The sequence below is a fragment of the Dermacentor variabilis genome, chromosome 11 (assembly GCF_050947875.1).
Source record: "Dermacentor variabilis isolate Ectoservices chromosome 11, ASM5094787v1, whole genome shotgun sequence".
NCBI lineage: Eukaryota > Metazoa > Arthropoda > Arachnida > Ixodida > Ixodidae > Dermacentor > Dermacentor variabilis.
In genome coordinates, this window is record NC_134578.1 from 22,034,000 (window position 1) to 22,178,178 (window position 144,179).

A 144,179-nucleotide genomic window follows, 5' to 3' on the forward strand; every position below is an offset into this window, starting at 1 on the left:
ATAGCATGCAAGAGCTCTGCACCGGGATCTGATATAATAATGTAGGACATGATTAAGAACGTACACGCTGATATACAATTGGCACACATGGCACTATTTGGCACTATTTGACACTATTTGAGTTGCCGGGTACCTTCCCTCAAGGAAAGAAGCGATTGGGGTCCACGTTTTGAAGCAAGGTAAAGATCTTTCGTCGGCAGCAAGTTACCGCCCGATAACTCCCACAAGTTACCATTGTAAGCTGTTTGAGAAAATGATTAATCAGCGACTCAAACATTTGTTTGAACTAAAGAAAATGCTTGATCGCTATCAATGTGGCTTCAGAGAAGGGCGGTCCAAAATCGATCATCTTTAGCGCAGCGAAGGAAATCTCTGTGACGCATTTGTGCACAAAAAAAATTTTCTTATCCATATTCCTCGATATGGAGAAGGCGTAAGGCACAACGTGGTGCTACAGAATCTTGAGAGACCTGTAGGAAATGGGCATCCGGAACAATATGGTAAACCTAATAGAAAGCAATTTGTCCAATCGTACCTTCCGCGTCAAAATCGGCAACGTTTGTCACGTCCACTTATACAGGAAACTGGTGTACCTCAAGGAGGCGTGCTCAGTCACACTCTTTATAGTTAAGATGACCACACTGCATTCATCATTACCACCGGCCATTTTTTATTCCATCTGCGTGGACGACATTCAAACGGGCTTCAAATCCTGTAACCTTGCAGTGTGCGAGAGACAAGTACAGCAGGGCTTAAGGTGTCCATCTGTGCAGGCAAAAATGGATTTAAAATGAACCCCCAAAAAAGGTCTTTTGTTTTTTTTCACAAGAACGAGAGGTTTGGTTGGAGATCCTTTTGTAGAACTGTGTGGACAACAACTACATGTCAACAAAAGGGACAAATTTCTAGGTGTTACATTTGACTCTAAGCTTACCTTCATTCCACACAAGATATCTCAAGGCGGAATGTCTAAAACCAATGAATTTACTGAAAATACTGTCTCACACAACATGAAGTAGTGACAGAAAGTGCATAATGAATCTTCACAAGAGCCTCATTCGATCACGATTGGACTATGGTGCGATAGTATGCTACTCTGCCGCCCAGAGCACACTAAAGATGCTGGATCCCGTCCACCATCTGGATATACACCTGGCCACAGGCACCTTCAGAACAAGCCCCATTGAAAGCTTATATGTAAAATGGAATAAGTGGTCACTTCATCTGCGGAGATCATGCATCACCTTCACATATTTCCTCAACGTGCTCTCCAATCTTGAACATCCGTGTTCTAAAACCGTTAACAATTCGATGTGCACTGCACTTTTCCATAATCGACCTTCAGTGATGCAGCCTTCTTCGCTTCGTGTACGGCAGCTTAGCGCGGTAATCGATGTCCCACTCTCCGAACATCGCTTAATGCCTACAGCGAAAGAGCTACCGCATTGGGAGTGGCAGGGGATAGAATGCGATATATCCTTTGTGAGAGTTACAAGTTACGCACCAGAGCTCGAAATTTTGAATGCATTTCCAAGAACTCCAATCGGAGTACTCTTGTTCTGAATTCTATAACGATGCATCAAAGTCGCATGTTGCCATGAGCTGTGTGGCTGTTGGTCCCTCCCCTCTTTCTCTGAATCAGGTGGATTGGACACCCATACAAGTATCTTTACTGCAGAAGACTATGCAGTACAGTCTGTGGTGAAACACATAAAGACGTTAAAACTTGAGAAAGCCATAATATTCACGGACTCGTTTAGTGTTGTAAAACACTAATGCTCCTAAGAAAACACAAAAATCCTGTTTTTATAGCACGTTACTCATACTTGTGCAATATTTCATCTCGTAGACGTGTGAGAATACGCTGGGTTCCTGGCCATATATGCATCGAAGGTAACGGGCTAGCAGACCAAATGGCCACATCAAATACATCGCAAGCTATCAAACCTACCGCTGCTATTCCTGCTACATATCTCAAGCCTTCTTTGCGAACGAAACTGCGACGAGCTGATGTCGTATTCTGTCGTGTGAGAATAGCACGTCAGCATACATAGCATACCTCTACATACCTCTATTGTGTCCCTCTCCATTCCGCTATGTTTGTTGGTAACGAAGTTGTTTTTAACACCACAGCTGTCCTAGGTTTCTTGAATGATGTGGTCTTGCATGGCAGTAACCCAAAAGTTTCGTAGCGCATCCTCTCTCCAGAGGAGGCTGCTGTGATAGCAGTCCTTGTATAGAACACACCTTCAGGTCCTTTCGTTTCAAAGGCTCTGTTAAGGCAGTAGTGCATTTTCGAATTGCTTTGCCTCTGACAAATTTTACTATATCGTAATGTTTTCACAATGTATCTTTCGTGTCCTTGACAGGCTTCATAGTCATTGCCATAATTTTATTACACGTAACTTTTACGCAGTTTGCCGCGACCGTCTTTTAGGCCCCTTTACGGCCCCGCCACATTCATTGCTGGTCATTCATCGTTTCCCTTCTAACTCATTACCACTGGCCGGGCGCTCGTTGGTCATACTTGGTCCTTGCGCCTCGAAACACTACATTGATCATCATTACCTCAAAGGCGAATGAAGCTTGCGAGATACGCTAGCACGTGTACACTCCAAGTGTGCGTTGAGGTCGCCCATACGCTGCTCAGAAGCCGAGCCCGCATTAGGTACATTCGATTCAACCAAGTTCGCCTGCACCTACTGCACCTATTCACCCAGCGCTGCACCTAGGCCTTCGAGTCTCCGAGTTGAAGCGGTGCACCCTGCACCTGCCGCCCTCGATTTTACGGTGTGCCAGGCCAGCTGTTGCCTCGGCGCAGTGCACCTTTTCTGAATCCAAAGAAGTTATTACTTCAGACACCGTTTTCCTTACTGCCTAATTTGCCTATAGAACCAAGAAGGAAATAAATAAATAAATAAATAAATAAATAAATAAGGAAAGACAGGAAGAAAGGGAAAGACTTCAGTAGTACGTCCGTCTCCGAATTTATTTATTGCAACTGCTGTGGGTTCCTTAATCTATCTGCTAAACACACTAAACAGAGACATACTAAACGTGTATTAGGCGCTGGAAGAGGTAGAAGGAAGCAAGTGCAACCCGCTCTTATGCTCTTAATCTCGTCCTATTTTACTTCCAGTTATACTCGGCAATGTTTTGCGAATACTTACCCCTTGCTCAAATGGAACACGTTCCGAATAAGGTCACAAAAATATAAGAAACGGCTTTCCGAACGTTCGGACCTTTAACACGGTAAATTCGCATGCTGATAAATATGTGATAAGACGTCCTAGTGAAATCACGACGGTTACCAGAAAAGTGCCGTTACACCTGCACCAACATTTTACCTGGAACATTATTCCACGCCCGCGAAACGTTTCATACGGCACTTGCATTCTATACTGGCATATGTGGGTAAATATATGTGTTGTTATTATACATTTTCGCCTTTATTTTGTTCTTTATTTCAATAGGACATATACCTGCTCATTTTTTTACCACACAGCGGGAAACGCAAAGACCCTATGCGCAATCATTGTAAACAAAAAGTGTGCCAAGCAGTAGCAAAACAGGAACGTGACATCTTCTTACGGTGAAGTAGATTGAATATCTTCGGCACCGAGCCTTCAAGCTCGAGAACAAAATATTGAGTTAAATTGCTTGCGAAGTGGCTTGCCCTGAAAAAGTTTGGGCTTCTTCCTGGCGCGTGGGTTCCTTGACGTTTTCCAGATTTCGTCTTCCGTCGAACCAATTTTACTTTTTCACTTGGCGGTTCCCGAGCCACTCGGGAGGAAGACGTTAAATTTAATCACCTTCCACGCGAGAGCCGAAAGTTTGCGAAGTTGGGTGGTGTACCGGCGCACTCGAATCTTCGAAGCAGCAGCAAAGTTTGGGGAAAATTCCGTTTCTCGACCGCGCCATTTTGCTTCGAGAAGCGATGTACTCACCACAGGAGCGCGTTCAAACTTGCCACTTCGGGCACATTCTGTTGAACTCTTCTACCTCCGTCCCGTTCTGCCCTACGGTTTGCAAGGGTAATTTCGCTCCGAGCGCCTTGCATTTGTTTAAACCGGAGTGCGTATTTTGGAGCTGCGCGAATTGGCAGTGGAAAAAGAAATGGGAATTTAAGAGACAGCAAGAAGAAATTACAAAAGTAATAAACCACTATTTCCTACACCAAAAAGAAAAACAAGGCCAGCCGAAGCCATCAATTATTCCTGTTCTGAATTCATTTACTACGATCGCAGCGGGTTTTTTTACAGCGGGCACCGTATTTTTTTAAAGCACAACGTTTCATTTGTGATGCGTGCAACGCTGTTTCCGAGCAGGCAGTCGCCAGCGTACTCCTCGCTATCTCCTTTCTCTCTCTCAGGTTTACATATGATTTGATAGCAAATAATAGTAATAGTCTCTACGGCATTAGCATCTATGCCTTTCGAAACTCCTGAACGGACACCACCGCTCTCTGAGTACTTGCGACGCGCAAAAGACTTAAAGTACGCGAACGTCACGCATTAGCTCAGTGGTTGCATCGTGGTTGAGTAGTTCACGCCTTCGGCTGTCAACCACATACTGCCCGAGGCGTAGAAGGTGGCGCTGTATCCGAGTGCCACTATTCCACGTCATGATCGTAAAAACAGCGGAGTTTTCTGCAGGAATTGTTACAGGAACCTCTAACGCTGCAGTTGTTCCCTTACGACGGGAATGGTGGTGGTTCGTACGCGCATTTAGGCGCTCTTCGTTCTTGCGGCTTGAAAACAATCTTTTGGCGTTAAAAATGTAATAACGCTTTATCCTTTTAAATTTCCAGGCACTCGTAGTGCTCGGAATCATGTCGTATTTGTATAATACTCACGAATTTTTGAATATATAACTCGATATGATATAAAAAAGAGTCAATCTACAAATTTACAAAGCCATTCAAAGCCAGAAGGACGAAGTTTACGCAAGTCAATGCAATGTCCATTAGTAGCATGTTAACTGTAATTTTCAAAGCAAACGTTTTTTTTCATTGATATTTAATTCAAGGAGAGATCGTATTTGTATAATACTCACGAATTTTTGAATATATAACTCGATATGATATAAAAAAGAGTCGATCTACAAACTGACAAAGCCATTCAAAGCCAGAAGGACGAAGTTTACGCAAGTCAATGCAATGTCCATTAGTAACATGTTAACTGTAATTTTCATAGCAAACGTTTTTTTTTCATTGATATTTAATCCAAAGAGAGATTGACGCATTTATTGCTACTCCTCTTTCGAGCCCAATGAATTCTAAAAGCACGAAAACTCGCCGTAAATGCCGTAAACTCTATAGTATAAACAGTCCCGGGGGCGAAAACAACGCGTAGTTGACAGCAGCCTCAAACATGATACTTACAAGCGTGGAAGATATGTAAAAAATCGGGCTTTTGTTGGAAAAGAAGGCCGACCGCAAAGCAGCAACCGCAACTCAAGAATTACTTTTACACATTGGTTCACACGACTCACTGACGCCAGTTGTTCTTTATAACAGCACTACGAATGTGCAGCAGCAGCAACAGCAACAACAAAAAATGCTCTTCCACACTAATATCGAATGTGGTACTGAATCATTTCTTTAATGACAGCGGTTGTCGAAAAAAAGTATGGCCTCTGAGATGGATAATGCTTATCCATGGCCATGAAAACCTATTCGCCGATGCTTACAAGCATATCATGCAGTTTAATGCTTAATGCTACTGTATACCATAGAATAAAGCAGAAAAAAAACGCCATATAAATTATTTAAACACCGCTATCGTGTCATTATCCTCGCGACGTGTATAATTATGTATAGTAACATTATTTGAAGCATTCCATATTTCATGTATTTTTGATACCAGCCTCCTTTCCCAACTACCCACAACCTCTGGGCCCGAAATGGGTAAGAGCATGCAGTCATTTCACGTACGATCCAGATGCTTGGACACACACATCTATATAAATGTATATATACATTTGAACCTATTCTTGCACACTTTTCGCGTTACAATAAAACTGACGTAATGCAGCTGTTATAAAATACGATTATAAAACAGAACTGATGGCACCCGAATCACTTTTGCGTTCTTTCACGGGTGGAACAAATGCCCCAAAAGCCCGCGAACGTGCTAGCTCATGGCAAATTGCGGTATAAAATTCGCGCGCACATTGCCCTTCTGATCGCTCCTTGCTCATTGCTTATGCACATCGGCCAGGTGTCAAGCATTGGCAGTGTCAGGGATTTTTCACATTGCTTGCGAGAACCGAGGAGAGATTTGACGGCAGCAATCCGCGGCCCGACGAGCTTAGGCTAATCCCCAGCTGCTGCATCACATTCGAGTGGGAACCGAAACTGCCGTATTCTTACCATGCTCGTTTGCGGGCATATTTGCACATATCGCGTGTGTGTTTTGTGACGTGTTTACGTTCCCTTGCGTATGAGGTAAACAACAGCGCTTTGCTTGCCTCTTCACCTTTCGGCGAGCGAAAGTCAAACAGTGCCGGCTTTGGAGGCTAGAAGTGTTGTTCTTGCTTTTCTACTGGCACGTCAGACAACACGCATGGAATCAGATTAGGGCAAAGCTTCCAACAAAAACAGGAAGCCTCCATAGTGTTTATGCGGGCCGTATTTGTATGCGTGGGCTCAGCTTGTGTTCCTATCCAGAACGCTACGCTTGCAACTTTGGACGTGAGCACTAATGGGCCCAAACTTTACGGAGCGGTCGATACAGGCGAGGTCTTTTATTGGTTGGGTGAGATACACAAATCACGCCTGGTGCATATGTTGTGTGTTTTGTTGCTTGCAGGTGTTTTAATTAGGCTAAGCCTGTATAAACTTAAGTATCAAAATACAGTAACGCAAGAAAGCTGCAGTTTCGTTCTGGCGAAAGCACTATGGTGAGATTACGCACCAGCACCAGCGTTAAATCAGAAAAAAAAAGATACACGAGAAGAAATTTCTGAAAGGGGGGATAAAGCGCGTCTTATTTAACACACATTTTCAGAGCATGAGGTGTCTTTTTCAATAGAATTCTATGTGAGCCGAAGCTTAATGCAAAAATGTGCTCAAGGACTTCATTTACTCCTTCTCGATGACTTCGAATGAGCAACTTGCCTGTTAGTGTTCCTTGTATCTGGGAATCTTCCATTTTCCATGTGGCTTTGTTGTTTAAACGAGCGGCTTGGAGCAAGCTGATACATGGAAGAATGGAGATATTTTAAGGCCCTCAAAAGAAACAGAATTCGAAATAAAGTTTGTGTCAACGACTCCTAGGCAGCGATTCTTGAATGAAAATTTTAAGTGTGGGTAAGAGCGGAAACACAGAGGTGTGTATGCGACGATCTGAGAGCTGTGACTGCCGTTCTAGTCCACGGCTGCTTTGCTGCTAATGCTATTGTGCGCCTTTGCTTAGAGAAGTAAGTTAAACAAAGCGTCAGTAAGATGATGTAATCTGATTCTGAGTCAAGTGTCAACAATCAAGGCTGAAATCAAGAACATCAGTCAAGTATTGGTACTGATTCAAAAGAAAAGTCATTTGAATCTGCAAAAGACAGGAACAAGACAAGAGAAATTGTTCGGTTATTATATTTTTTCACTATGGTGGCTGTGTCTTCGAAACCACAATTGTTAGATTGAAGAGGCAGATAAAAAGTGGCAGAAGGAGATGGGATACATGAAAAACGTAAGACAGATACTCCCCCAGAAGCGTAAACGGTCGACCGCAAGTTAAGCAGGTCAACGAGGAAGAACAATCGTCCTCAGAAGTTGGGGAAATACTGAAACTGTTTGCCATTATATGCCCGTAATTGATGACCAGATAACACTGGGCGTTGTATCCTCCAATCAATGACCAGGGAAGTGTTTATAGCCACCAAATCTGAAATACGGATGAAGAATTTTTTCAAATTTATGTATCTGATAGTTCCTGGTTATATTTCTGCTTCTCATTTATATTTTTTCACTTATGTGCTTTAGTTGCTGCGAATTACCCGAGTATATCAATATATATAAAGGGTTATTTACTTGTGAACTGGCTCATAAGTATTCTTATTGTTTGATTCACCAAGACTTTGATTAGAGCTGCTTTAAATGCCAGGAGCTTCTCGGCTTCTGATGATCAAACTGATTGAAACTGCTGCAAGGATTTTGCTCCAAGTTATGTTTCATAAGGGACATGAACTCGTGTAATTGCTACCGCGATAACTTTGTACAGTCGTAAGCAATATGAAAGGGAATAAGGAATTCCTTTCTAAACAAAGACTGCTTGCGACGCATGGATGTTGTTTTAATTATGGGGCTTTACGTGCCAAAACCACTTTCTGATTATGAGGCACGCCGTAGTGGGGGACTCCAAAAATTTTGACCACCTGGGGTTCTTTAACGTGCACCTAATCCTAAGTACACGGGTGTTTTCGCATTTAGCCCCCATCGAAATGCAGCCCCCGTAGACGGGATTCGATCCCGCGACCTCGTGCTCAGCAGCCCAACACCATAGCCACTGAGCAACCACGACGGGTTGCATGGATTTGAATACCGCATGTTAATGTGTAACGACTCTCTTGGATCTTGAACAGTTAACTCCAATAAACACTTTTCTGCATAGCATGTGTCGTTAGTCCTCGCAGCTTTTGGAAAACAGTTTAGCAGTTCCTTGTCATATTGACCAAAGGGCCCCAGCTAGCATTTCGAAGATTTCTGGTTTATCTATGTCCGCAAATCTGCACCAACACTGTGGCAGCTGTGTTTTTCTGATTTGCTCTAAACAGGAATAAGATAGACGTTGACACTGGCGCGGAGTATGGGTACACGTCGGATCACTCCGTTTAGTAAATCATGTCATCAGTAGGATGAACAAGTGCATCAGGACCCTGAAGCCCATTCGGTAATACGTTCTGCCCACTCTTGCAGACAACTTCCGTACATTGATGACAAAGAAAGCCGCGCTAGCGCATGATTTTCCTGCCATCTCATGGGGCGCTCGGTCTGCTTAATTCCAAGAAAAACGGTGACCAGGATTGAAACGACATTGTGTTCTTCCTACCTGGGACGCGTGACGTCAACAAGACAATGCTTTGAAACTAATCAGTCTTTGCTTCTGTTATCACTCGCTTCTTTATTATATACACGTAAACACACACGGGCGTCCATTCCTTTGTCAGGGTCAGACAATGGCGGCGTGCGGTACAAGTTCAAATGTCCACGCTTCGAAGTGTCATAGCGCGCACACATTCTCCATCCGATAAAACTACACTGACGTCAAATCTTGCAGCTTGCCTCTTCATGAGTGGCCGAACAAAGGAAGCCTCACCTAGAGCCGACATTTCGACCAGGCAACTTGTCTTCCTCAGCCATCCGCTGAACACTCCACCTCGACTCAAGAACATAAACTGTGGTGCCACCTCTAGACAGAAACCTTCACTGCTTTTCAGTGGCTCAATCGCTACAGATATTGCTGAAAGTTTAACCCGATAGCTTTAACGGTCCCGTGTCGCAGAATATCTGGCGTTGGCGGAGTTGTCCGTGAGCGAAAATTTGCGTATATATTTAGGTACACGTATACGCCTCGCCTAGCTATATGACATACGGTATATGCGGCTTATATTGCCGCGCCATTCTATCACTAAAGTTGCTCATACCTTGTAATACATTCTGGACAAAGGTATTCTTCGGAATATTTCGAATGATAGTCTACAGACAAATGTGATTAAACAAAACACCGAAAGCGCGTGCCTTTCATGCTAAATGTTCTCAGGCTTAAATATTAAAAGTGCGAAACAATAACGCAGACCTGAAAATGATGTTTTTTTTGTTTTTGCGCGGCTTTGCACTACGTCCGGTATCAGCCAACGCAAGAGGCCGCGCTTCTACCAGAAAGCTTGCCTTCCTGCATGCCGTTGGTCGCCGGCGTTTCCCGATAAATACGGTTACATAAGCTGCAGTTGCCGGGAAGTGTCAGAAGTAGTTTGAATGCTATCGCGTTCCACTCTTAATGGCGAAGCTAAAGCGACCTCCAGTTTTTTAATAATGAGGTACTCAAAGCATCTACCCGAATGCGTTGGAGTTATTGTCACCCTCAGCTGCTTGTAGATAATCAACGGAGAACTTTCTTCAGATTTGACGAGGACCAGTGCCCTTGTCGACACGTTGGCTCCCGGCTAATACTGGTATTCCCAAATGGACATGGACTGGAAATTGGATCTCGACTGTGCTTCAATAATACTCTACAGTGATTCCGTATGGAAAGGAGTTTCTTCAGAGGCACATTTTAACTCCAGTGCATTCGAGTAGACACCGAGGACATCTCACTCAACCAGTTTTATTCAGAAATATTTGTAGCTAATCAGTGACGCCCAGTGGCAAACCAGTATAAAGGCAGCACTACCATCAAAGCAGTTCGGTCGAGGTGTTGTGTCGACGGAGCCAACGTTCTAATATAAGGGGGTAATGTTTTCCTGGTTCACCCATTATACATTACTTCAGGTTCTTCGCTTCCTGTGAACCATCTCTTTCGTTTGAAGCACATGTGCCATACATGGAGCACGGGCGCAACAAATGAATTGTCCTCGGGGTCCTCCCAGAGTCTCTCCTTGGAAAAGATGTAGTCTTAACGTCACGCATTTGGCTGACAGTTGTATTTGCATACTGTCTCGATTCCGCCTGCTCAGCTCTTCTGGAAGCCACCTTGCCTGCAGCTATTGTTGCTGTTCTTTTTCTCCCACCTTTCGTCTCTCTGTTGTCTCTTGCCAGGAAGGATTGGGACCGCTGCTGACGTCTTGATAAGCTTCTCGCATTTTACTTTCTGGGTGCATTGTTTTCACAGACTTTCTTAGTGATAAAAAAACGTAAACTTGCATCCTTGAGTCTTGTTCATCAAGAGTGGGTCAAATCACCAGCCTCGACCCCGCGTTCCAATAAACTGTTGTTGTCCTGACGAAGGCCAATGCCACTGTTGATCCCTTCCACTATCGATCGAATAGCGAATAATGTCCCGTTTGAATAGGAGTCGCTTTAGGTCCGTACTTGTATGTTATTTTGCAGGATTTTATGGAGTTCATGAAACGATAGAGTCAGCTTTTTGATAATAAGTGCTCTGTCCAAACGCTTTTTCATTCAGCATTAAGCAATAAGTCAGTAGTTCAGATGGTTGTCTGCATAGACGGTGAATAATTCATCGTGAAACATCTGCAAGCTTTCTTCTGAATCTCTGAATAAATATTTCGCTATTGGCAAATATCGATTCAACTGCTTTCCACAAAAATCATGCTAGAACGCACCTTCAGCTCTATACCATTGCCATTCTTGTTACCGTTAGCCTCCCTTTCTCAATGCCCATACTCAACCGAATCGGCTTCTAGCGTTGCTGTGAACGGAAACATTTTCATTTAGCTACCCTTACTATTCCCTGCACGTTGTGCTGCTACATAACAGCGAGATTAACAGTCCGTAGTTTTGTCATCCGGCCTTTGAAGAACTGTGTTCAATGACTATCCAGGTGTCAGCCTCGAATTACCGCAACTGCAAACCTACACACTGAGCCAATCAATCATTTGCAACAGCAACGAAGTCTGTGTGGTCCCCAATTTACGCCCGTTGAGTTACATCTTATTCGACTGCAACTTCGTGAAGTTTCCCGCTTTAAATATGGCTACTTTTTATCGGAATTCAGTTGATTTTTTGTTTTCGCAAACTGACTGACTTGAGGAAAATAAAAACACAAACACTAGGGAGGAACCATACTATGCACCATGAAAGCAGAAAAATCCGAACTATTTGGGATTTAAATGTGATAGATGGGTTATTTTTGCAGTGTACCGCATTCGAATTGTAGTAATATAGCGCCAGATATTGATATATTGTTTAGCTAATAAGTAATGTTTCTTTTTTCTTGTATTCCTACACAAGTTGCGTGACTAACGCATTTGTGCGCACCTTTTATCGCGTTATTGCGTAGCTCTGACATAAATTATTCACGACCTTTTGAATAACCAGGCTGTGTCACATTCAAAGTGAAAGAAACAATTTTCAATGCACTCTCTCAGTAAGAAGGTACAAACAGTAATTCTTATAGGCTTCTTACATTTGTCTCTAGAGTGTAGTGCCACGGAATCTTTCTCCCCAACGTATGCACACGTAAGCACACCCTCACAGGAGGTAGCTTTCTTTATTACGCAGCTTATGGAATAGATTAAGCTTCCCTTTAGTGAGTGACTTCGCAAACCAACGGGATTTAGTACTGTTACCACTGTTAAAATTTGAAGTGTTTCGAATCATTTACCACCCGTGGCCGTGTCATATGAAAGGCGATCGAGAACGGCATGTAGGCTTGTTACCTTTCACGTAAGGTGATGGCGAAATGATATTTGTCAAACAATGCTGTATATTGTCAGATGCTACACAGGCGTCGTTGCTTAAGATGAGACGATTTTTCACGCGCGCGGCATAAGCAAACAACTATGCTGTGAGTAGTACCTATGAGGCATGCTTCCGTCAATATTTCTATTATCTCGGCTTGGTGAAGTTGGAACTATCGGAACTAAGGTCCGCACTTTCCTCATTGAGAGTTACTACTTGAGTGCGATGTCCATGGTTGCTAGGGGCGCCATTGCTATAAAAAAATCAAGCGTCTCGGAGTCCATAGGACTTTAACCCGCCGGTGTGTCTTCGCTTAGCGCTCGTGGCGGCGCTGTTTGCTATATCATGACAGAGAGAGAAACTACATCGGTGACATCTTCTGCGTTCTTTCTGCAGGCATGACTAGATCTCATTGATAGACTCCTAGCTAGGTCCTGCTTCTAATAATGCTGGAAAAGTATATTTAGATTCTCCGCAAACACCAAAGTGACATCTCAAATTCTGTGGTACTCCCGGCAGTGTTTGCTGTTTCATAGCCGAAAACAAGCTGATCAAGGCCAATGTGCGCGACTAGTCTTGGATCTTCCAGGTCTGTAGCGAACTATCGGAATGGAAAGCATGGAAACCCCTGGGTAATCTGGCCATACGTGACCATCACTGAACTTTTAGTCCACTATTTTTAAAGGGTGGAATAAACCAGGCTTGAGTGTCATTGTTCTGCAACTGGGCGAGGCATCTACTGGTGGCCAAGATAGCTCATTTAGGTCACTCTGCTCACGAGTGAGCAAGCAGTTCAAACACTGTGGTTAGAAGTGCGGCTCCACCAAACATCAATCTGTCCTTGTTGAACCAGACCGGTCGGCTCCTGATGGTTCACACAGCGGAATTAATTGTGTTGACCATAAGTGACTGTCACCAAACTTTTAGAACACCATGCTGAGAGCACCGAAAGCATCAGGTATTCTAGTCTTTCTGTTGCAACGTTTCCTAGTTCTTCTGCTACACTATATGTGTGACGTGTATCGGCCCCAAATATTGCGTATCTGTTGAGGTCAGGCATAGCATTCGCCATACCTTTGGGGCATCATAACCTAAGGCCGACTTCAACGTGTCCTTGGTACTGCAAGTAGGTCCGGCGGGTAATCATCACAAATGCAGGATGTGTCTCCTAATTCCTGCCTTTCATTGCCATCGCCAAACTTTTGGGTTACAATTGCCTAAGGGCCAAGTGACAGGGCCTAAACGTGTTCTTCGCGCTGCAGCCAGGCATGATGTTTCTTGGTGGAGAATGTGGCTTTTCGAATCATTCTGCTCATACATGATCACAGTAAAGCACTCCCGCATGCTTTTGAAATCAGGTCGTAGGCAACAGATTTCCGCCTCCCCTTTTGCAACCAGCCATAACGTCTCTTGGTTACGAATATGGCAACTGCGACCATTCTGGTCAAATGTGGCAATTGCTGAGCCGTTGGTACGCTACAACTAGAGGGCCCACATAAACAAGTCCTTGTTTTTCAAATATATATGGGGACAACGAGACGCCTTTGCCTATCTTGGCTATATATTACCGTCACCAAATTTTTGGTACAGTATAGCCTGAGGACTGACTGAGAGGGCTCTAACACGTCCTTAATTCTGGAACTATGCATGACGCGTCTTGGTGACAACGCAATTGTGGTCCTTATTATCATACGTGACCATCTACAAACGTTTCGACGCTGCAACTAGAGGCCAGTCTTGGGTACGCCCTTGTCTTTCAACTATGTGGTGGTAAAGGTGGCCTCAATGGTCATTGTCGTCATACTTTGCAATAGTCAAACATTTTATGACAGTGGCCGTTGGACTGACTGCAACAGGCTTGAGCGTGTCTTCCTCCTGCAGTTAGGTGTGGCGCCTGTTGGCACGGTGTCTGTAAGGGAACGGTGTATTGTCATTCTGGTCACACGTTGCCGTCGCCAAACTTTTGGGACACTATGGCCAGGGGTCCAACCGAGCCGGGCTTGAATGCATCCTTGTCCTGCAGCGCCCTCGGTGGTAGCAGCATGGGAGCGCCACCGCGCTGTGCTGTCTCGTACAGCTGCTTTTGCATGATGGCCAGGGAGACCTTGTTGGCTCTGAGCAGGTCCGACATGCAAATCAGCTCGCCAGTGTGGCCTCGCTCATTGTCCGAGTCATACGTTGAGTCGGCGTCCGAGTCGGAGTCCGCGGCCGCAGTCGTGTCATTAGCCGTCTTTCCGGACGACCTCCGGGACGACTTGACGCCGCTCCTGGCCGCGGCTTTGGCTTGCACGCGAAGTTGAGCCGGTGTCAAGGCGTTGCGTCGGAACCTGCATGTGCAAGGAAGATGTGCCGCTTAAATTCGGATTTAATTCGAACATTACAATGCCACGATCTTTCTACTGATACGTCACAAGTTTTTTGCTGGGAAAGCTTTATAAACGACGCTTTTCATTCGAGAGATCGATGCATTTCACTTCGGACGTTTTCAAATACATCGTGCGTATTTGCTACTGAGAAGAGCAAAGCTACAGGGCGCCCATTGGCGGCGATGAGGCGTACGGTATGGGTCATTCAGCAATGAGAGAAAACTGCAAACATGTAATCGTTGTGAAATTTAACCGTTTCGCAGGATAACGATCTTGGAAGTGGTACGTTGAATGTTTAGGTACGTGTGTTTAAAACAGTTTAGTATTCACAACTGCAATGAAAGAAGCGTGGTAAACAGAAGATGTATGTGTTATTTTTCCTGGTCTTCTGTCCTAATGCGGTTTCTTTCATTCCCAATTAATAAGAAGTGCAAAAGAATGAAGCTAAGTGTACCTGGTTGGTTTCTGTCCCGTCTTGCGCCTTAGCCTGCAGGTGCAGTCAAGCCTGCGGATAAGCCAATTGAGTAATTGCTTGATGACGATGGAAGTGACGTTGAAGAGGCTGTAGATACAGCAGCAACCCGCTGATAAGATGAGGAAGTTTGCCACATGGTACCAGCTTGTCACCTGCGCCAGAGAAGAAGAAAAAGGATAGGAAAGAGCGAAAAAGTGTGAAACACTAGAAATAAACACGGGGAAAAGGAGCAAAATAAGTAGCGTCAGGCGGAGAAAACGGCGGATAAGGTAATGCTTAATCTAATAAACACTGATACAGATCAACATTGTAAACGCGCTTCCATTGCAGAACAGCATATAATGCGGACGCCCAATAACATGCCCAACCTATCCAGAATTGGATTGGTATGGTATGAAGAACTTTATTTAGGTCCTGAGGGATCAGTCTGGGACTGATGCGGGCCGCTCCCACGTCGGTACAGAGAGGCCGAGCCCCTCTGCCATCACACGGGCCCTCTGGACAGCCCTGAGTTGGTCCGCCAGCACTTCACTGTGCAGCATTCGCTGCCACCACTGTTCACCTCGAGAACCACCACCGGCCAACGCCAAGCAGCGCCACAGCATGTGTTGTAAATCGAGCAAACCCTCACACTTACTACAATAGACTGAAACCCCGCAGTCCGGATTAATTTTATTCATGATGACCGGGTTAGGGTACGTCCGTGTCTGCAGAAGCCTTAATGTAACCGCCTGCGGCCTACTTAATTTAGGATGTGGCAACGGGAATGCCCTGCGCCCTAAGTAATAGTGCTTGGTGATTTCGTTGTAGGTTAACAGTTGGTCCCTGTACTCAGGAGCGGGAGATCCAGCCCCTTCAGGGAGTACACGGCACACTAATCCTCGTGCCTCCCTGTGCGCCACCTCGTTGAGGTTACGCGGGGCTCCCTCCACTGGATTGGATTGGACAAACTTTAATAAATGTGCTGCAGGGCGCACGTTCGCGCACATTAGCTCCGAATATAACAGGGACAATGTTTTAAATACGTAGGCAATTCTACGCTTACCGCATGAGAAAACCATCTCTCCATTCATCTTGAAAGACGACCGCTTTCGAGGTAGCTTCTACAGCAGCGAGCTAACTCACCTTTGTGCCGCGTCTCGCTTCAACGCCAACGAAGCGGCGAGAGCACAGCGCTCACGGAGCTCTCAGCAAACGCCTTACTCTGTAACTTTCGCAAATCGCTTTCAAGATACGGGCCCGCGCGTCTCTCTTCAACACTGAGTAAGCTGCGAGAACACAGTGCGCGAAGCTATCAGCAGTCGGCACTCTTTGTCGGCATCGCAGATCGCTTTCAAGGTGCTGCCCGCGCGGCGGTGACATACGAAGCCCCCATCTGAGTAAGTTCGCTCACGGTTCATTATGTTTCGACGCGGATGGATCAGGCGCTAAAGAGCGATAACGACTTATAACGACCGGAATGTCACTAGCGCACCTGGTGCCGCCACCTACAGTATACTTTGCTCGCGTTATCAATGCACCTTGCGCCACCGTCCGCACCAGATCATGTTGCCACTGCGCTGCCGCCAGTACTGGTCTGATCAAGTTTCATGAAATTGATAATGACACCGGGCTGCGTGGAGCTGAGCAAGTGGCGCAGTATTTAGGCATACTTATACAACTCCCGGAAGAGTTTCTGTATGAATTTTTTTCTTTCTCTTTGTATGCGATAGTGTCATACAGGACCGTAAGCGCTGTTCATTGTTGTAATATATAGTGGCCTGATTGAGCAGACCATGTAGTCAGAGACATGGTTGGGCAAAGCCTTATATTCCTATAGCTTGATAACCCGCGAGTTCGGTCTCTTCATCTTTAAAGCAGTTGAACTTTCCGAGCAACTGTTCAGGATATCGAGAATGGCACAATAATCTAACAATGTATCCGCTTCAGAAGTGCTAGTTTACCCACTCGGGACCCAACTCTAGATTCCTGAATTACTTGTAGTGCTGGCTCGATTATAGGGCTGCCAAAGGTAGGTCTAGATGGAAGTGCCATGCTCAATAATCTTTCATACCCCCCACTGTTCCTTAATGGCTATCTTGGGCACTCCGTACAAAGTGAAAGGGCCTAGGACATTGCTAGTCGATGAGAACTGTAGTGAAACCATAGAAAAACGGCCACAAAAGTAAATTGTTGAAAGGACAGAAAATTCAGGCACTTTATTTTTTTAGGAATAAAAGTGATTGTAAGAATAGCGAACGTCACATCTACACTATCTTGTGCTGTCTCTTTTCCATCTCCGCACTTTCATTATTTCATATGACAACTCGCCTAGAATGTCTTTTAGGAATTTTAGGAATGCTGCAGTGACAACTCGCCTAGAATGTCTTTTAGGAATTTTAGGAATGCTGCAGTGGATTCCTGGCCATTGTGGAATAGCTGGAAACGAACAGGCTGATGCAGAAGCAAAACAGGCGCACACTGACAGAGTAGCAGGCTAGAGACACGCTCTCCAGGCCGACCTCTCCTCCTTTCTCTCCATTAACATCTACTCCTCCTCCTCCTCCTGGCCGTTTCAATAAACAAAGGAACCCGTCATAGTTTTCGTGGTTGTTGTTGCGGACCATGACAAAATTATGTTTTTCTATGTTTTAGACTGACTTCATTTAATTATTAGTGGATGATGCTCCATGTACTTGTGTTTAGGTTATCAGAACATGTCGGCACCTCTGCTGATCCTGCGCCTTATCTTCCTTCTAAGGAACAGTGCAGGATAATATTACGTTCACCTACTGGGCGTAGAATGTTTCAAAAGTGCTTTAACGTATTCCTCGCAATTCTCTTTTCCCCGTTTTTATGCTAGCATTCTGCCACTTTGTTCACCTTTCTTTTTCCCTTCTTTTGGTCGGCTCCCCTTTCTTTGAGCTAAATGTAGAGGTAGCCGACAATTTAGCAGCGAAGATGTCTACAGTTCGTAAAGATGACATTCGGGCTGTTTGATTGGTCGTCCTGAATATACCGAAACGCGGAATGACGGGAAGCAAAATATTTCGGGTCAACAAGATGGTACAGTGTGGCCATATGCGTGCAAGTGTGCCATTGATTGCGCATACTGATAAGAAGTTAGAGTGTCGCGTGACGTAAAGTTAGTCATGTGACATAAAATAATTCCTGTTTCTCTGTTGTGCAATTTGGTGACGATTTTGCTTTCATTCGTCTTTCTTTATTTCGTATTGTGTTTTCACATTGCACAGTTCCTTTGTAAGTGTGCATTCTGCGATTAATAAAAAACTAGTCGCAAGACAGAGCTTTGCGTGTTGTTTCTCGCTTCCGTCAGTGCTCAGTTTTACGCTGTCAGTACAGTCACCATACCTAACCCGAATAATGGAGTAATAACTCCAGTGACCGAATTTAAGAAAACCGTCTGTAAAGAGCCAACAATGATTAGTTTGGGAGGACAGCGCACTAGGCTACCACATTCAAAATGCTTCGTCCAGGATACCACAGTAGCGACCTCAGGCAAATTCAGAAAGGCGCATAAGCCAACTTCAGGTTAAGTATGGTGAAAGCTGTATACTCATAGTTCCCACACGTGTGCTGAATTTTGTCCGCCCCTAGTAAAGAATATTATGTGCGCCATCAATGCCATATCCAATAATTCCATTGAACAAACGGACCTACCAGAAAAAAATACGTACTTTCCCATTTGTCATGCGGGATTGCACATATGGAGATCAAATATAGTACAATTTTCCAGTGAAAATACGTGAGAACAGAACATGCAACACAATGCGAGAGAGAGACAAGACGAGGCAGAAATAATACAGTGTTTCGTCTTGTCTGTTTTGATGTCCCGTATTTCTGGTCGAAAATAATACTATAAGTCTAACCAATTGGTCTAAAAGCACAATTTTCGTAGATACCATCTGCATGTGGTAGGTGTATGTTCCCATACGTCATAAGGAATTTGTTATAAATGAGCAATATGGCTGGTTATTTTATAGGTGTGATCCTGCTCTTTGACAGTATTCAACATTTTTAGGTGCTTTTCGTCATTTCAATTTCACTTCGCCTTGCGTCGAAAAGTAGCCGGTGACAACTAAAGGCACCAACCTTTCCTTTGAAATTATGTCATTAGGAAAGAAAAAAATACCTGCAGCTCCAGAAGTCCAGTGGCATCGGTGGCCTCGGCCTCGCTGGAGACGTCGTCGTCGTCCTCCGTGGGGACGTTTGGCGTCGCCGAGGACGCCCTGAAGGAGAGCTTCTGCCCGGGCACGAGGTCTCCGAAGCCGATGGTTGAGAAGGCGACGAAGCAGAAGTAGAACGACTCCAGGTATCCCCACTGTTCGGTGCGAGCGTAGAGCACCGACGCGGAGGCCGAGAGCAATGCAGTGGCCACGAACAGGCACAGCATCACCCAGTACACCGAGGGCTTCCAATCGTCCAGCCGGTCATCGAAAGACAGCTATGATTTATATGCGTTGAAGTTGGAGCGACAGAGAGAACGAAAAACAAAAACAAATATAGTGGTCAAACATATGTTCTACAAACACGAGAGAATCTGGTCACAGGCTCATTTGCTACGACCTCCGGGACACACAGCAATATATCTTGCTAATTACGCGCATCCCACGCGCAGCGCGAATCGGTTAAGCGATTCTTCCTTTGGCGCATGCGAGAAGCGCGCTTCTTGTTTGCGACCATTCGAAAGCGTAGATTAGACGACAAGGTTACGTTTTCACCGGAAAATGACTCGCTCAACGTACAATTGCGCCGTTCCAACACCGCAGACTCGCTAGACAGGGAGCAGAGTCAACTTTTCACCGTCTATCATAGATGGTGAAACAAAGTCCATCATACACCGAACAAAGCTCGCCCTTCGCGTAGCTTTTCTCAAAGTAGTTGTGTGCATTCGTAAGCGACATGGTCCACATTCGGTGCTGTCTCGTGGCTGCGTATAGACCTTCACCACCCTCGCGATCTTCCGCAACTCTGAGCTCGCGTTCCAAGCCATTCTTTTCTTACTTCTGAAAATGGCTACTGAAATGTTGCTGGCATGTTGTTGATGAATTGTTGAGTCAATAAGCTTTCAACAATTCCTCAACAATATTGAAAGCACACGGCAATAATTCAACAATAACGTTGTTGGGTAGTTCACAACAAAGAAGTCGTTGGCTAAAGGCCGTTTCCATATAGTTGAATAGTATTGAGTATTATTGAGTCATTGTGGGGAAGTTCACAGCAATATATCGACTGAGCCTTGCTTCTCGTTTCTGAGGGAAATGTTCACCGCTCGCTTTGGTGCTCATCGCCGCCCCTAGAGGCTGCTTCGCTTCACGCTTACGAGTCAACATGTGATGACGTTCTAAACCGCGTGTTCGGAACCGTTGCGTTCAACAGAGGCCACCAGCCAAATGTGACTATCACACAGCCGATAATGAGCGATAATTTCAGCCCTAAGTCATTGTGATCCATCGTGCAAGGTAGTAGTCAGCACCCGCAAAGTGGGGGGAGAGAGAGAAAAGAAGCTTCGCTGGGAAGTGCGTACCCTTATCATTAGTGTGTTTGAACATTATTTGTTCGTTTAGCTATTTTCATTGTTTTGCTTTCTTTGTAAAGCTGCACATGCTATGATCATAATCTTCAGCCTTTTTATGTTAACCGGATAATGACGGCTTGTTCCAGTGATCTCCGATTACATTTGTCTTGTCTAGCGCCAGTGTACCTCATATTACCAGAATTTTTTCTTCTAGTTTCATCGTACCAGCTAATCCTTTGTCATCCTCTACAGCCCTTTTATCCTGTTTGCATGCACTATGCAACTAAATTAGATCAGTATTTATTGGTCCTCTGTGTTGTTACGTAGGCTGCCCAATTCTGCTTCTTCCTTTATCCGTTACGCCCGTTTGCTCTGTATTCCACACCGCTGCATTGCCGTCTCTTCACGTTATGCGCGTGCCATAGCATGCGTATAGGAATGTTATTTCGCCTGTTTTCAGGATTTGACCCCGGTTGCGCCTGGAGAATGTCACGGCACCCCGGTGGCACAAAAAGAGAACACTCGCCTGCGAGTCTCTCCGGTCGAGCAGCCCTCGCCTTCGTAAGTCTCTCTCGTGCAGAGCCTTGAGCAGGCACGCAAGCAGCGTGATGATGCGCTCCAGGAACAGGTTGAAGAAGAGAATGGCGCCCGAGCAGCCCAGGAAGCCGTACGCTAGCACCAGGCTGCGGCCGGCCCACGTGCACGGGGTCGTCATGCCAAAGCCTGCGAGTCCGGAAAAAACGAGTCAACAAAAAGATCCATTTTTTTTCTGATACGAAGAGCCTTTACGTTACACTTTTGAGACGGAACATCGACTTTAGCAAACGTTAGCTGAAAATACAGCGCTGAAGTCATTCACAGCAACCAAGGTTGTCTTCGCGTGTCTTCGCCTCGGTGCTGTCTATCTTCGCCACGCCACTCTCTTCGCCTTGGTAGAGTGTTATGTACAAGGCCCACATTAAACGCCACTTGGGAGTGGGCTCTCGCCTGGTCAATATTGCCTGCGCGTGTCATTTGTTTTCATGCTATTTCTACTGAACACTAATTTTTGAGCAAAGTTCAGCGCTGTGCGTTCACACAAACACACACACACACACACACGCACGCACACACACACACACACACACACACACACACACACACACATATATATATATATATATATATAGTTGCGGTTGAGGAAATCACGCTGGCCCCGGTAGCACAATTAAGAAGAGAGTACGACGTGCGTCAAATTTGCACAGTATGTTCCATTGACATTTCGGCTGCTGGACCAGCGGAAACGTCAGTTATGCCAAAGCCAAATCCCAATCCAAAACCAAATAAATCAAAGGTAACCGCTAAATTGTGCTTTTAGCCTTTCCCTATAGGCCGAGCGACGAGTTATAGAAAAAGAAACTCAGGCTAGCGATTCTTTCCTCAAGAGAACGCTACTCTTATAAGATGCAAGCGAAGACGAAGAAAATGAAACCACAGAAATGGGAACAAAGCAAGGTATACCTGAACAAGTCACATCAGAGGCAGAGCACTACACAAAAGAGCCGATTCTCCTGTATGAGAAGAATTCTGACACAGCTTCGTGAAGCATCCTATAAAAATTTCTTATATAGTTCCTAAGAAGGAAATCTTTTTTTTGGAGATCGATATTCACGAATGGCAGACACTTGACGTACCGCATAAATTAGGCCGCTAGGAATGATGAAAGAAGGAATTCAATGTAACGCACCCCAACTTCTTACAGATAATGGGGAAGGAAATTCGATGGCGTGTTTGTCAGTCCGAAATCATATTCGCGAAAGGTACGTTGTCAGATTTTACAAATACTGTAAAATGCTATTCTATCATACTGTCCATAAAAAAAGCTCGACAGGGGCTAATTATGCTCGCCATCAAATATATATACGCTATCTAAACTAGACATCCGGTCTTCAAAAAATTAAAAAGTTAAATCAGTAGGGCTTTAGTGTTAACTTGGATTCGTAGCTAAGCAGGATTAATGGCGCAAACGCAACTAATATGCCGCAACAACCCCCAAGCGATAGATATTAATGAAAGATGGAAGGAAACGTTGTTACATTACTTGAGTTTGCTTAGAAATCCATTGTAGTTTCGAAATTTGAGAGCGTCCACCAGACAAAGGAGTGCAAATTTAAAGAGAAACACAGGGAGATATACAGACGAGAGAAAAAGCACGAAGGTTAACCAGACGCTCGTTCTTTTCTCTACCCCGCATTGGGGTAAAGGGATACAGGAATAAAAAGAGATAGAGAGAGAGAGAGAGCAGTTTCATGCACAGGACAGTTGTGAGTAAAGCTATACGCAATCTGTACTATTCGTTAACGTATATTCCTCTTCGCGGTTCAATAGCCCGGTACATGTAATTAACATTCGTGGTATTAAAGTGGTCCTTTGCATTCATGGTGCAGATGAGGTCGTGTTTCTTCCTCAATGAATACTTCTTCGTTAGATCGGCATGTCGTATGCGCAGACGGTGTAGAAACACTTCATAGCTTCGGGATATCCAGTTCAGCGCAAGTCATAGCCGACCCCACACTGCACCCTTCTTGGTGCCAGATGGTTCCCCAGGTGCCGTAATTACAGGCAGTCATTCCGGGTTGCCAACCGCGCTCACTTCCGCTTCCCGCTGCGAAACTTCCTGAAGTCGGCCGTGACGAGGTCCGCACACCCCTGGTGGCAGGAAACGCTTCCTGTCTGCTCGTGTATGCGTGTAGTTTGAGTGCGCATGCGCCGTGGAGGCGGTGACGGATTCAAAGCAAAACACGCCCGGGTGATGCAGTGCCACCAGCTTGATGGGGCTCGACCGTAGATAGAGCATCCGAAATGGCCAGCGGGGAAAGAAGTGGTTTCTAACGGTACTCGTGAGCGCTGACATTTGTTTTGCCCTTGCGCCTGCGCGCTAGCGACGTACTTGTTTGCCATCGTGAGGCTTTTCTATTGGTGTATCTAAAATAAAAAAAAGAAAGTTCTTACTGAGCAAGCGCCGGTGAGAGCATTTTTTGTTTCTTCGTCCGTCGAAAGGTGCCATCTTTTTTTTACGCCAAGCTTCTAGCGACGGGTGACTTCAGAAGCACCGCGTCGAATTTGACACCAGAGGGAATGTCAGACAGCCAGTTCGGCCAAGACCTCACGCTTCTCCGCTGGAGCTGCGTCTTGTGAGGCTAATGAGTTCGTGCCGATGTTGTCCGTGCTTCTCCCGGTATTACAGCGGCGCTGTGAGCTGACGCTGCAAGTGTCTCACTTTCACTCTGGCTCGTCAGCCGCAAGTCCTCGTGAAGCAGGCTTATGGCTTATATATATATATATATATATATATATATATATATATATTGAAGTACTTGCTCTGTTTACCTTATAGCATCACTCAAGTTCTTTACGTTTCAGAGGTAGTCTACAGAATTCCTAGCTATATCTGTGTATATATTGGCAGTTTATATATATAAGGAACAAGAAGAAAGGAAACAGAGGGGCCCAATTTTTTATTAGTCATATGCTTAGAAGTCAACAAACACTGACACCAAGGATGGTATAGAGGAATTTATGTGCCGTTCTTAAGTGAATTCGAAAAATGATAAATGAATAGAAATGAAAGTGCATGATAACATAACTGGCCGCAGGTGAGATAGCAACCTACGTCTTCGCATTACGCGTGCGATGCTCTTTCCTTTTCTTATCATTTCTTTAATTCAATTAGGAAGTGCAGATAAATTTCTTTCTGCTAACCTTGGTGTCACTGTTGGCTTCTTATGCTATGATCAATAAAGATAGGGCCCCTCGGTTTCCTTTCTTCTCGTTCATTACATAGCGAGGGTCTCGAATCCTGCAGCTCTGATGCCCTCACGTAGCATATGTGCGGGTTTATTGACCAGCTGCCTTCAGCCAAAAAGTTCATGTAGACGTGACGCAGAAAAGATGTGCCACATCCGCCGCCAAGGCCGTGAGTGGTGGCGCTGGCCAAGGTTCTCCGTGTTACTTCTAGTGGCTAAACCTAGATCCCCAGAAAGCGGATAACGAAATGGCGCCGCGGTGGCTCGATTGGTAAGAGCATCCCACCCGTAATGCGAAGACGCGGGTTCGTATCCCGCCTGCGGCCAGTTGTTTTTCATCCATTTCCATTCATTTATAATGACTGTAATTCAGTTAAGAACTACAGATAATTTCCGCTATGCTGCCTTTGGTATCATTGTTTGTTGACTTTCGATATGACAGTATATATATATATATATATATATATCAAACGAAATTATCGGCCCTCATGGTGGCGGGCGCAAAAAGCGCCGGCCGCCTTGAGGGCCGATTACCGGGAGGCCAACAACAGTCATTATGGTTCACAAAGCCCTCGCTTTCATTTTGTACCACAATGCATCATCAGCTCGGTGTCTCCAGCCCCAACCAGTGGCGCAGTGAGGCGGGGTCTGCCATGAGGGCCGATGCTATCGCGTTCGAATCCATGTGCACCGCACATTGTATTCAGCCGGGTGCGCTGCCGTTTCCGGGCGGCGACGGAGGCGCTGGCTCGGCGCTTCCCACTCGCGGTAGTTCGTGATGGCGACCACCAGATGGGGCTACACGCAGCGTCACACTTGGCACGTTGGAGAGCGCGGTAGTCGACAAGACAAGTGAGTGTGCCACGTGCGTTTTCCGTCTTTGTTTTTCGTACATCACGGTCTCTTAATGAGGACGCCGACAACGTGATTACGTAACTAGTGGGAAGTGCAGAGGTGCTGATTCGGGATGTTTCCCAGAGCACTCTGGATTTGTATATTTTGGCCCTAAAGTTATCACTTGCGAATGTAGTTAATTAACTATGACTATGTAGTTATGCAATAAGCAGAATAAAAAATATATTCTGACTTGTTTCGTAGAAAAGCCAAATGCATGCATCCAGTGGCGACCTGCTCTACAGAGTGATTTGACGCATGTTTAAAAGTAAGGTAAATTTAGCTGGTACACCTTCGACAAAAACACATTGCGCTTGAGTAATGGATTGAGATCTATGTTTCGAAATCGCTTTACATTTATATATATATATTTCAGTGAAGGCACTGAAGCGCCTTCATAAAAGGCGCTAAACAAATGTCGACAGGTCGGTGAATTCTTTTACGCTGTTAGCTCTCGCTGTGTGACGTACAGTCATGTTTTGTTAGCCGCCATCCGTCTGTGAAGCTCTGAGCTGTCGATGCACGCAAAGTACTCGCAAGGAAGTGCGAATAAAGAAAGAAATTTGATCTTGCGCAATAAAACACGAAGTGGTCCGCAAACAGAGAATGAAATAAGAAAATATGGAGAGGCGAGCGCTTTTGGTGAGTGGCAGTTACACACAAACCACGCATCTCGGGGGAAGCTAATCGCGTAAAAAGCGAGGCTTGATGGATGGACTGCCATTCTTGCACCGCCTTTCTTCCCGCATCCAGGAAAAGCGTTTCTCTGAAAACCCTCCGAGGCCAATGGGCGAAAGAGACGTGTTTGAAGTGGGCCGCATGAAGCTGTTCAAACTCAGTGAGTCTGCAGGCGACTTGGCGATTCTCTACCTCAGAAAAAAAAGAAAGAAAGAAAGAAAAGAAAAAGAAAAAGTGAAGAGAGTTATTGCTCCAAAATTTCGAGCGTCCCACACGACGGCCGTGTTCCTCCGGATACGGAGTCGAAAGATTGAGTGCCTAATCTTGAGGGTTGCCGAAGGCATGAATTGCAAAAAATATCCCGCAGCACATAGCGTCGATGCATTCTGACGGCTGCGTTATGCACGCGAAAAATGATCTACCGAACAGCTACTAGACCATGCATGTGTGGGTTCTGTTCTGCCTATCGGCACTTGGGACAATCAATCAATTTATCGACATCACTGTCCAGAGGCAAAGGCTCAACGGCTATTTTTGGAAAAGGCACCCCGTAAGTAACCAGACGTGCCTTTAAAGGACGCTGTGGTTCAATTCGTTAAAAACTTCCTCGCAATTCCTGAGCTTTTGTCGCATTGTGGACGGCTTAAATCAGATATTTGCTCTAGACCACTTTAATAACCTTTGGGGACAAACTTTTCTCAGTATAGCTAAGCGAATTCCTAAAAAGAAAATTTTTGCGTTCGCATGCATTTCAATAGGAAGGGTAAAATATAAAGCGTACTCTGAAACGCGCCGCGGTCATTCCAGATTACTCAACGTATTATTTTGGTCAATTTTCGCTCATTTTAGTTTCTTTACGGAAGCAGATTTCTTTCCGTGTTCGAAATAAGTAAAAAGAAAAGTAGGCCTAGAAATGAGACAAGTAATTAAAAAGATGTCGTGTTTTGGGAAGCGCTTTGATGCAAATGCTGACCACGAATAGGAAACTGTCGCGCTTCTATAACTCAGTCCCTGTTGTTCGGTCTCGCTCTGAGGACACAGAGACGAACTGCACCTGGGTATCTGCACCACTTTGTTTGTTTGATTCTGATGTCCGCATCTATTTCGGATATGTTGTCCGGCGTCTTAGAGTGCTCCAATCTTATTCGGCAGTTTCAATGTCTTCTGGTTTTAGCAGTTTATTCCCTCGCGTTATTCTGAGTGCCTTTGGCTCTCGCATTCTAAGGCGAGCATAGATTTATTGACTCGACAGGCAATCGAAAATGTCAGAGAGAGCTACGAATGTCGTGTCTGCTTGTTCGGTTTCCACGCGCTAAACTCGCGAAATATTCAACGCACGAAACGCAATGGACATCCTTGCAGTGCAGGTTTCTTTGCGTTCCATGTTGTCGCTTTTCGTGAAGGAACATTTTTTTTTCGTTTGATTAGGAATGAACCGACTGCACCGTAGTTATCAAAAGGGTTGAGCGTGATGGTACGCAGGCAGAATCGATCATTACAATGTCAAGGATAGTAGTGCGAGCAAAAAAAAAAATCGCATCGCGACCGAGTTGTCACGAATCCTGTTATCCCTTATAAAAATTTCTAGCAACATTTTTTAGACACTCTTTAGACTTTTGTTACTAGAACCTACCAACAGTCAATTGAAATCCTACCAGCTGTCTTTATACATCCTAACAACGCTCTAGTAACATCCTAGAAACAATTGGCCACCAACTTCCAATAGAAACATGTTCATAGGATGTCTTTAAACTTCCTACCAATTTCCTATGAACATTTGTCTTTATACACCCTAGTAACATACTTTCAAAAGAGAAATGTTCATATATATTCTGTTAACTTCCTACCAATCCCCTATTAACAAGCTTTCTTTATACACCATATTAACATTCTTTCAAAAGAAAAATTTTCATATATTTTCTGTTGACTTCCTACCAATCCCTATTAACAAGCTTTCTTTATACACCGTATTAACATTCTTCCAATTGAACAATGTTTGTAAACGTTCTGCCAACTTCCTACCAATCACCTATTAACATTTGTCTTTAAACACCCCAGTAACATCCTATCAAGAATTGGATGCCATCAAGAATTGGCTACCGTACTTCAATTGAAGCATGTTCATAGATGGTCTGTAAACATTCTACTAACCACCAACCAACACAAGTCCTTAGGCTCTTTAGTAACACTCTGGCAATATTTTACTTCCATGTACTTGTGTACTTGCTACTGACGTCTTATTATCCCCCTAGTAACATTTGTCCCACATACGACCTAGTAGCATGGTGTAAAAATTTGTCAGTATGCGTGAACATGTTGGTAAAAGGCAGTATGAAACCTAGAACATGGAAACATGAAACGTGAACATGGAAAACAAATGCAAGTTTGCACTGAAAGAATTTTATTCACACAAAAATATTTACACAGAATTGTGAGAGAAGTAGTAGAGAAATTAATAAAAATAATAAATGAATAATGACTTAGTTGATTGCGGCATGGCAGCTGTCGCATAGTCTCTAGCAAGCATCGATTATAATGTATTTTTTAGATTCAGAACTGATGTCTGAGAATGTTTGCAGAATGAACCAACCCTGCACAGAAACAAGATGGTCAGTGTTAACATCATGTTCAGGTTAGCATATCACATACACAGAACAGCTTTTTAACAGGGTTCACATGAATCCTAAAATTGTAACAGTCATCCCTGTTTACTTGCAGAGGAGATGTCAAGGATGAGGAACATTTCGAATGCATATCCTTTGCTGCGTTGTATTTACTACGTGTTATTAAAATTAGGAAAGTGTCCAAAATGTTTTCTCTACCAATTATCTGCATAATGAGTTACTCACTCAAAAAGTTAATTGCATGGTTTATTCGTGGTGAAATTTGTAGCGCGCACATCAGACACGGACGCAGAGACGGTGGACACGCGAGCGCTTACTCACAGCTGGTTATTTTTGGAAGGACTGAACGTAACAGCGCCAGCTAGCTGCACCGAGCATGTGCAAAACGTGTCATCCATATTTATATAAGGAGATTACAGAGCCTGAAGCAGTATTCAAGAATACAAATGCTTTGTCAGTGATAGCAACCAATGGCTGACTGACGCATATTTAAGCACGCCTTATTATATGGAACGCTCCTGTAATTTGACGTGATCGTTTATTTTTACTCGAAAACAAAATATCAGTGTCAAAAAATACCGGTTCACAATGACATTGGTTGCAATGGTTAAACAAGCGCGAATGATTTTCTTTCACATTCGCACTTGTCTAACCAGTGCAACCTATGGCATTGTGAACCGGTTCGTTGAAACATGTAATTGTGAACCGTGAAACTATGCGCTCAATATTTTACTATCTCTCACTAAGTGCAGCCAGAGTAGGAAAGAGCAAAGAATGATTTTATTATCAGACAATATTTAACACATTAAATCATTGCGAACGCTGTGAAAACGAAGTATTCGCACGCTTCTTGTTTATAGCAACTTCAAGCGAACCGCATGACGCGGGGCAGCTGGAAAATGTAAGACAATCGTTCTTAAAACATTTCACGTCGTTACAGTTCGCGCTATAATAACCTGCCAAAATGCGGCGTAAGAAACAGAAATAAAATAACATCAAAATAATATGCTTATGAAAAATGATGGAAAAGAACATACCTTTTATTAGAGTTTGGAGATAGAGAAAACTTCGGCGCATAGCAGTCTTGAGGAACAGCTGTTCGCTATTTGCGCAGTTTAAAACACGGACAGTGCCAATATTAAATCACTTCACACGACACTGCATCGCAGCTGGCAGAGAAGTTCCAGAAACGCTCACATCATGGAACGAAGAAAGCACCGTGGGCTTCGCAAACACCTTGCTGGTTGGCTTGCATCGATCAATTAGCCACAACACAGCATAAGAATAAGTAGAAGCAAAAACAGCTAGATTGCTGCTACAATACGCCACGAAACACCTACATCGCTCGACCGTACCATGCCGGCGTCGCAAAGAAACTGATGGCGATTGCGATGGTCTCCCTCATTGCCTCGACTCGGCCAACTGTCAAATTTCTGCGCATGCGCGGGAGAGGCATGTGACATTCTTTCCATCCACCTGCTTCGCCTTGACCACCGCGGAACTAAAGCCCCTCTTTAAGCCGAAACATGCCCCCCCCCTCCACCCCTACCTTGCGATGGTTGACTCACACCTAGACATTCTTCGCCTTTCGGTGAAAGCTGTGGCCGGCCTTTTTGTACGCACCCCTTTTTGGGAACTGCACCTAGAGGGAGGAATGTCCCTCGTGGCCGAGGTTGAAAAAAAAAAAAAAAAAACTGACCGGACAGCCGGCTCGATTTTGTTGGGCATTTAGGGGCTGCATAGTTTTATCTTTCGAGACAATTATTGTTCTGAAAACCAACTTTTTTCTCGAAATGTAATAAACATAGTAAAATAAAATCATATTGGGTATATTATGTGTTTATTCTATTTTGCGCAAGAGCATCCTTTAGCACTTGCTGCTTTCGAAGACAAAACTTTGCTCTCTGGCGCCCAACGGTGAAGCACATTGTAGTACTATTTTTATAGTCAAATACATGTCCAAAGCGTGGCGGCTATGACGTTAGCAGTTTTCAGACGCCCGAAGCACGGCAAAAGCATGGCCTTTAATATCCTGGCTCTTGGCATACGGAATGCCATTATTACAGATGTCATGATGACCCCTTGTCGGAGCTCAAAATTTTGTCGCCGTGTTGTGAAGCAAGATCACTGAATAATAAGAGTGCATAATTATTTCTTTTCAATCTGTTTTCACACACAGCAAGCTACTATCGCCATAAAGCACATCAACTGACATAGTTACTTTGCCTTCACTTTGGTGCAATGCCCTATTTCCTTTAATGTGCAGAGGCCGTCGGTAGGAGGCAGGGACGAAAGCGTGCGAATGGGAACGCGTAGAAAGCTACATTTTTTATACAGTAAGGGTAATTTAATTATTTTTTTCACAGAAAGGTGTTACTTGCACAAAGTTCAGCTTTTCTTTCTATTCGACCTGTGCGCTTCTCAGGTCAATACTCGCTCTCACTCAGCAGCAGCTGTATTTTGCAGCCTTTTGGACATATGAGCGGCAACGTTCCAGCGCCGTGTTATGCTGAGTCTTTTTCTTCTTTTTAACAAATATCGTGACGCTACTATGCTGACACGTTCCAGCTTAGGGCGTACACTTTATATCGCAGAATGCACTGACCTGATTATTTCGTTGCAAAGCTAATTGGTGGCATTGCAATAGCAGTGCGTGGTAAGGGCAAATTTACGCTCGAGCCCCACGCCACGCCACCCGCCTGCCCGCACGCATGTGGTCGGGTGAAAATTTGCACATTTCGTAGACTGGTACACACAATTCGGTTTACACTGCATGTGCGAGCCCAGTGAATGCCAAAATTTGTGAACCAGTGGGCGAAATGTACAGTTTTTGGCACGACCGCACGCGTCACGGCTCAAGCATAAATCGGCCTTTAATTAACCAGCCCCAAGGTCGGGATAAAGATCTGGAACTGGTGCGTGGCCTGCATAGTAGTCCGCTATCACACCGGTCAGGTGGTGTAACGCAAGCATTTTTTCTCGTAGTGTGCTCACGTTACCGCACGCTCACGTAGTCCAGTAGAACCTTTAAAAATATTAGTTCTAACAGTTTACGAACATATTTCTTTAAACAATTTAGTAGCACTCCGTCAACAATTGGCTACCGACTTGGATTGGGACTATTATTTAAAACGAAGAGCTTGACTCCTGAGTATGTCATATATCGGCTTTAATGTGTGTTAGAAAAATTTATCAAAAACTTTCAAGTTACTTCCCATTCTAAATATTTTTCGGCAAACAGTACGAGCTGTGGACGTACTGAGGATACATGTCCTTCAAACAAAAAAAATATAGTTCGGTGATGTATAGTAAAACATTCTTTACACAAAAGTAAGGAGCCTTTTTTCGCAGTACTAAAGTGGTTATAGAGACAAAAGCTAGAAAAATACATGTTGATGGGGACCTTAAAATATTCTGCCACTAGAGTAAGAATGAAGTCTTTTACGGTGTATTAAAAATATTCTTTATACAAAAGTAAGAAGGAAGTCTATTAACGGTGTATTTAAAACATTCTTTATACAAAAGTAAGAAGGAAGTCTGTTAACTGCGTATTGAAAATATTCTTTATACAAAAGTAAGAAGGAAGTCTTTTAACGGTGTATTTAAAACATTATTTATACAAAAGTAAGAAGAAAGTCTTTTAACGGTGTATTTAAAACATTCTTTATACAAAAGTCAGAAGAAAGTCTGTTAACGGTGTATTGAAAATATTCTTTATACTAAAGTAAGAAGGAAGTCTTTTGACTGTGTATGAACAAATGTTACTAGAATGTAAATGTAAATAGACTGTCAATAAAGTAAATAGAAAGTTGGTAGGAGTTCTAAAGAATGTTAACGTTCATTTTTATAAGGGATTAACTGCGGTAGGAGGTAAAAGCTCTAAATTTGGTTCGCTGTTTTCGTTGTCCACCGTATGCGTTGCGCCTTCGTGGCTCATCGACAAGTAGTGCTCGTTATATTGTTGTTGCGAGGTTCAGAAAGAAGCAATGTTTTTTTCGCGGCCTCTATTTAAACGCCATTTTGTTCAGTGAACAGAATCAAAGTGGGCGCGCCAGCCTTCCGTGCGAACCTGTTTATCGAGTGTTTCATTCATAGTGCAAGGCGAGGTTGCCGATTCGATTTCCGAGACGGCCGCATTTCGAAGAGCCGCGAAGTGCCATAAACGTCGCTTTGTTTAGATTAGCGTGCAAGTTAAGTGCAAGGTATGCACCATCCGGGGCTTTGCGTGCCACAACCACGTTCTGATTATAAACCACGCTGTGTGGTGGGGGGGCTTCGGATTAATTTTGACCACCTGGGGGGCTTTAGAGCTCACCGAATGCACAACGCACTACATACCTTTTCGCTGTCTGCCACCATCTGAATGCGGCCGCCGCGGTCGCTATCGAACCCGCGACCTTAAGCTCAGAAGCTCAACGCCATTGCCACTGGGCTCCCCTGGCGGGTACAGCTAGAACTGGCCAAAATTATTCTGGAGCCGCCACTACGGCTTGCCACGTGGTCAACTGCGCACTCTTTCATGACATTGAACCGGCCATTCTATTTTTCTTTTTGTACAAGGCGTTGATTGAAAAAAAAAAAAACAGATTTCTGGCCCCGTAGCTGTTAATCCCCGAGTCCAATAATTTCAAGGTATCACGTGGTTCGGCAATGCTTGAAGAGTTGACTGTTGGGCTAGTTGGTCGTCCATATTTGAACGGTAATGCTTATTACGTGCACGTTTTATCGGATGTGCACGAGTCAGCCGGCCGCAAAAGTTCCCGAGACACTGCTTACCACGGCGAATGGTATTTCTGCTCTGTTGATGCATGGCGTTTCTTATTTATTTAATCACTGGGCGGCTCTTAAAGTCTTGGTAAACACCTAACCTCTAAATTTGAGTGTTTAAGCCTATAGCCTTTGCGGTAATGCAGCGTTTTCGTGAATTGCGTGTCCCGCCAAGGTTTTGCAGCCAGATTCACATGTCCACAAACAAATCGACGAACTCTCAAGCAGTGCGGAAATCACGGTATGTCGAATCGTGTAAATTCACAGCAAGATCACGAAGACGAAGTGCCATTAAACGTTCAGGAAATGGAAACATATTTTGAGCAGTATGTGTAAATCACGCTTGACGCTGCTATTATCGAGAGTGCAGATTAGTAAACCGGAAAAAAAAAAGCTCAGAAACGAAGGTCGGTGGTGACACTGCTTTGAATTTCCATCACCATCTCGTCGTGACGTCATAGGTGTTCACGGTTTCTGCTCGCATCTATAGATAGTTGTCTGTAGGCAGAAATGAACTACTGTGTATTTCTAACAAAAAGTCGAAGACAAATGCATGAGTTCTGGGAATCGTTACTGAGCATAAGCAGCCAAAATACGAGAAAACACATTGAAGTGACTTTTGCACGAACTGCGCGCGGAGGGTACAAGAAAGGAAGCAACCACGAGAACACACTATGAACATATCAGTTATTTGAAAATACATTGAGCATACACACTGAGGCGAATGACACACGGGGTTAGTGAAGGAATGAGTCTATCTGCTACCTAAGGTAGCCGGGATCCATATCGGTTAGGTAGATTGACGGGGTGCTGACGCATTTGCCCCTTTCTTGGATTGCGTGGGCCTCAAATATTTCGCGTGTGCGGCGATTCTTGTAGACAGAGAGAGAGAGAGACAGTGAGGTTTACTTACAGAAAGGCAAAGAGATGGGCCTTAGCTTTAACTTGCTCTGGCCTGCTACTCACACTGGGAAAAAGGGACGGGGAGGAAAAGGGCTGATGAATGATGATGATGGTACGAGGCAAAGAAGCGTGTATGGAAGCTCACACAGCTGTAGCATCTCTAAAACCATGCGTGGCTTTTCCCAGCCCAGTGGCTTGGAGAAAGGCTATAGCGGCACTCAGGCGATTCTTGTATGTTTTCAATATAGAGCTACGCGCAAACTCTGGTCTGCAGCCGCTACATGACGACACATGCAAGGACAGATTGCTTGCTCGGCCAGTTCTGAGCGAGCCCAAATGCTCTCTCAGACAGCTAGCCCTCTCTCTGAAATAAATCATATGCTGATAGTCTGCGCTCGTGCTTGTTTCCTTTCTTGTGCCGTACTCACGCGCTTAGCCCACAAGTCAATATGCACCACCAAGCCCAGCTAAACACCCTTCTTTACTTTTCCATGTATCACGTCATACTGGCGTGCCGGGGCTAGGGTATCGACGTGAAAATGAAGAAAAAAATACGTATCGGGGCCTTTATTTTTTTGTTGCAGGAAGGAAGTTGTTACAGCGAAAATTACTAAAATAGAGTTTCAGGAACTATATCCCTATGAACAAATTTGGTGCATTTCTTCGGTGTTGCTTTAGGAGCAATCGAGAAAGGGCTAGGATGGGCAGGCACCTCGCTTCGGCGTATCGGGTACGCCTGGCGTTGAATTACTGAAATATATGCGTCTGCGCACTCATGTTAGCCCGTACCTGTGGTCATTCTGTCTGTGTTTGTGTGCGCTGTTTTTTCCACGAGTGAACACCACCATGTGTACCTCAACGTGAGCACTCGAATGATTCTGAACAGAGTAGAAACACTTCTTTTTGTTGTGCGTATGTGAACTTTGGAAATGTTGTTACTGTCATGTTTTCTCTGTTCTTTGTATAACTTTCCTTGAGTTCATCTATCAATTAAGAGAAGAGCTGTAGCCAGCGCTGACTAAGGCGCAGCAGCACCTCCTTGCATACAGTTAATTGTTTGCATTCTGACCAAACATGTACGTGCAGCCTGCTATCTCCTGCAGCTTTTTCATACGAATTTCTTCCCGGTGCATGTATGGTGAAAAAAAATGCTATTGCACTGAAAAGTCCCTTAACTACATTGAAAAATTGCTTATTACAATAGTTACGTTGACACAGTATTCAAGGTTAGTTAGCGTTAGTGATCCATCTTCATTGTTGTTTGCTTGTGAATGTGCGCAAGTAATTGCATTCGAAATTTTCATTGCACTTGTTTGTAGACTTAACGCGCATTTGTGGCCGTGGTATGCGTGTGCCTACTCAATGAGAAAAGGGCTCTGATAGCTACCATACCTTTCCGTTTGTCTACAGTTATTTAAACGACAACGAAATTACACTTGGAATTCACTTTCGCGCTTGCCTTTCTGAAAACGTTTCCCCCAAAATTCCCCAATCTGAACAGCCAACGTCCAGTCCTATTTTTCGATGAGGCACGCGTGGAAAGAGTTTTTGCAGAGCGTCTTTCTTCCAGGCATCTGCAAGAGACAGCACGTTCCTCGCCACCACTACGCGAACTCAAAGACATTCCATACCGCATGATTCCGACTTCTGCATTCTGAGCCAACTACTTTTAAGGCGCTCGCATTCTTTGGTAGAAACCGACGTCACGTATTGACCGCCTCCATAGAAAATCAAAATGCTATCTGAGTGCGGTTATTGCAACAGCGGGCGCCTAAGACACTCATTCTGCAGCAGTTCGAGAGAGGAATGCGCTCACACCTGACAAAAAGCTACAGCGAGAGGGAGATAATCATTTTACGTCAACTGTGGTAAGATGCTAAGCATGCGTTGCTTTTAATTGGAATTTTTGAGCTGCGGCCTGCGTATGAGGATATTTTGCATTTCTTCCAAAGCAAGATAAGTAGATGAGACGCTGAACTCCTTATGAAGAGCGCATGAATCCCTCCGTGTTGAAGAATCTCCCTATCTTTTAAAGAAATGACGTTTGGCTATAGAAGAACTGTTAGACACGTGACGTTGCGAAGGGCAGCTTCAGTATTGCGACGAATTTCTTTTTATAGCAGTAGCTGTCGAGAATTGTGCGTCACGCTTTCGCGATGAACGTCTCTGGTAGCGTAATCATGGCAGAGTACGTTGAGTTTGTGGTAAGGCTATAGTTACCACTGTTATGGACTTCGCTTCCGTTTTACTGGAAGTTCCCTCTGCAATATTCTGTAGTTATCCCTCTACGTATGAACGCCAAACTCTTCGCATTGTGCTCATTTCAACGTGAGGACAGGTAGATTGACTTGCAAAACCTACTTTTCTATAGATCTTGTATGTCGAATGCTGTAGCGATATCGAGGTAGTGAGCGCTCCGTCGTACGCGATTGCCGCAGTGTTGACGGTTCAGCAGATTGGCGACAAAATTCAAAGTGAGCTACGCGCGTGTCGTCACAAGACGATTTCGTGTCGTCCGCAAAACAGTGAAACGACGAAATGATTGAATGAAACCATCGCTCTCACATGCTGCTGAAGTGTGTAGATTTCCGGCACAAGACACGGTTTCAGATAATGCCGCACGTTAAATTAGGGTATACTACCCAGCCATCCAGGAAACAACACGATTCACGCCTCTCCGCCATGTCTACGGGTGGGATCTCCAGACAGCGTGCTGGATGCTATGCGTCATCGCGATTACAGCCTTTCGCTCACCCTTGAGGCCAAGAAACTTGTGCAAAACTCCGTGGAAGCTCACTGGTTCGACTACCGTCCACGACTGTCGCACTGCGATGGCGGTGGATCGAAAAATACGCTCGAGTAACGTTCTTATGGGTCCACAATAAAAACAAAACTCCAGGTGTTTAAAGCTAGCCCTGAGCTCCCCACTACCGCGTACCTCTTAGCCGGCGAGCTGCATAGGGATGTTATATTACCCCCGATATGAATGTTTATACGCTGTTCATGGCAGCGTCTAACAACGAAGCTTGCGTCCACTTTGAAAGCAAATCGGTATCTCTCCCTCAGGACTGCTATCAAGTGGCCTATGGTCTTATGATTTCCCGCACGAACACCAAGGTTTCTGGCCAACTGATTGCCTACCGCTCTGGTAATGGACCTAGACCTTTCATAAATAAACACGGCCGCTTCGTTGTAATCTCTACAGTAATCTGCTGCGCTGACGTGATTATCGGCTTATAGCCCCCGACGTGCGGTTGTCGGCCCTTGTGACGCATTGAGCGTGTTCTATCCCGGGACAGCTTCGCGGGTCTTACGTCAGGAACATACGCAGAACCAGTGGCACTGCTCCCATATTCTGCGTACATGCCACTGCCATGTCCTGCCTATAAGTTCGGAAATATTCTGTCTGAAAAGAAAGAAGCGTAAAGCAAGCGCGAGCATGGAACTTTTCACTTGAATAGAAGTGGTGTTCTTTTGTGCCGATTGTTTTATTCAAATGGCTCTTATGTTTTCTTATCACTAGACCCTTTTAAGCTTTTATGCACGTAAATTAGTTTAAATGTCCACGTTACAGCTTGATGAAGAAAGCTTCAGTGGGAAAGTTTGAAGCAGAAACAAGAAACAATCGAGCGATATATTTTCTGCGTAGTCGGGAGCTCGACGGAACATCGCCATCTGGCCAGTGAAAATAGTTCGAGCGTGACATTTTTCGCGTGTCTAAAAAGCTTCTATTTCGTAGTTGACGCAAGGTCATTTGATTCAGCTAATAATAAAGCTGAATACCGCGCATCAATATATATACTGACAGGTTAAAAAAGCAGCCATTTACCGGCTGATGTACAGTGATTGTTATCATCGCCGTAGCATATGATATTACTTTCCATTTCATCTAACATTAAACCAGGAAAAAGGTTAATTAGGTTCCCTTAAGAGCAATATTCCTCTTAAGCAAATCTAGCATAAAGAAATACTGTTGCTTAGGGGGTTTTAAGTTCTCACGCACGCTTTGAACTGTAAGCAAAACAAACAAGTAGAAGGCTGTGAGAAAAAAAATAGCTTCTGAGTACTTCGACCAAGAAATTCTAACTTTCAGGAAATTTAGCTTGACCTCACGTTATTCAAACTTCGAATGTACACACGCACCTCAACGACGCATTAAGCTTGTCCCTCCTGATTTCAGCTGTCACTCGCCGGCGCCTTGGATTTGTGGAGTCGTAATTGTTTTGGCTCTTTCAGTCAAGTTAACAGAATGAACGGCTCCTAGAAAATCTGTTGTTGAAATCTGTTGTTCTCGCTACATGACTAGCTTTCTTATGAATGAATTAATGAAGCTTTATTTCCCACTGAACACGAAGAAGAGTGAGAAAAAGAAAAGCCGTAAAGAGACGGCTTGGAAAACTCTCAACTCCCTGACAACAGATGGCAGCGACATGTAAGCAAAACATGCGATAATGAAAACTAATAGTAAAAAGACAGCAAAGGCATAAATTTGATGCAGCATACAGAAAACACTGCTGGCAGGTGTACATTGACAAATACGTGAAATCTATAAGGTATGGTGTAAATTTTTTCAACAAAAAAGCAATGGTAATAAGAAAAAAAGCAGTACGCCACATAGAAGTACCTTGACAAAAGCACTCAAGAACAATGTATAAACAGAAGTAAGCAATTTACATAATGAATAGTGCAGCCAAATCAGATTGTTTAACTAGAGAAATGTCTATGCCCAATGTATAAGATTCATTTCTGAAGCGCGGCAAATGATTGTTCAGTGATTGTAAGCAATACGTGGAACGGAAAGTCGGAACTTTCCAAAGTTTCGACTTTCCAAATGAGGCAACAAAGACGCCGTATATATTGCGGAAGGCCCACGCGCTTTGAACAGTAAAGTGACAAAGGGGCCCTGACAGGTCACCTGATGAAATAAGCATGTTGGAAATTTGGAGGTGTGGACCATTTGCACAGATTGAAATGCAAGCATGGAATAACTGACCAGAAAGCCTGTTACGAATAATGGCGTATAGTTAAGATGTGTAATCACTCGGTAGCCGGTTTCTGAGCTGGCAGTCGTTCCAAGTGTGCATCATGTAGCCCAAATTAAGCGACTAGTATTGATGATGAATATGGTATCTGCACGTGCTGTTGAATTCGTGTTGCCGCTTTCCTGCCTCTGAACGCTGCACTTATGTATTATTTGATGTCCAGCGCTTTGAGTTCTGGATAGCTAAGCTTCGGATCCGTCATTCTTTTAGTTGCGTTAGAATCAGCTGCTCTCATTGTGATGTGGTCGAAGCGGCCGGCATTGAAAGTCATGGCCTAGTGAAGGTCACGGTCACTGAGACAGCGGGTAGAATTCCCTGTTGAGCAATCATCGTGAGTACGAACCTGTCTCTCCACATTGAGAGCGTGTCGTACGCGTTCGTTTCTACGACATCGAGGAATTCGACGGCTACCCGAGCGTTGGCACTTGTAGCCGACACCCCGGTGTTTCCTAATGATTGCGTGCCCTTGGAAACGGCTGAGGCATGTCGAGAATGTCGTCCGGTTTTGCCTCCTGGCAAGTCGGAAGTTAACACCCAGTATTTAATGATGAGTGATTTTTTCTATGAGGATTGTCGCCGCAGGTTCCCTTCGGGAACTCTCACCGTAGTTGCGGTTCTTCGCCTTCGTGTTAGAGGAGCTTTGTAGTTTCAATGTATGCGTACTACACTTTATATACAAATCCTGTACGTATGTTATACTAAGCATTCCATATATCCAATCAACCACAAATGTTTGCGGCACGCAAAATTTGCGAAACAGCTGATGTTTCGTAAGCACTCGGCTCATGGCCTCGAAATCAATACCTTCACTACGTCTGAATGCTTGCGACTTACACAATAGTAAATCCTAGAAGCCGTACCTCGACCTAACACAAATTCACATCTGTAGGCCTACTCGCGCTTCATAAACCTTTTTTGGCTGACTGCACGTATTGTACAAAAATGCATTGTATACACTGTATACATGAATAAGTAGTCTGAAACCACGAATTCTGTGAATGGTAATATACGTGCACCGGGCTTTCACTTCTAGCCTTGCCTGCTTTATAGGCGGACTTTACGCGCGGGCCTAACGTCGCATAGACATGTTACCGCCTGCACAGCCAATGATTAAGAAGATTGCCATCTCCGAAGGCACCTCGCTTCTGCAGGCCGCAACTCTGTCTCGACTGACCACAAGTCGGGGCCAGCGGCGACACCGTAACGATGGCGACAATCTCGTACCCAAATGGCTGCCTCTTTCCCCCTCACTCTCACGGAGGTAAAGTTTCGGTGGGATGCTCCGATGTGCAGAGGTCACACCCCCAGGCAATAAAGCGATTGGCTCGCCGGAGTAGACCACTACTTTCCTTAATTAACTATCTCTATCCTTCGTGTTCGTTTATTGCGGTTCTTCCTTCCAAAGGCTAGCTCCCCTGGAGACATCGATCTGGAGACAGAGCTGCCCTCCCATGGGCAGCCGCAGGAGTGCGAATGAGTCTGATGAGATGGCACTCGGTTGCGAAGTTGCCCACGAGTTTGACGGCAATTTACCACCACTATCGGTGCTATTATATTCTCACCGATTTCTGTGGTGCACAGTAAACTCGATCGAGACAGCGTAGTGACATGTCCACACTGCTATTCTCGAGGCGATTTCGGCTGGTGGCGTACACTGCGCCACTCTTGTTACCGCAGTCACATTGTGGAATACATACTGCCGCCTGATGAAATTTGTTTCATGAGATTATGCACAGTGACCGCTCTTGCTATGAATTCAATAGGCTGATTTATTAATAAGTTTAGACGAGAATTGTGCTTTCGCTGTAATAATGGCATACTTCAGAAACAACACTCACAGGTGTACCTTGACTACCATCCATCTCGAAAACAAAACAGGCAGTGCCCGCTTTAGTAGGAATTATGATGAAGTGTCAAAAACTAACCCCTATGAGAATAATTTTGACATACACTGCAGCAGACATTACCGTTAAAAATTCAATGTCGCAGCATAATCTTCCGCCCGTTTTCGAGCATGTGCTTTTAATTGCTGGGTAACTAAATTTTCATTTATTGCACAGTCAACTTTCCGTCATCTGTTTTTGCTTTCTTTCGTAGAAATGATTGAATCCCCTGCCGAAAGCTCACGAAAACAGTAATTATTGGGAGCATGCATTACTATGGGAAAAAGTAATATTTCACTATCACAAACAGGACGCACTACGCCGAATCTTTAATGCACGCTGCACTTTTCCTGCCTCTTCATAATTAGCAGTTACATCCCTCATCACATCGTTCTTATTTCCTTCTCGGTTTTCCATTGCACCGGTTGTATACTTTTATTTTCAAGCAAAACGGCATTCTGCCATCCTTAAATTAGCTGAAAGAGCCTGCATATACGTAACTCACTCACTCACTCACTCACTCACTCACTCACTCACTCACTCACTCACTCACTCACTCACTCACTCACTCACTCACTCACTCACTCACTCACTCACTCACTCGCTCACTCACTCACTCACTCACTCACTCACTCACTCACTCACTCACTCACTCACTCACTCACTCGCTCGCTCGCTCGCTCGCTCGCTCGCTCACTCACTCACTCACTCACTCACTCACTCACTCACTCACTCACTCACTCACTCACTCACTCACTCACTCACTCACTCACTCATCCGTACTTCACGTGAGTGCGACCACGATGGGGAAAGGACAAGAGCCTTAAGACCGCAAACGTCGGTAGTAGGTGCTACATGCTACACAACTAAGGTCTCTTGGTCTTTTGATTTGTGATTCCTTATGGCAATATTTTGAAATCGTCAAATTTCCTAACACTGAGAATTCTATCGCACCCGTCCAGATTCGATAAACGTTGTCTAGAACGTGCGCGGTGGAGCCTTCGTGGGGACAACTTCAATTTGGCAGGCGCATGGCACTTCGTGACACGCCCGACCGGCACGACATCCACTTCTGCCTCATAAATGGCTTCAATGATCACAAACGACATTTTGAAAATTCGCGCCCCGGCTAACGCGCCTCAGATGTGACAGTGACAAATTGGGGTTCGGTGATCGATTTTCCCGAGAAAGCGGCGGCAAGCCAGAACAAGTCACTTCTTCTAGTGGGCGGAGACGAAACGCTGGCCCCGTCTTCGTCTTCGTAATTGTTGATGGGTTGATTTATTGTTTCTTCGAATGTTGCATCATTCGTTGGTTTGCAGTGGATTCCTTCACCGCACCTAGCGTGACTGTCGCTCGTAACCCCGAATTACGGCACCCCAGGCACCGGGAGGAGGGTCCGCGAAACATTGATTTAGAAGACGGGCCTAAGAGGTGCCAGAAGATTATTGCTGTTTGACTGGAGCCTTCCTGACTTCTTCCTTTGTTTCTTTTGCGTGTATTATAGATTGCTTCCTTTCAATCTTCAAATGTTCTCTAGTTGATTGATTCGTTCGTCCTGCCTTTCCTTTGCTACGTCTTTCAAAGGAACGATGGACTCACGTAGTGCTGATTGTTTGACTCATACTACATCCTACAAAAGATTGCGGCATATACAAAGCACCTTGCTGGAAACATTTTTTTGAATGCGTAAATAATGGTAAAACCTCATTAATTTACGCGTTATCGCAGTGTCAATGCACGGTTATGCTAAAGGCCCTCGCCCGAACCACATTGTATAGGTCCCAAGCTGCCCGAACGCAGCCCCGTTGTGTTTGCTCGGATTTGCACGCATGTTGCACGTAGCGCCCATGCTATGCAAAGCGAAATGCGCGCAACTTCCGACCTTCTTTCCTTCATTCGCTTTCTTTTTTTCATTCGTTATGTGATCATCATCATCATCATCATCAGCCTGGTTACGCCCACTGCAGGGCAAAGGCCTCTCCCATACTTCTCCAACAACCCCGGTCATGTACTAATTGTGGCCATGCCGTCCCTGCAAACTTCTTAATCTCATCCGCCCACCTAACTTTCTGCCGCCCCCTGCTACGCTTCCCTTCCCTTGGGATCCAGTCCGTAACCCTTAATGACCATCGGTTATCTTCCCTCCTCATTACATGTCCTGCCCATGCCCATTTCTTTTTCTTGATTTCGACTAAGATGTCATTAACTCGCGTTTGTTCCCTCACCCAATCTGCTCTTTTCTTATCCCTTAACGTTACACCTATCATTCTTCTTTCCATAGCTCGTTGTGTCGCCCTCAATTTGAGTAGAACCCTTTTCGTAAGCCTCCAGGTTTCTGCCCCGTAGGTGAGTACTGGTAAGACACAGCTATTATATACTTTTCTTTTGAGGGATAACGGCAACCTGCTGTTCATGATCTGAGAATGCCTGCCAAACGCACCCCAGCCCATTCTTATTCTTCTGATTATTTCCGCCTCATGATCCGGATCCGCCGTCACTACCTGCCCTAAGTAGATGTATTCCCTTACGACTTCCAGTGCCTCGCTGCCTATTGTAAATTGCTGTTCTCTCCCGAGACTGTTAAGCATTACTTTAGTTTTCTGCATATTAATTTTTAGACCCACCCTTCTGCTTTGCCTCTCCAGGTCAGTGAGCATGCATTGCAATTGGTCCCCTGAGTTACTAAGCAAGGCAATATCATCAGCGAATCGCAAGTTACTAAGGTATTCTCCATTAACTTTTATCCCCAATTCTTCCCAATCCAGGTCTCTGAATACCTCCTGTAAACACGCTGTGAATAGCATTGGAGATATCGTATCTCCCTGCCTGACGCCTTTCTTTATTGGGATTTTGTTGCTTGCTTTATGGAGGACTACGGTGGCTGTGGAGCCGCTATAGATATCTTCCAGTATTTTTACATATGGCTCATCTACACCCTGATTCCGCAATGCCTCGATGACTGCTGAGGTTTCGACTGAATCAAACGCTTTCTCGTAATCAATGAAAGCCATATATAAGGGTTGGTTATATTCTGCACATTTCTCTATCACTTGATTGATAGTGTGAATATGGTCAATTGTTGAGTAGCCTTTACGGAATCCTGCCTGGTCCTTTGGTTGACAGAAGTCTAAGGTGTTCCTGATTCTATTTGCAATTACCTTAGTAAATACTTTGTAGGCAACGGACAGTAAGCTGATCGGTCTATAATTTTTCAAGTCTTTGGCGTCCCCTTTCTTATGGATTAGGATTATGTTAGCGTTCTTCCAAGATTCCGGTACGCTCGAGGTCATGAGGCATTGCGTATACAGGGTGGCCAGTTTCTCTAGAAAAATCTGCCCACCATCCTTCAACAAATCGGCTGTTACCTGATCCTCCCCAGCTGCCTTCCCTCTTTGCATATCTCCTAAGGCTTTCTTTACTTCTTCCGGCGTTACCTTCGGGATTTCGAATTCCTCTAGACTATTTTCTCTTCCATTATCGTCGTGGGTGCCACTGGTACTGTATAAATCTCTATAGAACTCCTCAGCCACTTGAACTATCTCATCCATATTAGTAATGATATTGCCGGCTTTGTCTCTTAACGCATACATCTGATTCTTGCCAATTCCTAGTTTCTTCTTCACTGTTTTTAGGCTTCCTCCGCTCCTGAGAGCATGTTCAATTCTATCCATATTATACTTCCTTATGTCAGCTGTCTTACACTTGTTGATTAACTTCGAAAGTTCTGCCAGTTCTATTCTAGCTGTAGGGTTAGATGCTTTCATACATTGGCGTTTCGTGATCAGATCTTTCGTCTCCTGCGATAGTTTGCTGGTATCCTGCCTAGCGGAGCTACCACCGACTTCCATTGCACACTCCTTAATGATGCCCACAAGATTGTCGTTCATTTCTTCAACACTAAGGTCCTCTTCCTGAGTTAAAGCTGAATACCTGTTCTGTAGCTTGATCTGGAATTGCTCTATTTTCCCTCTTACTGCTAACTCGTTGATCGGCTTCTTATGTACCAGTTTCTTCCGTTCCCTCCTCAGGTCTAGGCTAATTCGAGTTCTTACCATCCTGTGGTCACTGCAGCGCACCTTGCCGAGCACGTCCACATCTTGTATAATGCCAGGGTTAGCGCAGAGTATGAAGTCTATTTCATTTCTAGTCTCGCCGTTCGGGCTCCTCCACGTCCACTTTCGGCTATCCCGCTTGCGGAAGAAGGTATTCATTATCCTCATATTATTCTGTTCCGCAAACTCTACTAATAACTCTCCCCTGCTATTCCTAGTGCCTATGCCATATTCCCCCACTGCCTTGTCTCCAGCCTGCTTCTTGCCTACCTTGGCATTGAAGTCGCCCATTAGTATGGTGTATTTAGTTTTCACTCTACCTATTGCCGATTCCACGTCTTCATAGAAGCTTTCGACTTCCTGGTCATCATGACTGGATGTAGGGGCGTAGACCTGTACAATCTTCATTTTGTACCTCTTATTAAGTTTCACAACAAGACCTGCCACCCTCTCGTTAATGCTATAGAATTCCTGTATGTTACCAGCTATATTCTTATTAACCAGGAATCCGACTCCTAGTTCTCTTCTATCCGCTAAGCCCCGGTAGCACAGGACGTGCCCGCTATTTAGCACTGTATATGCTTCTTTTGGCCTCCTAACTTCACTGAGCCCTATTATATCCCATTTACTGCCCTCTAATTCCTCCAATAGCACTGCTAGACTCGCCTCACTAGATAACGTTCTAGCGTTAAACGTTGCCAGGTTCATATTCCAATGTGATGTCTTCAGTCATTTTTTGCGAGTTCCTTCTCGTGCGTTTTCCGCAGCGATGACGTGCCTAAGTTGTAGTGACTAGGTCTATAGTCCCTTGCCGACGAACGACACGCGATGTACATACCATATACATATCCGCGTCATTCTAAGCACCATCTTGCTCCGCTGACACAAGATTCCCAGCTTTACCTTGCACGGCTATGAGGTTCGATACCGAACTCTGGGAACGATGTGTGAACAAAGTCGGACACGCGTCCACGTCTTGTTGGGACACTGGCATACAGACGGGGCCATCGATTATTCTCGTCCCCGAGCCCTTATATGTGATGAAACACCGCGGATGAAGACCGATGAGGACACAGAGCTTCCAGATTTGTACATTCAGCTTTTTTTTTTCAATGAGAAACAGGCTGGAGATAACGTGATTACGCTGTCCTTTATTTGATCAGTCACATGCACTAGAAGTTTTGGAGATGGCCTGGAAGCTGTATTGTTGAAACCCAATAAATACCACCCTCTATAGTTGCAACATAAAATATACAATGGATCAATAGTGCTTCTCGCTGCACATTTGAAGTAAGACATGTCCTTGCCGAATGAAGCTGATGTTCGTCACTGCACCTTTATTTTTTTAGTTTAATAAAGTTTTAATGTGCAGAAATGTGACATGCTCTCAATATGTCTGATAGGCTGCAGAATGTTTATGGCAGCCGGCTTGCACGACAAATAGAATTTTTGGTGTGCAATAGGGCATATGGCGTATTTAATGTAATATTTTGTAGGATCTAGAGGCTACTACACCATGGCAAAGATTTGTGGTAGCTCTGTATCATTTATAATCTAAAAAGAGCGAGTAACTTGAGAGACGAACACATAGGTGGCGAACAGAATGCTGTGTACATCTCTTCGATGTTCCTCCCTCGGTTTACGTGCCGTTATAAGATCATTAGGCTGCAACAAACCTACATTTAAAATTTGATGCAACGTGCCATGCTATCGCGAGAATTCTGCTTTTCACAGTGAAACAGTTAGCCTTTCGGTGGACGGCATTTTCCGTGTTCGTCCGCGAGCATAAATTATTACCATCAGCAATGGCTCATACCCTCGTAAGTACGAAAAAGATACAATGGCTTATACCCCCGTAAGTAAGAAAAAGATACAATGGCTGATACCTCCGTAAGCAAGAAAAAAATGCAACGACTCACACCTCCGTAAGGCAGAGTCTACAAACGCTCAGCAAAGTAAAGCGAATAGTGCATGCGTTCATTGAAATCACCCGCACAACTGACAAAACAGCACTTGTTTCCATAACGAATAAGCTCAAAAGGAAGCATCCGAACCATCAATAAAGCAATGCATACCCTCCTCAACTGTTGTAGGGTTTTCTTTTTTGCAACGGCTTAGCGGCACGACCACTTGCGCAGGGCCGGGATGGCGAGTTTTTTTTTTAATAAGTTCTGTGTCCCGTAAACATTTGTGGCTGACTGCATTTGCAGTTTGTTAATCTCGATTAGCACTCTAGGTGGTATTATTGGTGGTACTTAAGCTGCTGAGGAAAAATAAAGCATCTTGTGCCTGCGCCGTATTATGCCTTTGTCCTCCGCACTGAAGCCGTGCGCCTTCGAAAGTTACATTTTTGCCACGCTGGCAAATATGATTGCACTTCGGCGGGTGTCAATTTGTCAGTACGCTATTATGCGGGAAACGAGACAAATTTGACAGGTGTGCAGACTGGTAATTCAGTAGAACACACACAGATACACACACGGATATATATATATATATATATATATATATATATATATATATATATATATATATATATATATATATACATGTATTCGTCGTTATATGCAGTATATTTAAATAACAGCGCAATAAAGCTAGAAACGGTATCTAGCTTGCATTTAGTGCAAATAAATGAATTGATGATCAATAGGTCGAAGTAAGGAGAAGAAAGCAGTGATTCCAACTCGAGTGGAGCTTTAATGGCTGTTTAGTTTACAAAAGCAGTGAATAAAGAAGAAGACAAAATAAAAGAAGGACCTAGGACGAGCAATACTATGATTTTCTGCTGTGGACTGGCCTTTGCATCCCGCTTGCAATAGAAACAGCACAGCAGTTTACAGCACAATGAGCACCGGAGAAGTTCTAATCTTCACATTATAAACACTATGTTTAACGGCACATAGTCCACCTAACACGATATACCAGCCAATAAATTTACAATGCTGGTAAATATTCCTCTTATTAGATTTTCTTTTGCAAAAGTCTACCAAGCAACTCGTACCGTGTGAGCGTCATCGGGTCTAGTAACTATAGATCCGAAATGAAAAGCACATTGTTTCTCGAAAGTGACAAAAATTGAAAGTGTGTCATGAACTTCAATGAATTTAAACTTCGTCAATTTCTTCGTGTATGGCTAATAGTCTTTCGTCGTCGGAACTCTCTCAAATGTTTTGCACTCCAAAACAGTTTTTTACGCAACCTCATTGGTTGACGTTACGAATCCTAATCTTGTAAGCTATCTTTTACAGCGTTTCTTTTGCTGGGAAGAGTGCGGCACGCTTCACCACCCTGTAATGCAATGTAGAGCGCTCTCATAAGTATTCTCTCTTTTTTTTTGCTTCGTTTCTCTCATCATGTCGATTCCTGTACACTGAACAGCTTCTTCAGCTCCAGTTTGAAAATGTCTGATCGTTCAAGAATCTTAGCGTTATTGCGGGCAAATGAATGTGTAATTCCACGGCGCAGCTCATGATCAAATACACTGCGATGTATTTGATCATGATAATGTTGTAGTTAACTGCTGAAATTTGGAATACATATTCCTGATGGCAGAAACATGCAGTGGCGACTCGCCCCTGAAGACACCAGCAAAAACAGTAATGAGATGAAACTACAGGGTTAATTGAGTACCTGTTCACTTACTCTATTTCCATCCCTAGGGCGTATAAGTTATGCCCAAAGCTACCTGGAGCAGAGTGCTTAAAGTAAGGAAGACGTGTCCTTGCACAATGTCCTATATCAGGCGAATTAGAATTACTGAGCTACGATCATAATGCTTGAAAAGGTAAAGCAGAAAAACGGCGACCAAAGATGTAAAGATTTAAAAAAACTGCTTATGGTGCATTGCACGAGAGCAGCGGCACTTCAGTTCGATAATGCTGATGATGGCTCCGGGAATGGTTTAGTTTGCGCGCGTTTATTGGAAGCCACCGCAAGCAATGCCACTCTATAGTAAGACGTCATTGGGTACGTTGCAACGCGAAGGCTAAATAGCACTAAAAGACACTCTTGAAATAAGATATTGCAAAACAGCGAGTCAAACATTTTAAGATTGTGATGCGTATTTGTGAAATTTGTTAGAAGAAGATACATTGAGTCCTAGAACAACAAAGGCGGTTATGAAAGATGTAGTGAGCACCCGCGCAAAATCGAACCTCGGCGCTTCCTCAAGGCGAATCGTTCGTAGATTGATATCTTATTCATTGCAGCAAAGTGTAAAATATAAAGACGAGAAGGTTCGGCAAAACGCATTTGACGATCGCTGTCGATATTATTAATGCGATTTAGAATTCAAGCAATTTAATGACGCACTATCCCTAAATACACCTCTCTTTACAATCTGTAGAGCTCATTTTAAGATTTCAGGTTCCTTAGCGATTCTACTTATCGCACGTTTATTTGGGAAATCGAGCATGCCAGCAAATGGTAATTGTATTTGTTACGCAAAAGAAGACGGGAATGACGTAAACGCTCAGACAGAATCACACAAATGAAAGGTACTCTTAAGAGGGCGCTTTAGCTTGGGTGCTCCTATCTAAATACACGTAAAAGGAGAATTTATTTTTCTCGGCAATCACTGCACCATATTTGACGAGGTTTCATGCATTTAAAAGAAAAACTTCAAATCTAGTGACTGTTGCTTTCGAATTTTTGATTTAGGTCTTCATATTTTATTAAAAATTGGCAAAAATCGAAAATTTTCACAATACGAAACTATTAAGTTTACAACTCTGTAACTCAGCAACGAAAAATGATAATACAATTCTGAGAATCGCATCTAATAGTACATCTGAAGCGGACAAAACTGATATGGCTACACATGAATGCAATAAAATAAAAATATTTAAATACAACGTTTGCGAAACTTTCGTACGCAACGTAACAAATTCACGTAAGCTGTAAAATGACATAACGAATTTGTTCGCTTTTAATGGTCTAGTGGATGCACTTCCCAGAATCGCAATATCTATTCTTGATGCAGAGCTATGAATTTGTAAACTTCATGCTTCTATATTTTTCAAGCTTTCGAATATTGCAAATTATTTTAACGAAATTCGGGACCTAAATCGATATTCCGCTTCAAACAGTCACCGTAATTGAACTTTCTCTCACATATGCACAAATATCATTAAAATCGGTCCACGGGTTATCTCAGAAAAACGTTTTTGCGTTTTACATGTATTTGAATAGGCCGCGTCGAAGTTGGGCCCGAGCTACCTCTTAATTACTTCTCTGCAACAGAAGTCACCAATTTCTTGTTGTCGACTTCCTCATTTCTGTGTCGTTCGATGTTCTTCACTCAATGCCACTTCAAAGCTCATGTTGAGTTCAATTATTTTTATGATGAATGGGCTGCTTTGTTTGCCGACTGCGCTTGTTGCCTCTTCACCTTCTATTCTAATAGGGTGCATACCTATACATGGTGATTCGCCAAGAATGAGCATGTACGCACAGCACATACGCGGTAAACCGTGCTGTCTGTAGAGGAAGATACTCAAAGGGACGTACCGAGTGGGCCAAGCCTTTTTGACCACATGCACAGCCACACACACTCATTCTCCCGTATTCAGCGGCCTCATTTGTAATACCATCGTGTATGTAGCAACAAATGTATCCGTACGCTAAGCCAGTCCTGAATGCAGTTCTGTGTGTAATCTTGAATGCGGTAATTACGAGGGAAAAGTGCTGCACTGTGATTGAGTCACCGTGCGCGTGTGCTTGTACACTTGGGGTTCGGCACATCTAACATCGAATGAACTGCGACGCGATTACACAGGATTCCTTTTCAGACGTGAAGCTAAATTTTCATTGCCAGCTGCAAGAACGCGCGTTCTCGGGCTTATGAGTGAATTGTTGCCATGCGACGCAGCACGCATACCAATAGCCTCAAAGAGCTGGCTTGCACGATTCAAGCTGGTAAGGGCGTAATGTGAAATTGCGAAGCGCGCGTCATCCTTACAAACAGAGTTCCCAGAAGACTTCTGGTTAAGCCTTCAGGGGCGACGCAAGTTACAATAGCCTATAAACTCACAGGACCCTCCAGCTGGCACCAATTTTGTTGGGGAGTTCGAGTGTTTGACAATGAATTGTGTTGTTAGGTGCAACAAAAAATATAAACCCACACATGAGTTCGGCGCATGGCGCACGGTATCTATATCTGAAAACATCAAGAATATGCGCCGACAGTATATGCGGCAAAATACTTCTTTTTTCTTGGCTAACTGGGCTCTCGAAATTGGCTGACCGGAAGTTCTCGGGGGTCATGAACGCACTGCTGCCACATCGCGGATGAAAAAGGTCTGCTGCTGTGGTAAGGGAACAGGGTGTTGGTAACAAACTGTCAAACATCTTTTAGAGCGCAGCTCTTGGGTGCCGGTTCCTGCGTTTGGCTCCGGCTTCGGCGTAACCGATGAGGGCATGGTGAATAGGATCAGAATGCCATTCGAGATCGAATTCATGCTCCTGTCACCATGTGCCATTGCCAACCGCATGAGCTGTCCCCGAAACTGTCCTTACACCTTTGTGCTTGTCGATTTCTGTGGGATTTTGAGCACCTCGCTGACTCCTAGTTGGGTGGTGTCCTTGCATTAGTTTCGCAAGCCACGCAATGCAGTGCTGTCGTGGATGGGGATGAGAGTGTACGCGTCGCAAACAAAAAATTTTTCTTCAGAAACATTGATAATTTTATTGCTTCCCTGACAGTGTCTACTAACTTTCTAGTATGTAAGTGCGTGTGTTTGAATTTAAGAACATAATGCCCGACCACTGCATTTCTCGAAAGCTGTAGGAAAAAACAATGAAATTCCTTGTAGCACGAACAAGGCTTTCTGGGGACAAGCCGACGTCCTTGACCCACAACCACTCATGCATCCTAATACACTAAATGATTCCTTGAGCAGTTTGTCTGTTTTCACGTACTCCGCAAGACGTGCTCACGGTTCACGTGAGATGCGGTTATCTATGATACAATTTTTCAATGAACCGACCACCCCTTCTCCCTGCTTCCATCCACTGCTCACTTTCCGATCTTTTTAGCACAGTATTAAAAGAGAAATCTTGCCGCATGTCGTCTGAAATTAATGAGTCTAACCATTAACCGCAGCGGTTGCGCCCAGTTAATTAAAGACAGCAGTGACCCGCCTCCATCAACAGAATTATAAGCAAAGCAGTAAGTTAATAAAGAGGGTGTTGAGCTGCATATATTGATTCATCATTTTTTCTGAAGAGTCCTTGAAGCGGACCAGCCATGAAGCTTTTCTTTTACCCAAGGAACCCCTGCACTGTTTTGAAGCGGACGTGAATGAGGCGCGTAACTAATTTGAGAACTCTAATTGGTTTTTTTATTTGAACGGATCATAATAGAGTGGTTTAAAAAGCCAACGACACTGCGATACAAATAGAGGACGCCAGGAAAGATTGCAGCATGCTGTCAACCTCGCACTGCTAGGAAGTGTAGGAGAAATAATCGGTGGTCTATTGAAGTAATAATATGTATGGCCGACCAAGGGAAGCGCTGTCGAGGGAAGCTGGGGCTTAGATTGGGTAATGATTACGGGAAACTTATTTGAAGCGAATGTGTTCAGTTGACGGTAAAGAAGGGCATATAATTGAACATTCCTGGCAGAAGGCTTCGCCACGTAGCAGGCTTAGGACAGGCTGAGATCTTCGTCTAGGAGGATACGAATAATAAGGGCAGAAGGAAGAGAGGTAGTTTAATGGAAAGTCTTTAATGGTTGGAAAATGGAGAACATAAATAAATGGAAGGTGAAGATGTCAAGCCGCCTAGATGCTTAACTTCAAGCTTCAAATGAGTTGTTTCAATTGACAGGATGAGGCATGGAAAGTCAACAGGAGCAAATCAGCGCAACAACAACAAAAAAAGAATTAAACAAACAAAACAGATGACCAGCAAAAGTACGAATAATGTCTTGACTGGTTTAAGTGTAACAGCGGGGACTTCATGACGGTGATTGCGTCCACACTTCTCTCTCAGTTTTGCAGCAAATCTCCTCTCTGTATTTGTACTTGTGTATCGAGTAAAGCCAGCTGCTAGCCGCGCTGTGGTTAGCCACGGCAGTGACGCAGCAGGTCCTTGGCGCCCTGATAACTAGCAGTCGCCCTTGAAAGGTCAAACTTGTATTCTAGAACGTCAACAGTACAATTCGACTCAAGAATGTGTATGGCAGCGGAACTCCTGGACGGAAGAGGTCATTACGCTTGAATGACCCTCCTCGGCAGTTTTTGAGAAGCGTAGCCTCTTAATCAGTCGAGGGACTGCAATGCACTTAGCTCTGTTGGGTGAAGGATTGTTCCGAGCCAAGAGCATTCAAAGGTGATCGCGAAGGACAAAGTGGTAAAGACGATATGCATTTACATGTGCACAAGTACTGAAATGGTTGAAGTTATTACGAAACCTTGGTACACTATATGTGTCATAATCGTGGGGCCACCTTGACGAACCCCGGGGAACTTTCTGCATACGCTACTAGAGAGCGCTGCTATCGCTCGGCTACCATTGTAACCATTAGCAGCATACGAATTTGTCTGATCCACCTGCTTGTGATTTCTTGAGTTTTTTGCGGGATGATCTTTTATAACTTCGTATCTGCTAAACTTCTCACAAGTAATGTTCTTTTTCTAAACGCGTGAGAGGAATAAGTTTCAGCTAACATGCATGAAGATTTCAAATAGCTGCGTTTATAGTGCCATAGTTTGCTGAAAATTGCCACGTTTCCAAGTGTCAAAGCCGTCTGATATCAGAAGAGTGATGTACCGCCCACATTCATCATGCATGCTGGATGAAGCGCCATACTTCCCACCGCTGTAGACGAGAGTTCCTCCTGGTGATTCCTGTAGGAAACTCTCTCTCTCTCTCTCTCTCTCTCTCTCTCTCTCTCTCTCTCTCTCTCTCTCTCTCTCTCTATATATATATATATATATATATATATATATATATATATATATATATATATATATATATATATATATATATATATATATATATAAAGAACACCACAAGTTGAAAACTGAAGATTCACAGTTAATACGCGGGGAATTTCATTTGTTAGAGGACTTCTATTCTGTTGAAAGATAACGGATTTTGGTGGTGTGGCTTTGAAGTTATAATAGTTCATAAAATCTAACCTTCACCGCTCCTTTTTTGATCATGTGCATAAGAAAAAGAAAACGATTTCGTCGAAATGTCGCTGGTCAATTTCCTCCACTCTGCGGAGAATAAACGAACGTAGCGACGTTTCTTCATCCACGGCGCATTCAACCTCACCAGGCTAATTACGCCCGCCATTAAACAAAGGCGTCTCTCAAAGGACTCTGTTTATATGGGCTATTGTGTGCAAACCACAGGACTGCCTACCCGCGAGGTTCGGGCTTTTTCTTCCCACTGCTTTTCAAAGTTCGTTAGCGCATTTTAGCCTCCTCAGCCTCCAACTCCGCTTCCCTTATTGCAGAGTTCTTTTTCTTGTTTTAACATATATGCGGTTATTTGGAACTTATTTTGTGCATTTCGGGGCCAGTCCAACTTCATTCCTTTCTCTGAAAATATAATATACCCATTCCGCAAACGCAAGAAACGCTGGTGTCCTATTGTCTCTTGATCTTACGATAACTTTAAAACGAAGTTTTTTCTCCTAGTTCTTGACGGTTCAGCATCCGTCGGTCGGGCAATACATAATGAAACAAACTTCGAGGTTTTACATGCTAAAACCACGATATGGGTATGAGGCATGCCGTGGTGCGAAACTCGGCATTAAATTTTACAACCTTGGGTTTTCAAACGCGCACCCAAAGCACTGAGTTTGAATAAAGGATCGCCAGTGGCGGTTCAGTTATTGGAATCGCGTGCTTTTGCGTTCGAAGTAAAGACACAGTCGTTTATTGTATAGTTTCTCGCCAAGACGCTTTACCGAGCTGGTACTAAGCGAAAATTCGAATTAACCGAGGCGAAAGAAATGAAATCGACCGTGTTAAGTTTTAGCAAGCCAATCTATATAAGCGCTGCATGCTGACCTCAAAGGTAATGACAGTTAGCGCACATATTTTGTTTTATTTTAACAGTACACCATGGTATAGAACATTTACGTATAATCTCCCCTGATATACGTTCCTCTGGTGTACTCAAATCTCTGCTATACCTTCTACTTTGATTCAATTCGTGCCCGTGTAGAACGATCAATTGCACGCACGTACTTGTATCACCGTAACATGTGCTTGTTTTGCTGAACATCATTTTCCACTGGCGTTCCGCATTCACTCAGCTGAAGACCCTGTCATTGTTATAATTGGTTGTAGAAAAACGATAATTTCTACTGTAGTGGACAGGCCGCCCTCGCATTATTTAGAACGTTAGACAACCGGACCTCCTTAGCATTCTCCTATATGCACCGAATGAATGCGATAACGTTCCCGCTTTTGGTGGACATGTCAACGAGAGGACCCTCTCGTGCAAACGGCATCCGAATCTGAGGCACTTGGTGCGTAGCCCGCTTCACTATTAAGTTGACACTTTACTGAGATTATTTCATGTGTTTCTACTGTAAACAGGAAAAGGGAGGGGTTTTCGCGTTGTCCGAGAACACCACCATTTGTTTTTGTCGCTGAAATTACGAGCGAGGCCATCCGAACGGAGTCCCCATGTTTTGCGGAAACCAGTAAACGGAAAGGCTTTCCCAACCCCAGTGGCGCACGCTAGCGGAAGAACATCGCAAAGTACACGCTGGGTGACTTTCGAAATCAGCGTGGGGAGCATTTTCTCGGAACAATGACCCCCTCGGCGTAGCTGCGGCCATGGAGACCTATCATTTGTCTCCGTGGTTTCGGACACGGTCCGGCGTCGTGAACAGAGCCCTGCCTTCTTTAAGCCCCTTTCCTCCACAAATGGCTTCCGCCGTAGACACCAGATGACGCTCGCAGTTTGTGTTCACGTCAAGTGCAAGTTCAGTTGCTGCGGCGTTCCGCATTCGGATAAATCTTCAAGATTATCAAATTGAAATACGCAACCTTGTATCATCCAGAGAGTCCATCTTGAAAGGACACATTAAAGTTCCTCCACCAGATATTTCAGGGTCTCAAATTGAGACGAAGCATTGACAAAGGCAAGCATACGAAGGCCAGAATTGCTAAATACACCGAGAACAAAACGTCAATTTGTACTTGAGAAATACACTACGACAACCACCAAGAAACGCACACTCATAGGTTAAAGAAATTACGCTTTCAGCGAAAGAAAATTCCATGAGCCCTGAGGTCATTTCAGATATTCACTGACACGCCTGTTCCGGTTCGGAGGTAATTATGGTAGCGCATAACTTCCCTAGCTTCAAATATATTTTTATTGTTACTTTCGTATTCTCAACACATATTTGTTGTACTTTTTACTCTGAGGGAGAAAGGTGGTACTTTATTTAGCTTTGACGGCGCCACGGACCATTACAGCTGTACATAAATTTCGTAGTGTTCGATGGGGGCTTGCATGGCGCAATTGACTCAGACAGCGTCTGTAACCGCTGAGTGCTTGATCTGAGTATAGCAAAGCCGACATTTAAAAGGGCGGGTGTGGAAGATTATGATGATAGGTTTTCGATACCTCGGCTGATATTGGTTACATGCACAATTATGTTATTTCTAGGAACTCAGGAATGCATGACAACAAGGTTAGGATATAAGGTCGGTCGTTTGCAAAACGCGTTTACAAAATATGCTGCTAATTTTACAATGTCAAAAGCACATTCCTGAGGATTTACGTGCATTTGTTTCAAGCCGAAGAGTTCTGTGGTGTCTCTTTAATGAGCACTCGACGTGGGGTAGCATTATTTCTTCTCCATTGTGCAGCTGATGTTGGCTCTTTTCAGGACTCTTCACGTTGTTTCTATCGATAACCAAACGCATATTGGCTAGGTTAGGCTTGTAAAATGCGCTCCAGCCAAAGCGCTTACGAAAGCGAAGGGCAGCCTGTACAATGAGGTTAATAACAATACAGACGGATGCGCAACACGTCATTGATTTTAAATCGAGCAGCTTGTAGCTTCTTGTAAGATGAGCGCTTTAGTGCCATGAAGTTATTTTTTTTATCCTTGGGCTTTGGCATTGGATGCGTTCATAACTCCGTACGTTGTTTTCAACGCCATCAAACTGCAAAACGGTTACCCTAAGTCTGTGGAGGGCACTTCACCCAACGGGTTCTTGTCGAAGGTGACGCACGCTTTACAGGGGATATTAGTAGCATAAGCGCAGGCGGGACACATGAATCCATTTTTAAACAAGTTAAAACTACGTGGTTTGAGGAACCAATACTTCGCAGTGGCTTATGAGGGACCTTGTGTTGTAAGGTGCCGCGTTGAATTTGATCCCCTGGGATGCTTTAATGCACATCCAATATAGCCTAAGTACAAATGCGCTTTTTGAATTTCGTCGCCATCCAGATGCAGCTGCTGCTGCCGACAAACACGCCACCTCGTGCTCCGCCGATGAACTAAAACGCTGTGGCAGATTTTGAAGATGAAGAACTTTGCGGTATGTTGCAAAAAGACGACGGTTACCTTAGAGTTCCTCTGAATATTTTTCGTCCCGCTTTTTTTCTTATTGGTCGTTGGAATTGCACAAATGGGATTTTGACCCGTGTCTCTGTTTGCCATCGTGTTATACATCACGGCACACTCTATTTGAGAAAAAAAAGATGGTGCATCGAGAATTTGTTTTCATTGTGCGGGCTATAAGGATATCGATGTGACAATATTGTTGATAAGAGAGGACTCATGCAGTATTACATATTTTTAACGTTTGCATATTTTGACGTTGCCACAGCAGTGTTTTCATCTATCAGATTCTATTGCATCTGTTCTAAGCTACTGCTGTACTTTTTATCACTGTACTACTCTGACTTTTGCGTAGCAATAATAAAAACGACAGTAAATATTCAGCTCGAAGTTGACCACAACGAATAAACGGTGCGTCCTTATTGGATCCACCGAATGCTAGCGCTGTCTCAAAAGGGTGAAGAGTTCTGTGAGAACAAAATGGGAAATTTTCGCGTACCTTGCCGTCCCCATTGTCTGCATTGCGAGGGTCTGTTACATATTTTTGTACGATGCTCTATCTTTATGAAAGTTTTCCTTATAAAACTTACACGAGCGCGCGCGTGCTTATCGTGAACTCATTCCGAGTAAGTTTGAATCTCAAGAGTTCCTCCAAGATGTTCGTAAATTGAGTGCCATTTACTAAAGCTGCTCTTCCTTTCTTCGGGAGCATTTCGGCTCAAAGCGAAGTCTTCGAGGAATATTTTTTTAAAGAATTCATGAAGCAAAACTCTATCTCCACGAAAAGACAGTAATGAACAAAGGTGTCAACGAACGAGCAAGTTTTGGAAACAACCTTATAAAGAATGCTAATGGGTTTAAGCCCAATTGAAAACGTGAAATTTAAAAAGCTGATTGAAAGGTAAAAATAGAAGCGAAAAGAGGCAATCGAGGCAGAGGACTTGGCAGAGAATGTGCAATTTTACTTCATTCCGCCCTCCGGGTTAACTCGTTCGTTCAGTGAAAATTATTCACCATCCAGCACTATCTCTGCATCGAGCGAGAACGTAAAAGTGGTTGTGAAACGCTCGATGGAACTTCAAAGTTTAAAAGGGGAGGTCCCACGGGAACGGTAAGACACTTTGCATTCCCAACAAGCGAGGACAGAAGCGCCAGTGCAGTAATGTGCAGAATGTAGTCAAGCATGACGCCTAACAAACGGGGTCGTCTAAGTTAGCTAAATATAGCTAAATGCACACGATGCAGTCTCACAAAATTGAGACGTACGAGTTTGCCACTTTTGCGAAACAAACCAGCAAATTAAATGTTTTGATCTAAAGGGCAGCACGTCACCTGAGTTTGTGCTGTTGGCGGGAAAGGCTTGCGAGATGCGGTTCCGGTGAGAAAAAGTCAAAATTTCGCCCATTTCCAGCTTGCAACCAGTGAAACATTAAAACGCCATGTTGGTAGTATGCATGTAGTATATCTGAAGCCCAGGCTGCGAACCATAGCTTAGAATTTTGCTTCTATTTCCCCGTTCTACGCCACGTAAACTCTAGTACATGTGCTTTCAGCCTAACTTTTGACGTAAACTTTCGAAGAACAACTTTTACTTCGTGCTGTAGAGAGTTCTTAACGTTTTATGACTGCTGCGTACAAAAGGAGTGCATGACGCTCGTAAACAAGCGGCCGTGCTGAAACGCCCCATTGAGCTCTAGCTTTCTTTTCCTTGGTGTACTCAGGGCACAGTAAAGTACATATTGCGAATGCCATTCAGACTTGAATGAGAAGCTGCGGTCATAATAAGGGGTTGAGATCTTGCGAATGAAACGAAGATATTCTTGTTTTTTTTATGACAAGTCAGATAATGATAGTTTTGCAAGTCCCACTCAGCGCGAAATAAAGTACAGATCGCGAATGCGATTCAGACTGAAATGAGTGCCTGAGGCCATAATTAGGCATAGGGATCCTGCAATAAATTTTTTTTGTAAATGATTTGTAGGCACTCTCTCGGGTTCAATCATTTTTTGAGAAATCGGATAATGTTATTTTTGCAACCCACACGTACAACCGAAACTATAGCTGTGATTTGGAGTGGGATTGCGGTGTGTTAATGCCATGACTCGGTATTTTTCTTTGCTTCTTGCGCTACGCCGACAAAATCAAACAGAGCGGTAATAACAAATGAAAAAATAAATACTAAACAATCAGATCATGCAGCACCTAAGCGAACGTAATGAAATACCGTAAGCCGAATTGACACAAGATTCTATTGCATTACCCGGTCTGCTTTATGTAGCATACATTTCAGTTTGTCGTTGAATGCAGTTGCATATTACTGCTGCAGTAAACGCGTCCCCACATTTAGAAGCCCTCAAGTGAGCCTCCTCATGCCGCTGACTGTCCAGCGAAACAACATCTTTTGGCGTGAGTGGTATCGTATACGTATTCATAGTAATGGCAGCTTCCAAAAGCGCAAATAACATTTTGCAGCCATTGACTTAAAGTATACGTTTCTCTGTGCTGACTGTCTTGCGTTATCCATCATATCTGGAGACTAACGAGTCTCTAGCTGTTAAATGTCAGTTTTTATTTAATTTCTCGCAAAAAAGGTATCATTACGAGAAGCCGTTAGCTGACGGCCAATTCTGGTTTCCGTCGAAATTCATCTTTTTCGTGGGACTTATTCTAATTATTTGAAACAATTTCGGGATCTCGCATGCCGAACTCACGATATGACAATGAGGCATACTCTACACAGGAAGGCTATGCATATTTTTGACTACCTGGGTTTCTCTAACTTGCACCTAAATATAAGTACGCGAGCGTTTTTGCATTTTGCATCCCATCGACATGCGGTCGCCGCAGCTGGGATCGAACGTGTGACGTCGAACTTGGCAGCGATGCACCATAGATATTTGCCTATCAAGGCGGCTAAGCCTTGCTCTCTTTCTTTTGCATTCTTCTATCGACGTCTTTCAAGCGCATTTCTTTATCCCGTCCACCCACTCCCTGCAAAGCAGCATGCAGGCAAACATACGCCAGCTTAACAGAACGCTGATAGTTGACATGAAGGGATCACAAATGAAGCTCGGCATGCGATTTATTGCGTAAGTTAGAGAACCTTTATACCGTTTAGAGTTCCATAATGGGAGCCAAGGGAAGGGAAGCGTAGTCGAAGATGACAAATAAAAATTAGGTGGGGTTAAGAAATGCGGAAATTTGCAGGCTCAAGTTGGAATGAGCTAGCCTAAGACAGGTGTGATTAATAAGACAGGTGTTAGCTAACGTAAGACAGGTGTAAGACATGTGTAAGAGAGGTTATAAGACAGGAAGCGCGTTGCCCTGTCTTTGTTCCTTCGTAGTGTGTTGTCACTGTTGGCGTTTCATCTTTTGAAAGTGTAATTGGAAATCGCTGGACATGCGTTCCTCCTGCAGTGGACATAAAAATAGGTTTGTGTTGACGACGATGAAACAATCTCAGTCGAGTTGAAGTGCCACCCAACCGGCTCATTCCCAAGCCCTGCTAAGAACTCTGCTTTTTCAATAAAGAGCTTTCTTTCTCTGCAGGCTTTCTAGATGGGGAAAGTATGTCTATGGAGCTCTTCCCTATATATGCATGCAACTACTTCGTGCGAAGGCCATCGCTATTGGATATATCCACATGGGGAAGTCAGGATAGGTACTGGGGAGATTTCAGAGCCTACTCAAGTTCACGCTCCTTTTTGCTTCCCGGCGCACTAGCGAATAGCAGCGCCAAGTGGACACGTAGAACAGGACGTGTACGAGAGTGGCAGCCATCCAATAAATCGCGCTTTAATGGCGGAAGCCCAATGGCAAACGAACAAATGGGCATCGCGGATTGTTGGAGGACAAACTTAGTGAGTGCGCAGAAAGGACTGGGGAAGGGGAGGGGGGGGAGGGGGAATACGTGCTCGATACGTTTGCAGGACTTTCCTCGTAAACCGTCTAGCAATGGATAAAGGAAGTGGACGAAGGAATGATGCAATCGCACTGGACAGCGACTGTTTTATTGTAGGCTAGCATCTCGGTTTCTCTGGTGGTTCGTTTCATAGCTTTCGCGCATCTTCTTCGTGGGGAACGTTCCCTTGCAATGGTACGAAGCCAATCGAAAATCGAGCGAAGATAAGCATAGGAGAAATTACCTGCTTCTTTATTTGAAATGTGAAATTACCTTAGGGTTAATCATAAAGTGTGCTAATTACTAAACTCGCAACGTATTACTTTCCTAAGTAACGCTAACGTCCTCAAGAATAACTTACGAATATGGTTAAATAAGGACCGTACACGTCCTGCAGAGGTTGTGTGTTTGGTTTTCGCTGGTGACCTAGCTGTCTTGCACTTTCATTTTACTTTTCCTTTATTTAGTAATATGAGGACTATCGGATATTTTACCCTCCTTTTTAGAGATTATTAAAAGCAATTAGTTCCTTCTATGTATTCCTATGTATTCTCTTAGCGTCCTCTAGTTGCCCGAGCAACCGGCGCGTGGAACCGGCGGGCTGGATATTTGCTGTGTGGGAGGTGATTATCGGAAATAGAAAACTAAAGTTGCTGTTCAGAAAACGACAACCTAATATATTAAAATAGAGGTGAAGAAAAAAAAGACTCTGCATTTGCGATATCTTTTTTTTTTGTTTCGAAAGGTACTAGCAAGCGGCGAAACCTTGAAAGGACCAAAGTTAAATATTGATACGGTGATGAGGTCGAGTGTCAGCCATATTCGGGTGTCATTCCGGTATCTAAGAAATTAAAACAGAATCCAGATGCGGTTTACAAATTGAAACGAAGGTAGGAGGTCTGCAAAGTAAATTATGGATTATAGGAAGCTGTTTTAGAAAGCCCTGCTTGAGGAAAGAAGGGTTGTAGCATACACGAAGGAGCTCGACGGCAAGAAAAAAAAATATAAGAATAAAAAAGTAACAACACATTTTGCGATATCAATCATGAAAAGACACATACGCTTGATTACACTGAATCGGAGCTGTGTTTCGTTTTGTCTTTGGAAAGCGCCATTATTTCTTCGCACGGATGTATTTGCGCAGACCAGAACACAGATGTGGATATTCCATCACCAGTTAATTTTAATTCAATTTGGGCACTGGTTTTAGTTTGGGAAGCAGTTCCTTCTGTAGAGTGCTTGTAAACTTCTGTCACATAATGCTTAACCCACTGTATCGCCATGGCGGCTGTCTTCATGTAAGCGACATTTTGTGTGCTTAGGTGTGATGCTCGTTCTTTTAATTGTCTTTGATCCCTTTGACGTTTTTGATTTGACTTGTCTTTGATTTCCAGTGCGAATTATGATTTGCCTTAAGAGGAACCTGAATACCCGTTAAGTGGATTAGATTTCACTTTTTGTTCAGGCCTCCTCCATTCAGGATGTAAATGAAGGTATAATATCAAATTGTATTGAAAAAGTTAGGATATAGCAAAATTGGTAGGGCGACGAACCGGAACACCTTGAATGAAACAAGCTTTATGTCTGGAATGATTTTAGTGCGTAAAAGTATTCGATTATTTAGTATAGACCTGCAGCGTTGAATAAACAAGCTGCGCGGTATATTACTCCATTCACGTTTGAAGACGATGCTCAATTATAATCAACGTCGTCATCGTAACCACCAACAATATTATCATCATCAGTATCCTTTACACGAATCACTAACATTTTCTTACGATTTAGCACGATGGTCATTACAGGCCCCTTTTCTGACTTCTCATGAACGTGGCCACCATTATTATTCTAGGTTTTATCCACAACATGAACAACGTCCTTCTTGGATTATAATAACCGTCACTACCATCCGTTTCTAAACATAAGCCACAAATTATTTCTCGTAGCGACGCGAAGATTTCTCCAGCGCCACCAGTGTCTATGCCAGCGACGTCTCGAAAGACGAACGAACAACACGTGTTATCCATTAGCGCGTGGTTATCTGTTCTACCAAGAGTTATTTGTTCACTAGTCTCGTGGTCGAGACAGCCACGCATGTCGAGAAAGGGTGCTAAGTAAGAAACAAGGACTAACAAGGCTAGATCCCGCGACAGCTCCGAAGGAGGACCGGCGAAGTTATCCGATCCAACCCATATTTGTATCGATCTCTCTGGCGTTCTTCTTTTTTTTCTGCTGTGGCTGGAAACAAGCCACGCACTTTCGTTCTTTCGGCCCCCTGAGCGCCGCTGCAGAAGCCACGGCGGCGCCAGCAACATCATCATCGACGTGGAAGCCGATCTCAGCTCGTAGCCAAGCCAAGCCACTCTCGCGTCGATGGCCCGGGGATCCCCCTCGACGCTCCATTAGTCCGGTTACAGAGCCATTTGTTGGGAGGGCCACTACGACCGTCGTATCTTTCCGGCTTGCTCTGGTGTCGTCTGTACTGCCACCTTCACTTTCTATATATAGTTTCCAGTGGCTTTCTCCTTTATTCGAGGCACATATCGCACTCTTAATGTCAGTACTACTTATCAGGTGTTTCTTAAACGACGAATGTAGTTTTGGTAATCCATTGCCATGCATGTGTCCTGAAGAACGCACTTTGTTTTAGTCATCTCATACTTTACAGCGAAGCTGCTAGTGCGACTAGACGCGCTAAAAAACGTTATATGTCTACTTTCGTGGTTTCCTGAAAATGAATCAAGGTCACTCACGAAGTTTACATTTTGACTTGACGAAACGTGGAAAAGGCTGGGGGTGGCATGCAGCTACAGCCGCTTGAGATATCACCTGCAACACCCTTGCCCATGGTCGAAGGGACTCCAGGTTGTAAGCAAAAAGGTACGCTAGACCATATAATATGAGAGTGTGCTGGCTCCCCAGGGGCCAAGGAAAACATTGAGAGTAGAGAAGCCTGGGAGGCCTTGCTCCAGAGCGAGGCTGAAGACGGCCAGCGTTGAGCAATCCGCCTGGCCGTTCAGGCAGTGAAGACTCACTGTCCTCAACGCGCGGGGACTGCTTCATCCTCCCCCCTTACCAACGTGTAAGTTAAAAGGTGGGCACCTCAGCTAGGTGGAATAATAATGTTTTCAATCAATCAATCAATCAATCAATCAATCAATCAATCAATCAATCAATCAATCAATCAATCAATCAATCAATCAATCCAAGGAAGCACGCCGGCTCTGACATAAGAAAAATTGGTTTGATAAATACCAGTAATTGGACCTGTGGTTGGGTCTGCGATTATTCGTATGTAGGCCGCCACCGTCCAGTCTTCAAGCCCCTTCGACCACGGCCGCCGGTGTTGCAGGTCATACATTGCACGCGACTGTACGTTTTGAAGTATGTGTGCTAATTAGGGCCTAAACGAAAACTGTTAAACTCCCGTTTTCGGGCTTTCTGAAGGTGTTATATGAAATGCTTACAAATATTCCTGTCAGCTTCAAGAACATCGAGTCGTAAATAAACTTTGATTCTTCAGTAGATTTCTAAGGAAAACGACTCGGGAAGAGCCCAGCTTTTCCCAGCAAGATGTTCACGAAAGTCTTCCGGCAAGAGGCTCGCTACGCAACCGTACCTTATCGCTGCCACATTTCCTCCCCAACTTTAGCACTCGAATTTTCCTCAAGTACAAAGCTTCGGATGCACTCGCATGGATTCCCTCGTTTCGCATCTGGTCAATGCGCGTAGATGCGAAGTTTCAAACCGGAATGCGTCGATTCGCGTATAGAGCACTGGCGATGCATAATGGCTTTCCAAACGAGCGACCCCATTTTTCCTCAAGTCCCGGCGGAATTTCCTCGCGTATTCGCGCCCCCTTGAATACGCGGGCAGTGGCGCATAACCTCTCAAAGAACGCAGGGACCCTTTGCAATGACCGCCAAGCGTCGAGAGACGGCAAACTATCCAGCAGAGCCCGACGCGTTCAGCTTGTGTCGCGGCCCAGACCCCAGTGCACTTTTGTGGAACGCCCCTGTCATCAACGCAGATACTAGCTACACAAAACTCAAGACAGGGGCCATCTATATATGCTTCGACGTAGCATAAGCTGGCCAACCTAGCTTGAATTTTTCCGATGCTCCTGTAACCTTTGCGGAACAGGGAAGTACAGATGCTGAATATATGGGCATCCTGTGTTCGAGAGCAGGACCGGTTTAATTTAATAGTGATGTTATCACGTAATTACTTGTAAAGGTGTTTCAGGGTTCCTTTATTAAGGCAAACCTTTCTAACCATTCTATGCCTGCGTGCCTAACCATTAGGCCACAATTAAACATATACTTACATCGTGTCAAAACGCCAACTTTGAGGTGATCTCTATGTGTTGGTGATTTTCATGCTATGGCTCTTCCTTTCCTCTTTTCTCCCCTCTTTCCTATCTTCCATTTCTGTGTTGCTGTTACCTCCCTTCAGAAGAGTAGGCAGGCGTTGTGCCCCTTCCGGTGGCAGCTGCCAGCCTGCTCCTCACTTTCCCTTTCCTGTTAACTGTGTATATGTGTACATGTGTTCAAAACAAATAACACGCCCAACGAGGGATTGCCCAAGAAGTGGGTGGTGAGCTTAAAATCAATAAGAAAAGAATGCAGGAATTCAGGGCATTGTAAGACGTGTCACATAGCGTAGCACTAGTGCGACAGAACACATGTGCGGATGCTAGTTTCCTGTAGTTAAAGAGGCAGGAATGAAATCGGCGGACTTGTAACATTTCATTAACCGCTTCTCTAAATCGTTGTTTCACATAAATTAAAAAAAATCGCGGACGCTTACGTTTCGTCTTCAAGAGTGGAACGCAATAGCATTCAAAAATCCCTCCCTGCGTTTCACGCTTAACAGCAACTGCAGCTTATGTAACCACAACGTTTACCGGGAAACCCTGGCGGCGAACGTTGTGCACGAAGGTGAGCGTTCTGGCAGAAACGTGGCCGCGCGGTACACAGCGGCGACAGAAAAAAAAAATGACATAATTTCCAGGTTTCTGTTATTGTTTCGCACTTTTAATATTTAAGTCTGAGAAGATTTAACACAGAAGGCATGCGTTGTTGGTGTTTTGTTTCATGATATTTGTTTGTGCGCTGTCATTCTCAAAACTGCGATGAATAGCGTTGTCAAGAATCTAAGACAAGGTACGAGAAACTTTAAGGATAGAAATGCGGGGCAATATAACCCGCATATACCTGGTGTCATAATGCAAGGCGGGGCATATATATATATATATATATATATATATATATATATATATATATATATATATGCTTATACGGAAATTATGGCTCACGGACAACTCCGCCGACACCAACACCGGATATTCTGCCACACGCTAACAGTTGCATTGCTCAATTTCTCAATACGTGTTACATAAAAGTGTTTTGCCAAGCCTGACAGAAGCCCGCTAATACAAGCAAGGTGCCACGGGCGGTCACTGTATTCATGTGTTCGCGGGCTTCTTTCCTGCTTGGAAAAACACATTTATGTAGCACATATTCAGCAACCAAAAGAAGGGTCGGAAGTTATTCATGTTGCTCTACAATTTTGTTATTGACCCTTTTCATACAATTACAATATTTGAGAAGCTTATTAATTAATTTGGACTAGTTATCAAACCATGCGCACAAATATTTCCAAGCGACGATAAATAGCATTACTTCGACTCTGTTCAGCTACGTGGCATTCGCATAGCTCTAAAAGATGGCCCATGTCACGTTGGACAAGGTGTATATAAAGAAACTAAAATTCACGACGACTGTCGACGGTATTGCGAGTAGCAGTAATCAGTGCGGTGACATAGCGTATTGCCGAAGGCACCTTTATTTACAATTTGCAGTAGTCATTCTGAGATTTCCACTGCTTCGGCAATTTTTGGCAGGTAGCCGTCTTCCAGGATAAGCCCACTTAGCTAAGACACTCGTTGGCCAGTGTCGGTTACCACCATGACGGCATGACGGGGACTGTATGACGACGACTGCGTCGTCATAAAGTCATTGTCATGCCATCGTCGCCATTACGCTTGTTGACATCCGTCTGTCCTCACGCCCTCGACGTCCTGGCAGAGCCATCATTCGAGAATTGTCATCCATTGTCTTCGAATGCATGACGATTATGAAATGTTTATTATGCAAAAACGTCAGTGGCGTGAGGACACTTGGATGACGGCAAGCATAATGATGACGATGGCGTGACAGTGACTGTATGACGACGACGATGTGAGAAAAAACGGGTGACGAAGGCGAACCGCCGACCGAAAGACCGCGACCGTGTGACAACGAATGCATGACGATGACTATTACGACGGCGCATTTAGCGACAATAATGGCGTGCCACTGTCGGTATGAGCACGATTGAATTATGACAGCATGATTATGGAGGCGTGATGGCAAGAGAAAAGCTAAAATGTTTACATTATTGAAGATGGGTGAGAAGAAGCTGGAGGGAGTGGTAAAATATGGGTAAAATAGGCTAAGAGAGAAAGAGAGAGAAAGAGGAATGGAGCGGCGAAGGCAGGGAGGTTAATTGAAAGAGCTTCTGGTTTTCTACTCTGCACTGAGGGAAGGGTAACAGGAATTGAAAGACGGAAAGAACAGCATAGAGATAAAGTAAAGGCACGAAAGAAAAAAAGAAATACAGCAGTTCGAGGGGCCTATCAGGCAGACTATAGTTCTTAAGGACAAAATAGGCTAAGAATGCTATTGGCAATAATAATAGTGACACCACAACCTGGAGTTCCACTTTCGACTTTATAAACTGAATATTGCCATGTGTATAGTCGTATTACTTCAACTGGTAACCATTCCTTGCCAAATCATCAGTGTTATCGAGCTAGCGTTTGGTGCGAGACTGTCTACAGATTTTTGTTTTTAATGTTGTCGCCGTGTCTACAGCAAATAAGATTACGCGAGCGTTGTGAATGCTTTTGTACAGTGTATCAGATATTTCACGATATCGCGCAAGGTTTTAACACCACTCTAGACAACACAAGAGTCACTGGAAACTTTTCAGAGTAGTGCAACCAGGCGTAGCTCCCCGGCGACGGTGGCCATTTGCCGTCCATGTCGCCATCTTCTCTGTGTTGGCAGAGAATCGCTCATCAGATAACACTAGCTTGTTAATGGATGTGGTTGGAGCTTCTTGCAGTTCTTCAATTGGGTGGGCGATACTTTGGACTCAGGGTCTCTGAAGCCCAGACACTTTGTTACTTGAAGTTCTTTCTCGCTCTCTCAAATGGACGGCTTAAGAGAGGACTTGACTACGTTTTCTTGCTGTATTCAAGCACGTAATAAGGAAACATGGTCTCTGATAACGGGTTTATCGTTGGCGCAACTTTTGAGCGGGGTGAGTGGAGGGAAGTGCGTGTTAAGGAAAACTGATTTATCAAAAAGCTTCACTTGTCGGCACTGGAAAGTGGATTTCAAAGGCTGGCAGCGTGCGAGGAAGGTGCGAGGAAAACGAGCACAATCTCGCACTATTCGAGATGCACTCAACTTCACCACTGTCGCAGCTTGTTATTGAATATAAAGTTGCTTCATGCCCCTGACGAAATCATGTCGGATATCTACGTGCAGAAACCGCCACTGTGTCATTCGCTTTTCTTTGTTGAGAACATAGTGCGAGAAGTAATCCAAAACGGGAATTGGCGTTTGCAAAGAAAAGATTTCACGTTGTGTTGCATAGGAAAAAAAAGATGCTTGTTATTCTTTAAATGTCCTAGAGTGCCAGAATAAATTACAAAGATGTATTTTCTCAAAAATAAGGGAAACGCCACTTGAACCTCGTTTAAGGAGAAATATTCTTTCCGGGATGCTTTGAAGTTTGGCGACTTTCAGATGAGCATACCACCAATCGTCAAAAAGTGGCTTTGTAAATATAAATATCTGTGTGTTCAGGAGAAATTCAGTAAGAACGGTAGATTGTTCAAGCTTGTAATAGTTCTTGTAAAAAACAACACCGAAAAGACCAAACAAGAAGTTGCCTAGTTTTCCCTAGTTCACTTTGTAGGTTAAGAAACTGCGTACGCAGTTATTTACCAACGAATCTTCAAAAAACTTCATTAACTTAGCCAATTGCGTTTACGTGTGTAGAGCAAACAATGCCGTTTCTTATCATTAGAATAGATTTCTCAATTTCACCTCGTGATTTCCTTCCGGGCACTTTTCGGATGTGTGTTCAGCAGGCTAATGCAGAGGCAACTAAAAGAGAATTTCAGGTCTCAATCACTTCGATAGAAAACCGTTCACCTTGAACAAGATGTTGGGACCATGGCCTCGCATATCGCTGCTACAAAAGGCCCCAAAAGCGCTGCTGCTATATTTGAAAGCTACCGGATTGAGTCAGCGTCTGTGATCCGGACTGCATTACCGAACGAAGTCCCCAGTGGACTTCCTCTTCTTTTTTTAATCTTTCCGTCCCCTTTTCCCTTTCCCAAGTGTAGGGTAGCCAACCGGCCTCAGTCCTGCTTAACTTTCCTACCTTTCATTTATCATTTGCTCTCTCTCTCTCTCTCTCTCTCGATACGGTGATCGAATTGTGTACCAAATACACTATTTCAGTAAACAGCTCGATAACTCAGAATATACATTTATTATCATCTGCTTAGTTCTTCTCAACTGTGGAGCGTTTTCTTAAGCCATTTTCGCTTACGTTCGCTTTGACGAAAGGGACTTTTATATCTTGTTAATTTTGTTCAACCTCCCGGATGGTGTTTCCTCTAACTTGCTCAAAGCTGAGGAACAAGTATACCTTCAATACGGTGTTTCTTCGCTACACTGCGTCGACACAGCACTACGTCGAACGTTGTAAAATACCTTCAAGCAAACGTCTGCCTGCTCTCCGCTTGGAAGCCTTTCCTAAGAGGATGGGTCACGTGAGCAGCGTTAGCCAATCGGGCATCCGCGACGGCGAGTCCGCGAGTCGGGGGTGAGCGGAAAAGGAAAGCCATGCCGTAACATTTTTTTATAGTCTAGACCATTTAGTCTAGACCACACTATAAGTTGATTCTCGTTTTAGGCCCCACTTTGGTTCGCATTCCCGCAGTAGCGGTACTTCTAGCTTTTTAGACATAGAGCTGGCGTTTTCTCCTCCAAATGTCCTTCAAGTGAAGTGTAATTGAGTTGGGAAGCCTCGTAATGCGGCTATTACGAACCGGTTGGCTACGCATTTCCGGGCGTCGGTCCATCAACCAGCGTATTTCTCTCCACACTTCGTCGTATGTATTGCTTTTATTTTTTCTCTCCTATGACGATTGAGCCTTACACAATTGAGGAGCGGCACAGACCTGCGATTTAATTATTTCGGCGCGAAGTAGGCGCGGCGTTTAGCACCTCCGAGAATGGTCGCAGAAATAGCGTTACCGCGGCGCGAGCATTTGCTCATCGATCGAAACCCCATTCCTTCTTTTTTCCGCCGAATTCTTCAGTACCCTTAAAAGCCCGCGGATTTACGGATCATTCATTACACTTGAAATCCTCCGCGCAGTTCGTGTTCATTTCTCGACAGGAAAAGAACGTAGGAAGAAAGAAGTCACAAAAACAAGCATAACGGCCAAGAAGAACAACGCAATAGAATGTCTCGTTTTTCCCGCGATATATCGCAATGCGGCAGAGCACGAAATGGTTAGGTGGCACCTTTACGTCCCGGAACAGGTGGCCTGGGCGATAGCAAACTGAAGAGTATTCCAAGTTAAAGGTGCGGGTGCAGTTATAAATAGTATCGTCACCATGTAGTGACAGGGAAGAAACAGAAACATTAGTAGGAAGCAGAATGAAGAATGAGACTCTATTATGCGAACTGCATTCATTTTGTTCATACTCGCCAGGATTGTACCATTCCATTCACTATGAGCTGGAGCGCGCCAGTGGTAGCCGCAGCGCTCTCCCAGCCGAGCTGGAGGCACGAACTTGCGATGCTTTCGAAAAACGGTAAAGTGGAGAGGATATTCACCATTCCAGCAATGCGCACATCCACATACCTCCATCTCTCGTGGAGCACGTTGTATGCTTTCTTCGCGGAACGAATGTACACTAACCCGCCGAGACGCTCCGACCTTCTTAGCCCTTAGGGTACCGCGCATTGTCATGACGCCACCACTAGATGGTTTCGTGACTATAGTCGTTCTGTCTCTCTCTTATTTATTTGCTTGTTTGTTTCTTTGTCTGTCTCTCTGTGTCTCTGCCTGTTCGTCTATTTGTTTGTTTGTTTAAATGGAACGATAGTTGCTGGCTGGCCAGCGTGTTATCGCTTCGGGAAGGAAACAGACGAACGGAAAGGATAGAGGGTTGGTGCATTGCTGGAGTGGCCGAACGCCCTTCCCAGTTTTGTTTAGAAAGTGTCGCGAGTTAGCCCACACCGTTCGAATGGAAGAGACTTCCACTGTACTCACATTTCTGCGAGAGGCGGAATCGATTGACTCGGCACCTACGTATTCATGAACAAAGGGATATATTCTTGGGTGAAGTTAGTTCGGGCTAAGTCTGCCGCTGCCTAAGCGCAATACGGTGCTTCAATAATGCGCCGACTAGAAGCACGGCACCACGCTAAAGCTTATCACCCCTAACGGATATTTCTTTATAGGTAAGAAATTTTAGGCTCTCATAATAGGCTGCGCCATAGTGGCGGACTCCGTATTCGTTGTCACTATCTGGGACTCTTAAACGTGCTGCTAAATACTAAGTTAACGATTGTGTTTGCGCGTCGCCCAACCTGAATGCGTCGCCGGCGCGGCGGGGATCGAAATCGCGGCCTCGATCACAGCGACGCAACGCCATACCCAGAGAGCTACCAATGACGACTACGACAAGTCTCTAAGTACGCAAAACCATACACTTATATTGGGATGTCTCGTGAGCTGCGCGCTCGTGCGTCAAGGGCAGCCCTGCACGCTCTCACTCATCACAGCGACGTTTCTATGCTAGTACAAACACACATCGAATTTTCTGTAATGTAGCTCCAAGGCGGGTCAAGTCTGCCTATAGCGCTATAAAGAAATGCGTGACTGATGGTGGGATTTAACCTCTGTCATTTAGCACAATAGTCCGATGGTCTAACCATCTCACGCGTGCTTCTCCTTTGCCATAGTTTGAAATAGTCTGCTGTTTGAAATGATGGCCGCATGCGTCACCGGCTAGTTTCCCGCGTTATTTCCTCGGGAAAGATAGCGCTCTGAGATGCTGTGTTAGGCTGCACTGCCTTCAAGATCGGCCCACATTCTTGATCAGACAGATACCCCCAACGTGGGTCTAGTCGAGCTATGATTCTGTACCATTAACAAAAGAAGAAAGGTGATTCCGCCTGTTCCGACTTTATTTGTTGGGGCGGAAACAGACTGCAACATGGGACGCGGCCGCCTTCTAAATTACAACTTGTTTGCGACGCACAAAACTTCCTTCCCGTCCGCTCTATAGTACTGCTTCCTGTGGACTTCGAAATACGTGCACTAAAGCAGCTGTTCTCCGAGTCCGTGCGGTGGGCTACACAGCGCACGAGTTACCAAGCTCCAAAACTGCCAGGTCCTTTATATTTTAGTGAAACTGAAGCTTATGAAAGAAGCATGTATGCTTCTCCGATACTCCCGCCGGCTTGGACACACTTGTTGTATGAATTTGTGCGTTTACCCGAGTTTTAGGCGAGTGCAAATCGAGGTTGTCTCGGATAGTCTCAGTTTTGCTCTCCCCGTATTAGAGGGGAATAAAGCTTAGCGATAGCACAGTGTGATAAGCAGGTGCACCTTCCGAATGTCCGTCGCTACAAGGGCGTTGACCTCAAACCTCAGTGGTGCTGTTGGCCCTGTGGCGAGGAGTGTGAAGCTGACGCTGAGAGCTGGCCGGGTGAAAGAGATACGATTATGAAGACGGTCCTCTTCTTCCAGGTAATGCCAAGGAAGGACGGATGGACCCATCGTACCTTGTTTCGAGACCGTATAAGTCCTTTCGCAGTAGAGGAATCAGGAACGATATCTATACGGCTTGTAGAGCACACAAAAGCACACATGAAAACAGTGGTAGTCACACGAAAAATGAGGGAACAAAAGGGAGCAAGGCACTCAGCTTTCAGCCTGCCCTGCTTCTTTCCGGTGCCTTGCTTTCGGACAAAGTGTTCTCCCCACTAAAAGTTTATGAAGATTTAATAATTTTACCGAGTCTACTTGGCCGAAGCAGCAAGGACCAAACGCAATAAAGGGAAAAGAAAGAAGAACTTTAGTCATACTGCGCCTTGTCAAGTCAGTTTCTAGCTTGACATTACTGCGCCTTATCAATTTTCTTTCCATTCCTCCCCTCTCTCCCCTCCCTTCCTTTTTTATTATTTCCGACCATCTATCATGAGTTCGCCGTGATGTGAGAGTGTGAGACGCGTCAGTGTGCCATCACATGCTTCGTTGTTCGCAGCATCAAAGGTGCTTTCAAGCCGCACCCTTACCGGATCTTGGAAACTGAAATGAAATTCCGACGTACGCCTGTCGTTCTGGTTCAATTGTTCTGCTTGTCTGATAAATCAAAGGAGTTCAGCGCGCAGAACTAAGTGCTTTATAAAGTATTTTAAGGGCACAACCTTCGACAACAGAACTGGCCTATATATAGTCACTGGCAAATTTCTGCAAAAGGGGAATTGAGAAAAAAGCACTCTTGAACATATGTCCGTGTCGTCATCCGCATTAGCATAGGCTCGGGGGGAGAAAACATTACTGTGTATATTTTCGCGAGAATTTGTTAGGAGTTCAGAATAATTTTTGTAAATAACAGTTCGTAGAAACATCGATCGGCATGAGGACCATTGTTTCAGCACAGGCATGGGTCATTTGCACTCCTGGCTATATTTTCCCAACCATACCTTGCCAACACGCACCTCATGAAAAATATATTGCTTGCCAAGAGCATCCACACACGGACACGGAGTAGAAGAGCAAACAATGTTTCCAGAGGACTGAAGAAAACAAAACCTGGGCCATCGGCTCTGACACTTTGTATTAGATTTGCATACGGATTGCATTCGCGATTGCCGCTCGAGCTCGGAGAGCAACCTTGAGGCTCTGTTTGCGCACGTCAGTCTCGGGTCAAGTGTCGGCGTGGGTAGTGATGCCGATAGTGTTGCAGAGGACATAGTAGAGGTCCGATGTCAGCGCGGCATGGTCCAAAGGCACGAAGCTAACCCTTGATCGATGACCTTCCGCAGGCAGCACGAAAAGAGGTAAAAAATTCTGCCACAGTAATTGTTTTTCTTTACTTAACTTGTAGTATTTTCGTGCGTGATTCCAGTGTGCTGGCGGGGCAACGCTAGCCATCTGGCTTTCGACAAACAGAGATGACGCCATCAGCAGTGCTCGATTGCGTACGCGTCGGATATGATGCATATCCTCTAACAAGAGCACGGTCAACAATAGGCAAAACTCATGCGAGGATTGGCGGCCGCATATATTAGCGGCATTCTGTCACATGAACTTCTCTGTTTTGTTTGGTGATCTTTGGGGGCGACTACTAAAGGGTAGGCGTCTCTAATTGGGAGCAATATTTAAGGTTATTATTTAGGTGCGTGAGACATGGCAATCACGGATAATAGATACCTTAATTATCACTTTTTTCTGATAGTGTGAGGTGTCTGCAAGTGCTAACATATGAGGTTAAACAGTGAGAACTAAGAAAGGACCTTCAAGAAAGTGTGTTCTAATAAGAATGATTGGTATCAGGTGAGAATGAAACGGTCTATAGACATACGGCACTTAACGCCTACGCGTGATCTATTATACACGGGCTTGCCAATTTTATTGCTATAGAAACTACGTGGACACCCCAGGCGCATTTCTACCGACGCCGTCGCCGTGATGTTCCTTATAAAGACCAAGCTTGATAACACCGTCGTCGCGCGCCCTACGCTGCATGTGCGAGTGACAGCCTATGAAGGGAGCCAACGATCGTGGCTCAAGCTCACCCGCGCAAAAGGGAGCAATTCGGAAAGGAAGCGCACCCTCTCCCATTTCAGAGTTCTTTCCCTGTAAGAACACCTTGTATTTCAAAAACTTGAACGAACTCAAGAATTCGCTGCTTTTTGGCGCAAGTGTTCCAAAATCTGCGAATAATTCTTAATTTGTTTATTTCACTGTTTTCTCCTTGAGGTTCTTTTCTAGGGCTGCTCGTTTAGGTGCACGCAACAACAACTGTCTTGTCACGCCTGCTCAGCGATTCAAGCGCGCTGACGGTATTTTTTTTATTGCGACAAAAACTTGCCCTTAAAGCATAATTCTTGATTTGCATATGTGTATTACATGTGTGCTGTGAGGTCTGTGTTGTGTATGGAGTGAAGAAGTGTTTTGTGGAATCTGTTACGTGTACAGTGGTGATAGCTGGTTGTGACGCTGTAGCGGAGGCTGGCTTGCAGTTGGATACGCGAGCGTTCCTATTGTGAGGATAACTGATTCTAGGGCGAGTTGGTGCTTACTTAACATACTTCCATCTATCGCAAAAACTAAAAAAAGAAAACATAGAGACGCGAAACGAAAGGAAAGACGAGCGCTCATCTTTCCTTTCCTTTCGCCTTTCACCTTTCTCTGTATTCTTTTCTTTAGTTTTTGAGACACAAAGCATCATGTTCTGATTGTAAGCCTGGACACGTCCACATCAGATGGTACGCATCTGCCTCCATCAATGGGACGGAGAAGTGTGGACACGTAGCACACGTTGGTAAATGCAACCTGTTCCGCGTAGAGATCACAGCCGGTGCAAGGGCCACCCCAGCCTGAAGCCTCCTAAGCCTACCTTCCTCCGCCCTGGTAAGGTGAGGGGAGAGGGAGCAGGGACAAGGTGGGATAAGCGGGCGTTTGTACGGCTGGCGAAAATTTTAGGGGCTCGGAGGGAGTTAAGGGGTTGAGGTGGGACGGGAATATTACGGTAATTGTTCTTCAATGGGCGTATGTGTGTTCGGATAGTCTTATTGGCCCGTTTCTTCATTTAGTTTATATGCTTTCGTTAGCCAGTCATATTGACACGTGTACTTGTTTGTCGTTATCGGGCAACAGGTTTTACCGCCTAACAAATGTTATCGCACATCGCAGGACGCACCTGCATGTATCGGAACTTTCTGGAATGTTATCGATGCTTCTATCCGATGTCTCTGACCGAACCTTGTGTAATCTGATCGCATGTGTGCGCGACGCGAATAATGTAGAACTTTTTGGAAGGCACGCGGGTCCCAGCGATTACTCTGGAACATTCGACGGCTGATGTATAAAAGCCGACGCGCTTGACCCGCTGGTCAGATTTTCGACGATCGCCGACCGTGTTCGCCGCTATCGTTGTGCTATAAGTGTAGCCTGTTTTGTGGGCACAGGTTCGCCCAATAAAAGTTAGCTTTGTTGTTATATAATATATATAATATTTGGGGTTTTACGTGCCAAAACCACTTTCTGATTATGAGGCACGCCGTAGTGGAGGACTCCGGAAATTTTGAGCACCTGGGGTTCTTTAACGTGCGCCTAAATCTAAGCACACGGGTGTTTTCGCATTTCGCCCCCATCGAAATGGGGCCGCCGTGGCCGGGATTCAATCCCGCGACCTCGTGCTCAGTTTGCTTTGTCGTTCAAAGTATTGCTACTGTGTTCGTTGAAGTCACGACCACGTGACATTATAGTGCGAGAAATCGGGCAGTGAAAGTTGCCTTATTTCCAGTATCACGAAATAAATCAAATTGAGTCAAGAACAGCTTAAGAGTGGCACCGTCTTCCTGAATGCGCTACGGATATGCCATTTAACACCGACGCTTAGCTAATCGTTAAAAAATTTCCTGATATCTTCCGCGTTCTACTTTTTTGTCTTCATAGTTTCTGCCTTGTGGTATCTCTTTCACAGATTTATTGCATTTCGTCGGGGCACGTGCTTTTTTTCATCATTGTACTTTGTAATTTCATGTACAGTGAAACTGGGTAATAACGAACCTGCAGGTACAGCGAATTACTCGCAAGGCTTCGCAATATTCAGGAAAAAAAATAAACCCCTTAAAATGAACTCGACATTGCACGTGCCGAACAATTTGCGCCGTAGATCATAAAACTTAATGAAGGTTCCTTATACACGAGCTTTTGCACATATCAAATTGCATCATATATCGTACCATACTTAGCGCACGAACAGCGTTTCTTTTAATAACCGCGTTTCGCTGCACTTCTGCACCTCCTCTCTCTCTAGTGCTTCGGCGCTGAAGGTATAATATACAAATAAAGTGAATAATGTTGACCCTTACAGAAAAAAATAAACAAGTTTTTGTATGCCCAGTCGTCAGGTTATCGCACAGCCAAACGCCCGCACTAGAAAAGAAAACACGAAAAAAAAACATTGGGCCTGCGAAAATGCTCTTACATAGGCGTGCCCATTGTGTAAAACGACGGCGGAGGGAGTATAAGCCCTGATTTTGCGAAAGTTGTGTGAGAGAGATCTTCTTCAGCGCCTTGCACAACATAACAAGAAATGTCAGAAGAATATTCAAGCATACCGCGGCGAAAAAAAAAAGTTACTCATTTTTCAACAGTAATTCAACGCAAATTCACAAACAAAGTGTACGAGTGGAGGCAACTTGTTTTCCTCAGGAGGAATTCGCATAAATTCATACTTGATGCGCACAAACACCAAAAGAATTACATTAGCATTGTAAATGAGCCAGTCTGTAGGGTCTTGTACGAGGAAGAGCTCCGTAGGTCAATTTTGTGTCCGGGCGTCGGATGACCCTGTTCATCTCGCGGGGTTTGGTTTGTCTTATTGCGTCTGTTCTATTTCTTGTTCCTCCACGAAAACATTTTTCTTTTACTTGTCTCTTATAGGATAAGAAATTTCCTTTATAAAACTCCCCCCTATTTTATTATAATAAAGTTCTACAGGGTAAAGGGATTGATTCAACAGAGACTATTCGAAGGAGTCGAAGCAGTGAAGAAAGTATCTAAAAAGCACCGGTCTTACATGCGCGGCCGAAAAAATTTGAGCTGTTGCTATGCAAACAAAAGTAAAGGGGAGACCTCCCAAGAACCACATCACGCAAACCTACACAGACAACAACTCAAGACCCAAGATGGGCCACCCGTACCCAGAATCGAGATAATAAGGATGTTGAGAATGATCGTACAAGCCAAGGGCACCAACGGAGAAACCATTCGCAAGCTCGAAGCCAAAATTTCTCAGACGACGCAGTTCCTCAAGAGAATCGCCAGCAACAGACCACAGATGATTCGCCGCAGAATAGAAGCTAGACGGCCTGATTAGGAAGGTATGTATACAAGTGATTGGACTCATGCTAAGCACGAGCACGGAGAAACTCCTAGAGCGGGACTGCACAATACGCTAGATGAGCTAATAGAAGTGCAAAGTGTTGGCCAACACGAACGCCTCTCAAGACCACGGCGGGAAGACACATCCTAGATAAGCTAGGCATCCGCTATCACACACAACATGGAGACCAACGGGACATACCCAAGGAAATAATGGCCGAACTCACGGTACCCCCACTACCCAAGAATATGCACCATACACACCACGAGTGCAGAAGAAGAAGCAGGACAAAGAAAGTGACGAAGAATTGTGGAAGAGACAAGGTCGTGGTCTTTGTAGACACATGCATACTACAAACACAAACGTAGTAGCTCTGTCGCAGCAGTACTTAACCCGAACAGACCAATCAGCGCAAGCTTCGCTATAAACACGACACGCATCGAAACGGTGGAGCAAGCGGCTATAGCGTTAGTCATAGCACAAACTAACGCACACTACATAATCAGCGATTCCCAGATGGCAGTACGCAACTTCGCGAACGGCCGGATCTTAGCTGAGGCACTAGACATACTCAGAAAAGGCAAAACAACAAAAGAAGACAGATACGTCCGAATCCTATGGATTTGGACGCATTCGGACTATTTGGACACCCACAGCCCCGACTCAACGGGATAGGACAACTCTAAGGCGGCGCTACACAACGTAGCTCGAGGACTCACTTTCCGAAGTGCGACGAACGTAGGCCCCTCGACAGTGCCCTCCGAGGTATAGGATTGGGAAGACAGAATGACCAGGTTCAACGACGTCACCAACCATTACAAGATGCAAAGATGCACTTATCTACCACCCCATCTACAACTCAATAGATCGCAAGCTGTCCAGTGGCGCCAACTACAAACCTAACCATACCAGAGTCCCACACAAGTGCAAGCTATTTGTCCAGAAATATACACAACCGATAGGTGCAAAGTGCGTGTCACCAGAGCCACGCTAGAGCACACGCTATATGAATACCAGAGACCAATACACGACAATTAGAGATATACTTGCACCCACAGCCTCCGCGCGTGATGGCAGGCCTCGCTGCTCAGGTCGAACCTGGAAGACCAACTCTGGGCAGTCCAGCGGGCCAAGGAAGCCGCCGAGAGGCAAGAACTCTTGGCCGTAAACTTGGTACGTGCCCTAGCCCACTAACTCGCCGGACACGAATCGTTCTGATTCGAAATAAACATTTTCTCACTCATTCACAGCCTAGAATGCGGATAGATATTAATGATCTCCCTTTTACTGCTTAGCAATACACATTTCTTTAAAGAAAATGCTTGTTCATAAAACAGAGAAAACAGAAGGAAGAAACAACAACAGAAAAATCGGGTAGGCGTTATCAGGGTCGCAGCCGCAGTGGGGCACGGCAAACGTCTTGTACGTGCTGTAGATGAAGGATGGGCACTAGAGTGCATGAGTGCAGTGGTCACATGTACAAGTTGCGTGCACGGTGTCCGACGTAACTTGTGCCAAAATAAAAAAAAAAATATGCCAGTGCCACGTAGCTTGACAGAATAAAGGTAATGTTGTTTGCAGACGCTTGGAGCAAGTGAGCCTATCTTCTGCGTTTTCCCTAACTACATAAGTCGTTGTTAGTGAATATTTATTTTGAGCTAATAAAATCAGACCGGAATTCTCAATTAGAAAATTGTAGGCCATCATGAAAAGTTCCTTATGCATATTTCTGTTGCTGAATACGTGCTACGTAAATGTTTCTTCCAAGCTTTAAATAAAGCCTGTAAAACTCGAAAAAAGTGTGGCGTGACAAGTCGTGCGACATTTTTACCGTGCCTTTGTAGGCTTCTTTCATACTTGGAAAAAAATACATTTATGTAGCGCCTATTCAGCAGCAGAGTGATGCATGGGGAATTTTACATGATGGCCTGCAAATTTTCTTGTTTGCAATCTTTCCCTGATTGTAATATTTGAGATGTTAATTAAACAACACTGTCAAATTATATCATTAGACAGAAATACAAAAGTTAGTCTGACCTTCTCCAAGCAACAGCAAACACAAGACCACCTTGGTCCGGTCCAACTTCGTGGTACTAGCTTATCTCTAAATTTAGGCACAAGTTACGTGGAACATATTCATACATTGGAAAGCTCAGGTGCTTAGCGAGTTGCGGCAATAAGGAAAAAGTTGCGGAACTCAGCTGCCGGAGAAAAGAAACAAAGGCAGTAAAGTTATGCTTATTTTTAATAAACTAAAAGTGAATAACGTTCTCTATGCCCGAAATCAAGAAAGGGGCTGACAGATGGAATAGCACACTGTGGTATAAAGTTTGTAAACAGGGATGAGGTGCCTCAGAAAGGCTGGCCAACGTTTGGATAGAAGGACCTATCTTCGTCAAAGGCGGCCCCGTCATCCTCAGCATGTTACATCCTCAGCATGTCAGTTTTAAACGGTCAGTGCAGTTCCAGGTAATAGCGAAAGCGTTTGGATGAAAACAGCGTTAAGTAATTGCAGTGTCTTTATTGGAGGAGCATACGGGGCACTAAATACGACGACAGAGCAAATCCTTCATCTTCGTAAGCTTATGAATTCTAATTTTAAACAGGGCGACAATATTGTGCTTTTGGGTGATTCCAATATTCCCGATATTGATTGGAATTCATATTGAGCTCGTGAAACAAGCGGTGCCCTCTGTGAACACCTATTAGAATAAATATTCTGTTACAATCGTGTCCAAGTACTAAATAATTATACGTGGTTTCGTGCATCAAGGTCTTCCATTCTAGATTGTTTCTTTGTTTCTAATTCTTTAAGTAGCTATATAAATGAATACGAAGTTGATAAGGGTTAGTTGATCATAAAATGGTTATGTTTTCTTTTAACTTGTCTCCACTCTTTGGATAACGATTTACCGAAGCATATATTGAATTTCCATGCCGCGGATGATGTTAACATACTGAACAATCATGAACGTTCCTTTGACGAATTCACTACAATATACCAATCCAAAGCGAATATGAACAGCTTGTGGGAACACTTTTAGCCTGTGGTGGCACATTGCATTGAACACTTCATTCCTAAATCAACACAAAAAAGGAAAGCAGAAAATTTGACGTATAAACAGAGAAATAGCTCGTTCAAAGCGAAGAATCCGCAGGAACTGGAAAGCATGTTAAAAAAAGTTCGAGCCCGGAAATGTTGAATACTCTACGTCAAATGAGGAAATAATTTGTCTTGTTCGGGATTGGAGACATAAGTTCTACAACATAACTACCGAGCTACGCCTACGTGAACGCCTCGCGCGAGGCTAAATTTACCTCCGTTTGCATCATGCTTGGCGTGACGACGACGCCATCTGCATGTTCGACAAATGAATGTTTGACTAATCACTTCTTTTTCTCTACGCAACGATACCAAAGTAAGGTGCGGGGTTTGTACGGTTTCAAAGATATAAGCGATGGTGCTATATGTTATATAGCTACATGCGGTTTTAGCGATCGACCCCTTCGAACCAATTTTGGAGAGCCTTTACGCGGGAACACTAAGAAACACTCTATCAGAAGCGATACGCGAAAGTAGTAAATTGTGCAGGATGTAATAAGTGTTCTTTTTATTTTACAGCTTCAAAATCACGAAGCAGAAGTAGCAAGGACTTGACAAACATAATACGCAGGAGCAAGCGCTTCGTAAGTTTCAGGAACCACTTAAAATGCTTATTGAACCTCTGCCGAGATGATACTCTTGAAGCGCAACATGGTCATACTGTAGCGAATCCCAAGCCAGTGTCATATTGCAGGATACGTCATCTGATGATGTCAAGGCACGCGGGGCTCAGCCTGTTTATATTAGTTTGTTATCCCACATGACGGTACCGGGAAAAGGGCTGCAGACGTTGCGAGTTTCTTAGTGACCATTCGACTGTCGTAAAGCTCGAACCTAAGGGAACACTGGAAATGCTCACTAATTGAGCTGGCATCTCGTCGCCGTTTTCCTTGTTTTGCGGAGCTTGTGAGCCATGAGCAGGTTTTGTGTAGCGCCGAAGCAATGTCTCTAACGAGCAGAGCACGGCGGAAGCATTGAGCGCTCAACCTGGGCGACTGTGAAAGGGATGAGTCCTCTCTACTTCGTGTAGTGCCTCGACCCGGAGCTTTGCCAGTGTCCATCCCCCCTCCATCCTGTCGTTGTGCTTTTCGTTGTAGGCGTGACTCGACGGAGTCAGAAAGGTTGCCTAAAATAGCGTAGGTTATTAAGCTCCACGGGAAGGAAGTATGAAGACCGTCAATCTTGGTTTGTTCTTACAGGCCAGGATTACATTGCTTACGGTGCAGAAGCAGCTTCGTTCACTGCAGCAGGATTCCTTAGATGGACTGCATTTTACTTGTTTATTTCCTTTCGCTTCTTTAAAAGCGACGTGTACTTTCTTATCAGGCATTTCTCTTTCCGATATCGTTTGTAGAAGTACTACTGCAACACCGCCTATCGTGGGGGTTAGCAGTATTTGAAGTAAATAAAAAATGAATAAATACATATTAACCTATGGAATTTAAGGAATCCTTGAGCCATACATGTATGACGGCTTGGAGTGTCCTAGGTAGATTAAATATATAGAAATATATGGATAGGCCGATGACCAATCGTGCGAGCGGCTGATACAGATATTTCAAAAGAGATAGATAGATAGATAGATAGATAGATAGATAGATAGATAGATAGATAGATAGATAGATAGATAGATAGATAGATAGATAGATAGATAGATAGATAGATAGATAGATAGATAGATAGCACTGACTGACTGACGGATGTAACTGACAAATAGCTATGTGTTTTACTTACTCATTGCTCATTTTTGCTAATTTTCGCTCACACTTGCTCATTTTTGAAAAAAAAGGTACATAAATACAGCAATTCATAACGATTATGCATGTGTGCAGAGTGTTATTGCCTCCTTAATTTTGGAAAATCATATAGACAATGTCCAAAGCAAGACCTGTATGACGTGTTTGCGGTTCATGCAATCGCTTCCACTACATGTAACCAGCCAACGAATATACAAGATATGTACCTGTTTATACCGAGGGCGTCACCAGTGGGGCTAAAATTTTAACGCCTCCTTTCGCCCGAAAATTTCGGTCAATAAAGCAGATACAGCTTAGTAAGTAAAGTCACAAAAATATTTGGATGCACAAGGAACTTGGGGAACGCAAATCTTTGTACTAAACATCAATCCCACGGTAGCTGAATGATCACAGCGCCGAGATTCCCTCTAGGGATTCTTGTGGAAAGCTCAATGCCAACACTCCGTAAATGGGTCGATACGGAGCAAAACGCCATGGGTTCACGATGAAGGGATTTATCTTCGGTTGAGGATATCCGTTCATGTCTAATGCAATCAACGAGGCTTGCGTGGCTCAAGGGGATCAGGTGGCAAAACAGTACCGGCCGCGGACACATGAATAGATCAGCAGCAAGTATGGCTGATACCATAGGTAAACATGAAAGCGCCGAACTCATCTCCGTCTTGTGCTTATTACACGGTTTTCTTCTGCTCGCTCCATGCGTGCGATCGTCAGCTGCGTGTTCTTTTATTTTTTTGGCATTCATTGCTCTAGTCTTTGGTACGAACTTGCTGCCACACTTTTAGTAAGGATAACCTTTACGAAAGCCTACTAATTCCTTATTGGAATGGCCGATACACGCCCATCCGTGAGTCATGCAACCAAGAATGGACAATTCAACTGGTCTTGTACCATTGTCATTACTACGACATCAAGCGCGACCTTTTTCGGACTGCGTAAAACTGGTCGGATCTTAGAGCATATCCCGAGACTGATTGGCCTGATGCTTTGCAAGTTCACGAAAGCAACAAGGCACTCCTAAATCCACTGGCCTCAGTGACCTTTGTATGCGTGAGGAGCAGACCAACGTATTCACTATGCTAGCGCTTCATTTTTTCCCATTTTAGGTAGGCAGCAGTTAAGTGCTGTAAACTCGGTTTTTCTTGTCTGCCTGTCCACTTCGTTACGCTGAGTGGGTGATGTCGGGTCCTAGGTGTGTCTTAAGCACACCAATTTCATAGAAGAGTGTGCATCACATTCAACGCTTACACTGTGATACCTCTTTGTGCTAGCTTGCGTAAGTGGATATATGTGCTACTGGCTATGCGCCGCCATTCAATGAATGTCGTGGACACCAACTTGAGTCACTGACAATGTTCCACTGGTTATGTGCTGCTATTCAATGAATGTATTGGACGCTAATTGGCGCCACTTGCAATGTTCCACTGAGTATGTGCCGCTATTAAATGAATGTATTGAACGCTAACTGGCGTTCCTAACAATGTGCCACTGAGTATGCGCCGCTATTCAGTGAATGTCCTGGACAACAACTTGAGTCACCGACAACCTTCCACTGGTTATGTGCCGCTATTAAATGAATGTCCTGGACACCAACTTGAGTCACTGACAATGTTCCACTGGTTATGTGCCGCTATTAAATGAATGTCCTGGACGCCAACTTGAGTCACTGACAATGTGCCACTAGTATGCGCCGCTATTCAGTGAATGTCCTGGACACCAACTTGAGTCACTGACAATGTTCCACTGGTTATGTGCCGCTATTCAATGAATGTCCTGGACACCAAGTTGAATCACTGACAATGTTCCACTGATTATGTGCCGCTATTAAATGAATGTCCTGGACACCAACTTGAGTCACTGACAATGTGCCACTGAGTATGCGCCGCTATTCAATGAATGTCCTGGACACCAAGTTGAATCACTGACAATGTTCCACTGATTATGTGCCGCTATTAAATGAATGTCCTGGACACCAGCTTGAGTCACTGACAATGTGCCACTGAGTATGCGCCGCTATTCAATGAATGTCCTGGACACCAAGTTGAATCACTGACAATGTTCCACTGATTATGTGCCGCTATTAAATGAATGTCCTGGACACCAAGTTGAATCACTGACAATGTTCCACTGATTATGTGCCGCTATTAAATGAATGTCCTGCACGCCAACTTGAGTCACTGACAATGTTCCACTGATTATGTGCCGTTATTAAATGAATCTCCTGGACACCAAGTTGAATCACTTACAATGTTGCACTGATTATGTGCCGCTATTCAATGAATGTCCTGGACACCAACTTATGTCACTGACAATGTGCCACTTAGAATGTGCCGCTATTCAATGAATGTCCTGGACGTCAACTTGCGTCACTCACAATGTACCACTGAGTATTGCCGCTATTCGATGAACATTTTTCAAATGAACGTGGGTCACTTGGAACTAGGAAGCGTGCCAGTTCTCTTTCCCCATGGCCTAAGTAGGGGGTCATACGCCCACCCGTTTTCTGCTTAGGGCAGTCCAGCTTTTTCCTTTCTTTCTGTTCTTTTTTCAAGACTTAACAAATAACATTCCGGCTCGTTTGCTAGCCCTAAGTATTTTCCACTGGGTATGTGCCACGGTTAATGACCCATAAGTAGTGCAACATTTACAACCAATACAAGTTCATCATAAGTAGGCGAAATTATTAACCACAAACGTCGCCAAACATTGCAGCATGGATACACCACTCATTTTACAGCGAAGTGGTAACATTATATTATATTATATAATGTAATACATACAATATATCAACATATATTATATAATATATAATATAATATATATAATATAACATTAAACATTATATAATATAATATATAAACATTATATGCCAGTTTTCATGGTTATATAAAGAAAGCTAGTCACTCACGTAGTCTATGCTTTCAATAAATGTGCAGATTGTTTAAGACGATAGGAAGGAAAATTTTGAAATGTCTGTGTTAAATAAGGTCTATATAAAAACCATGAAGCCTTAGTTTGCGAACCGTTTAGGTTTTAGATGAAATGCTTAAAGAGTTTTTCCTCTTCCGTGAGGGGCCCGTCTAGGGCTGACATATTATAATTAGATGAAATGGGGGTCATTATATAGTGGCGTTTGTCAAACGATTGAGGTGTCTAGCGTAATTACCTGCTTTCCAAGTGGTAAATGAATACTCGCCTTCCCCAATTTTTACGCCTTATACACTGCATGTAGTTGTTTTTCCCGTTGTCCTTGGTGAACTACGCGAACTACGGTACTTATATTTGGTTGAAGTAGCAAGCATGTCTCCTGATGTACTCCGAAATTTTAACGTTAGGGGCTTAATCAAGAGCGTTACAAATAATGATTTAACTCACGTTTTCTCGCCGTTTCAATGCTTTATAGGAACTTCGCCCACTGTTCTCGGTGAACTGAGCGAGGCAACTTGTTTCTGTTTGGTACAAGTAAGAGCCATGTAATGGGCGATATGTAGGCAACATTCATGGTTGGTGGGTTTGTTGCAGTTTTTGCACTCAATTACGTATGCAAGTGCTCCGCAGTATTATGTGTGTTCTACAAGTGCGCAGAGTTTATCCAGTTTTCCTTGGAGCAAAAAGTTCCACCGAGTTAAAATTTAGCGGAAACTGAGAAAAGGCTGTGGCACATCGGTTTGCAAGGGTAAATGCGTATGCAATAAGTACTGCCTGTGCAATAAATTTAAGAAAGTGTCCGGAAGTGTCATATTGGCTGTTATCAGCTATGTTTTTAAATAACCTGTGGTAACTCTATTTGAAAATTTTACGTTTGCTGGAAAGGCGGCTCATGTTCAGTGCAACGCGTGACAGAATAGGTCTCGTGGCCTGACTAGAAGCGTTCCAAATAATTAGTGAACCCTGCTTAAGCACGAGAACTACAAAAAGGTGCCGTGCGACTAGCTTTCTTGTTTTTGTTTTGTTTCAGCATCATATGAAGTTCGTAGCAGGTTTTCATCGTGCCCTGGATGATATAAAAGGCACATTGTTTATGTTTGTTTACGATTAGAAAAGGTCAAGGAGGCGGGGGGGGAAGGCAAATTATGGCCTGAGCGGTACATTACGTATGCAGGCTATTCGGGCCTTTGTGACTGCGTTTTATGCAGGATGCAGTATTTAACCGGCTGCCCTGGGCAAACAGAAAACGCCAACAAGATCAAATGTTGTGAAACTAATTAACTATTATGTCCAATGTACTCACACCGTAAATGATGTGGTATAATTATTGCATTATAAATATTTTCCCAAGTGTACACAACGGGTATATTCTGGCAAGGTTTCAAACGGACCCGGCATATAGGGGCAACGTCTTAAAGTGTGCGATTTATTTACGGGCAAATTATACTTTAATTACGACTCCACATAACAAAAACGCAGTTTCGCTTAAAATTGGGTTGTTATTCTGGAAGGTCGAAACAGGTCTGTAGTCTTTCTTTTTTCTTCTTTCTGAAATGTTTTCGGCAGAAAACAACTGGTTTGCCAATTTTTCCCACACATGCGAAGCCCGGATCCCTTAAGCTAGCTTCGTCGTTCCGCTTGGACTCCTCCGCTGGTGTTTCACATACGCAGGGATGCAAAATGTCGGCCCCACGGCGCGCGCGAGGCCACTCCCTGATTGCCAGGAGAAACAGTACCACGACTGTTACCAGGCGCCTCAGAATGCTGGCTTTATAAGCACCGTCAGTGGCGTTGCATTGGCGTCCCACCTATGCGAGCCTACATGCAAGCGCTGTCTACATGCAAGCGAAGCGCTGTTTCAAGGTGGTGACAACACCAAAATTTTGACCGCTATTTACCACGAAATTTGTTGAGTAGCCATTTTTGTCCACGATCTGACTTGAAGTCGCGGTGCAGTCCATCTTTTTTTTTGTCATGCTCTGACGTACACACGTCGGCACGCGATCTATTAAATTTCTTTCATTTAGTTTTATACCAATGCGCACACGAAACCTGCAGGCATTCTTAATGTAATAGTTGCCCTTTCATTTTATTTTAACGCACCAAACTTTTTTTTTCTAGTGCATGTCGCGCGACACGTTTAAAGCAACAAGTTATAAGGCACGGTGGCGTGATCATAGCAGCATTATCTGACGCTAAGAATGTGAGCAGCGTTAAGCATTGACGTTGCCTTCCACTTGTACCTAACATGTACAGGACATTTTCCGAAGTGTGCGGTTATAAAGACTGCGCTTACTAGCCTGCTTAACTAAAACATAGACGTGCCACGTACTGTGCTCAGATACGCTATATGTCCCTGGCTGCTGAGGCCAGAGTTTATTAGAAAAGTTAATTGATTTCACGTTACCAAGGGTTGCGCGAAACGTGGTCTGTCGGCTGGCCTTGCACCATTTTACGTCCCACATCCCAGAAATTATCGGTAAGTTTAACCCGTCAGTGTAGCTGCCGGTGAGAAGTATCACTACAAAACAGCGCTTCGCTTGCATGTAAGCTCCCTAGTTGTACATTGAAGGTTCGCGAACCGAGACCGACGGGAAACCGTCGGCCTTAGCTAGCGCCCGGTACATTGCTCGATAACGCCACCCTGACGTTTTCTGCCCTTTGCGCTCGGAACAGTGCACAAGTACAGGGGCTTAGTCGGAACGCTAGCGTGCTTATGGAGGCGTCCGCACATCGCTCACGCCGGCAGCGGAAGAGGAGATTGAGCGTAGCGTTTGACGGAGCGTCCACTTCGCTTCGCCGCTGTTGCAGCCAATCCGAGTCTGCGGAGGCCCTCGAGCCGTCACTGCATTAAAGACACACATGCGTCATCTAGCGAGACCGAACGACAATGGCTGGCACCGACGGCGTTCTTGCGCCTCGATCATCGGTATAAACGAAAAAAAAAATTGTGCAGAAACCATATACGTTAATTCTCGATGCAAGAAAGGAGCCCCACGCATCCGTAAAGTTATTCGCATTTCTTTTTTAAATGAAAGAAACTTGAGCCTTTACGTGCGAGAACAGCAATCCCATTCCGAGGCGCGCCGTAGTGGTACACTGCACATTAATTTTGACCACCTGGTTTTTTTTAGCATACTCCTAAACCTAAGTACACGAGCGTTTCTTTCATCTTGTACATTTCCCCCACATTGAAACGCGGCCTTCGCCTCGGGAATTGAACCCACGACATCGAGCCTGGCAGCGAAACATCAAAGCCACTGGGCTCCCCCACTTCAGCGTTCCGAGCCGCCTTCAGCGAAACTCTAAAAATTCCTATCACTTCTAATGCTTCGCCCTCGGGTTGAAGTGCCGTTTTCCGTGGGACTGCTTCGGCCGGGGAAGCAGGATGCCGATGAACAGAATAAACACCTTTGACAGACACCATGAGAAAAAAGCGATGATAAGCAATGAAACAAAAAAGAAACGCCGGCTCAATCTGCCCTTTGCGATGCTTCCTTGTTTTCTTTTTTTTTAGTACATCCTAAATATTCGGGTCGCGGCGCTAGGCCCCCTAAAAACGGCTTCCGTTAACGTTGTGCGTTAACCCCCCGGTTCATTAGCGCACATGGCAGTAAAATCAGCACGTGTCCTTTAACTACCGAAAGAGTCAGGAGACGACGTCCATTTAGAGGCTTCGAAGTTCTGGAAATTCGCGTATAAAAAGTCAATCTTGCCCTAAATACCAAACACAAGCTTTGACCGACAACAATGCCAGAGAGCAGAAAGCCGGCGGCTATACTACGACTAATCATTAGTGTTCCAAACGAGGTGTTGTTTCCTTTGTGTGCCTTTTTTCCTTTTTACTTCCTATAAGGACATCGCTATCTTCACAAGGCTCAGGCTAAACGCGGCGATATTTACTGGCGGCAAAGACGGCATGAAAGGCAACGAAGCCAAGAAAACGCATGCACACACACACACAAAAAGATTTGTAGTAGATGCATGGCTAAAATGCCTTTTCTTGGAGCGCGCGCTTGGAACAGCATTAGCACTGTTGTGCATAGCGCTCTTCTTGTGCGTAATATATCTGCTTTCTTTAAACTTCAGCGCGCACGATAGAGGCGGTGCTTACGCCAGCCCGAAGAAACTGCCGCCACACATTCCACGGTGCTCTTCATAACCCGGCACGTTCTTGGAGAATGGCCGTACAGAACGGCCTGGTGCCGTGCCTTTAGCGTCGTATTTCGTGCGGAGGCTTTACAAACTTCAACTCCCAGGCATAGACTTGTTTGTCTTTCTTTCTTTGCCCATAAACGCGGCGACTTGCTTAGGCTGTGAAGCCCTCGTGTGTTTATTGAGCGAGAGGTCGAATTCTCTCCGAAGTGCGATTTGGGAGTTCTTTGGATCAACTGAAACAGAGGGAAACGACGTTGGAGATGTGTTTATGGATTCTAAAATTGCGTGTTTGTAAAAAGAAAACAGTCAAAACGCTTGGGAATAATTCAGTAGGCCGTATGACCACCCCATTGGTGCTACTTGGACAAGTAGTTTTTAAGTTCGCCGACGAAAATTACATAAAGCCGTGCTTGTCAATGCTAAAGCACAAGTGCTGGTTTGGCCTCATTTTATAACTTGTGATGCATCTTTTTCTGGTTTCTCAATGTCGTCCTTTCTAAATTTATGTCCGAAATACTCCTGCGAAGAATACGCCATTGATTGCAGTTGTCCATTCATTTATTTCTTCTTGTCGTGCTTAAACCAGCGCTGCTAACTGAGTGGTGTTAGAAGGCCTGACAAGTATGCTGTAAGCTGCTGTCAGAAATTCTGAAAAGATATTAAGTAGGATGCACTCAGCATCGATCAATTACGGAAAGCTTAAGTTTGGCGCCACTGCTTTTTGTGTCTCTCGGGCTGCGAGATGAGGGAAGGTGGAACGAAATCTTTATCAAGAAAATTGTGTGGAAAAAAGGCTTACAGCAATCGCTACCGACGTTGCGATGATGCTGGCTATATGGCTTTTGTTTCATGGTGGTGGAGTGAACTTTAGTGCGGAAAAAGTTGTCGATATAATAATGCAGTTTAGCTTGACCATAAACGTGCTGAATGTTACGGAATGTCAAAACACCAGAAGAACAAGCATGCACAGCATAAGCTACGTAGATAAAGAAGTATCAAGGCCACGCTTTTCCTTTTATTACACTCTCCTCGGCCTATAATTCTCCGCCTTAGTAAAGCACAAAAATCCCTCTAAAAAAGCTTCAGACCTTTACGGACTAGGCACAAAACTTGAAAAAAAAAAGAAACGTAGCTTTTCTTTGTGTGTCACCACATTTGTTATCAATACCGTATGGGAAATAATATTCCGTGCAATAAATCCCTATTAATGCCTATGCTGGCCTAAGCCATGTTACGTAAAATAACACAAATAAAGATTGCACAATATGGGGGCGCTAGTGATTAGTGTGGCTACTTGGAAATGCCGCCTCCATCGCACTAAGCCTATAATACAGAGTAAATGGCGGGAGAGCACGAGGGCGAGGAGCACGGCAGCTAGATGAAAGCAGAGCGCGACCTTGAAACAAGATGGCGCTGATCTAGTGACTCTGATAAACTAAGCCCCACAGAAGTACTAGCGGTCACGTTTTACGCGCAAAGGCATCGGCACGCGCAGTTATGGTGAAGTAAAAAAAAACTTGTATTTTCTTTTGCCACTTCTGCGAGAACGATGACGCGAATCAAAAGACGTTTGAGGAGTCAACGTGCGGGTGCTCCTCAAATAGAACGAAGGGTGGCATTCAAAAACGGTGCCTTGATGAGGTGCACGACATCCCGTTCCCTCCAAATCGCCTTGCTGCCTCAAGGCTTACACTTATTGAGGCACATATAACAGATACAACACCAAAGCCGGTGTCAGCGCTCAAGTGATAATCAATGAATCTATCGATGATGAATGGATCAATCAAATTTTTGTTATAGTGCACAAGTGCAGCTACGGTAGCTTTCACATTGGTGCACTGAAACATTTATACGAGGAGACAAAATGTACACACGTGAGAGATGTCGCAGATGAAAAAAGTCGCAGTTTATCCCGCAAGGTGAAGCATTGATCGCGGTAGCAAATAAGTAGACCGCCATACGAAGTAAGCATAACAGCTTCATCGGCCGTATAAACAGGCAAATATTCGCTTAATAACTGAATTAACAAGCATGGTGTCACGCGCGCACAAGCAAACATGAACACACCTCACTCGATGACCGCGAAAGCTCGCTGGTAAAAACACTGGGGTGAGGAAGCGTGGCAGCAGCAAAGAGCAAATTGACCTTCGTGCTCCCTCTCGCTTCAATGCCAACTAATCGGGGAAAGCACAGCGTACACGAAGCTATCAGCCTTTGGTGCTCTGTGTACCCAGCGCTGATCGCTTTCAAGAGAGGGCCCGCGTGGCCGCACGTGGTCCGCCGTATGCAACAGCTGCCGCACTAGAACGCCCCCATCCCCTCCCACCGGTGCTTTGCGCGCAACTGAAGACGGTGCGGTCCCTCCCTACTTTCCACCCTTGCGCGCGCGTGATTGAGCCACAGTCGTCGGCTCACCCTTGTATGTTATCGCCCTTGATTTTGTGCAGAACATCACGGCGACGACGACGACACAAATGTGCCTGGAATGTGCATATAATTTTTATCGCAACAAAACATGAGATAGAGAAATAGAAACAAATAGACAAAGAGAAAACGAGGAAGCGGGTGTAAAGGCCGTTATTCATACAAAATGATCACCTACCCGATGAAAACGGAGTTAATTATACTAGATAACTAGCTAAATATGCGTAAAAACACAGGAAATGAACTCTGAAATGTGTTAGTACAAGCGGAATACTTATTACCTTTTCGCTTTAGAGTCAGGCCATAGGATAGTACTGCAACACAGTCGTGCAGAAAACGCGTAATGCTGCTTAGTATACTCTTGCTTTATGGAAAATTGCACATGATAAAGGAGATTTTTACAACGTGTAATGCCATAGGCCACCTTATAGAGGAACAGAAACGTTTGATTTATACGTATTAACTTTGGAGGTGTGAGATTAAATACACTTAAGAGGGCTGGACTACGACCGTCAGAATGGCAAAAGAAGTGCTTAAAAAGATATCAGTTTATTCTGGTTTATCAGAAATAGATTTTCATGTTCCACCCCAAAGTACAAAGGGATACTCCAGTAGCGTTAGACACACAGTAGAACAAAATTTCCCAACGGAAAACGGGAGTGGAAGTCATGGGATATATGAGTAACAACACCAAGTAAGACACGTTCCGCCTATTTAGCGTCTGAAGAGAAGCTTAGCGTTTTCTCGAAGTACTCAACAAGCTCCTTCATTTCATCAACCGTAGGTAATGGAGCATCCCGGAGTGTGTATGGAAATTGCTCATGCTGTGTTTTCCGGGCGTATATCATAATACCGCAGTTTTGGAAGCATTTACGAGTAGCTTATTGTTTCTACACCAAGTTGAGAGTGAAAACAAGTCGTTTTTGAGGTCATTGCAGTCTTGACACCGTCGACAGCCTTAAATAGCTTGAAGCCGTCAACATATAGAAAGAATCAAGAGTGTTGAACTGCTTACGAAATGTCATTTATGTACAGTGGGAAGCGAGGAGCGCTAAAAACAGATCCTTGAGGAACTTCGTTAGTGACCTCATAGGTAACAGAGTTCTGTACGTTAATGCCAACGAAGCACGACCTATTAGGTAGCTAGACACCAGGGCTGTGATGGAAGAAGGCATGTTCGTTTACGTGAGATTGTAGTGAGGAGCTCTGGACAAACTGCATGAAATGCGTTACTGAGGTCAAAGTAAACAGCTTCTAATTGGATTCTACTACGTACCACACAGAAAGCATGGGTCACAAATCTAATCGAGTTCGTTGTTGGGGAGCGCTCAGATACAACGCGATGCTCATCATGGTTAAGTTATGGGGAATGACCGGCAAGATGAGATCACTGTTGACCACAACTCATGCACTGAAATATATAGATAGTACAAAAAATGAAGTAAGGAAAATTAATGGCAACATAAAAACTTTTTGCCACACTTTATTTCACAGAGAAGGAAAAGTAATGCTTGCTTGAACACATGATGTAAGTGAAAAAACTACAGCAATACATGTTTTGCTTTACTCTGACTGTGGCAAATAAGCTGTGTCATGCTCCCTAAGGAGTTGTATGTAATAGCGCCTGTTCCTTTTTACAATTCCTTTCTCTCTCTCTATTTCTCTCTCTCTTTGTGGCAGGAAAGTACTCTGTGGGACACAATGTTAAAAATAGCAGACACGTAGTATTGTAAACAATGTCTTCTGGTTAGGAATACTAGGACTACGGAAATTTTCATGCTATTCCTGAAATAATTTCAGAATAATGTTACAAGGCATTTTGCTTATTTTCTCGCAAAGCCATTTGTGTGACACTGAGGTACAATAGTTCCTAATATCTTAATGTATCCTCAAGCTGTATCGGGGCGGTTGTCTATACAATGTTGTAATGCATATGGACAGAATTCTTTTGAAATCAAGGGAAAGCCACAAAGGTAATGCGCGCACGAGAGAGAGCGCTCCTAAAAATTGTTCCGTAGTCTCATTCGCACTTGTTTATGCTGGGCGTACAGGAAAGGGAAACATATGATATAGTGCAGCACGTGCAACTTCATAATGCTAAATGTAAATTTCACTTGTCCCGTTGGTTTTTTTCCGCGTTCTGGCAAGTGTAAAACCATCGCAAGTAGAAAAAGCTATGCTGATTCAGGGTCTGCTACAAAAAAGAAAGTGCTGTCAAACTCTGCCGGACTACTTGGCGCATTAACACGCGTGCAGAAGCCATATGCGCCGCTTTACAACGTTTCGATCGTTTCCGCCGAAGGTGATGGGCGCCTATTGCCTGACGCTTCCTCGTAATTCGACATGCCTTGAGCACACACCTTCAAGGGTTTCGCAGTCGTTGCCTAAGTTGTAGAACATTTATGTGAACAACAGTTGGTAAATTCTGCGTAACCGTAACTATCGCTCATTTGATATCAGCTAGCTCCATTAAGGTGTTGCCGAAGAAAAAAGGCCGTGGCGGCCTTTATTGCATGCGTGTATAAGATAACGCTGATTCCATAGCCTTGAAGCAGCTCTTGTAAGGCCTTAGAGTTCACCTTTCTAACCTGCAAAATCAATAAATAATAAGTAAAAGCCAAATAACAAAAGAAGAAAAAGAAACGATCATAAAGAACGTTGAAAAAAAAAAGAAAGAAAACTTATAGAGTAAAAAAAGAATAAATACTAAGTGTATGAATGAATTAATGTAAGCATGCAAAAGAGCCCCGTGAACGCTACATAACCAAATAAGCACATAGGGCGCCGTGTTTGTTGTACGCGTTTCCTTGCCTATGTTTCCTTTTTAATGCGTTTTTACATGTTCTCTATGAATCACAAATTCGCCCTGGTTCACACCACCACGGAAGGAAAGACAAAAGGAATTCGAACAAATTAAATACCTCGTAATACGCGTATGAGTTTTCAAATTATCTCTGACGCGCACTGTTCGTCGCCTACTTGCGCTGGCAGACTCGACGCCTCTCGGTCGCGGACGCAGAATTCGCACGCGTGCAGCTTGGACGCAAAACTCTGTTCTTTCGCCGCCCGAGACGCGTCCCGCTATTCTGTTCGGAGCTGCAGCAACGCCCACGTATCCGTCTTGCTTTCAAAGAACGCGTGCCTGCGACCCCTTCCCCCCTCCTCGTCCCAACCCCCCCCCCCACCCTCGCAGTGGCGTGGTTTTGTCAAAAACAAGGGCACGACGTGTGGCGATCACTTCCGACTCGTTCAGCCTCTTCCGCCCGAGAGGGGGCGTGTCGCGCACCGTCCGTGAGCCCTGCAAGGCTCCGAACACGACGAGTGAGATGACACGCCAAGCGCGTATAGAAGGCTCGCCGACGCTGTCAACCGGAAGGACACGTATCCGATCGTGCCGAAGGCGTCCCGGATCGGGATCGATCGCCAACGCTCGCTCGCGAGTCTGATCGCGTATATCGCTTCAGCGACAAACGAGCAATTTGTCTTCATCGCCTCGGTATGGATGTGCTCCGAGCCGCCGCTGTTTGGGTTGTCCCAGATCTGAACGCAGTTTGGCTGCGTTTGTCGCGGCTTTACCGTCCTTGCCATTTGCTTCGTGCGAACAAATCGGCGTTGTGAATTCAACCCTTCAACGGTACATATATATATATATATATATATATATATATATATATATATATATATATATATATATATATATATATATATATATATATATATATATATATATATATATAATTTTTGTATGGCATGAGTAAAGGAGGTACTTGGAAATAAATACATTGAGTTTCGCTTCCCTACAACATGCCGTCGTTTTTTCAAAGCCGGACGTATTTGTCCCACTGAGACTAAACGGTCCTTCAAAAAGCGAGGCGAACATGTACGACTGGCCCCATAGGGTATCGACAGAAAATTATTTCTGACCACACGCCCCGTGACAATGGGGAAATACGCGAGGGACAAAGCGGTACAGGAAACACTATCCATGACAAAAAACATCGTGTGCTATTCATACGTCCAACACTAAAGGAATAGGCGCCTTTCTCTGCCTGCAACTTCTTGCACGTGCATTGGCAAAGTTGAGTTTTGCGAACAAGCTATTGGGGCATCAAGTTAAAGAAATGGGGGTTTGGAGGAAGGGGGTCCTACTGCACGGTAAATGTGCCAGTCAAAATGCGGGAAAGACGAGCAAGTTAACGAGCATCTCCAGATGTTTTCCCTCGCGGTCAATCGTGAGCCAAATTGGGAAGGCGTCGCACGGTAGTCCCGACATAATACCCACTTCCCTAAGTATCCTCGCATGAAGTGCTGAAACCTTACGATAGGACGAAGCAAATAAAAAACGAGAAAAGTGCGTCCCGTCGCTGCTGGGAAGTGTTTGCGCGCATATCACAATTCAGGACGTATGTGGCCCGCTGTCCTGGAAAGGCTTTTTTAAAGGAGTATACTCCGCATTCATTTGAAATTGTAAATACTCTACCACACGTTTCTATTTCCTAAAAAATCCCGCGTGGCAAACGTAGTGGCTGGAAAATCAATTTTAATTTGGTTGTGAAACCCTAGTTATCTTAGTTTGGACACCGAGGCAGTCTCGGAATGGCAGATCTGGCATCATCTACATTTTATTGACATCAAGACATGAAGACTAGAAGCAACATTTTCTGACATTGTGTAGGAAAGACGCTAGATATCATCGCTTTGCTCGTAAAAAAAAAAGAGACCGCCACAGCGTAGAAAAAGAATTCATAGTAAATTCTGTTAATTTCGGTGGATTTTCTGTGCCAAAATCAGGATTTTATTGTGAGCCACGCTGTAGTCTGGGAATGCGGATTAAGCATTAATCTTCTGTAGCCTGCAACTAAATCTAAGTACACGAGCGTTATTGCATATTCACCCCACCAAAATGCGGTCGCCGCCGTAGGTAGCGAACCGACGACCTCGATCTTAGCAGCGCACCGTTTTAGTCACCAAGCTAGTACTTCAGTTATCACTGTGTCATAGCGAGTCCATGTTTGATGAGAGAGAGAGAGAGAGGAAAGGGGAAAGGCAAGGAGGTTAACCAGAGAAAAAGATCCGGTTGGCTACCCTACACTGGGGAGAGAGGGGCCTCCTCCCCTACCTCCTCCTCCTCTTTGCCCAAAATTAAAATTCGTTCACAGAGACAATGGTTATATAGTAAATTATTTAGTTACTCTCTGATGTCTGCCAGTAATTTTTCTGGGGCTTAGAGGGAATTGTAAGTTCGCTCGACGCAAAAAAAAGTCAAGTCAGTAATATTACGTAAGTGCTGCTTTAAAAGTAAGCTTTAGCTCGGGGATAACTACAAACTTCCTCTTCAACTGCATGTTAAACACAGAAATTATCTAATGGAACAACCGACAGGGCGATTAGAATAAAATTTGCTGCCGAAGGACAAATTCAGGAATTGCCGGAAGCAAAAGTTTCATTGAGACAGTCAGACTTTTTGAAAAGTGGTCTGAAATTGGTAATTCTGGAAAAAAAGAACACTTGACGCCGAATGTTTCCAAATCTGCAGCTGAGCACCGAAAACATATAATACACTTCCGTAGAACACATCTATTGATGTATGACTTTCTATATATGACTTTAGACCTTATGGAAATATTTTACAATACTTACTAGCGTTTCGCAAAGATCGCACTAACAGGCTCGTTGTATGTTCGAGAGCAGTGCATATTACATCAATTTTATGGGCTTTGGATGTAATAATAGTTGAGTTTACATAATGCTTATGACCTTATTACTCAATTACGGGCTCTAAAACAGTGTATATTTTTTCAGTTTTGCCTTCTTGAACATATCATATTAAATATTGGACGGCCTAAATAAAAAAAATCAGCAATCTAAATTCTCTTTTCTTACCTTTTTTTAAAGCGCAACAAACAATCAATACCGCTGTAGTAGTAACAGAAAACAATTTCTCCGTTTCGATGCTTTGAGATAGAAACTGGTGTTGTCAAGGTTCTTCTCAAAGACAGTATCACGGCCAGGTTTGACCTTGCGAGAAAGCACACGCTCGCAAAAACCACAAGAAAATGGAAACGGGTTGCAACATTCTGGCTTTCTTCGCGGCGTGTCCGTTTTATGTTTTCTCTCAATGTCAAGTATGCAGCAACCATGCCAACAAAACATGCCGAAGGATGGTGCGGTTGGCACGTTGGAGCTGACCCCAAAAGCGGACATCTCCAGTTTAAGTGATTGACACAAGCTTGCCGTGTTCGTGGAGATAAGAAAAGTTTGGTCACAACCATCAACACTTACGCGTTAGTTACACATTTCAAGCAGTTACGCGCAAAATGTGTGCTATATTGTTTCGTGACAGTTATGTATTGTCACGTTGTCGTGTCGGTGAAGAAGCGGACACTGCCAATGGCGTGAGTTCAGATAGCATGTTACTGGGTGAACTTGTGCCCAGAGATGTACGAATAACACTCAGAGCAAGATGATAGCAACGAGAAAGATCGTACATTCCATCGCAATCACTGGCGCTTACGCACGTTCCAGAATGTACACGACTATTTGCGTCAAGCACGCATTATACAAAAGCTATTTCCGTAAAGATTCGGCGATGACATTCGGGAAAGTTCCTGTCCATGAAGGCGCGTCTTGTACCGAGCGATAGTTTTGTAACGGAGGTTGACCTGTCAAAAACTATCCCCGAAGCAAGATAAACAATGTGCGCGCGCCAGTATTGCCCCGCTTTGTAAGGACGAGGCGATGACGAATCACTTAAGTAAAAACAAATAATCATTTCATTGGGCCGGTTCTGTGCCCTGAAGATGAAGCTCTAACTCAGTGGCTGGCGATTGTGGTAGGCAGAGTAGCTGTCGGCTGATCAGAACAGAAACGCCTCTTACTCGGTGCCTATTTGTACTTGACGTAGAGTTTCTCGAAAACACTTGTATAGAAAGGACAGTGTTTAGGAATGAGATTGAAGCCTCGCGTTCATGACATACGTAGATTGGGTGATAGCAACAAGTCATCGAGAAAACACTGGTAGCAGCGACGTGCACAGGTAATGCAGAACACGCGCTTCGAGACACGAAACACGAAGTGGTTGCGCGAGAGGCGATGAAAAAGAAAGTGAAGTGAACGTATCACGTGGCGGTATCATTGCTGACCATCTGCACGCGCAGGTGCTGCACTTTTCAATACTTATCGCACATCACACACGCAAATAAACTCCCGTTTCAAAACTTTTTCCTTTTAGTTCTTTGTTTCATGCTACCGAACTTTCCTCCACAAACTCCCGTTTCTGAGATGACAAGCAGTAGAAAGTACCCAGAAAAATGCGAATTACTATTATTTTTTGTGCACCTATCTTGACAGAAGCAAACCTGGCGCTCTATGTAAATAGGGGCTCTACAAAGCTCCCGGCGTTCGTTCACGACTCGAGCCTCGCATATGTACAAAAAAAAAAAAAGAAAACTGTGGCATGATCTGGAGTTCCAGATAGGACGGACTTATGGACGAATGCGAACAGGTCGGAGGCTTCACGGATGTCGTTAACGCGTACATGAAGAACAACGGCACGGCAGATGTCGGGCGAGAGAATCGATCTCGCGTAGTACCGAGAAGATGGGAGATTTGCGAGATTTCGCGAATTCACGTTAGGGGTCGGAATGGGAGACACCGGAGGTGCGAGTAAAGATTGATTTTGCCATTATGGCCTTTCCTAGCAGGCTGGTGCCTCCACGTCGTGCCGTCTGTCACAAAAGAACAGTTCTTCCCATTTGCTATGTTATTCCCAATAATGATGGCGCATCTGAACTGGGAATGAATACCAAAAGAGAACGCAACGAATAAAGGAATGTATTTGCAACAATGCGTCAAGAAGCAAGCTGGGTGGTAGTTCACGGTCTTATCTGTGGCAAAGGACATCCACAGCGATCGCTCACTTCGGACATCTACCGTATTTATTTCCTTGTAGTCCGCGGACTGGAATTGTCTAAATGTCGAAATTTCGCGTGGTGCAGACTATGTAAAGGTGTGTACTTTACATGTAGCTTTTGTAATCACAGACGCACTTCATAAAAACAAGGCCTGACTTCGCCTAGGAGGCTTACAGTGATAAATCACAGCGATGTCTGTCGTAAAGTGTAACATTATGCATTTTAATAAAAAAAACCTGCGGTTGTACTCTTCGAGAATTTGTTTTCTTACGCACTGTACAACGGTGATATGCAAGTAGATTTAAAAAAAAATATTTTTATCTGAAGTGCTTCACTGAGCCGCGTACACCGGGTGCGGACTATACTCAGGAATGTATGGTAGTTAGAAAAGTGTACAGACAATGCTTGCTGAAAAGAAGTTCATGGTTTAGGCCATCTGCTGAAAATCGATGGTGTGGCCTTGCGCGATAGCGGAGTATGCCTGCCCCTCAGGGCTTGCCGGTTGTGATGAACTCGGGTATGGGATTTATCGAGTTAAATTTCTATTCACCAGTGCCATCGCCTTAGTCCAGCGGCGGATTGATGGAGAAGGGCAAAGTAATGCGGATTTCCGTGTGTGGACAGATGTGAGCTTGATACAGCATTTTACTGTTATGTTGCCTTCAAGACGATATAATGGCTCATAGATTGATTTGCAGAATTTCACAGCTTGTGCGCGTATATATATATATATATATATATATATATATATATATATATATATATATATATATATATATATATATATATATATATATATATATATATATATATATATATGATGTCGCAGTCGGTAGTGTGGGACGAAGAGAACGCTGATGGTGGAACTGCAGACGACAAAGAAGAGTTTAGTATTATCACTGTACTTCGCTTGTTATATATATATATATATATATATATATATATATATCGCACAACGGCTTTTATTGCAATTGGCGTTGTCACACTCCCCCTTCACTCACACCTTGTCCGTGCACTGCAAACCTCATTCTTTTCGTTCTGTTTCTACTTATTCGAGAGTAAACAGATTAAACGAGTGGCTAAGGTGAAAAAAAATCAAGGCACTAGAAAAAGAAGTGCGTTACGTACTTACTTTAAACATGTTTGCCCATCTGGATAATTGGGCGATTTTTTCTTTGGCTTGTTCAGGATATTACCTACAAACCATCGTCGTGATGAGACGAATAAGCGAAGAACGACAGCTTTTGAGACTTAACAACGGAAACCGGTGATTGATTCTCTGGAGGAGGATTCTTATCAGACGAGCATGCACGTGTAGGCACGTCTCATCCATACCCGCAGTCAGTGGTTGCTGCTGTCAATGCCCAGAATTTGTTGTTCTCACCTGCGTCCCACCCCAGCCGTAATGTTACAATACGCAACTTCTGCAAAACGCGTTGTTCCATGAACATTTATTGTGTCGTTTTTCTATACTTTTCTATGTATTTTTGCAGGTGGTACCACCAAGCTATCATGAACAGTGTGACCCACTACTGAGTGTTTTGCTGTTTTGTTACGTTTAAAGATTTTTTTCTTTTATTTAGCGAAACTCCATGTATTGAACATTTTCGTCGAAGCCGAGAAATGCGCAGGAATGCGTTCCTGTTTTTCTTTTACGTCATGCACACATTTCGGGGGGTGGGGGGGAGGAAGGAAAGAAAAAGAAAGAAGGAAAGAAAGAAAGAAAGAACTTTAGCTATAGAGAGGGACAACAATTTTGACGTGGCGGTGTTCACGCGACTCTCTCTAAATTGTTTATTTCTCTTCTTATGCCCCCTCGCCCGTCTCGCATTGCGATCGTCGCTCCTCCTATCAACCTTTCAACGCCATCGCTCTTCGGAATTTGCTTTCGATATCATCCCCGAGACAACCGCGTGGCAGACGCGTCTCCCTCTCAAGAGGGGCGTCCGTGCATTGCTTGTGAAAGATACGCTCAAGGTTGCCCGCAGTTCGGAATGAAGCGCGCTCTTCTATTTTGCATATTGAGAGCTCCGAGCTCACTCCCAGGAGAAGCCGCATCTGCACCTCGAACTTTTAAGGGAGTTCGAATGCAGCGCGCATGCCCCCTTCGTCTCGAAGCGTCTTTATTTTCTCCCGCTCTCCACTACTCACGTGCCCTGGTCTTCTTATCTGCCTCCCTTCGTCCTTCAATGCTTGCTTTTTTCTTTCCGTTTTTTTTTCGTTTACTTGTTCTCTCCACATTAAACTCTGCGATGCTCACTTCAACTCCTCTCAACCTTCCCCGATACGGTTCCGCTCGTACTAAATTCTTCGTTTCTTTCCTCACCAACTTAGAACCTTAATTGCGTTCTTCCTTTCTTCTATCTTGGTGCCTTACGTTCCAAGTTGCTTATGTAAACTTTATCCCAAACTTCCCGTCTTGCCTCTGCTTTTCCTCGTTCCAAACACATTACGGTGATGGCGAGGTGATAACTCGATTATTCTTGTCGTACCGCTGCCTTTCATCACGACGAAAATATTTTACAAGGGCTGCAACCTAGAGCCGCCACTTCTGTTGCGCTCGCCTTTTCGTCGTCTTCGTCTAGTCAGAGCTGCTGCTTGTCAAATAGGAACTGTATTGAACTGTGCCTTGATATTCTGGGTATTGTCTTTGGGAGGCTACCCTCTAGGAAAATGTCATAAGGATGTCTGCGCGGCTGTTCAGAAGTTTTGTGTCTAATTAGGACAAATTCCTTGCTAATTTTTCAAAACGGAGTTATATTACTCCTTTTTTGTATGTGATATAAACTTTTCTCATTATTATTTATTTTCTGATTTGATTAACTTTATTTCCTAATTTATTCGATTCGTGGTCAATCCGAAGTTGGTAAGAGCTACTCATAACGGCAAACCAACCAATCACCACACCGTGCTGTGGCAGGCAATGGAGCATGAATGTAACATTCGATGAACGTAATTATTTGGTTGCCCGAAAGGCACAAAGCCAGAAAGACACTCCAGACAACGTGGCATCACACTGGTGTACGCAAGTTTCTACCCCACTGGAATTGCGACAAGGCAAGAAGTCACGGGAGCCAACACCAGACAGCACCAGACCACGGTGGTCGGCTCACCAGGCTGCACCAAACTATTACGTCTTAACCACCTTCTGTCGCCAGTATGTGGCGAAAATTATTTAAATTCTGGTATATTTTACGTGTCAAAACTCCGACGCGATTCGTAGGCGCGTCCATAGTGGTTGACTACATATTAGTCCTGACCAGCTGGGTTTCTGTAACGAGCGCCTGACTATAAGTACACGGGCATCCCTTGCATTTCGCCCCAATCAAAATGCAGCTGCGGCCGGCGTCGAACCCTCGACTTCGAGCTCACCAGCGCAACGCCTTAACACCTAGGCCATCGCGGTGGTTCCAGAATGCAGCATTGTGACGGTAAACACCAGGCAGCACCTGATAGCAGCAGTAGGTACACCACCCAGCACCAGACTTTGGCACTGCGCCCACTTTGCCGCACCAGAACACTGTGGTGTGATTCTGAGTACCTGACAGAGCCAGGCCGTAGAAACGGGCGCTCCAAAATTCCCTAGACCATTTAGGCGTGCACAGAACTCTGCGCCAGACTCTGCTTCCGCGTAAATTATTTAGACGCGAGACTATTGTGGTGTTTACGCTAAATATCCTGTCACTGTTCTGTTGCTTTTCAGCTTGAAACTGTTCAATTCCTGGTTTCTCGTTAAGTTTCCTCCAGCAGGCATGCATTTTTTAATCTTCTTTCTTTGCTTAATTCGGTGTTTCCTTACTCACTTGCTTGAAGCCTTCAGTACTAGCTCCCTTTATTTCTTATTTGTTCTATCCTCGTATTGCTTTCTTCTTTTTCTTCTCTCGTTTGCTTTGCTTCCTTCCAGACTTCTGTGCAAGCTTCCTTCCTTTGCTCGCATCTAGTTAAATTTATCTCACCTTCTGTCATTGCGCTTGTTCCTTTCTTGCTTTATTGTCGCCCATATGTCCGTTCGACCAATATTATGAGTTGCGCAGTTGAAGGAACGTTTTATTCATGCAGGAGAAATGAAAGCCTGAGGTAAGGGACAAAGACGCGGGTAAATTAGAACGTATTTTCTCCATACTCGTTCAATCTTCGAGCAGATGCAGCGATAGATCTGCGAGGTACAGAAGAGAGAACTAACGACGGGTTGGTACGACACAAGGACCCGCAGACCCGGAAATGCTCGGCCACAGATCAAAGGGCTCCGCGGTTAGGAGGCAAAAAAAAAGCAATTCCGCTCAGAAGTCGGGCAATCACGACGTCATTTCGCGTTGTTTACCCAATCAATGGCAGGGAAAGTTTCTAGCAACGCATTCACAAGCCGAAAGCAAGGGATTACGTTTTACTGTCTTTTTTTTTAATCTCGCTTTCGTTGGTGTTTGACCTTTTGTGTCAATAGCCTGATTGCTTTAACTCTTTCGGATAGTAAGGCAAATGGACAGTAAATTGCCTGTCGGCTAGACTGTGGTCGCGTAGATCATCAGAGATGCTACAGTAGGAAGCTTTGAACATCGCTGGGAGCCTCTCCTGGCAATCTTGGACACTGTCGTTGCTCCCCGGAGTCCCAAATGCCAAACACGTTTTGGTAACTCGCTGCTTCTGTGCACGTGACTACATAGTTTTCGGGTGCCTGTTTTAGGACTTGCCGATAGAAAGGTCATCCCACGACGCAATTCGTTACTCGTGCAACTTTCAGGAGATGCATCGACAGCCAGAGTGTCGTAAGCTATCTCAAGCAGACCAAGTGTTTTTTGCGCTTGTCGAGAATAGCCCGAACGAACATGAAGTGAATGCGCGACCAAACCGCAAGCGAGCAATTACCATTGCGTAAGCGATATTTGAACAGCCCCCGAGAGCATGCGATCCCTTCAGTCCAGGTTTCTTCGGCAATAGCTAGCCATTGAAAAAAGGATATGGCTCACTGATTCAGAAAGAAATCACCGTGACAGCGCCTCCTTAGCGATTGCTGTAAGTCTTCGATTCTCAAGGTATAGCGAAATAATGGGCACATCGGAGAAATAAGAAAGCGCGGGGATTGACGCTTAAGAAAGCGCATAGGCGAGTAAACTTGTTCTAAATTAGGGTGGTTTATATCCACTATGACATACATACAAAAATATCTACATGCACTTAGCACGCTAGGACTCCTCACACTAAAGTGTCAAGCAGCTCTATATCCAAGATCCGATCATCAATCTGTCTATACTCTGCCCTCAAAGCTGTAACAACGCCAAATAACATTGACACGCGTACCTCTCTGCCTTTTTTCGGTGAGTGCTAAAAGTGCTAAAGTTATTAAAGTGCTTAAGTTAGTTCGTTAGTGCTAAAAGTTGTCGCTGAGCGGAAGACGTGCCTCTCCGTCTCAGAATTTTTTGCAATGTTATCACTGGTCCTATCTGTCGGCTATGTTTTTCCGAGCCTTGTGTATTATCACACGAACAGCGGAGTACATGTTTAGAACTTACGTGAACTTCAACGCTTATGCTTGAACTTTCGACGAGTCATGCGTAAAAGCCGATGCGTGTGGCCAGCAAATCAGCTTTCGATGATACTCCCCTGTACTCGCCGCTGTCGCTGTGTTTGCACGTTAGTTGTTTTGTAGGCGCAAGTTCGCCCTACAAAGTGTTATTCTGACAACGATCGAAACGGCCACGGACCACGAAAATTCCTACAAATAAGACGTTTCGGCTCCCGCGCGGGTGCCGAAACGTTTTATTTTTGTGAACTTTCGTGGTCCGTGTTCATTTTACTTGTCATGTATGTTCCCGGCCAAACAAGTTTCCGTCGGAATCTTGATTTCAAAGTGTTAGTTTTGTGACTAGCAGTTGTGCGGTCGTTTTATTTTTCAACATCACTACACCATGACAATATACATAAAAATATCTAAGTATCACCGTTAGCTGGATTTTCCACGTAGGGGACAAAAGTGCCTTCTGCCATTGATCCAGAAATTAATTATATTACCGTTAAAGTGGAGTGCTTCCTACTAGCTCTCAATAGCTTCTAACAGGCTACAATAAATATAGAGTCACAAAATAGAATTCCGTACTTTCGAGGTTCAAGTTATAACTCAGAGTTAAATATCCACCGCAGACACTGGAAATCGTGCGTGTGCAAAAAAGTAAAGAAGTTTTGAAAACTCGTAAGGTATGTATGGTGATTTACCACACAGTGTCCTCTAGTTACTGTCGAGACCAGTGAACAATCTACGGGGAACCAGATTGGCCCCGAACCTCACAAATTCTACTTACTATGAATTATTACACTAACTTATAAATTGTGACTTGTTGCGTCGTGACATTACTCATCGCATCTTTGGACCACTATCGCATTGTAGTAAGGCAGTCATCAGATAGCCATCCCGCAGTACAGGCAGCCGGCGCCGAAACTTCGCGTCCCAGCCGTAGCGCCGTAACTAAGATCCTAACGAACGGAGGAAACAGTGTTCAGTAGAACGTGCACAGCTAATATTGATGCACATGCGCCCAGCTTCTCACAAATGATGAACACCGGTGCCCTGGAAGTTTGCCGCGCACACACTCGTCGCAACGTGCGTGGCCATGGACATGGATCTTGGCTGGACGCTATGGGCCAAAGAAAACGACTGGAGGGGGTGCCCTTTCACTACCCTTCAACATGTCGGGGGGTTTTCGGGGCCTCCCAACCAGATGGTCTCACCATTTTCTTTTGTGGCACATTCAGTCTACCGTACCACAGACTTTCGTGGCACATTCATACCGTAACGCCTCTTTTTAGGCAGAGCAGCGCGTAGCAAACAGGGGCAAATTAATTCAGTAATTTATGACCTTGTATGCGCCGAAACAGCACAGAGGGTGTTGAGGGATGCCGTAGTGGCAAGTTCTACGTTAATTTTGAGAACCCGGGCTTTTTCTTTTCACGCGCACTGCTTGCTCGGTACATCTTTTTTTCTTTTTTCGTTTTGTTATCAACCACATTGCCGCGGCTGGGTTCAAACCCACGGCCGAACAAGGACAAAGATGCACTGCTTGAGAAAATGACGCGTGCAGGACTGCTTTCTGTATCCCTTCTTCATCCGGGCTTTTTTCGCGTTTCTCGACCCATCTTGGGTAGAACCAATAAACTAGCCCGAATCAAATCTTTCTAGAAATCTGTAGCGCATTTCCAGCGAAGCTGTCTATGGCTAGGATGTGGGGGAAAATATGTCCGAGATGCTGAAAAAAAATCATGTGGGCCGATCGTGGTGATAGTGCAGAAAGCGGCCAAGCTCAAAGCCACATACTTCTCTGTGCTCGGAGACCTGTAACGTGCCCTTCAACCACCCTTGTAACACGTGAGACCCTAAGAAGTCCCAGGGCACAACACGATACAATAAGGAAGAGTTTTACTACTTTATGCGCCGGACGAAAGTTGAGCAGCATAGAATTATTCGAGAGATCGTTCACCGCACTCCAGGATCCGAGCCGCTGTGGGTGTTCCTCACGGGTCCCACAGGATGGGGAAACACCTTTGTCCTCCGTCTCATGATGGAAATTTAAATTTGCAGTGAGAGGCGCGACTCCGGATATATCGTCTACGTTATGTAGGTAAGCACTGGGAATTGGCGGTGCTGGAACTTGGAGGAACGACCGTTCATGCGACGTTCAAGTTGATAGGACACAGCGATGGGATAGCGATCTAAATGCGTTTCGCACAGCTGTCAGCAATGTGAAATGCGTGCTCATTGACGAAGTGAGCATATTATCCGCGGGTACCTTCAACTGCATCGACTCGCGCCCCTGTCAAATCACATGCAAGTACATTGAACCATGCGGAGGCCTGGATGGCGTCGTGTGCGGTGGCCTGAGGCAACTACCACCCGTGTGAAGTCTTCAAGAGCGCTCGAGGACACAAGATCTACCAAATGTACAACCAACTGCAGTTTACCATAGCGACGGTAAGGCAATGATCAATATGGGGACCAAGTGAATGAAATTTAAGAAGGAGCAAGGCAGAAGTAGGCCGTAAGGTTATCTGTTGTGTTTTTTTAACTTATTTAACATAACCGCCAAATTAAGTAAATTAAGATATATTTATACAAAACCAACAGCTTCACTGGTCATGCATCTTCACATAGTGCAAGGGCTCTGAATTATTATTTTCCTCCTGTTTGCCAATGCACGTTTTGCAAGTAATGACAGTGTTAGTCGTGATCTGCACCGCAGCTGCTATTAACCTTCCCCATTGCGATCTGAACCACTTCATTTGCACCGCTCCGCCTGCTGATTCCTGCCCCCTTCGCCATAGAAAATGCAGACCCCGTCAGGCCGGGGTTTTTTTAGGGGAAGTCGCACAGGCCGCCATTGGAATAGGAACCTGACAACGTTTAACGCTAGAACGTTATCTAGTGAGGCGAGTCTAGCAGTGCTATTGGAGGAATTAGAGGGCAGTAAATGGGATATAATAGGGCTCAGTGAAGTTAGGAGGCCAAAAGAAGCATATACAGTGCTAAATAGCGGGCACGTCCTGTGCTACCGGGGCTTAGCGGAGAGAAGAGAACTAGGAGTCGGATTCCTGGTTAATAAGAATATAGCTGGTAACATACAGGAATTCTATAGCATTAACGAGAGGGTGGCAGGTCTTGTTGTGAAACTTAATAAGAGGTACAAAATGAAGATTGTACAGGTCTACGCCCCTACATCCAGTCATGATGACCAGGAAGTCGAAAGCTTCTATGAAGACGTGGAATCGGCGATGGGCAGAGCGAAAACTAAATACACTATACTAATGGGCGACTTTAATGCCAAGGTAGGCAAGAAGCAGGCTGGAGACAAGGCAGTGGGTGAATATGGCATAGGCACTAGGAATAGCAGGGGAGAGTTATTAATAAAGTTTGCGGAACAGAATAATATGAGGATAATGAATACCTTCTTCCGCAAGCGGGATAGTCGAAAGTGGACGTGGAGGAGCCCGAACGGCGAGACTAGAAATGAAATAGACTTCATACTCTGCGCTAACCCTGGCATCATACAAGATGTGGACGTGCTCGGCAAGGTGCGCTGCAGTGACCACAGGATGGTAAGAACTCGAATTAGCCTAGACCTAAGGAGGGAACGGAAGAAACTGGTACATAAGAAGCCGATCAATGAGTTAGCGGTAAGAGGGAAAACAGAGGAATTCCAGATCAAGCTACAGAACAGGTATTCAGCTTTAACTCAGGAAGAGGACCTTAGTGTTGAAGCAATAAACGACAATCTTGTGGGCATCATTAAGGAGTGTGCAATGGAAGTCGGTGGTAACTCGGTTAGGCAGGATACCAGCAAACTATCGCAGGAGACGAGAGATCTGATCAAGAAACGCCAATGTATGAAAGCATCTAACCCTACAGCTAGAATAGAACTTGCAGAACTTTCGAAGTTAATCAACAAGCGTAAGACAGCTGACATAAGGAAGTATAATATGGATAGAATTGAACATGCTCTCAGGAACGGAGGAAGCCTAAAAACAGTGAAGAAGAAACTAGGAATTGGCAAGAATCAGATGTATGTGTTAAGAGACAAAGCCGGTAATATCATTACTAATATGGATGAGATAGTTCAAGTGGCTGAGGAGTTCTATAGAGATTTATACAGTACCAGTGGTATCTACGACGATAATGGAAGAGAAAATCGTCTAGAGGAATTCGAAATCCCGAAGGTAACGCCGGAAGAGGTAAAGAAAGCCTTAGGAGATATGAAAAGGGGGAAGGCAGCTGGGGAGGATCAGGTAACAGCAGTTTTGTTGAAGGATGGTGGACAGATTGTTCTAGAGAAACTGGCCACCCTGTATACGCAATGCCTCATGACCTCGAGCGTACCGGAATCTTGGAAGAACGCTAACATAATCCTAATCCATAAGAAAGGGGACGCCAAAGATTTGAAAAATTATAGACCGATCAGCTTACTGTCCGCTGCCCACAAAGTATTTACTAAGGTAATTGCAAATAGAATCAGGAACACCTTAGACTTCTGTCAACCAAAGGACCAGGCAGGATTCCGTAAAGGCTACTCAACAATAGACCATATTCACACTATCAATCAAGTGATAGAGAAATGTGCAGAATATAACCAACCCTTATATATAGCTTTCATTGATTACGAGAAAGCGTTTGATTCAGTCGAAACCTCAGCAGTCATGGAGGCATTACGGAATCAGGGTGTAGATGAGGCATATGTAAAAATACTGGAAGATATCTATAGCGGCCCCACAGCCACCGTAGTCCTCCATAAAGCAAGCAACAAAATCCCAATAAAGAAAGGCGTCAGGCAGGGAGATACGATATCTCCAATGCTATTCAAAACGTGTTTACAGGAGGTATTCAGAGACCTGGATTGGGAAGATTTGGGGATAAAAGTTAATGGAGAATACCTTAGTAACTTGCGATTCGCTGATGATATTGCCTTGCTTAGTAACTCAGGGGACCAATTGCAATGCATGCTCACTGACCTGGAGAGGCAAAGCAGAAGAGTGCGTCTAAAAATTAATCTGCAGAAAACTAAAGTAATGCTTAACAGTCTCGGGAGAGAACAGCAATTTACAATAGGCAGCGAGGTACTGGAAGTCTTAAGGGAATACACCTACTTAGGGCAGGTAGTGACGGCGGATCCGGATCATGAGACGGAAATAATCCGAAGAATAAGAATGGGCTGGGGTGCGTTTGGCAGGCATTCCCAAATCATGAACAGCAGGTTGCCATTATCCCTCAAGAGAAAAGTATATAATAGCTGTGTCTTACCAGTACTCACCTACGGGGCGGAAACCTGGAGGCTTACTAAAAGGGTTTTACTCAAATTGAGGGCGACACAACGAGCTATGGAAAGAAGAATGATAGGTGTAACGTTAAGGGATAAGAAAAGAGCAGATTGGGTGAGGGAACAAACGCGAGTTAATGACATCTTAGTTGAAATCAAGAAAAAGAAATGGGCATGGGCAGGACATGTAATGAGGAGGGAAGATAACCGATGGTCATTAAGGGTTACGGACTGGATCCCAAGGGAAGGGAAGCGTAGCAGGGGGCGGCAGAAAGTTAGGTGGGCGGATGAGATTAAGAAGTTTGCAGGGACGGCATGGCCACAATTAGTACATGACCGGGGTTGTTGGAGAAGTATGGGAGAGGCCTTTGCCCTGCAGTGGGCGTAACCAGGCTGATGATGATGACGATGATGATGATGAGGAGGGGGGCTTTTTGTCTGCTTTCTCGGTATCTGCTCTCGTTTAACAAAGAAACTTTGTTATTATCTAGTGAACACCACTCACCGATTGTGGACACCACGGTCCCGACAAAGTAGAAGGCTCCGACGAAGTCCCAGCGGGGCCTCTTGCTCGGAAGCAAATTCCTGGAAGACGCGTTGCCGTGCTCCTCGAGGAGCCTGACCACGTCTTCCGGGTCAACCGTGCCGTTGTACTTGAGCCAAAAGTCGCGCAGCACCTGGTTGTAACGTTCGCGGGCCTCTACTTCTCCGGGTCCCTCAATGGCCCTGAAGAGCAGGGCGCCCAGGATCATGTACACGAGAAGCACCACGCCGAGAAGCACGAAGCGGGCGTTCTCCTCGCGAAGTCGCAGCAACCGTCGACAGCAGCCGCCCTGGCGGCGAGGCAGGTGCCGCTTCATGCAGCAGTACGGAGCCGGCACTTCACCGTCGCAGGTCGTCGCCGGTCTTCTGCCGCGTCTAGCATGGACGGCGTCGTCATCGCGGATGTGCTCGGCCAAACGTAGTAGCGTAGCACGTGCCTGGTCATTACCTCAAGAAGACGTCGTGAATCGTTCTAGACTCTAGCACGATGGAAACGTGAGCGCTGATGTGCTCAGCCAAACATCGTAGAGCAGCACGCAACTGGCCATTAGCACAAGAAGACGTCGCGAATCGTTCGAGACTCTAGCACAATGTAAACGTGAGGTACTCAGCAGTACACCATTCGTCGCCGTTGTCTACTCGGAAAAGTTTCACATTGAGACGCTCGCGTTACCTGACGCTGGACCTCGGATAAACGTGGTCTCGGGAAAACGAAGCACTGCCTAGGTTCTGCAAATGTGATCGAAGGAATGCACCTTATAGAAGTCCGCGCCATGGAGAGTTGTTTCGAAGCTTCAAGCAAGGAAATTGTTTTGGAGTGGATCGCGTTAGCAGTCACTCTTTCGAACGCGCTGTTCAAGCCACAGACAAAGCATTGTTCTTGCTAGACCTATTGCTCATTTTGAAAAAGTTTGCGTTCCCTTATTGTCATACTGGTCTAAAAAGAAATCTGGGGTTACTATATAAGGACATATATTTGTAACACATAAATGTTATAAATGCTCGTCTGGCTCTTTCTGAAGGACATGTCATCCACTGTCAAGCTGGGGTTTCTTATTATAACACATTGAGCAGCCTCTTGCTGTTTTCAACGTTTTATCGAGGGCTTTCTTCTGTTTCTTGTGCAGAATTTCAGTACTATTCTTTTATACAGGCGTTGTGGCAGGACTATGGCAGTGTTTTCAAATGACATTCTTTGTCATTTTGCTGAATACACAAATGTGTAATGCCATACTAAAGATCCTGACCATGCATATTTGTTAACGCAAACCAATATACTAGAACACATGTTAGAAGCTTGTCGCTGGTTACCGAAAATCACCTGGATCATGAAGTTCTTACACAAAGCATGAAGGAAGCTACTGATTAGCTCACTAAAATGCCCTGATGTTTCTCATCAGTTCAGATGGTCGAGGTACGAATTTTCCTTTATAATTTGCAAACGTTCTTGTTGAAAATGACCTCATGGAAGCATGATGCGCTCCCGAAGGTGCGTTTGACTCTCTGGTTAAGAAAAAATCAAGGTTCTGCTCTCGCACAACGAGAAGTTTGTTTTACGCCTGTTTTAAGCCGGTATTGCTCAATGTTTACCTGTCATTGAAACCATTTTAGCCATAAGATTGGTCCTTCACAATTAATGCGCACGCTTTGCTACTGGCTGTCAGTCTTCTTTAGCACCGACCTAAAATAACAAAACTTTTAGGTGATGTGTCCCACAATGTGAGTAACACATTTTACCAGTGCATGGAAGTATATATCACTTATCGGTCTATATAGACCTATGAGACCTAAACGGAGGTTTACGCAGCTTCTCGGGCATTTTCGCTTCTACTAAATATTCTTACTAATAATTTAAAGGAGTATGTATTTGTTGACAAGAACCTACGAGAAGAAAGGAACGCCTTTCGACCACACCAAAATGTCGACCACGCGCAGGTAAAAGTTTCCAGTCGGGCGATATATTGGCATTCGCGTTCGAGCACTCTTTTCTAATGAGCATTCAGCGGTGGAAATCGCGGTGATTCTTTGGGAGAGATGTAAATATGGTTGTCAATGCTAAGTAGATACATAGACTTGGACACGCTCCTTTGCCATCTCAGCTAAATGAATATTTCAAGAATTCTGGAGAGCGTTCTATTCCTAACTCTACCTTATGGGTTTACAAAACTCTACACAAAGCGATCAGTTCTTCAAAGCCACAGCCACTATTATCCTCTGTAGAAACTTACGCCGCCGTTTCAATCTTCCACAGCTGCACGTTTCTTTCAAATGGCAGTAATGTATGAACAAATTGAACCTAGTTTTGAACATCTCTCTACAATGGTGAGCTCATCATATCGTTCCTTGTCGTTTACACCAATATTCCGCTCACGTATGTCCCGCTCCATCTGTAAATTGAAACTCGACAGCGAACAATTATCGACGGTGTTAAACATCTTGCAGAGACAAGCTTCGGATGTGCTCTTTCTGGCAATATTGATAGTGACAGGACACATTTGCGGAAAGCTCCATCGCAATACTGTGATTGTCTTTCCGCTGTTATTCCTGTGTTGAACCATTGTTCGAGCCTGCCGTAGTGTAAAGCGTATGCTGAAATTTCTGCCTGACCTAACTTTCTTATGGCCACGAAAATCGAGTCTTCGGGAGTTCAGGACCAGTCAGTGTGCATCCGTGTACGTGCAGTTCTAAACGAATTCTTCTTGAACCTATTCGCTACCATTCTCCGATCAGCTGACGCACTGAGCTTCAGTGGCAGTGATAGAGTTTCAATCGTTTGAGTGAGAGCTGTTCTTCGTATGCATCGCAACTCGAGTTGTTTCTTATTCTAGCCGATCACCTCTTTCGCTGCAATGAAGTTGAACTGAGATACACATGCACAGATTTCTTCAAAGATACACATTCTTGATCTTAGACTTATGCATGGGCAGCTTTTACAAAGACATCCGCAGAATCGTCGAAGATAGTAATTTTCTTGACGTAAGTGCCTTCAAAGAACTATCCACGATGGAGATACTTCAATATACTTCAAAGAAAAATTTAAACACTCAACTTTACATCAAAGGTCTCCGACATCCTTTCTACTAAGTACGCATTGGTTTTCATGTATGGTTTGCACTGCCAAGGGTCTTGTGCGAGTGAGATCGGCACAGCCTGCAACACGCTTGCCACACTTGGCCCCTCAATCATACATGGAGTTTAGCAATGCATGTCAAATTTAACGACATCATGTCGGACCTCGCTCTGTTCGATAACAGGTATTATTCGTTTTAAGCTGAACGCCTCATGCGGAATCCATGCATTGTGATCTAAATGTGAAATTGAATATGTGCCTCGCTGGGTAGAAATGTGCACAAAAAAATTCTGCTATGTAACACCTTGAAACAAGTGCCTTCTGGCGTGTACAAGCCGATTCGTGACAGAGCAATTTCTTCCGATAATGTTTCCGCTTTGGGATCAGGTTACGCGCTTCTGAATTCAAAAGAGACAGAAAAATAGGGGTTTCTTCAAGTAGGTCACACCAGTGGTCATCGGCCGGGTCACTGCTGGAAACGGCGGACGTATCCTCGAAAGGATGTTCACGCGTAAAGCACCCAAGCACCGCTCCACAGATCGCGCACTGCCCTGCACCAACACAAACACAAACGCACACACGAAACTAGCAGCGTTGACACTCGAGACGTCACGGAGAAGAACCGCACGGCAACGTGCATGCAGCACCGCTGCTACGCAAGCGTATCCAAACCTTCACGTGGGGGAATAAGCGAAAAGCCGTCTCAATTCACGCGCGACCGCTCCACAAGGATGCCGGAGATCAGCTGGTTTGGAGGGGCAGCGTCCCAACACTGAGAGGAGGCTCGGAGCGCTTTCCGTTTCCGAACGAGCTTCCCTCGTGTACGTTACTTATTGCGCGAGTTTTTTTTTTCCCCTCCTTCCTCTCAGATGCTCGAGCGCCACCCCACTTAAGCCGCGAGAGTGGCGCCATCTTTCGCGCTCTCGCCGAAACGCGGAACTGAAAACGCACCCCAGCTTTCAGGCCGGCGGGTCATCTATGCTCAATAATTATATGCTGATCAGAAACAAAAAAATGGGCGAGTTTGTATGGAAGCATCGATAACTTGGAGCGCGAACTACGAGGACAAAAACAAAAGCACGAGAAGAGAGAAGACACAGCGACGTGCAAATTATAGGCTGTTGGTCTTCAGAAGACAACGAGCTGACTGCCGGGCTAGTTAGTTAACGATCACAGGAAACCAACTCATGCAGATGAGACGAATTGAGAAGTAGCACACAGAAGACGCCGGGCTCATTAGCAACTGTGTGTATCTATTATCATGCTGTGCAGTTTATATAGGGACAAGGCAGCATAACTAGACGAAGAAAAAAATTAACAAGGAAGAACAAGGTATTAGAGGAAAACGCTTCGCATACAAGGCCAATTTCGTTACTTAGCTCTAACAAGAAAATCCGTGTCTTCATTGAAAGTTCCAGGGATGGAGTGTTAATCAAAATAGGCGCGATCAACCTCGAAAGCCTCTAATATTTCTTTGGTGCATTTGTCAAGGTGTCTATGAAAAGCTTCACACTACACAGCCGTACAGGTGTGCACTGGTCACAGTGCAATCCAAAAGTTTCACATAATGCCGGTGTTTCAACGTTCTTGAGTTAATTTTCGCAGCCTGTCATTAACACGCCTGTCAGATTGGCCGACGTATTGTTCTCCACACGGGCAAAAGGGAAAGAATAAACTAACTGCAGGACGCACTCAGCAAACTCGCTCGTGTTCTTAGTGATACAAACACTTTGCGAGCGCTTGTTACAACTTACCTTAGGGCATAGAACCACTAGCTTGCTCGTACATGCAAAAAAAAGAATCGAGTCTAAGGCCCACACTTTCACCAATGTTTTTAAAACTCTGTGATATCTTGTGCAACTAACGTAGTACAACCACATTCATTACCCTGCAGCCTTGCCACGTAGCGGTTGAGCTGGTTTCCGGTGCGCTTCCAAAGTAAACTCGCTGCCAAAGAGACTCGAGTTTAAGCAAATGCCGCCATCAAAAAAAAAGCGACTACTGCGCCTGCTGTAGCTTTCCGGGGCCACATTGATTGGTCAGAAAGTCATCAGCACTTTTAGTTACATAGATGATTATTTGGTCACCTTAGATTGTAAATCTCTGAACTATAACTCAGGTGCGCCACTGGTTCTTGAGGTGTTTCGAGAGTGCTTAAGGCGTTTGATTTTACCGCATGAGACGCTGGAAAAAGGCTGTCAGACTTCATGACCTAAAGGCTGCATTGCACCCTAGCCATGTTTGCTGGTCGTATAAACCAAGAGGCAGCATACCGTTGTTCCCAATTTTGTCCGCGCATTCTAAATTTGTAAAACAAGGTATTGTTTCGCTTTGATTTCAGAACTCGATCAACAAGTATACTGCCCAGGCTGCTCCGAATATCTCCCAGAGGCTGGTTTTTAACCTTTTGTCCGTAGAATATCCGGCACACGGTCTAGCACCAGGGTCAGGGAGGTTAGTCAGGAAGAGCAGTGACACCAGCTGAAATTTTACAAGGCAAGATTGCAGGGACATTAACGTTGTTATGCTTCCTTACTTCGCACATGAAATTGTGCAATCTCAACAGCTTTGGCGAAAGCGTGGGTCATGGCGTCTTTTCTTTGACTGACTGCGGTAATCGATGCTTTCTACTCCCTGATTCTGAGTTATGCGTTCACTAGAGCAGATGCCGTCGCGTGGCTACAGCTATAAACTAATTCATTCGCCTGCCTGTTTTGCCTTCCCCTCTTCTATCCCACGCAATGTCCCTCACAAAGTCCACAGTACATCACTGCACAGCCCACAGTATATCACAGCACCTGGCATTGCTCACACCCTATGGGGTGCTCCACTATTCGTTCACCCTCCTCCTGGGAGGCTGCGCTGGCCAGCTTAGACCCACAAGAGCAGAGACGGTTGATCCAGGGGCCACGCGGAGGGGCGAGAGCCAATGGAGCCCTAAAATATAGGCTCCATACTACGAGGAAGCCGCCCCCACCCCCACCTGCATCAAGAACAAATGCTTTCTCTGTCTCTAGCTCCCTTGCCGTGCTAATGCGCATCCGTTAGACTTGAACAAACTCGCCCAGCAACACATCCTCTCTCTAACAGCTGAGCTAACCACGAGGCTAGCTGATCGCCGTGCGAATTAATCAGCCGGTCCAAATGCACCGTCCCGCCTCGGTGGAAATGCATCGATTCTGGGTTTCAATCCCAGGCCAGGACCAGCTTTTTTGCTTCAGTTGCGACACTTTCCTTCCGAAGAACACTTTCTGCGATTAGCACTCTTTGGGGACTTGAGTCACATCGCAGTATGTTTGTCTCTCCGTAGCAGACCTTTTTCACGTCAACTTGAGTAATAGGTAGTTTGTTCATTGTCAAAGAATAAAGGGAAAGAAAGGTAATATATCAGTCACGGCATCGGGCTGCGGTGGTGAGGGAGCCGGGTTCGGGAGAGATCGTGGGGCAGGTTTTAGTGGTATTAGCATGCTTTGGGCATTTCTGCAATTCGTCGTACGTACGTTAGTCTTCAACCTCTTTAGCGCCTACTTGAGTCATTAGTCGTACAAAACTGGAGCGAATTTATTTCCATCGGAAAGAAAGTCGCCAATCCAAAGAAATCAAGCCTTCTTCGTCATTTTATCGTAATCATGATCTCGTTATGCAATCGAGGTTATGCACTGTTGTCATGCCATCGTCGCCATTGCGTCATCGTGAGAGAGTCGCTATCATGAATTCGCTGTCACGCCGTGAGCGTCATTGCATCATGGTCGTAGCATCGCCGTCATTCCTGCTTCGTCATCTGGTTCTCTTTACATCGTCGTCGTCATGCTATTGCCGTCGTAGACTCGTTCTCACCCCCTTATTGTCATGTCGTCGCAACTACACTTGTCGTTATACTATCGTCTTAATTTAGGAATCATCACCTCATTGTGGTTATGCCTTCGTCATCATACCACTCTTGTCATTCCATCGTCGTCATTCTCGGGTGTGTTCAGATAAAGACCGACTAAGGGGGAGGGGGGTGGTCCCGAATATGTTTAGCTTTGAACTAAATTTTTGCATCAGGTGGGAACGTGTCTTTCTGGTAAGGAATCAACCTCCGTTGTGTGAAACTTAGCGCGGGTTTCCTGAAAAAAATATTGTGTCACTAAAAGTCGCAATGAGCGTTTCACCAACTTGCAGATTTTACAAATTCGAAGGCCTATAATTCTAAAATGAACACATTCTACCCCCACAAATTTTTTTCGGTGAATCTGAGCCAATAGTACCATTGGGCCAAGGAAAGTTAAATTTCGGTCACTCACAGTATATCTATGAAAGACTTTCAAATTTTGGCTATCGAGCAACTGCCTCTGACTGACTCCGAAACCGGTGGCCTTTTTGGGCCATTTTACCCGCCGTGGTTGCTTAGTGGCTATGGTGTTAGGCTGCTGAGCACGAGGTCGCGGGATCGAATCCCGGCCACGGCGGCCGCATTTCGATGGGGGCGAAATGCGAAAACACCCGTGTGCTTAGATTTAGGTGCACGTTAAAGAACCCCAGGTGGTCAAAATTTCCGGAGTCCTCCACTACGGCGTGCCTCATAATCAGAAAGTGGTTTTGGCACGTAAAACCCCAAATATTATTATTATTTTTGGGCCATTTTAGCTAAGGCAATGAAGATATAGTACTGACAAATCTTCATAAGGTTTCTCGCAAACTAAAAAACAAGCATGCAAATACACTTTCGTTATAAAATCCCAAATATGCCAACATTGCAAGAATTTCGGAAATAAAAACATTTTCGAGACGTCTTCGAAAAAGTAATCACAGCCGAGTTTTATGAAAAGTTCATAGAACACCCCCTCAGGACTGATAAATCTAGTAATGCCAAAACAAGTTGAGTAATTTTCTGTTAAGTAAGAAATTCAGTCCTTTTTAAGACCCGTGCATGATCATCGCCACTATGTGTCTCGTTCTAATATAAGATAACACTCATAATTACTTCATGAACTATTTTGTTGTTGCTGTTTGTAGCAAAGAAGAGTGACTCAGATTGTGCCTTTTCTGCCTCTTTTAACCATTAAATGAGTTGTGTTTGAGTTTTCAAGACTACTGTATGCGTATTCCTACTACAGTGCTTTGAGGTAGCAAGCACGTGAGAGCGCGTACAGCAAATTTTGAACACTAGTCAGAGGAACCCATCTGTGACATTGATCTCTAGTTACATCTGCTGTGTTTTCATGTCGCCCGTGTACATGAACGATGCGCCAGCCTAGTGAGAAAACACGATGATGCCACTTCAAGGGATGAGTCAGCTGGGTATATTCAAATGAAGTGCGTCGCAAAACAGGTCCCGAATATTTTTTATTTTTCACAAAAATTTTTATATTAGGCATAAAAAATTATTCTACACAGCGGAACTGCGATTGAGAAATGCGAACTGCGGGATGGCGATGGCGTGAGGGCGATGGCGTAGTAAGAGTCGGTTGAAGGTGTTAGAGTGATGACGATGCAACGATTGCGACGGTATCCCGAAGACTGTATGAGAACAAATTCATGACGACGTCTGTATGACGACAACGTAATGGCGACGGTGGTATGACAAGGGTGTGAGGACGATGGTATTTAAGACAAGTGTATAGCGACGAGGGTGTGAGTACGACGGTGTCGAGAAGTCTGCATAACGACAATAGCTTGGCAATAGGGTGGCGACGATGGCATGACGTGAGCCGGATGTCGAAGCTGGAGCGAGGACGACGGAACGCGGACGTAGGCATCGCTACCGCGAACACGTTACCTAGCGGGCCAAGCTATTAGACAGCTGGAGCCATTCGGAAGGCGTAGAAGGCTTTGTGGCGACGGCTTGACGAGAGTCAAAGGACAAAGGTCTAATGAGAAGTCAAAGCTCGAATATGACTGGCGAAGCACCGAATACAACAACGATGACATCACCACCAAGAGTGCATTACCTAGTCGCTCAAGTTGGTAGACATCGTGGGTCACAGGTCCGGCGTAAGAGGTTGGGTATAGATAGACTCGATACGCTCCAAGTACACAAAGAATGCTAATCGCATTAAAAGCCTTTGATAACTACTCATGATGTGGCAGAATTTATCCGATATTGTAATACGCGTTCTCATCCTTGATTTTATACGTGTATTATTTTCGTATTTGTAGAAACAAATGTGGCGCGAAAGTAGTCGAAGTGATTTCCTTTAACTTCAGTTTCAGGTCCTTTTCTTGAGTACACAAACACATCGCTGCTCCCATGTACCAAATTGATGTTTTATTACTCGTGTCTCTTTGCCCTTTGGGTACTTATCTTTACATCTATTTCTCTTTTGGGTACTTCCCAGGTGGGTGAATTCTGCCTATAAAGACATAAAAAGAAATGCGTGACCCATGGCAGGATCGACCATCTGTCTTCCGTCACAGCAGATAAATTCTCGGACCATTAGGCAACGATCGCTGGCATGCTTTTCTCGTGCCAAAGCCGCTCTTTATACCTTCAGCAACGTGCGTCATATGCCCTTTCTGACATTCTTCCCTCATGAGAGCTAACACTTTGAGGCATTCTGTTCAATAACTAGCTCCGGATCGGCCCACATTTTTCCCGAGACAGATACTTACAAAGTGTGCGATGTTCGACAATAGACCATTTTCACGGCAATTTTGCGGGCACCGCCATGTTTGATCACATGATAACAGCGTCCATTGATTGCCTTAGCTACCTGCGCTGACCCCGTGTTCGCAATAAGTGTGCATGACGCCGGCGCAACTCAGTAAACCTCTATATTGCCGGAAACCGTTAACGGCCGTTAGGTGGATGGCATTAAGCTTTGGTCACAGCTTCAGAGGGCCTGTAAGTCGGTGCGGTCACAATCATGTTTGTTTTCTGCCTGATCGCCCGCGGGTGTGCTAAGTTGCGAGATTTCTTCTTTGCTGTGCACAAGGGCTTGTAACGTAGATGTTCTGTACTTTGCAATAGCTTCTAGCAAAGAGGTATTATCGCTAGACACTCGCTTACTATGTGGACCGTCACGAAAGTTCAGCTTCGAACATTCGTGTGCTGTCGAGGTAGTCCTTCCCCCATGCTTCGGTGATCTGGTTGGCTGGGGCACGAAATCACTTATTTTGCATACGCGGGTGATAGTTTCGACTTAAGTTTGAGTCTGTGCGTCTGTACATAACCTGCGAGAAACTTGGCTAAAGTAGCTTTGGCGTTGCGCTGCGAAACCCAAGACGCGGGATTGAATACCAGCCATGGCATCCGCATTTTGATGGGAGCGAAATGCAAAAACGCCCGCGCACCATGCATTGGGAGCACGTTAAAGAATTCCAGGTTGTCAAAATTAATACGGTGACACCAACTATAGCTTGCCTTCTTACTATATCGTGGTTTTGGCGCGCAGAACTCCAGAATTAAAAAAGAACTATTTAACTTGCAGCACCAACATTTAGCGTGTTCTGTAAAGTTGCAGTTCGAATTATTTAATTTGTGTCTAGCGTTTGTATAACTTATAACGATGTAAGTTAAAAGCATTTAGTGTATAGTATGTGCCTGTATTACCTGCTTGTGTTCGTTGGATACACATGGTCAATGGTCGATGTCTGGGGTAAGCAAGGAAAATGTTCGTTATTTCCATCTATATTCCTTTCTATCTTGCTCGCTCCCTCGCTTGCTCTTTCGTTCGTTTTTCGTTCGTTAGTGCGGTGTATTCGCTTACGCTGACCACAATCGTCTGTTGTTTCTGCATAATGTTTGCACATGTCCTGGACTCTAGCACCATCTAGGTACGACGTCTGCATTGCGGCTGGCGGTGCTCCTGTCGGGACAACGTCGTGTGAGGCGCCTGGTAGTTTCCAGGGCGCTGTTTATGCAGCGTGGCCGCATGCTCCGTTGCGCCAGGATGTCGACGCCGAGTACTGTTCGAAGACCATCTTACAGTCGGAACGCTAAAAGCTGCTTTTGATTATTGTGATTCGCACTTCGGGTGAAAGTGCCAATTTTGTTTTGCATGCAAACGCGCTGCTCGTCTCTTTTCTCTCCCGCATCTCCTGCTCTCTCAGCATTTCCTCGTCTTATTTTCCTCCCCCTTTCCGTCATGATTTCATCGCATCTGGTTGGCTATGGAATGCCAATGCCTGTTCCCAATCTTAGACGTCATGCTTGACACTCTCCACGGTCCCCTTCGCCATCCTTCGTTGATGAGTGCGCGACGACGATATTCTGCCTGGGAGCTAGCAAACAAAAATTACTGCAACACTTAGTGCAGTGCCAGCTTTCTCACTATCTAAAATTGTTAAATGAACGAAGGATGATGATTTGCGATCTGAGACATTTAACCTATTTACACTACATGGCATAGACGTCAGTAATGGTCTCCCGCCTGCCGCACATCATAGTTTGAAAAGGTGTTGCGGTAATGCGCGTTCGTAATACCCGCACGTTTTGTCCTATTGTGGATTACTTGAACTGCACAGTGGACTGTGAGAGGCTCCATAGTGGAGGATCACATATTAATTTGGACGACCTTCGGTTCTTTAGCTTGACGCACCCAAGACACTGTACGCTAGCGTCTTTTGCCGCCTCCATCTCTGCCTCCATCGGAATGCCAGAGGCGGATTTATTACACACGCTTTGTGCATAGGCTTTGCAATGTCGCGCACCCCTATTCGATGGACGTATATTGTAGGCAGAACACACATTATTGACAGGACACATGAAATTTAAAAAGCAAGTTAAAAATGCTCGGCCATATGTTAGCCTTCTAGCTTATTGTAGCCTGATAATAGACCGAAGCTCGATTTCGCCTGTATTGCCTTGGGCCCCTACGCTCAGAGCAACATAAAGAGCCATGGACGAACGCAAAAGCTGGTGCACAATAAATATTGAACCTTCGACTCTATGACTGAACTAACTTAGATCTGACGACATCCCATTGCTTGAACTGCGCAGGAAGGAATTACCACTGGAAGTTGTTTCCCAGTTGCTCAGTAAGAAACTGCTACTCCACCCCTCAGTATATAAATCCACTAATCGCGGGGCCAACACGTGGCAATAACCAAAATGCTTTAAGCCCTATTTTGTCTGAACGGATATATCTTCCAAATCTTTCTTTCTTAACGAACCCCGGCTCACTAGAATCGCATGGTTCGGGACAATCCCGCCTACATTTTTCAACGTCTTTGCGTTCACGTGTTCTGCCCATAGTTTTCTTTTGTTTATTTTCGCTCTCCTGGACCCTATGTCCACAGTGCTCACTAAATAAACAATCGTCTACATTCGTGTGCGACATGCCGCCGTCTGCGCAAATATTGTCGAGCATGACTAACGTCCTTTGTTTTTCGTCTGCAGACGCACTGGTACGCCGTAGTTAAGCCTCCTGTTCATGCATTGAAACGACATCAGAGGAAGAAAAAAATAGTTTTGGCGCCAAAACAGCAAAGGCTCAGGGGGCGGGCCGTAGAGTGTCTTATAACCGTTCGGGAACGCAAACCGTTAACCTGCCTTCCCGTGACTAGTCAGAATCGTTGTTTCTTCAGCGAATTCGCGAGTCTGACGAATCACGCGAGGGCAAGTGAACAAAGGCGCGTTTCTGTCCTATAGCTCAAGGGCAAGTGCAAGGTTCACACGCAGAACCTTTATAAGATCCCGCCTACAGGCAAGTGATCTGACCCAGGTGTGAGAAAACGAACACCACATATTCCTTTAGGCCTAGTCGCGGTGCATAAGAAATCGCGGCAGCGAAAGAAATGCGATATTCATGCAGAAAGCCAAGAGCAAATATCACTGAATACGGTATGCCCTTGCTGCCAGCAGCGAGGGTCTGACTTCGATGATTTACAGCGCCTGTCTGCGGGCTTAGTTTCACCTATTGGAGCGCTAGGCTTAACGCGCCCACGCGTCAACTTGCGTGCCCCCTAGGCCATAATCCGAGCGTCTGGGAGAAAGTGATATACGGTGTCTCTTGGGTGTATTGCATAATTCGATTAGCCGATAGCACAGCGACGCCCTGATTAGGCGTGCAGCGTTATTGCTGAGCTATCTGCCGGTGCGAAAGGAAACTCCGTTGTGGCAGCCTTCATGGGGCAGCGAACTGTTAGAAAATGGAGCGATCTCTTACTTCGAATTAGGAAATATATGTTGTGGCTCAGTCTAGGGGGAATTATAGTTACGTAGACGGAGGCTGGAATTACAGTGTGTCTATTCGGCATGTTCGAGTTATCCGCAATGAATCACTTACGTTCACAACGGAGGCATTCTACGAGTATAATAAGGATACTGCGTCATTTGTAATCTGGGCTCTAAGAGTAGTGCATCATGATGTGTTAGTTGAAGCTACGTCAAATTCAGCTGGGAGGCTAGAGCAAGTTTAGAAGTATGTGCTTTATTTTTCTCCTTTCTTGATGTGAAACATGTTTCATTTCGCTTGAAATAGAGGCTATCGCTTGCTGAAACCGCGTGTAACGTAATATTTATGCAAATAACTATAACGAAAACAGGTAATGTTAGTGTTGCTTACGTCTTTGCAAACGTACTGCACACGCGTCCTACTTTGGTATCGTTGCGTAGAGATGAAAAGCGCTTACTCACTCATACATCAGTCACGTGCACGTACGCTACCACTGCCACGTCCTGCATGGTGCAATCGACCATAAGCGTAGCCTTTCGCCCGTCCTTCACCGACGCGTAGCTCAGCAGCACATTTGTCGTTCCATGCACGAGCGGTAGCGCATGATAGAGCTCACTCTTGCCATAGCAGGTGCAAATCCATTAGCCTCATACCTGTGCGCATTAGCAGTGATAAGCCTCGCAGGTGTGCAATTTGCTACAAAGCGTTGACAATCGCTTGGTTATGGCACCCATGCGTCCGAGACGTGGAGTCCAGAACTGGCGTGAGAGGCTCGGGAAGCCGGGCAGAGGGTTGCCAACCTGCGCCCTCCTAATTTTAGCATGACGGGCCCATTGAGCATTGGGAGTGAGCGCGACTACGTGATTAGACTACAGGATACCGGCCACATTTGACATTAGTTAGGCGTGTGTAAGCTTTGCAATGCGTGAATAAATGTAACTTGCGTATCTCGTTGCTTCACATCTGTACGCTAGTGCCCGTATGTCCTCGGCAGCACGCACAAGTCGTTTGACCGCGGATCGCGACACCTACCGCGGTTGCGTACTCGTTGCGGCCTACTCTATACTTTCCTTTTATACGAGCTAAGGAGCTGTGAGCGAGGAAAACCACTTGAAAACATTGCTTAGGCGCAATGAAAGGAAGGAAAAAGGAATGAACAGTTGATTTTAATGAGTAACACTTAGGTCCAATGCTGAAACACAATTAATGGCGCGATATCTCCGGCACACATCGTTACACAAGCCCACCAATAGCATGCACTGATGGAAGCAACTGTTAACTAAGAAGCCTTATAAGATTTTGGCGTTTCGCTTCAGGCAACCCGTTCACTGCAATCCTCGTTTATGCGTAGTAAAGCTTTCGAGGTACGTTCAAGCGCGCACTTTACGATGAGTGTCATAAAAGACGGTGAGATTATGTGCGTTATCTAATAAGCCAAGAAAAAAAAGACATCTCGCAGGGACAAAAGTCATTTCTCATAAATGCTCGGAATGCTGTGCCCTTTAACTCCGCAAGTGTCAAGGTATCTTTTTTCAATACGGCGAGTTTGATGCCTCTAAATTTTTCAATAAAGCGTGGGAAACATGCTGCAAAGTCCGTAGTAGCGTTTCTGTCACCCTAGAACAAAATTTCCAAGCAAATATTTGAAAATATCAATTACAAAATACTTCACTGATTGGCACTTCAAAGCAATAAACCAATTTATTTTTTAACTGAGGTACTATTAAAATTTTTTTTTTTGCTACAAATACATCCTCTAGGCCAGAAATAGAAGTGACCAAATTGCGTTATTTTCCTTAATGTTAAGTGATGGTTATGCTTTGTATTGATAATTCCAAATAAAAGCCCATTTAGATTAAATAATTATACAGTAGGATATGAATAAGTAATTTATTCTTAGTTTTTTGGTTGATCGATTTTGCGCTTAAGCGTCATAGTGAAGCGCTCCGGATTTATTTTGACTGCCTGGGGTTAATTAACGCGCACCTGAATCTAAGTGCAGAAGTGTTTCTTAGTTTCACCGTCATCTAATTGCAATAGCGACAACCTGGAGACTTATACTTCATTTCATCCACCGCGTGCTGCACTGTGTAGGGTAGCGACACTGCGTTCTCACCAACAAATAGTTCTGTGTTCTTGCAAGCAATGAGGCAAAACTGTTCTTTATTTTCCTTCAGTATTAGGTGAGAAATAATTCATTCCTTGTAACGAAACAAAGCATATATTTATGCGGATGCTAATACGTTGTTGTAGGTCAATTTACTTTTCCCTATTTTTTTTTCCGCAAATTATTTGCAGGCCGTCGTGTTAGCCTGACTTGCATGCTCGCGCCTGTAAATACCGTTAGCGCGCGCAGAGAAGCCAACAGTATAAAATTACATAACGTGGATAAGGGCGTGAATTGGACTATCAAACACACGCTTACGCCCCCCAAAAATGTTGTAAGGCTTGTGAGTCATAGAGTGATTTACATCTGTATTAGGTTTTAATGTTGTAACCTATATTATAATGCAGACTCATTGCGCCGAACCATTCATTTTCGGAACCGAACTTCTTGCATAGCTTTCAAAACGTTGTGCGCTAAATACGAAACTCGTAGTTTCCCCGAGCAGGAGGAGTCAAGTGCACTGTAAAATAATTTACACCCTTAGAACAAATTAAGCGTTTAAATTATTTTGCAGCGTATGCCAAACCATCAACCGCGACGCAATGTATCGCGCCAAGCCGAATGTTTATATCATACCTAATATTCTGACCCTCTTTTTATTTGCTGTATTATTCGTGTATTCTCAAAGAAAAAAGTTTTAACCAACTGAAAGCACACATCAGACAAATGCCTGTGGCAAAGAGAAAAGCCAGCCTTTTCCATTGCTTTAATATCCTGTTGAAGTAAAAAATTCAGCAGAGAAACCCAAGAGTGCTTACGTGTTGCAATTCGAAAGTATTATAATCGCTTAGGTGAAACGTTTTTGATTTAGGTTATCGACATGCAATAACGTTCTTTCTGTTGAATCGGTGTGCATGTTTGCGTATACGTCGACCACAGACCGGAAATATTCGGACCAGTTTGCTGCAGAACGATGAATATTTTTGAGCTCCCTCGCTTAGTTTTCTGAGGCGTACTTCCGTGGGCGACCACGTCTCAGAGCCGCCGCTGAGGCAGAAGCTTCGAAGAGCTTCCCAGTAGACACCGATTAAATCTCAAGGCAGCGACGTGGCGTATGCAATGACGTAAGCCCTAGGCACACCTAATTTTATACACTCAAGATTTGTCATCGAGGGTGCGTCGCAGTAGAGAAAGTAAACATAGCACCGATGAAATCCAAAGGGCATGTGGGAGACGTGGGAGGCAGTGACGGAAACAGAGCCGTGACGTGTGCAATGACGCACGCAGTAGGTACAACTTTAGCCAATCATAACCATGGAGCCACTTTATCGTCGGGGACGCGTACTAGGCTCGCACCCCGGAGGGCCGAGTTTTATTCCCACCCAAACCAAAGTGTACCAATTTTTTTTTCATTTTCATTAACTGACTTTGTTTACATAAACGTGCCTGACAAATATGACGTCAATCCGAGCATTTGTGACGTGTTTTTATTCTTCGCGCCATCGGCCATTTTGGATTCCATAGTTCGGTCATGCCGCCAACAAGAACGCCAGATTTTGGCGTAATGGGGCATATAATGCTTTCGGGAAAAAAACCGATACAATCCATTTAGAACGTACTGAGAAACGATAGGACCATCCGATCGTTCGGGGAAATTGAAGCACAGTTCTTTTGACCTATCCGTTTATTTGTATCTGTTGAAAATGCTGTTCAATTGGTTCTTAATTTTTTTGCAGCCTCTCCAATTTGCCTAGCGGCCTCTGTCACATTTGCCCAATCTCGTTACTACTCGTGAATTTCTTCAAGCAGGGGCGTCTGCATCAGCAGGCGTTTGGTGTGTTGTGACACCACGTACCCGAGCACACTAAGGTTGGACCCTCCCGCGCCTCGCCATGCGTGGCTTAGCCGTGTCCAGGAAAAAGGTGATCCTGTGGATTGGGCTGATTCTGAGTGTTTGAACCGTTAAGGGCCTTCAGCGGAGGCAACGCCCCTTTGGCATCGGCTTTACGTAGACCGCAACTTCGGACTGACCCATCTCGGTGAAATCTGCAGTTGCATTTTTCTGTTCTCCAATATTCGTGGCAATACTTTGTACAGGATCTTTGTACAAGACATCCTCCTCCTCCTCCTCTTTCTCTCTTACTTTTCATATTTCCTGTTGTCTACTCCCTTTTGCCTTACTTCTGATCTTTCAGGAAGCAAGGGTTAACCTTGTGTGAGTTGACAGCCTACGTTAGGTTATACCTAGGCTATATCATATTCTGTTATAGGGTAATTCACAGCTGGCGTTTGCAGAACCTGTAAAACAGGTCCTGCAAAGGTGTGTGGTTGGCGTCACTGCCGAAAACTACACGTTCACCTAGGGCTAGTTGGTCCCGCCCTTCTCCAGTACCTGATTTCCCTCAGAAAACATGGCACACCGATGACGTATTTCAGTTGTCTGGTCGCGAAAAAGAATTCTTTCTCTGATTTTGTGTCATTCACTTTGAAAAACCAGAAAAACAAATAGGAACAATCGCACTTTCTTTCAAAATCTTTGACTGACGCACTTGGACCAGGCTATAAAGCATCGAAGCTGGCTAGCAGTGATCTGCCTTTGGAACTCCGCGATAAAAAGCAACAGGAAAAATTGTCTGCTCTAGTATCATTTCGAGGCATCCCAGTGACAGTGACCCCACACCGTACGACGAACGCACGTGGCATCATTTTCAATGCTGATCTCGTGTAGGTTACTGAAGCTGAACTACTAGAGGGCTGAAGTCATAATATCATGAATGTTAAGAGAATTAAAACGAAGCGGGATAGAGAAGAGATTGAAACTCAGCACCTAATTCTAAATTTCGGATCAAGTGTGTGGCCTGAGACCACTGAGGCAGAGTACATAAAATTCCGGGTCAGACCGTACAGCCACAGTCCCCTCCGATGCTTTAAATGCCAAAGATTTGAGCACCGTTCACAAACCTACCCAGGCTGCATGACTTGCGCTAAGCATATTGCCCATGAACACGCGTCTGACCTTTGCGAGAATGCTCCGCACTGCGTGAAGTGTGATGGGGAGCACGCCGCGTACTCGCGGTCCTGTGCCCGTCACGGAAAAAAGAAAAAAAAAGAATTATCACAATCAAAGTCAAAGAAAATGTATAATTCAAGGAGGAACGCCAGGAGGGTATTATACCTGCCCAAAAACAGTCCTTTCGAAGTGATGCGTCAAAAGGGCAGCGCCATAACTGCGTCCGGCGGCTGTCCGGCCCACGTGTGATGAGCTGCCAGCGACCGGATCCGTCCACTAGGTGGCCGCAGGTACCGCTGCTCCGCCGTGCCTGAAGAAGGGGCTATCAGCATCGGGGCGAGACGAGCCCTTCACAACAAACACAGCGCAGCGCGTCTTCGGCGCCTTGCTAGAGGCAATAGACACAACAACCAGTCAGACGGCGTCGCCAGCGCCTAAGGTGCAGCAAGGTTCTCGCGACGGCTCTTAAGAAGAGAATTCCCGCATCACAGAACACGACAAGGGCTCTATAAGCTGATTAGCATTCCCTAAACACACGGTGCAAAGTTAGTTTCAATATGAGCGCGTAAATACATCAATGGAACGTCAGGGGTCTTCTCCATAACATTGATAACGTCAAAGAGTTTCGTCTTACATGTAGTCCGAGGGCTCTGTGTATTCGGGAAACGCATCTCAGATCAGCAGACACACGCTTTCTGAGCAAATACGCCATTTTTCGCAAAGCCGACGACAATTCTACCCCGTCGTCGGGCGGTATGGCTATAACACTTGATAAGGGTGTTGCTTGCCAACGGTCACAAGTCTGAACAACCCTTGAGGAAGTTGATGTTAGGGAGGTACTGTTTGATAAACCAGTTACAATTAGTTCCTTATACATCCATCGTAGTTTACAACTTTCCAGAACAGAATTTCACAACCTTATCGTCGAACTTTCCAAAACCTTATGTGGTTGTAGAAGATTTCAGTGCACGCAGCACTCTGTAGGGATACTCTCGCTGCGATGCGAGAGCTCTCCTAATAGAATTTTTTTGAAATTTTCCTCGGATACATGCCTGCTTAACAAGAACCTACATTCTATAGCGTTGCACAGAAAACATACTCTTCATAGACCTAAGCACAGTGTCGAGTACACTTCTCCCGTACCTAGAATGGAGAGCCATTAAGAACATCCACGGACGGGACTACTTTCCGGTAGTTTTGAGTCAAACAAAACAGGATGAATGCTACCCACACATTCGTCGATGGAAAGTTGACTTCTATGAGTGGGCACTTTTCTTAGAACTGACAAACAAAACAAGATAAATGCTCCCCACAGATTCTCCGATCGAAAGTTGACTCAGCTAAGTGGGCACTTTCTCGAGAACTGACATATTTAGGTCTGGATGAAATTTCTTTATCCTTAAATGTAGGCAACGCTGTGGTGTACTTAACAGGATTTATGTTTGAGGCTGTTACAAAATGCATGCATCATACTAGCGGACCGGCAAATAAACGTCGCATCCAGTGGTGGAATAAAGAATGTCAAAAAGCGCGGAAAAATTAAAACAAAGCTTGGGGACGACTTTGCGACTCTTCAACCGCTGAAATGTTAATTATAAGCAAATAAAGTCACAGGAAAGAAGAACACGTGGACGTGCTTAGAGAGAGAGTTGGTAGAAGTACATCTGCAGGATAAATGTTTACACTGAAGAGACAAAAGTATGGAATGTGGTAAATAAATTAAAATGCCGGGAGGTACACCCACTACCCTTAGTATGTAACCAACGTGATAGCCTGAAAGATCAGGCAGATTGTCTGGGTGAGCACTCTGAATATAGCTCCAGTGGATTCCTTTACACACAAACACTCTTGAGGTTCAAAGAACGCAGAGAGCGACAGCCCCTTGATCTCAAATGTGCACGAAATGAAGATTACAACCGCCAATTCAACTTAGCTGAACTTAAAGTATCTCTCACTTGCAGCACCAACTCGGCACCAAGTGCTGATCGTATAATGTATGAAATGACTAAGTAACTACGTCATCATCGTCATCATCATCATCAGCCTGGTTACGCCCACTGCTGGGCAAAGGCCTCTCTCATACTTCTCCAACTACCCCGGTCATGTACTAATTGTGCCCATGTCGTCCCTTTAAACTTCTTAATCTCATCCGCCCACTTATCTTTCCTCCGCCCCCTGCTACGCTTCCCATTCCTTGGAATCCAGTCCGTAACCCTTAATGACCATCGGTTATCTTCCCTCCTCGTTACATGTCTTGCCCATGCCCATTTCTTTTTCTTGATTTCAACGCCTACGTCATAAAACACTGAAAACACTCCTGATTTTTCTATGATGCCAAGTAGGTCGCTCGATGCTTTCCTTCCTCATGGAAAGAAGCTATAGTCATCTTGATACCTAAACAAGGCAAAGGCCCGTTCTTTGCCAGCAGCTAAAAGCCAAGAGCGCTAAGCAATTGTCTGTGCGAACTGTTTGAAAAAATCATAAACCGGTGCTTAATCTGTTTCCTAGAAAATAACAAAATACTGGGCCAATGTTTCCGGAAAGGTCGGTCGTCAATAGACCACCTGCTTCGCATCGAGACAAAAATAAGAGATGAGCTTATACATAAGCAGGTTTTACTTCCGGTATTTCTATACCTAGGCAAAGCGTACTACGCGGCATGACGCTTTGGGATTCTGCGAGATCTTTCCGCGATGGATGTCCGCGGGAAGATATTAAACGCAATTGAAAGTTGTCGGTCTAACCGCACCTGCCGAGTTTGTGGGGCGATGCTTTATCTAGAACATTGACCCAGGAAGGTGGTGTGCCGCAAGGGGTTGTGCTTAGTTGTACACTCTCTGTTGTAAACACGAATTTCCTCTCTACACTCATTCGATGCACTATGTTTTATTCAGCGCATGTCAGTGATGTGCAGATAGGTTTTAAATCATGAAACGATTGTTATTTGAGAACGACACGTGCAGCTTGGATTAAACAAATTGTCTAAAAGGGTGGGTGAGAATGGCTTCAAAATATGCACCCAAATTTGTGCTTGCGAGCTTTTCACAAACAAGGAAGTGTAACACCACTTCCAAGTATTACACTCAAGGGAGACCAACTCTGTGAGCAGTGGACATCAATTTATGCGAATTATTTTAAGCTCTAAGCTCACATTTATTTCCCGTAATCCATACCAGACGGTGAAATGTCTAAAAACAATGAATCTCCTAGAACTCTTATCACGCAAAACTTGGTGTAGTGGTAGGAAGTGTCTGCTGAAGTATACCAGTCTTGTGCAGTCAAGCCTTGATTACGAAGCTATAATTTATCATTCCGCAACGCCAAGCGCATTAAAATACTAGACCCCGTTTACCCTCTGGGTATCCGTTCCCCGACCGGTGCTTTCAGGACAAGTTCTCTCCAGAGAGTCGAATCAGTGGCCACTTCATCTGCAGCGGTCATATACCAATTTTACATATTTCTTGAGAGCCCACGAGAACATTGAACATTCTTTTTATTTAACTACAAATGGTATTACTGCTGCCACACTTTTGCATAACGGATCCCCCGCGAGAAAGCCGTTCTTCTTGCCCGTACGGAACCATAGTGAAGAAAGGGGTGTTCCACTGCTTGAACATTCTTTACTAGGCATATATTTCGTGCAGTTTGCATGTTCTTTCGGGCCTCTATACAGCCATGGTACATGTGCACTTCGTTATCCACAGCTCTGCACCATAGACGGCTAATTACCACTGACTTGGCGCTCTATGGCCACATCTGGCCATTGCGCCAATGGCATCCAATAATGATCATCATCGCGAATTTCGGCGCCATGCACATTACTAGAGAGCTTTAGACTGGTGTACGCAAGAACTAGGGGCCACGGCACAGCGCAATGGCCAACACCTCTGCGCATGCGCAGTGCCTTGGCCCCTAGTTTTTGCGTGCGCAGGCGGCTTGCGTCACGCCACTTAAAACTCTCTATTAAGCCTTCGTAGCTCCAGACGCAATACTGAATACATTGCGAATGCCGGGATTATTTATTTTATCTCTACTCAGTCTACGCAATAAAATGGTACTCCGTGGGCTGAAAACGCCCTGACAGCGCTATCTGCAATTAAAAGAACGTTTTCGCCTTTTTATTGTATGTTCTTACATTAGGGTACATTACATTAGGGTATTAGAGTATAGCGTATGTCATGGTGCTGCTCTCTACAATTTTCTTCTTTTTCCCTATTTTTTTTCGCACTGACAATATTCGGCTCGGGGTCTAGCTTTCAACTTGACTTGCGAAGAGATGGCTTATGTGGCCTAACATCTGAAGCTTTTGCGAGAACTTGTCTTGAGCGCTTTTTTTTTTGTTTTTCGTGACGCTGTGAGTTTCTTCTTCTCAAGGTGTTTATCTTTGTTGCACGTCAGAGCAGAGGAGTAATCGGCCTTTCTACATCTCCTTGCATGCGATGAATATTTCTTTTTAAAAAAGGAAAGAGGTCCAGTCCAGAGTTTACAAGGTGCCAGTAATGTTGCCTTAAAGACCAGCAGCAACAAAATTTTTGGACACCTCAGAAGCCCAGATTTAGATTATGTAGGTACAGAACAGGGCCTCTGTGAAAAATATTTTACGTCAAGGCCCAACCACACGTACATTTACACATGCGCTTAGGCATGCGCAAGTGGTGCAGCAGATATTGCACGAGTCTAAGCGCAGAGGGAACACAATATCTGTTCCAGATAGACATCGCTGCTTGGCTGCCACGTGTTTCGACGTAGCTGGATAAGCAGCTACGGCGCGGTACAATCAACACTCAGTAAGCCAGACTTGGGTCATGGGAAGATGTGCTTTGTTTTACGTCTTGCGCTTATCTAATCACTCTCAAACTAGAACAGTTCCGTTTATCAAAATGTCGGCATGTTGAAGCACTGTCAACAACCAAGTACGAAACGACGTATTTCTAAAACGGCCATGAGTTTGCCAAGTAGACAGGTGCTGGTGCGGGTCTCGTGTATCTGCAAATCGGAATTCCTCGCGAGGTGCGGCAAATTCAACGCGTCCAGGCGCAAGCTTGCGCGCTTCCGCAAGCGTACGTGTGGTCTCTGCTTTAAGCTCGCAAATGCGGACGCTCTTGACACCGAAACTAAAAAATAGCGCCGCCAATATTGCTCAAGGCAAGTGACGCATGACTCAGACTCCGCAACTGCCTAACATAACCTCTGAGCACGCTAAAAAAAAATGTTAGAGACCACGTACTGTGGCGCTAATTCGCGCTGTTTCGGCGCTAATAAATGGACAGCAACAAAGAAAATTACACAGTTAGGAACCCTGCAGCTCTCACAAGGTTGATTCATTTTTATATACCAGGCATTTATTAGCAGTTCCGCCGAAGTAAAATTTCGTTGCATTTGGCCTTTGGTTCACTGTACGTTCGGTCCAAGGGTCGAATTCACTAAAAGCCCTAATCTTAGAATTGTTCGCGAGAGAAAATTGCAGGCAATCCTCACGCTGGACATATCATTAGCGAAGGTGCGTCTGGTAACTCGCAAAGAGTACTTACGGAAGAACAGCTCTGTGAAATTAGGCCCCACTTTTTTGTGTTTTGTATTGGAAAAGCATTGCCGAAACGGCTTTCTTAATGTCGCGCGAAACTTCGAAAGAGGACTCGCGTAGATTAATTACACGATCTCTTTTCCCTTGTCACAGTCGCCCAGTGCGACAATTGAATTAGCCGCACTCGATTGGGTTCCCTGCGACACTAAGTTCGCTGCCGAAGTCAGAGGCGGTCGATCGAATCTCGCCGATGTCGAACTTCGTAGACTAGGCGAGGGTTAGCCTCTTTGGAGGGTGTTCATTAAATGTGAACGCAGAATGCTGATTGCCTGCTTCAAAGGAGTGGACGTGGGCGCGGCCGAATTTCCGCACCCCGCAGTCCCGCCCCGGCAGACGAAGTCGGCCTGTCCCCCTGAAGAGATAGGTACGCTAATTTTTAGCCTACTTCGCAGCTCTCCTGCTGGTCATACTCCTGAATATGTCATTTGGTTGTGAAAGGGAACGCCTTCGTCGTGTCCTAGTAATTATTGTCATCATCTTCAACGCAGTAAATCCTTTTTACAACCTAGTATGTCAGACGTACTAGTAACCGAAGGTGGAAGAAGAACAAAAATAAAAGACAATTACCTGGTAGGATACGAAGAACCAGCACTGAGCTGGCGCTACTCATTCACCCAAATGATTGTCATCATATTTTCTGCAGAAGTGAAGACATGAACAAACAACTAATATTACAATCAATTTTAATCAGCCATGAGTGGTAGTGATTGTCCCAGTGGTGATCCCATGAACATTTGCAATAGAGAGAAATCGACTCTTTTTAAGCACGTATGTGCAAATCCGTTGTTATAGCACTTTTATTGCCCATTCGATCTTTCTTTAATGTAATCCCTAAATAATTAGCAACTCGTGCCGGTGAACAGACCGTTTGAAGAGCGTAACTTTAGTTAGTTGGTATGACTTCATTGTTCTTAAAGCCTCAGGATCTTCTAAAGTAGCGGAAGGCTTTGATCTTGCCGCCGAGCTGCGCAGTAGCTCGGGGACTGCAAGTTAAGCAAGGTTGTCCCGGTTTTCACAAGTGGCTACAGAACTGATCCATCGAATTATCGCCCGATATCACTCGCCTGCATTGCCTGTAAACTTCTTGAACACATAATCTATTATCATGGTGCCTCTCATCTCGAAGCTAACTCTTTCCTTTTCTGTAACCAGCATGGCTTCCGACCAGGTCACTCTTGTGAAACCCAACTCTTTGAATTCACTACTGACCTCCATTTAAACCTTGATTCTCTCTTCCAAACAGACGTAATTTATCTAGACTTTTCGAAAGCCTTTGACCGTGTACCTCTCGAACGACTAATGGTCAAAGTGAAGAGCTTGCGTCTCCATCCCCTAATCACGTCCTGGATTCGGTGCTTCCTAATTGGCCGATCACAGTTTACAGTGATTGGACACCATCACTCAACAGTCACCGAAGTATTATCTGGAGGACCGCAAGGTTCTGTCCTTGGATCCCTTTTGTATTTAATTTTCATTGTTGACCTCCCCTCTGGTGTTTCGTCATCCATCCGGCTCTTTGCCGATGACTGGGTGCTGTACCACCGTATAAACTCATACAATGATCAGTTGCTTTTACAGCGTGACCTCACAATTGAAGAATGGTGCACAGAGTGGCTCATGCAGCTAAACGCCAAAAAATGTAAGTTCATGCGCGTATCGCGGAAACACTCTCTCATGTTATACTCTTACTCTTTGCATTTCCTTCCTATTGAGCTGGTTCAATCATACAGGTACCTTGGTATCACCTTCACTAGCAAGCTGACATGGTCAGAACATATCCAGAATCTGGTTACTGCCACTAATCGATCCCTGAGATTTAAAAAACGGTCACTATCATTATCACCCCCTGTGATCTCTCAACTAGCGTATGAAACATTTGTCCGTACTAAACTGGAATGCACATCAGCAATATGGAATCCCCATCAAGCGTACCTTGTTGAGCTACTGGAAGCCGTCCAAAATCACGCAGCCTGGTTTATTACATCCCAGTACGACTATCGGCTAAGTGTTAGAAACATCAAATAATCCCTCCACATCCAATCATTTGTCACATCGCCGAAAAATCTCACGCTTATGCATCTTTCAAAAGCTCTATTATAATTTCCCGCATTTACGCCAAACGCTTCTCTTGCCACCCAACCGTACTTCACGCTGTCTCTCAAACAACCTCAGTATTCAACGTCTTCACGGCTGTACTAAATCCTTCAACAGCTCTTTCTTGCCGGTAGCTATTGCAGAATGGAATAGTTTACCGGACCGCGTAGTAATCGAACGTAACCCTACCAAGTTTCGAAACATACTAACGAACTTTCTGAGTATTGATGCTTAATGAATTTTACTTTTTACTACATGACACTTTTTTTAGTGCATTGGTTATTACTTTTTGTGGTTGACATTCATTTGATTGCACCTTCCTTGCCCTTCTGAATGTTTATTACTATTGTTTCTTACTTCAGTCATGACTGTTTGTACGTTTCTCTTTCTTATGTATGCTCCCCCCCTTATGTAACACCCCAACAGGGGCCTTTAAGGGTCAATAAATGATGATGATCATGATGATGATTCTCCGTGCACAACTTGCGCGCACGTTTGCAACCGGATGTGCCCTTTGAGATGAGATGGCTTTGATGTGCCAAGAACTGATTTCACCAGTTTCCAGGTTCTTCCCGGTTAGTTCAGGCAAAGAGAAAGAGAAAGGAGCAAACCGGTTTGAAATAGACGACGAACTCCCGGTATGGCTACCTAATGCTACACAGCCGCCTAATGTAACAGGCTTTTAGCGCTCGTACATATGAATATTATTCCCTTGGCACTAACCACGATGCGTTGATGGCAACTGTTGCTAGTTTTAAAAGGACCAGGACCTTTACATGCAATAGCTGCATAGAGATCGCTCTGTCCATTCACCCCGTGTCAACGTTTCCTCGCACTGCAACTATGTTATCAAACAGTGTCAGTTTAGCGATGCTATAACGTTAAGCTATTCCAAAGTGTTTCTGTACGAATTCTGCAATGAGCCTTCAAAGAATGGTCAAATATTTTTCGAGCTGCCCCCACTTTTCCTGTCAGTCACGCGACGTCGCGAAGTCCCCGAAAACGCCTCATGTGATGTGATGTGTACACACTGATTATACGCGGTTAGACCGAACAAAATAATAATAAATACTTCTATTTCGACGCATTCTTTCGCCATTGACCTCCTGCTTTCAGTACACAATTTGCGGACTGCGCCCACTCCATCTGTCTGACAAGCGACGACACAAAAGCACGAAAGCTCACCACGTCAAAGTGCCGTGTACGATTTAAAGATGTAGTAGCATACAGAACAAAAGTGAACTTTTTTCCTGAACAGCCGTAGGCTGCCCTTTTTCGAAAAGAATAGAAGATGGCTGCCTGATGGTCGCTCTCACACTGGCTACTCGGAGCTGTCGGGAGGCATGAATTCTTTTTATTAGGGTCTGGTTACGAGCTAGTTGGTACGATACCTTCATAGTGAAACAAAGCTAGAAAAACACGCACGAGAGAAGAACACAAGGACAAGCGTTTGTGCTGGGACGAGCGCATGAATTTATTAGCGTGTAATAAAAACATTTGCGTGGCAGTGTAAGGTTATCAAGCCCCCTTTTCCACGTATATAATATCGCTATGCCAACTCTTCTTGGCTGAAGACCCACTTTAGCGATATTTTTAACCATCCGTTGCACGCCACCGCGATTTTCTACCAGCCAGCGCAGGCTAAGCAACACGAAGCACGCCAATCGCAGACACCAGCACCACCCTCCTCATCTAGTTATCCGCATTCACTGCACCGGCTCGGCTTCATCAAAACTATCTCCACTACAGTGTGCTATTCGCCTCGGGGCAGCCAATCAAATAACAAAAACCACTTAATTAAGGCAGTGTCATTTGCTTTGAAAGCAAACAAAAGGGTCCTCCTAAAAACTAAGGGAGCGTTTGAGTGAGCTCTTCCAACAACGCTGCGAGTGACCACACAATGCTTGTGTCGGTGCTTACGTAAAGTTGACATGGGGAGATAGGACTAAAACACATTAGTACGTTTTCACGCTATAGGGCCCTAGCACTCAAGCTCCGTACCCTCCAATTCGATTGTCTTTTTTGTGCTAGCTTCACTTAGATATACGGTGCACATAATTTATGTCAACGGCATAAATCAGGCTTATGAAGCCACTGATGCTGAGTATAAGTCAACTAGTGTGCCATAATAATTGCTCGCACATTTCTCATAAACGCAAATGAGTATGCGCCCTCGGGGGTCGGTGAAAAGAGAGATAAATTAACTTTATTTTAGAGAGAGGGGAGAATGAAGGAATGGAAGGGAGGTTGACTGGCCTTTTCGTCCAGTTCGCTTCCCTACACGCCGCCCTAAACTCACAGCACAGTCTTAGAAAAGCACATTCAACAATACAACCGTTGATCTATCGACGAGGCAGTGTAGACATTAAACGCTTAATTGAGTCTGTAAAGCGTGCACCACCGCAGGCAATATTCAACTAGGGTGGTGCACGCTTCACAGGGGACCCCACACACACTTGTGTATTCTGAAATTTGGCGAGAACTTTGTGACAATTGCTAACGCTGCCTGATGTAGACGTTTCAAACGGCTGCGCTGCAGCAACATCTTGCTGTGCGTGACTCGAGCTGACCGCAGTGATCATACACGTTATTGCCGCTCTGTCGGCTTGAATGGTTTAGCGAAACATGTCGTGGCCAGGATTATTCAGGGCAACAATTTCTTGTTATTGCGATAGCAATTATATGGATACTCTTGGCGCATTCGCGACGTAATCGTCGCCGTTGGCGTCGCCGTGATGTCCTGCATAATGTTTAAGTGCGATAACCCTGTGGCCACACGCCGCATCCTGTAAGTGCGAGGGAAAGCACGTGACGGTGAGCAGAGGATGGTGGCTCGATCTCTCACGCGCAGAGGAGGAAGCGCGCCGTCTTCCACCGCTCGCCAGAGACCGGTGGGAGGAGGGTGGGGGGTTCTACTCCGGCGGCGGCTACGTATGGTGTGGCTGAGCGTGATCGGGGCCCTGCGACCACGCTCAGCCATTGAAAGCAATCTGCGATGCAGACAGTCCAAGTGCTCGGAGGGCTGATGGCTTCGTGGGCGCTGTGCTCTCGCCGCGTGCTACGCATTGAAGCGATAGGCAGCGTGAAGGTCGATTAGTTCGTTTCCCCTGGCGTTCTTTCTCACGACAGTGCTTTAACAGCAAGTGTCCGTGCTCAACGAGTGAAATGATTTTTGTTTGCCTGGACATCATGCTTGTTAGTTTAGCTCGTAAGCAAATGTTTACGAGTTTATACGGCCGATAAAACTGCTGTCCTTACTTCGTATAGTTGTCTTCTGATTTTCTATCACAATCGATGCTTCGGCTTTCGGGAGAAGCTGCGTCATTTTTTTAATCATATCCTTATCACTGGTATCACTCGCAAGAGAAACTCATCCCCTTCTTCGGCGTCGTAGTCATCCTCATCATCATCATCATCATCATCATCATCATCATCATCATCGTTACCATATTCATCATTTATGTCTGCTGCCGGACGAAGGTCTTCATCAATCGATCACGATTTGCGACAATCTTGCTTCGGTGAATTCCGTGAAACCCATGCAGATTTCCTAATCCGACCACAACGCCTTATCCTCTAGCGTCCGCGACCACTTTTCCCTTACCTTGGTACCCATAGTGTTAACTTACCGGACCGCTGGTTGTTGTTGTTGGTAACCTTGGTTCATACCAGCTATAGTGTATCGCCCAAGAACGGAGTGCATTATTCCGTATTATAAATGGAGATAAGTTGTGTTTTTCTGGACTGCTATAAAGTTGGAAGCCGAAATCACGCGTTACAATGAGAAGAATGACGCCGGTATGTGTTCTAATCAATACGTGACCTCGACAATTACACTCCTTAATCTCTGCTAGAAAATCAGCTACAACCATTTCCACTCTGATTCATGCGAAACAATTTCTAAAGTCATTCCTATGCTACGGCTTCATTAGCATTTTTATTATGAATGGTATGGTGAAGGAGTACCTACCTGCTCCACAAGAATAATGCGATCTTGTGAATCTTTATGTTATTTAGGCAACCGTCTAAATATAATGTTAGGTCGTTCAGCTGTCCTATATAATGGCTGCCGCAATAATTACAGCGCCATTTTCTACAAAAGTTTGATCGCTGACACAATGCAGCTCCGTCTTTCAGTTGTTTCGCAAGCGCACTCTGCTCAAAATTCTAATGTATTTCATTCATTCATTCATTCATCTTTATTGACAGAAAATATTTTCATGCTCTGTACTTACATTTTGACACAATTATGAAGCCATGTTGAAGTGGCTGAAGTAGCGCTAGAAAAAAAAAGCTAAAACGAATATTAGTGCCGCCTCTCGAGCCATTTCATACGGCTTTTTCTTCGGTCTCCAAGTAGCTGCCTAGAGCAGCTTCAACGTCTTAATTAGCGCGTGAATGCTGGCGCGGGTTAGGAATAATTTGCTTGTTAGCGGAGATGACGAGTAATCAGATTGAAAGTTCCTAAGTCACATATGCAAATAAAATTAATAATGAACCTGTAACCTGCCTTCCTGAAATAAGTGCCGGACGACTCGTTGAAAAGCGACCCGAAGTTTGCTTTTCAAATTAATATAAAATAAGTATCAAGATAAGTTTGCTTCAAAAACACAAACAAAAGAAAAAAGGCAAAGAAACGATGAAATAAATTCAAGATAAAGGAAAATAGTATAATCGAAACTGGTGAGTACAGCTTAGCGAAAGTTTTGACGCGTTACTCCAAGTTATTAGGTTGAAAAGTCAAATGAAAGAAATAAAGGACAAGAAAAAAAAACATTCACAGTAAAAATTTGAGCTTGTTTTCTTTTTTATTTTTCTTATTCCCTTCACGCTACTTCAATCAAGCGCCCATTATCACCTTTAAGATCAGGCTGGTGTGCGGCATTCGAAAAACGTGCGGCTAAAACTTCGCAGCCCCATGGAAAGGCGGGAAGTACCGAGGGCACTGAGCGAAGAATTTGCATGTTAATAATTAAATGCACGCGCGCACACGTTTACTTCTAATTTACAAGTTCTTTTTTTTTCTTTTACGCTAACGACCATCTCGTGTAAAATTATACGCTACGAGGCACTGTCTTTCGAGTCACCAAAAGTTTCAAGCGCTGTTCGAAGGTGTTTCGAGGTCTGCTTTGCATACCTCGACAAACACTCAGGGAAGATTGCATTTACAACGTTGCCGGTGGGATCAGAAAGAACAGCGCAACGCTTGGCATTTCAGCGTTATTCGCAGTCTCTCTAGTTTCGTAAACGCAAGACGTTGGTGACTCAAGCGTCCAAAACCTTACGCGAGCCTTATCTCAATTGTGTTAGTTTTGCCAACCATTCTCAACGTTCGAGCACACACTGTCTGTAGTTCGTGACCTAGGTCAAGAAGAATTGCACAAGTTATAGCTAAACCCGATGACAATCCTCTCCAAAAATGTTACTTGCCAGAAAGCCTAACTATCCAACAATATGACATACAAATACGCATTCAGCATGCAAACTTATGTTAAAGGCAATATGAGATGTTTTCGCATGTTGTATAA

At 44.6% G+C, this 144,179-nt stretch overlaps 1 protein-coding gene and 1 non-coding gene across 2 annotated transcripts; one reads left to right on the forward strand and one right to left on the reverse strand.

Annotated features, from left to right (window-relative positions):
- Positions 1-13,529: 13,529 nt before the first annotated feature.
- On the reverse strand, positions 13,530-113,709 carry LOC142564488 (potassium channel, subfamily K, member 13-like). The gene is made up of 5 exons (XM_075675505.1): positions 112,649-113,709; positions 21,244-21,440; positions 19,332-19,643; positions 15,179-15,351; positions 13,530-14,685 (listed from the first exon to the last, which is right to left on the reverse strand). Exons 1-5 carry the CDS (start codon positions 113,001-113,003, stop codon positions 14,298-14,300), a joined length of 1,425 nt encoding a protein of 474 aa, XP_075531620.1. The 5' UTR covers positions 113,004-113,709; the 3' UTR covers positions 13,530-14,297.
- TRNAT-CGU (transfer RNA threonine (anticodon CGU)) lies at positions 24,756-24,828 on the forward strand. The gene has a single exon. It is a non-coding gene; the product is annotated as a tRNA-Thr (tRNA).
- Positions 113,710-144,179: the final 30,470 nt, after the last annotated feature.

Excerpts from the sequence above, each read along its gene's own strand:
- LOC142564488 (XM_075675505.1), bottom strand. The coding sequence starts at position 113,003 with ATGAAGCGGCACCTGCCTCGCCGCCAGGGCGGCTGCTGTCGACGGTTG. Across the intron at positions 19,644-21,243 it reads TCGACCGGAGAGACTCGCAG|CTGTCTTTCGATGACCGGCT; the intron begins GCGAGTGTTCTC and ends TATAAATCATAG. Across the intron at positions 14,686-15,178 it reads ACGGGACAGAAACCAACCAG|GTTCCGACGCAACGCCTTGA; the intron begins GTACACTTAGCT and ends TTGCACATGCAG.